Source organism: Polypterus senegalus, chromosome 3 (genome assembly GCF_016835505.1).
Source record: "Polypterus senegalus isolate Bchr_013 chromosome 3, ASM1683550v1, whole genome shotgun sequence".
Taxonomy (NCBI): Eukaryota; Metazoa; Chordata; class Cladistia; order Polypteriformes; family Polypteridae; genus Polypterus; species Polypterus senegalus.
Window position 1 is genome coordinate 64,891,120 of NC_053156.1, and position 144,179 is coordinate 65,035,298.

A 144,179-nucleotide genomic window follows, 5' to 3' on the forward strand; every position below is an offset into this window, starting at 1 on the left:
TTTATAGATTGTCTAGAGTGTTGAGATACAGATGCGATTTTCTTCCTAAGAGGTTTAACTGTTCTCTTAAGCTCTCTGTGCAAAATGTGGCTGAGCTACATGGGTCTATTAGAGCATATGTCTCTATATATTTTTCATTCCCTTTGGATTTCACTTTATTTATTTATTTATTTATTTTATTTTTATTAATTTTATTACAATCCATTTCCAAGCAATCAAGTTTTTACAAAAAGAAAAACAGAGTTAAGAACAGATCGATCCCCACCCTTGAGAAAGAGAGCAAGCCAAACGGTAAAATTTAAGGCTTGTAAACATACCTAAATTAATAAATTCTCTGTGCTTTATGAACTTATTTTAAAATATTACTGATTAGATCCTGCCATGTTTTGAAAAAAGTCTGTACAGATCCTCTAACTGAGTATTTGATTTTTTCCAATTTCAAATAATATAACACATCAGTTTCCCACTGACTTAAAAGAGGAGAGTTTGGGTTCTTCCAGTTTATCAGAATAAGTCTGCGTGCCAACAGTGTAGTGAATGCAATCACAATTTGTTTGTCTTTCTCCACTTTAAGCCCTCTGGAAGAACCCCAAACACAGCTGTTAATGGGTTAGGAGGGATTGTGAGTCCAAGGCTGTCTGAAGGTAATTAAAAATTTTTGTCCAGAATAATGTTAATTTGGTGCAGGCCCAGAACATGTGACCCAGTGAGGCTGGGACTTGGTTGCAACGTTCACAGGTTGGATCATGCCCTGGAAACATTTTGAGAGTTTTAGTCGAGACAGATGTGCTATATATAATTTTGAGTTGTATAATTGTATGATTTGCGCATATGGAGCTCGAGTGAATTCTCTGCATTGCTACTTTCCAGTCCTGTTCTGATATATTAATTGAGAGATCTTTTCCCAGTGTCCTCTTGGATCTTTGAAAGGAGGGATTGTAAAATGATTTTATATATTGTAGAGATGGAGTCTAAGTCCTTGAGATTGAGCAATATTTTTCCAGCATGGATGAGGGTGCAAGATGAGGAAAATCTGGAAGGTTCTGTTTAACAAAGTTCCTGATTTGAAGATAGTGAAAGAAATGTGTAGCTGGAATGTTAAATTTGGAATGTAATTGTTCATAGGATGCAAAGACGTTGTCTATATAAAGATCTCTAAGCAAGTTAATTCCAAATTTTTCCAGATATTAAAACTGCATATGTTTGTGAAGGTTGAAAGAGGTGGTTCTCTTGCAGAGGTGCCACAGATAGAAGCTTCTCCGTCTTAAAATGCTTTCTACATTGGTTCCAGATTCTAAGTGAGTGGAGCACAATTGGGTTATTAGTGTATTGCCGATAACGTGTGTTTATTGGAGCACAGAGCAAGGAATACAAAGAAGTACTGCAGGATTTTACTTCTATTGCGGTCCAAGCCTGTGTATGTTCTTCTATTTGTGTCCAGGTTCTTATCGACTGTATATTTGCTGCCCAGTAATAAAACTGGAAGTTAGGTAGAGCCATGCCGCCTTCTGCCTTTTGTCTTTGTAGGGTCGCTCTTTTGATGCGTGGATGTTTTGAATTCCAAATAAATGAGGTTATTGTTGAATCTAATTGCTTAAAGAATGATTTATTAATGTATATTGGGATGTTTTGAAATAAAAAAAGGAGCTTAGGAAGAATATTCATCTTAACAGTGTTAATTCTTCCAGCTAGTGTGAGATGAAGGGTTGACCATCTATGCAAGTCTTGTTTAATTTTTTCCATGCAGACGCGAAATTTTGTTGATAAAGAGCTTTATGTTTACTTGTGATGTTTACCCCGAGGTATTTAAACTGTTCTGCAATGATAAAAGGTAGGGTGTCTAATCTAATATTATATGCTTGAGAATTCACTGGAAAGAGTACACTTTTATTCAGATTAATTCTGAGACCAGAGATCTTTTGAAATTCTGTGAGTGCTGCTAAGACTGCAGGCACAGAATTTTCTGGGTCCGATATATACAGTACCATGTCATCTGCATATAATGAGATTTTCTGTTCCAGTCCTTCTCTGCTAATCCCCTTTATCTGATCAGTATTTCGACAATGTATTGCCAGTGGTTCAATGGCAATGCAAACAGCAGCGGTGACAAGGGCATCCTTGTCTAGTGCCACGTTCTAGTTTAAAGTAGTCTGAGCAAATGTTATTGATGCAAACTGAAGCTTCTGGGTTAGTATACAGTAATTTAATCCATGCACAAATGTTGGGCCAAACCCAAACTTCTCCAATGTAGTATAAAGGTATTTCCATTCAATCATGTCGAATGCTTTTTCTGCATCCAATGATAATAATATTTCTGGGGTGTTTGATTTAGTTGGTGAGTATATTACATTAAACAGGCGTCGAAGATTTGAAGATAAGTGTCGGCCCCTAATAAATCCAGTTTGGTCTTGTGATATTACGAGGGAGCACTTTCTCCATCCTTCTAGCTATGATTTTAGAGAGTATTTTAACGTCGTTATTCAGAAGTGAAATTGGTCTGTATGATGCACATTGTAATAAGTCCTTATTTTGTTTTGGAAAGACAGTGATTAGTGCTTGGCGAAAGGTTTGTGGAAGAGATTGGTTATCTCTGGCTTCTGTAAATGTTGCTAATAGGAGGGAGCTAGCTGAGCGGAGAATTTCTTGTAAAACTCTGCAGGGTAGCCATCAGGGCCTGCTGCTTTTCCACCTTGGAGTGACTTTATAGCATCTAGTAATTCTGATAATGCCAGAGGTTTATCAAGTTCCTCCACACTAAAAGCGTCTATTTGTGGTATCTGTAATGTATCCAGAAATGCATTAGATTGTGTATTGTCTTCTTTAAACTCAGTAGTATATAGGGATTTATAGTAGTCTCTGAAAGTGTGCATTATATTTTTGTGTTCGATGATTTTATCTCCGTTGTGTTAGTGATTACGAGATTGCGTTGCACTTCTTGCTTGTGAATTTGTTGAGCTAAAAGCTTATTAGCTTTCTCCATGTTCATAATAATGATGTCTGGATTTGTAGTTGTTCAGTTTCTTTAGTTGTCAAGAGGTTTAATTCTGAATGTAGAGCCTGCCTCCTCCTATGTAGAGTCTCGCTTGGTAGTCTGGCATGTTCTTCATCTATTTTAGTAATTTCGCTTTTTATCTCTGCTACTTTCTTGGCTTCGGATTTATTTCTGTGGGAAAGATATGAGATAATCTGTCCTCTTAAGAAGGCCTTAAGAGTTTCCCAGAGTATTCCTGCAGAGATCTCAGGGATGTATTTGTCTCTAGAAAGAATTTGATTTGTTTGGATATAAATTCAGTACAATTCTCGTCAGCTAATAGAAGCGGGTTGAGGCCATCTGGGGGTGAGTGTATGGGGCTTAGTAATTTAGCTCCAAGATCATAGGTGCATGGTCAGAAATAACAATAGCATCGTATTTACAAGATTTAATCTTAGGCAAGAAGTTATTGTCTATAAAGAAGTAATCAATCCTTGAGTAGCAATGATGTACTGGTGAGTAGAAAGAATATGTTCTTGAATTTGGGTTTAAAACCTCCAGGGATCTGATAAGTTGTGATCAGTTATAAACTTTGTAATTATCTTTGCGGTGTTAGATGCGTTCCCCTGTGGAGGAAGTCCTATCTAAAAGTGGATTTAGAACACAATTAAAGTCCCCAGCCATTATAACTTTATGAGTGTTCAGATTGGGAATGGATGCAAATAAATTTTGTATAAATTCCTTATCATCAACATTAGGTGCATAAACATTTATCAAAATCATTTTACAGTTAGATAAGTCTCCCATGACCATTACATATCTCCCTTCAGGATCCAATACTACATCTGATGCTACAAATGGTACTGTTCTATGTATGAGAATTCCCACCCTCTAGTTTTCTTTGTAAAACTAGAATGGAACATTTGGCCAGTCCAGTCTTTTGCAGCCGGAACTGATCCTTGCTTAGTAAGTGGGTTTCCTGTAAAAATACTATTTTAGCATTTAGACCTGTTAGGTGAGAGTACTTTCTTTCTCTTTAATTCGTGATTCAGGCCTTTAACATTCCAGCTTACGGTTAACTGTCCCATCATTGAGACACTGATTCTGAGTTTTTGATGTCATTTTATAGTCTTAACTGGAAGTGAGACAGTTTAGGTCTTAATTTCCTATTTCCCCTAGAGTTGTTGCCATGCAGCTTATTATTACGTTGGTAGTTATAATTATAAAGATTAATAGGATAGATTAGGTATAGATCAAGCCTGCTCTCTTTCTCTCCCCCTTAACCCCCACCCTCCCTTTTGCCTCCCCAAGTGAGGCTAAAACCCACTTCACACAGTCCCAGTCCTCTGACATACCCAGAGACAGAGCACGTCCAAAGCAAAACAAGCCCCATGCAGCGGCGCTTTAGGGTTAAAAGATAGAGATATCTGTTACCAATATAGTCTTTAAAAAAGAAAAAAAATTAATTGCACTTAAAATATATATATAGTCTTCAGCAATTTTAGTGCATTAAGATGATACACCCAGATAATAAACCCGGTGATGGTGTTAAAGATGTGTCCAAAATAAGCATAACCAGTCTTAATGCAGTAATAGCAATAACAATAAACCAAGGGTATGATATTGAACAGTCTCGTTTAGGGTAGAGATGAAATAATTAGAAAAAAAAAAAAAGAAAAAGTAATTAAGCACAATAAAACATAAACAGATAGTGCCCTAGTAATATTAAGTAATAATGAGAATATATGAGAATATATGCTGATAAAACCCGTATTTTAAAACAATAGATCAGACAGTAGATTATTAATCCTTGCTTATCATTAACCGCCATGACTCACTATTATGTATCAGAATAGTCCCGGGATCAGCTTTCTTAATTCCTTTTCTGCTTCTTCCTTGCTAGCGAAGACATAGAAATGACCTTGCCATTCCACTTTAAGTTTTGCCGGATACAAGAGGCTGTATTTGACGCTGGCTTGCGTAACGCTGTTTAATGTTGTAGAAGGCTGCGCGCTTAGTAGCTGTTGCTGGAGAGAAGTCAGGAAGATACGAATGTGGTTATTTTCATATATAATATCTTCCTTGTTTCTGAGGAGTGCCATCACCTCTAGCTTAAATGATAATCGTTCAAAACGAACTATAAAAGATCTTGGTCTGGGTCTAACGGTGTTTGATCCACGTGCTCGGTAAGCTGCTGCTATCTCAGATTCTGCTTTAAAGTCGCCCCGATTATTTTAGAAAAAGTTCAGCTGCGAATTTCACTGGGTTTGAACTTTCTCGATTCTCAGGCAGACCTTCAATTCTGACGTTATACCTTCTACTTCCATCTTCCAAAGCAGCCAGTCTGTCACTGCTTTTTCTTCAGAACTGGTAGCTAAATTTTCGGCTAATTCAATCCAAGTCGTGAATGTCTCCTTGAGATCCTCCAATCGATCAGTAAGCGTTTCAATTTTACCCAGCACCTGTCGCATTTCCACTTGCATTTCTTGTCGCAGCCTTTCATTTGCCTGTTGCAGCATCAGCCGTTGCGTTTTGTTTGCTTGCTGCCATTCCTGTTTCAATTCCAGCAACTCTTGTTTCAGCCTCTCATGTGCCTTTGCCCTTGCTTTCTCATTTGCCTTCTTGGTTTTCTTTATATCTTGTACGATCTCAGCGAGCATCACCTCCAGTTTCGACATTTTAATTGTGCTTTCTTGTACCGTAGGTGAAGCGTCAGCTCTACTGTAGCCGTGCCCGCTATTCCCGGCTCGTGTGGAGTAATTGAGATCGCGGACTGTAAGGCCCTTTCCAGTTTCAGGTGTTCTCCGATCAGTGAGCTATTGAGATTTGCACTCCCGATCGTACATTCGCTCCCCTTTTCACTCTCAGCCGGCGACGATGTAGCGGACCTTGGTCCCGAAGAGTCCGTACTTTCGCCCAGCTGTTCCAGGTCTCTCTCTGAAAGGCCGTATCTTGAGCTAGGGCTTGCTGATCTTGGCTTGGGTGCAGCTTTAGTTTTCTTTTCTTTCGGACCCCCTTTCTTGCTGGCCATGTTTATATATGCTTACATATATACTGTAGCAGTCTCCTTGGGTTGAATAAATGCAGGATATCTCAGGATAATAAGCAAATAATATGAAAAATAACACCGCGCTAAGCGGAGCTCCACTTCAGACGTCCATCTCTCGCATCGGACGAGACCAACTGGGACTTTAACTGGGACCGCAGCAATGACACTATTTCCGGCCCCGGTAGCCATACAAGACTCTTTAGGTGTTATGGGCACATTTGTAGAAGAAGTGCTTTTCTGTTTCAATTTAGAGCTCTCTACTTTAATGGATTTAGCTTTATCATCAGAGTCCGTTTCTTTATTTATATGTAAAATAGCTGGATGAAAATTAGAGCATATGCTACATTAAATTTTTTCTTCACAATTTTTGCTAAGATGTCCTTGTTTTAGACATTTAAAGTATAAGCCCTTGGATTTTAAAAAGTCATTTTTACCTTCATAAGTTAATTTCTGAATTGTGTTGCAGTCATTAAGATCATGCTTTTTGTCACAGAAAAAACAGTGCTTACTGTGTATATGCTCAGTTGTCTCTTTCAACAGTAGCAGCAAAATTTGAGACAAAGTTGTCCTTTCTCATTACGCCTTTCGCAGGATATTTTTTGTGATCAGTCTTTTCTTTTTCCCTTTTGAAGGTATAGCTTGGATAGGAAGCACCATACATTGGATCCAGGGAAGCTATGAGTTGTTGTTCTAAGAATCCATATAAGTCAGCGAGACCTGGTCTTCTTCTTTCTTTACCTTCGATCTTTGTTGCTTTATTTTGCCAGAGCTCTTGTAGTTCTTCGGGAAGCTTCGATGACATAATGCGGATATTCAAATTGTTTTCGATTTCGTGTCCATCCTTTAAGCCCGACATAACACTTTTACAATTACCAATGAAGAGCGTGTATGTCTTTAAGCTATCTATATCTCCTGATTTCAGTTGTGGCCACTTCCTGATTTTCTTCATGTAAGCATCTCCTATTTGAATGTGGTTTCCATAAAATTCTTCTAACATTCTTCTGTTTTTTCTATATCCCTCTTCTGGTGGCAAATATGCGTTATTCTGAGCAATGTTTCTAGGTTCGCCTTTGGTGAATTGTACCAAATACTCTAGTTTGTTACCAGGATCACTCACTTCTTGGTCGATGATTCGATCAAATGCTCTTATAAAGTTTATATAAGTCAATGGATCACCTTCAAATACTGGTACCTTTATATGGGGTACATTAGGCACTTGTGCTTTGTTTTGTTGCTATTTCTGTTGATCGTAACGTTGTTCATGATGCAATTGTTGAAGAGACGCTTCATTTTGTTGCTGATGAAATGGTTGCTGGGGTTTATTTTACTTTCACTTGTATTTGTAAAGTTGTAACTGTTCGCATCTGACGACTTTTCAAATTTCACATCTGGTTTCTGACTCAGTCTATTTGGACTTCGATTGCACCCTTTAAGTGCTTTTAATTTTGCGCCGGATTCTGCAATAGCTGCCTCCAATTCCAATTGATCTCTTTTAATTTTCAATTGAGCTTCTTCGGCTTCTCTTTTAGCTTTTATCTGCATTTCCTCAGCTTTTCTCTTAGCTTTTAACTGCATTTCTTCCATATCTAGAGCCTGTTGCTTTCTTTGGTTCTCCACTTTAGCCAACAGCACGGCATGTGCTGCCTCTTGAGATCTGATGGCGCTAATATAAGTCCCGGCTGAACTTGCACTACGTTTAGATTTTGCGGAGATTTGGGAGGCTTTGGCTGAATTAGCCGCCGAACATATATGACTTTTACTTTGAATGGAAATCTGTGAGATACTAACTTCTGGAGAGACGTCAGGAATGTCATTCGTCATTCTGTAATCCTTGAATTGGTTAGCCGAAAAGTCGGGCTGCTGGTTGAAGCTTATATTTTGACGTACTTCAAAAACCCAATTCATTGTACATCCCGTAAATTTATTACAAATTTCCATTTTAGCATCAAAGTCCTTTTGTAGCATTTTCCGTGTATCTTCATTGCTCTGGAGGGATAAGAGTTTGTCAGTTAACCTTTTATATTCCATTCTCAGGTTAAAGAACAAGTTCTTGATGATCGATTTTATGGTTTCACAGTTAAATTCATTTTTTTTAAATCCTTCACAGTCTTCATCACACTAGATAATTGTTTGTATCTGTAGTCCATTTCGGATTGAAGTTTAGTTGTTAATGAATCGAACGGCTTTATGTCATCATGAAGATGATCCTCCATTGAAACATTATGATCGTCGTGACTTCCGCTCACACCATTGTTACTTTCAATGGGGTTCGAAATGTTCTCTGGCTCCCGGACTCAGATGCCATGGCGATCTCATAAGGTACTGCACTTAAAATCTTTGTAATTTATACAGATTTATGAAGAGCACTAGCAATTCTCAAATATGTCCGATTCCGATCAAAGACAAAAATCAAAAAGTATTGAGTCTTTTTCAAGTCGTCGTTTTCTTTCGTCGTAGTCGATCTCGGGCGTTGAAAATGCAGGCTTGCTTTCTTTTATAATCCAAGGCAATTTTAAACTTTCAGTCCTAGGCAGGTTCAGATCTTAAGCAGGTTTCAAAACTTCAGGCAGGTTTTTTAACTTTAGTGTAGCCCCGATGTATAAGGCGAAGTCAGGCACGGGTAAGACGCGTGTCAAAGAAATCTCACAGTCCAAGAGTTTGTTTTAAAATATTTAATGAAAGTTAAAACCAAATAATCCACACAAGAATAAAAAGAACAATAGTTACACACATAGAATAAAGGCAAAAAAAAGGAAAAAAGTGTATCTTCTATAAACTTAGCTTTTCTTAAGAAGCTTTGGTTATTTCTATACTTAAAGGTTCTTAATTTCTTCTTCTGTATGCCTTAAACATACGGTTCAACACTTAAAAATCTTTTATTTTACGTGTTGCTTCACACTCAAAAGGCCCATAGGCCGTTGGCATATAGACATGCTGGAGGCGCGGTCACGTCTAAAGCAAGCAACGCGAGCACAAACAAGAACATGGTTGAAAACCGTATGCCTCTGTACCTTACACAAGGCGAGGCTAGACATTAACTGGAGAACATTGTTTACTCAAAACCTGGGCCAGTTCTAGACAGGCATATTTAAGGTGGCAGACAGAAATGTGAAGGGGGCACATGGTAACGATGGAGGCTGGAAAGGGGTGGGTTGCTCTGGATAACTGTTTTTGTCATGTCATTGGATTGCACTTCATCAGGCCTCTACCCTAAGACCTGTCCAACTTGGGTGTCCCATATGAAGGCTAAGCTTCTGCTGGTATAGCTCTTAGGGTCACTGAGGCATGCAAACCCCCTGACCACGATAAGGTGATAATCCCTCAGGAAGAAAACTGAAAAATAAAACAACAAAAAATAAATATTCCTCATCAGAGTATAAAACTAAAAAGGGTTGGTATAGTAATTTAAAAAAAAACAACAACAATTCACCATGTCTTTTTCTACAATTCGCAAACTAATTTGTAGAACTCAGCAGATTTAGAACAAAACATTTGAACTTTTTTCTTCTTTTTTTGTCTTTTCTTGTTTTAAGCTTGTTTGTTTTGCAAGCAGCTGAACTCTCTGTTTTTAACTGAACAGCTCCGCTCTCCTTTCTCCTCAATCAACTCTACAACAACAGTCTCCTGTCTCCCTTTGCAAACACTCTTACAAATTCCTCCATATCCAAGTTATTTGTTATGGACTTCTGGAATACTTTACCAATAGCGATATGTCAGGCCAATACCATGGAACATTTGAAAACACTCATAAAAAACCCTTTAAATTTGACTTTTCATAACTGCATTTTAGTTCTACTTGTTATAGATTACATATGCATAGAAATATCCCATCCATCCATCCATTATCCAATCCACTTTATCCTAACTACAATGTCACGGGGGTCTGCTGGGGCCAATCCTAGCCAACACAGGGCGCAAGGCAGGAAACAAACCCTGGGCAGGGCGCCAGCCCACCGCAGCATAGAAATATTATATACCATTTTATACCATTTACCATATACCATTTTATTATATATATTGTCACAGGTGAGGGGACGCTGGCGCGCAAGTTGCTGCCGCTCCTCCTGTTAACAACACTTTTCATAAAATTCGCCTTTATTCTACACTTTCTCACGCTTGTTTTATTTCTTTTACTGTACGTATAGTTCGTGGATACAGCCGACCTGAATTGCATGGATTTGGCTTAATATTTACAGATTTTATGGACTCTACTTTGACTGGGAACAGCTGAGTCTGTGGATCGCGGACGAGACCTACGAACATTTCTTTGTACCTGGCGATCTATGACCTCGGGATAATCTTTCTCCGTGATTATATTCGCTATGCTGATCTGCTCCCGATTCATTTTACAGTACTGTACGACTGGGATCTGATCTGATGCTCATATTAACCTGGCTTATGGCTCGGGCGATCACGCATGAAATTACCAAGCGTTACTGTTTGTGCCTGTGTATTGGAACCTGCAAATCCTGCTACCTCCTCCTGCTATGCTTTCTGCTGCTTTGCTATCGCCGTTCATCTCATCTAATCCAAATGGTTCCGCTATGCTGTGCTGCTTCTCCACTGCTTTTCAGATAAGTATTGCCAAGTATCATGCTAAAATACTCTCATGACAAACTCCTTCTTATTAAACAGTTTGTCCAGAGCAAATGGTCTGATTGGAACATCCTAAAAGACGCGGTATTTTACAGCCCGAAATATATACATCGCGGTCAGGTCGCGCCACCGGTGCGAATGAAAAGACAACCGGCAGCATTTGCTCAGGAATAAGCATTCCTTCTCATGGCTCTGGAAATACAAGTGTCAGTGTGCCAAATTTACATTCTGTGGAAATAAACCCTGATCACAGCTCTGTGCAAAAAGATGCCTCATTGACTAACATTGCTCTGTTTAACTCAAGATCTCTTAATGGCAAAGCATTGGTGCTGTCAGAACTCATCACTGACACCAAACTTGATATACTGTGTTTAACGGAGACTTGGCAAAAACCAAACGAATTGACGTCTCTCACGGAGGCTGACTCCACCTGGTTTCACTTTCCATACAGAACCTCGCAGCTCTAGACAAGGAGGGGCTAGCGGTAATTATCAGAGCAGACTTAAATATCAAACGAATCCCAATTGACTGTCCACTGTCTTTTGAGTGCCTGGCTCTTAAACTAATAACGGAAACAGGTCCTGTCTCACTCATTGTTCTTTATCGTCCCCCAAAATACAATGCATCCTTCTTATCTGATCTGATTGAACTTTTAACCCACCTAAGCTCTTACTCTCAGAGAATTATCCTTCTTGGTGATTTCAACATCCATATTGACATTACTACATCTAAACTGAGAAATGAATTCCTATCCTTACTGGACTGTTTTGACTTGACACAACATGTTGATTTTCCCACCCACTCTGGTGGTCATATATTGGATCTGATCTGCACTTCTGGACTATCTGTTGCCAATATTTACAGCACTGATTTGGGACTCTCTGACCATAAAGCAGTATTTTTTACTGTCTCACTGCCTTTACCTCCTCTTACCTGTAAACGACAAATTTCTTACAGAAACCTTAAAATATCTGTCTTCTATCCTTTCTGGATCCATTTCTGATCTTTTACTGTCTGCACCTATTCCGTCAACACTAGATAATCTCGTTGACCACTATAACTCAGCCCTTCATTCAGCATTAGATAAAACAGCTCCTTTAAAACATAAGAGGTTTTCTTTAAACGTTCAGCTCCTTGGTATAACTCAGAATTGCGATCTATGAAAGCAGCTGGCGCTTGAGAGAATGTCACGTAAGACTGGCCTCACTGTGCACATCCAGGCTTTCTCTGACCACCAAAGAGCTTACAGAGAAGCACTAACTGCTGCTAAGAACACCCACTATGGCAGAATAATAGAAAGTGGCCACGATAACCCAAGGGTTTTGTTTTCTGTAGTTAATAAACTACTCGAACCTGCATCTGGCCCAACTACCACTTCTACTGAAGTCTGTGAGGATTTCCTCCACTTTTCCGTAACAAAATTAAAGATCTAAATAATTCAACTAACATAAATACATCATCTGTTTATATCTCTCCTGTTTTCCCACTCCATCCAGCTCCTTCTCTAAGTTCTCACCAGTCACATCTGCGTTTGTTAATGACCTGCTTTGTAAGATGAGGCCAACTACTTGTATACTGGACCCGATCCCAGCACACTACTTAAATCCTGCCTTCATGCCATAATCCCGACTGTTACAACAATAATAAACTCATCCCTTGACACTGGCTCTGTGCCGCTCACTTTTAAAATCGCTTGTAACCCCAATGTTAAAAAGTCTGGTCTTGATGCTGACAATCTTAACAATTTCCGCCTATTTCCCACTTACCTTTCCTGTCAAAAGCTCTTGAGCGTGTTGTAGCTTCCCAGCTCACCAATTACTTATCGTCTAATAATTTGATGGAACCCTTTCAGTCTGGTTTCAGGGTGCAGCACAGCTGTGAAACTGCTCTGCTACGGGTAACCAATGATCTGCTTATGGCAGCAGACTCTGGACAAACCAGCATATTAATTCTGTTAGACCTCAGTGCAGCATTTGACACTGTCAGACATGACATTCTACTGTCAGAATGGAGAACATGCTGGGTATCTCTGGCACTGCCTCCAGTGGTTCAAGTCCTATCTGACTGATAGGCAAGAGTTTGTTAGTCTTGGTAACAGCAGATCCAGCTCGGCGCCAGTCACACAAGGAGTTCCTCAGGGCTCTGTCCTCGGCCCTCTTCTCTTCTGTATTTATATGCTCCCCCTTGGCCATATTATTCGTAGCTATGGACTGGGCTATCATTTTTATGCAGATGATACTCAACTCTACTTCAATGTTAAAAGTGGAACTTCATCAGAGCTTTCTCAGCTCACAACCTGCCTTAGTGAAATTAAAACCTGGATGGAGCAGAACTCTTTGAAATTAAACTGCAACAAAACTGAACTCCTGCAAATTGGGACTAAAATGCAGCTTAATAAAATGAGCTCCTTCCCAGTCCATCTTGGTGGTGATCTCATCAGACCTGCCTCTACTGCAAAGAATCTTGGTGTCATTTTTGATTCCTCCCTTTCTTACTCCACTCACATAAATCACATTAAGAAACTTTCCTACTTTCACCTCCGTAACATATCTCGTGTTCGCTCCTTCCTTTCCTTTTCTAATGCTGAGAAACTTGTCCATGCTTTTATCACATCCCGCATAGATTATTGTAACTCGCTGCTGGCAGGTGCCCCTTCTAATCTTATATCACAGCTCCAGCTTATTCAAAACTCAGCTGCAAGAGTTCTTACTCGAACCAGCAGCAGCGAGCACATCACACCCATCCTGCTCCGTCTTCACTGGCTCCTGTGTCTTACAGAATCGAATATAAAATCCTACTAATAACCTACAAAGCCTTAAATAACCTGCGCCAAACTACATCAGTGACCTTCTCCATCACTATGTGCCTGCCCGTCCACTAAGGTCCTCTGATTCTGGCAATCTTGTTGTGCCCCACACTAATCTTCACTCCATGGGTGACAGGGCCTTCAGCTGTATAGCCCAGACTCTGGAATGACCTACCGAAATTACTCAGGTCAGCTGACTCCATGAATTCTTTTAAAAACAACTTAAAACTCATCTGTTCAGGAAGGCTTTTAGCTCTATTTGACTTCATTCCCTTCTCTCAGTTTACCTCTCTGTCAAGATGCTCATGTAACCTGTGTGTGTGTGTGTGTGTGCAGACCATCAATTCTGTTGTCTGTTAGGCTTTCTCTGAGTTTACTGTCTTAATCTTCTTATTTATTAATTTGCTTTGTACTATGCTATATACTGTATACCCTGCCGTTCTTTCTTATGTTCTGTAAGTGCCTTGAGCATGGGAAAGGCGCTATATAAATAAAATGTATTATTATTATTATTATTACCATATTTCATGGATTTGCCATTATTATTAATTTCTATTTTTATTTGTTTTCTTTTCTGTATTATCTGTGGTGACATTTGCATCTGACCTTACCAACTGACTCACCTTTAGAGATTTAAAAACAATCTATAAATAAGAACTCTACAGTATACCATATGCTACTATGAGGGACATTCAAAAAGTTTATGCACTTTTATTAACTATTCATTAAAAATTTAAAAAAAAAAAAACGACATCTCTTTTCTACATAGTCACCTTCATTTATGATTCAATTTTCCCATAGTTGTACCAACTTTTTAATGCCCAATTACTATTCCTTCTGCTGTTTCCAACGAAAATATGAAAGTGCGGAAACTTTGTGAATGTCCCTCATAGATAATCTGTATTATGTAAATGTGCATCAATTTTTTCTTATTGATTATTTTTAGTATGTTGTTTCTTCAATCTTGTTCTTAACCATTTCTTTTCTTGCAAATTTTTCGATGGCCTCTTGTAAAGTAGCCTGAGCTACATTGTTTGTATGAAAATGTGCTGTAGAAATAATTTTTATTGCTGTTGGTGTCAGTTTCGCAAACTATACAAATCAAAACTTGTATGTTTCACTCATGACTTGAGATAGCATAAAAAAGCAATTTCTGAAAAGGAATCATATGAAATTATATCAGGAGTTTGTTAAAACATACAAGAGTGATCCACATGTGATATGGTAAAGTCATCTGGCCAGATGACACCAATTTAAAGCTCTTGGGTCAAAATTCAAGGAGATTTGGGAGGCATAGAGGTAACACTGGCCACACCACAGAAAACATCATAACTGTAACAAACGTTTATGCTCTCTGGTCACTATTTATCAGCAGGGGCTGGACATCTGGATAAAACAGAAAGAGTAATTGATGGAGGAAATTACAAGAACATATTGCAAGAGAAATTTTTTAATCTGCTAATAAAGGAAACATAAGGTTGAGGTAAAGTTCTTCCTTCTGTTGGGCAAGAACCCAAACACAAGGCCAAAGTAACCTTGGAGTGGCTCAAGGACAAAAATGGTAAATATCCTATAATTGTTCGGTAAAGTCTTGATCTTAGTCTTACTGAGAATTGAGCACTACTTCAAAATTGTAGTGCATGAGGTTCATCTTATGAAACGGAGCAACCCAGAGCAAATCTGTCAGGAAGAATGGGCCAAAAGCTTTACAAATTGGGGACATACTTAGAGTGCCTTCAGAAAATATTTAGACCTCTTTACTTTTTTCATAATTTGTTATATTGCAGCCAGTCGTGTTATTAGGATCTGCAGATATCAAGATCTTGGTACTCCCTCTAAGGGGTGGTCTTACTCTCATACAAAATTTAAGAGCAAGGTGGGGGAATCCCCATTAGGGTTTTGAATGAGCTGAATTTGTCAGTCAGGTTGAACAGTGCTTAGGGTTAGGGGTACATTTCAGAATAATCTAACAACACGACTGGTTACAGACTTATCCTAAAGTCATTTAAATAAATTTTTCCCTAGTCGAATAATCCTCAATACCCTACAATGACAAAGCAAATACAGTATAGGATTTTAGGAATTTCCACAAATTAGTTAAAAATAAAAAGCTGAAATATCAAATTGATAAAAATATTCAGTCCCTCTGCTTAAAATTTTGGTAATGATTGAGATGTTTCTACACCTTGTTTGGAGTCCCCTTGTGATCTGTTCAGTTAATGTCCCTGGATTAGGAAATGTACACACCTGTCTATGGAAGGTTCCACAGTTAACAATGTATATCAGAGCAAAAGCCAAGTTGTGAAGTTGAAGGATCTGCCTGCAGAGCTTAAAAACAGTATCGTGTCAAGGCACAGATCTGGGGAAGGCTACAAGAAAAGTCCTCCTGCACTGAATATTTAGAAGAGCAAAGAGGCCTCCATAATTCTTACATTAAAGAAGTTTGGAACAACCGCAACTCTTCTTAGAGCTGGCATCCAGGCCAAACTGAATAATCAGTGGAGAATGGCCTTGGTAAGAGAGGTGACCAAGAACCTCTGGAGAACCTTTGTGTAGATGGGAGAAACTTCCAGAAGGACAATTATCACTGCAACACTCCCCTAATCTGGGTTTTATGACAGAGCGGCCAGAATGACACACGAAAACCCACTTGGACTTTACAAAAAGTCATATAGGAGACACTCAGACTATGAGAAACAAAGTTCTCTGGTTTGATGAAGCAAAGATTTAAAGCATTACCTCTGGAGGAAACCAGGGACTGTTTATCAATACCATTCCAGCAATGAAGAATGGTGGTGGCAGCATCATGCTGTGGGCTTTTTTTTCTACAGCCGGAAATGGGAGACAAATCATTGTTGAGGCAAAGCTGAATTTAGCACAGTAGAGAAATATTGTTAATAAAATCTGATCCAGGATGTTGAAGGTTCCCCTTTCAACAGGATAATGACCCTAAGCAAAGACAACACAGGAGTTGCTTAGAGATAGATAGCTTTGGGAATGTTCTTGTGTGGTCTAGATAGAGCCCAGACTTAAACCCATTCAAACATCTCTGGAAAGACCTCTAAACAGCTGTCCACTGATACTTTCCATTCTTACTGACAGAGCTTGAGAGGAACTACAGAGAAGACTAGCATAAGATCCCCAAATCCAGGTGTATGAAGCTTTCCACGTCATATCCATGAAGACTCCAGGCTATAACTGCTGCCAAAAGGGCTTTTACTAAGTACTGAGTAAAGGGTCTGAATACTTGCGTCAATGTGATAGTTTAGTTTTAATAAATTTGGAAAATTTTCTAAAATCTTGTTTTTGCTTTGTTCTAGGGTATTGAGTGTTGCTTGATGAGGAAAAAAATGTAAATGATTTTAGCACAAGGCTGTAACATAACAAAATATATAAAAAGTGAAGGGACATGAATACTTCCTGAAGGTGCTGTACCTCAAAAAACTTAAAGGTGTTATTGCTGCAATAGTCACTCTAAAAATATTCAAGTGTGGATTTGAATACTTTGTCAAACAGCATTTTGCCTGTTTTCTTCCTCTGTAAGATAAAACTGTTGGCAGAGTTTGTCTTTTATGTGGTTGGGGCGAGGCAGGTGAACTTGTAATTTTAGAGTCACAGATAGTAGCACTCTTGTGGATGCTGGATAGCATTAAACCCAGGTATGGATGCCGGATGTTTTATTGCTTCATTTATATAGAGATAGCATATTAATAAAATGTTAAATATACTGAAAGATATACTTTGTAATAATAACACAGTTTTCACCAGAATAGCGCATCACTGTGACTGGCAAAACATTTATGTACAGTATAAGGAGTACAAACACCATGCAGGATGTGCACACATGCAGCAAAGCAGAGAGAGTAAAAAAAAATAACTCACTGCGTCTGAAGCCCCCTCAGTGTGTGTTCAGTATAACTTGTTTAGGAGTGTCTGATTGTCTGCTGTGATATTCATTTTAAACAAACATGTCAGTTATTCATTTTTGCTTGGTACCTCCTGCACAAATAATTTTAGTTCCCTGCCCAGTACTTACCACTTATTAGCTGCACTCTGCTACAGGCTGTCATCAATGCGGGTGTCTTCTGTTATAATATCAGAGTGCCAAGCAGAGTCTTTTCCGACCTAGCCTGTAATAAAACTTACAAAAGTGATTTTCAGAACTTTCTAATACCTATGCTATAAATTTAAAGAAAAAATGATGCTTTCTGCTATGTAATTAATTTATACAATTAACGTACATACAATTTACATTAATGACTTGGCGCTTACACACTAATTCCTGCCTACAGCCAACACCGAATAACCAACCTGAGCAAGAAATTGTAAGCATCATTGTTAGGATTGTGTCTTTAAATTAAAAAAAAAATCACCTTTTTAAATTGTTGTGAATTTTCAAATAGCTTTGAGTTCATTTTCCTTCACTGTGAGCTTGGCAAAATCATAGAAATGGTCACACACTAAACTCAGTGAAATGCATTGAAGTCTTTGAGAATTCAGGATCTGAATTAGTTTGAGTAGCTTATAGTTAGTTGTTCAATTGTGTTTTAAGTGTCCCTGGGGGCTGTAGAAGTGTCTGCCAACTATGTTGGACTGATTATTGTGTCCAGAAATGTAATCTGAGCTGTGAGGCAGCAGTCCTAACCTCAAAAGTGCTAACCATTATTCCACCGTGTCACAAACAACAAAAAATATACAATATATTGTGACTGTTCCCCTGCAGCAGCTTCAGTCACAGGAAAAACACTCTTTTATAAAGCATTCTGATGCATAAGAAACACGCCCTCAGAATGGCAGCACTCATTATGAGTCTTTGTCTTTAATGCCAGATCACTCACTTGTTGCCCTGTTCTCTCTTGCTCCATTTAGACTTACGGAGTTCCAATTGTGGGGCACACATTAGCCAGGCAAGGAGCGTGGCAGCGTGGGATTGGCTTGTTCTAACGTCTTAAGTATTGGCACTGGATACTGCTGCAAGTCCTTTTTGTTAATGATCTCTGTGCAGACACTCTGCATGAAGAAAATAGAGAAGACTTGTAAACAGTCATAAATCTTTCATTATTATCATTATTTCTCAGGGCTGTGTGCTTCCTTACTCATTCCTTTAAGGCTTGTTATAGAGATCATAGCCGGGTACATGGCTAATTATGCAGGTAAATTAGTCATGTGGTACACCAGGATCAGTATTATATGATCAGTTAATGTACCCCATTAAATAAAATGTTTCTTTCTTTCTTTTATTTAATGCATCCAAGGTGAAAGGCTGGAGTACTGATTGGGTGGTGACATCACTCATGCCTGAAGCAGACCTGTGTCTAAATGACACCCCAGATACTTACGTTTGAAATTTGTCGTTTTTAACCTACTGGGAGTGGCTCTTAGAGTGCTATTCATGATCAGTAACCCTGAAACAACATAAAACGACACTCCATGTGCCTATATAAATGATCCAAATTTTTTCAAAGTTTTGCGAAAAGGAATAACTTTGACCCCTTGTATCCCTTGACGGGGTGATCCTCTGGGGTTAGCTGATGTTTCATGCAGAACTTCGAGTCCTTCTGATCATTTTTGCTGAAGACATCTATTGGTTTACTTCTTATCATAAGGGTGTCATTTCCTGTGCAAAGAATGTACAAAAATGAAAGGTCCTTCAGGTCTAGAGATCCAAAAATAGTTGGGAACTCAAAAAAGCTCAACATATTACATGATTAGACATCAAGTCATATAAAGTTGTATATCATACTTGGGAGTTTTCTAATACCAGTGAGTCAGGAGGTGCTGGACAAGAAAAAAAAAAAAAAGCAGAAGTGATTTTAATGTGTTTCTAGGTAATTCTAATGAGTACATTATCAAAAAGAACAAAAAACTGGGTGCAGAATTGTCATTAAGTAATCTTACAGAATTGGACAAGAGTCTGTATACTTTTGCATATTACAGTATGTCAAATAAGAGGAGGTCAGAAGTGATTGAGAGCCTGGAGTTGGGCACAGTGAAGCACATGTGAAAATCACCTTACAAGATGTGGCATTTACATTTTAATGTCCTCGCAGACAGGGGCTACCATCCACTTCTGCTCAGTCCATGCAGGATCTTTGGTTTAAATTATGACTGATATCTTAACCAGGCATTTATTTGTGGCTCTAACTGCACTTATCTAATTATTTGCTATGTGTTGGGAGACCAAGTATGTTGGCATGAGATAAGGGTGAGGATTTTCAAGACACTGATGATGAAACATTATCTATTTTCAAGCCCAGGTGAACTGATACAGAGTCATGGGAGCTGGAGCCAATCCCAGCAGCAACGAGCACAAAAAAAAAGAATACACCAGCCCTAATTCAAGTGTACAATGTGAAATTACTGAAACAGTTTCTTACTTTAAACCTTCTATAAATTGTGAAATTTGTTTGTAATCTAATTCATGCAGTTATCACCATGTGTCACCAAGAACACGTCTTCCTAGACGTTCTGTGGTCACTCAGGACTGATGTGCTGATTCATCTCCATCTTTGCTACTCATCACTTACAAATAAGTGTGGAAGCTCATTTTGTTTTTCAAGCTTGTTATGATTCAAAGAAGAAACTGTCATAGTGAAGTAGAATGACCAGGAATATAATATGCAGCAGTTGGTGACATTTCCACTTCTGAATGAGCATGTGCCTTTGAGTAAGTCACTTAATCTTCTCTGACCATAAACAGCAACATAATTATGAAATAAAGTCAGTGTGAAGTGAATTCTGTCTTTTTACTATACTATAAGTGATTTCATGGACTGGGTTGACTTTTTAAATTTGTCTGTACAATCTCAAATTTGGTGTGATGAGAATCTTTTCTCCCTGATAAAATAAAGTGCTTTGCGTTACTTTTATAGAAGTAACAAAAATTTCCAGAATATTAACTAACCTTATATAATAAAGCCACATATTCTTACAAGAACATTCATATCTATGAAGGAGCAAACCATTACTGCAGTAATAAAGTGGAAGTTCATTTATTGTGACAAGTACAGAACACAACGAAAGAATAATTCAATGCAGGATGTGTTTTTGAAATAGAACATAAGAACATAAGAAATTTGACAAACGAGAGGAGACCATCCATCCATCCATCCATCCATTATCCAACCCGCTATATCCTAACTACAGGGTCACGGGGGTCTGCTGGAGCCAATCCCAGCCAACGTAGGGCGCAAGGCAGGAAACAAACCCCGGGCAGGGAGCCAGTGAGGAGACCATTCAGTCCATCAAACCCATTTGTTTAGCTGATAGCTAAGCTATCCTAATATCTCATCTACAGTAGATTCTTCTTAAAGGTTGTCAGGTTTTATTAATTTTTTCCATCTGGTTGGGCTTTGGCACACCCAAGCTTGTAGCAAGTTTTAAAAATGAAAAGGACAACAAACTGATGAATAGATTTATTGCTCTTCTGTTCTATGCAGTGGAATAAACACACAGGCAGTGGCAGTGAGTGAGACCAATAAGAACAACATTTATTTCTACAGTACATTTTATACAAAGAATACAATACAATACAACACAATTTATTTTTGTATAGCCCAAAATCACACAAGAAGTGCCGCAATAAGCCTTGCCTTTTGACAGCCCCCCAGCCTTGACTCTTTAAGAAGACAAAGAAACACTCCTCCAAATAAACACTTGTAAGGAAAACAATGGAAGAAAGGCAGTTCAAAGAGAGACCCCTTTCCATGTAGGTTGTAGTGGGTGTCCAAAATGGGGGTAAATACAAGACAATCCACCGAACAGAACACAAATAATCCTCAATACAATATAATAGTGCAATAGAAATATTACAAGTACAGAGCAGAATTCAACAGTACATGATATCACATAATACGATTTGGATTTGTTCAGAGTCCTGGAGACCTCAGCCATCAAGCTGCCTTCCCTTACTGGCCATTCCACAGCTGAGTCAGTGCTGGGCCAGCCAATCCAATGAAAGGACTCCACCTCTTGATGATTCCTGTGATAAGATTAGATTAGCATGTTGCTGCACCAGACACACCATCTGGATTGGGACGTGAGTGCAACTGGTGACACCTCAGCACCATACTGGAACAGTGTGAAGTTTTTTATAGTAGCTGGGGTGCCAGTCCTGGAACCATACAGTTTTCCCTGTAAATTGGAGGACCAGCGTGCAGGGCTGGATGAAGATTAACGTCATACCCAGGATGAAGCAATTGCAGGTTTAGGGCCTTGCCTTGCTCAAGAGCCCAATGGAGTAGAGTCACTTCTGGGATTTACAGGATTCAAACTGATAGCCTTCCGATTGCTGGTGCAGATCCCTAGCTTCATATCCACCACTTGGCCCCAAATAATACTGTACTGTAGTTGTTTGATGGAGTCACAAATAACCCCAAAAGACATGATAAAGTTTTGGGGCAGCCTCCCGTATATTGTATCCTGGCTGCTAAAACTGAACTGATTGAACAGAGATGTTCACAAGACTGAGTCCAAAACAGAACTGATCAAATACAAGAAAGAAGGCGACTTTAAAGGCCCATTTAGGAAGTGACATCATTTCTGGGGCCGGACCCGGAAGTGATGTTGTCGGTACCAGATGTGACATCATCTCTGGGGCCGGACCCGGAATGATGTCATCAAGGGTGCCGGAACCTGGTGGGATTTCCTGGGAATGGTCTGCAAGTAACTGAGAAAGACAGTCAGCACACTCCTCCACCCCCCCGGTCATTGGTGGTATTACAATTACTCAGGCCCTTTAGCTGCCTCCTACTCGCACATGAGTGTCAGGGGAGATTACCCTGTAGTTCAGCTCCAGCCCATGTCTGGCTTCTTCTCATGGCCCTGGAATTAGACAAGTTCAGTAAAGATGGAAAAATAGATGACAATCTATCTATGAGAATCATTAAAAGTTAATAGAACTAACCCTTATTTGTGCACCTCTAGGAATTGCTTGTTTCATTTTCAGAATTCCGCTAACATTTTGTTTTGACTTTTAACCGTTTTTGGCAGAGATTTCACAGTGGCACCCTTTTAAAAATGTTTTTTCTCAGCTGTCAATATGAAGATCTCTGATAACTGTGGCCATATTGTTCATGGTTACTATGAACATCACATTACACAGAGATCACATGATAATAAACTATTTGAAAACCTTGCCTTATCCTATATTTGTAACACAAAGGTGATATCTTCGCATATCCCCTCTAAAACTGAAGTCTGACCACAAATACAGTATATTACAAGAACAAGCATACAACTGAGTTGATGAGGCACTGCAAGAATCCAAAATTGAGCTTTAAGCAGAGCAGAATGGTTTTTAAAGAACGCTCTTACTGATTTGACATTTTAAAGTAAGAGGGTGCATTTTACACATGGATTGTGTTAGAGCGGTCAGATACTCTGGTGGCACCATTCTTATTGGGTTTTTCTTAAATGATGTTGAATCTACTTACAGGAACAACTTTACTAAACTGGCCAAAGGATGAAGCCTAAATGAAATGGATCGAAATGCCCAGATAAATAAATAAAAGAAATGGCGGTGATCTTTCAACAAGTAAAAAGAATACTTGCACTCACGTACATTAATAGCCATGCTGTAGTGGTAGTGGAGAACTTTAAGCTGCAGTTCACCACCATTTATGACACCCTAACACGAGTAGCCCATGAATCTGTTATGGTCAAGGAAGTTCACTGAGGTGTTCTAGTGGAAGGAGACAAAAGTGCCAAAACAAGAAGTGAACCTTCTCTACTGGTCTGAGTGAAACTGTTCGGCCTGGCAAGAGGCAGCTGAAGAGGGAGTGCCATTCCCTACTTGTAAAATCATAGGATGCCAGTTCCACAGTGTGAATTTACTCTATTTTACTCTTCTAGACATAGGTTGTTGTACCGTGTTAGCCATTATGAATGTAGAGAAAAGGCTTTTCTCTACTCTTCTAGACAGAAATATAAATTCTTAAAATCTTAGCTAAAAGCTAAATCACATTACATGACTTTTTCAGCAATTTTCATTTGTGGCTTTCATTCTGACATAATCTTAGCAGTATGAAATTGTAATATGCCCAGTGACTCACCCAACTAGTCCATGACCCCCTCCGATAAAATTAAACAGTATATATATATATATATATACTAGACATTAAGCCCGTTACAATAACGGGCGCTAGAACAGTAGTGCATACACATTTGTATGAACAGTCTATACTAAATGGCAAGGGACCTTGTATGTGGCTGTAATATGTGTCACTGTATTGTGTGCCTTTAATTTTCTCTCTCAGTAATACTGGATTGTATTTCCGTAAAATGCCTGTAATTTTGTCAGACAGTAATACAGTGGAACCGAAGTAATTTCCCCCATAGGATTGTATGTAAATACAATTAATCCGTTCCAGACCATATGAACTGTATGTAAATATATATATTTTTTAAGATTTCAAGCACAAATGTAGTTAATTATACCATTGAATGCACAGCGTAATAGTAAACTAAATGTAAAAACATTGAATAACACTAAGAACACCTTGAACAACAGAGAAAACTAACACTACAAGAGTTTGCGCTATAGCCTTACGACCCGCTCGCTAAAAACACATTTTTTAATGAATTTTAAGCACAGGGAAAAAATGAACATTTGAAAAATCTGTAATCTAATAAACAACCAAGAAAAGTAACATTGCAACAATGCACGCGTGCGCCTGTGTGTGTGTGTGTGTGTGTGTCTGACTCTGTCCCGGGCCTGCATGTGTGTGTGTGCGTGCGTGTGTGTGGGTGGGCGTGCATGTCAGTCTCTGTCGCGGGCCTGCCTGTGTGTGTGTCCGAGTGTGTATCTCGCGCGGGCCTGCCTGCATGTGTGTGTGTGTGCGTGCGTGACTGTCTGTCTGTCTCTCGTGCGCACGCACCTGTGTGTCTCTCTCTCTCTCTCTGCACACAGGGAATGCACACGAAGAGACTGAACACGTGCCGTGTGGCCCAGCGCATGTGCACTTCACCAGAAGACACACACACATGGACACCTGGACGCACACAGGGGTTTTATTAAAGAGGATGATATATATATATATGATCCCAACAGATGTTGACTGCCATCTCTTATTTGACCCTAGAATATGAGAGAGTGATGAAATGGGATCCTCTCCAGCCACATTTGCCATTACAGTATTCTCTGTTATTGAAACCGATTCTTTGCTTTTGTGTATTTTATTTGCCTTTTTGGTGATTTCTTAAAGAGGGCTACTAGGCTGATACCTCAAATCTCTGTCTGGGTACTTTGTCAAAACTTTGACTATACTTTGTTCACAATACAGACAGACAAACAGATAGACAGAAATTGCAGTAGTAGTGGTGGCATGTTAGCTAAGATTTTAAGATTTTATATTTTGGTCTAAATAGAGTGAATCCATCATCATGGAGGGACTGACATCCTATAATTTGTGAAATAGAGGATACCACTCCATCTTCAACTGCTTCTTGTCAGGCTAAACGGCAATGGAGAAAAAGGGGATCATCTTCAGTCGTAGACCAGAATAAAAAGCTCACTTCTTGCTTTGACACTTTTGTTTCTTTCAGCTGGAACATCAGAATGTTTTTTTTTTTTACATAAGAGGTGCATGGGCTGTTTGCCACCTCTACAACATGGCCCTTACTGTAAGGTACACAGGTAAAAATGTTAGCCTATTTTGTCTTGTTTAAAGTTCACTACCAGTTCTCTTATTTATTTCTTTTATGGTATTTAGATCCAGATTATTTAGACTGCACCCTTTTGGACAGTTTAGTTACCTCGTTCCTGTTAGGTACATTCCACAAAATTTAATTTATTTCATGACAGGCATTGCAATGATTACTTGTCTGAATAGATAGATAGATAGATAGACAGATAGATAGATAGATAGATAGATAGATAGATAGATAGATAGATAGATAGATAGATAGATAGATAGATAGATAGATAGATATGGATTATATGTATTACGTAACTGATCGAATTCAATTGTGGAATGTACTTCCTTCCATTTGTTGGGTCGCGCTGTTAGGATTTATATTTGCACAGTTAATTTGTTTAATTCCTGCCATCCCGGTTTCACCTTCTTTCAAAGTTACAAACAGCTCCGCCAACTTTACCGATCAGTTTGCATTAGCACCGTCGGCGGAGCCTGCTCAAACGTGACTTTTACCGGTAGTGCGCATAAGAGAGCTTTAGTGGCACTGGAGCTGCAACATCGGTAAGTAGGAGGGGCGCCACCGCTGCTGCTTTAACTGAAGGCTGACACTTTTTTCTGTGCAAATATTTTCAAAACAGTCGGGCTTGCGGCTGAGCGGCAGAGGGACACGGAAAGAAAAGTGCTAGGAAGAGTGACTATTGGCAGAGACAACACTAGGGTGAGACTAGGGGCAAAAGTGGAAGGACATAAGGCAGCAAGTCCTTGCGGGATGGTACTTCACCTGGGATATGTCTGAAGAGGAATCCCTTGGCAAGGTAAACAGTTGTTTATAGTTATGCTCAAATAAAACGATGCAAAAATGTACTTTTTTGTCGCAGTTTGAGGGTTTTGTTTAGTTAGGATTAACCCAAGTTATGCATAAGTAATAAAAATTGAAATCAGGAAAAAAGACAATCATCCTGTTGTTATTATGTGCACTCCCTCCTCTCCATTTCGTTCATATCACAGTCCGAAGGCTGCTGGACTCCCACACTGTTTCTGAGCTTATCAAAGACGCTCAAACCAGGTCAGGGTCGCGCGGACAGATTTGGTTTTGTGGCGCCCTAATTATAATCCGCCGTTTAACTTATTACAGAAATTGTGAAAACATAAGCGAAGTCATCGGAAAAAGGTGCATACTGACACGAGGTGGCAGGTGCGAGTTTCGATCGCAAGACGTTGGATGTGTGAGGCCATAACACTGCGTCAGCTTAGTCAGTTTAAACCGTCCGTCTGGGACATTAACCCTGCGGCGAGAGTTTTGCTCAGAACTTCCTTAAAAAAAAAGAACAGTACATATACGTACATAGATAAACAGAATAGCGAAAATCCGTACATTGTTTTGTATACTTTTCAAGTATGTTGAAGGCAATTCAAAAAACCGTGGACAGGAATCCAATACGATTTGGTGCCAATTTAGAATGCCCAGTCACTCTAACCTGTCCAACTTTAGGATGTGGGAGGAAAGCCCACGCAAACAAGGGGAGAATGTGCACCATCCGTACAGAGCCAAGTCTCCTTGAGGCACCATTATGCCACCCACTCCTCACAGTTAAAAACGTTATTGTTGTCACCATGATCGTATTAACAGATGCTCAATGCGGTGACAACTGGAGATCCTGATAACTTTATTGCAGCAACGGCTGCAGTAAATTGTATATTTCATGTTTTCTCGCCATCTTGAAAGTCATTCAAGGGTAAGGGTGGGCAGTTGGATGGATGACTTGGAGGACTTTCTGGCTAATCAGATTATACTTCAAGTTTAAATGAAAGCAGATGCAAGGGTAAATTTGAAACCGAGCAGGAAGCATAAGAGGCAAATGGTAGAGTGATACATTATGCAGGCCAGCTCTTCTACGGCTTCAGCAGCTGCAATAAAATAAATAAACCAATGAAAGTGACATTTGTTCAAGTTTGCAAGTTTAGTTTATAAAGCTATGTTAATAAACTGAAATGCACAGAAAAACAAGCTTTATTCTTTTTTTACTGTCACTCTGAACATTTCCTTTTTGAATATGCTTGATTCTTTGGCACCCACAACATCAGGACAAGTTAGTGTCATTCTGTCAGATGAGTAAACTTCTTCTTTAAACACTTTTTTTTTTTTAAGTAAAATTGCACCATGCATTCTTTTTATCTCAGGAAGCCTGCTAAAGCTGCATGTACAATTGTGTCTCCCTCACTTGCCTGCTTGTTTGTGGAGGCTTCAGGCTCCTTCTGTGCTTGTATGGCTTTGCTCCCTGGAGGTGATCCAAACACATGAAATAAGGTGATCTGAAGGTTTAAGCTGGGGGCCCAATGTGCAAAAACTGACATTGAGTCCAAGTATGGGTGTAGTAAAAAAAAGCCAAATATGCATGGATGTGTTCAGAAAGTGAATTTACTTTGCTTCTGTAGCTGTAGGATTTAAACAGGCAAGTAATGAAAATCAAAGAACTGCTGCACCTCGCATTTGTCTTACATAGTGATCAGGTGGATTGTCTGTTTGACCCTTCTGTGGTCTGTAGCTCAGTGTGTTCTTTTCTTCATGGGAAGCAAATTTTGATGGTGATCAGGCGATGTGCTGGTTTTATGCAGGGGCTGCTGACCACTTAGCTACTTACAGGTGTAAAATAAATCTGCACTTGTGCCTTCCTCCCTGTTGATAAGTCCTTCAAAGAGGTCTTCATAAATATGATTTTACTGATAATTTGTTACAACATCTGCTGCTATGTATTCTCTGTTTGGGGTCCGCACAGGCAGGCATAACTGATTTCCATGGAGCTGCACAGCAAGTCAGTTCACTCATGTCAGCCAACACTCTCAAAAATAAATTGGTTCTTCAGAGCAACCAATTTTTGTTCCTGAAAGAACCATCCACATGAAGGTTTCAGAAAAACAACCTTGTATTTAGATATTCAACAAGTTCCATAAATCTGAATGAATAGAGGATAATCATCCATCCCTTATCCAACCCGCTATATCCTAACTACAGGGTCACGGGGGTCTGCTAGAGCCAATCCCAGCCAACACAGGGTGCAAGGCAGGAAACAAACCCTGGGCAGGGCGTGCACACACACACCAAGCACACACTAGGGACAATTTAGGATCGCCAATGCACCTAATCTGCATGTCTTTGGACTGTGGGAGGAAACTGGAGTACCCAGAGGAAACCCACGCAGACCATGCAAAATCCATGCAGGGAGGACCCGGGAAGCAAACCCAGGTCTCCTAACTGCGAGGCAGCAGCGCTACCCACTGTGCCATCATGCTATCCAAGGATAATAATTTTTTGTGAAATACCAGTGGGTTCATTATTTGCTGTATAAGAAGTTAACTTCAGGTTGTCTTGATATCTCTCAGTATCCTGCTAGGGAGTCTAATTTATGTTAAAGATTTTTGTTTTGTCTGCCTTTGTTGTACCTTTTCAAAGACCAGAAAACAAATTGCATATGCAGAGAGCCCTTCACAGAATAAAATGATTCTTTACCAGGCAATGGTACAACAAGGAAACACACAACCCAACAAAATACCATTAAAGAACCCTTATTTTTAATAGTGAGCCTGCTCATAAAATTAACCAAAAACATCCAAAAATAAATGTTAGGCCTACTGAGGTCATTGCGACTCTTGAGTGTGGGAGGACATTCATGTCACAGCATGTTCACTGGAGGTGACCTGAACACATGATGTAAGGTGATTTGGAGGTTCACGTTGGCCCAATGTTGGTGCAAATGTTTAGTACTCACACTAAGAAGGGGGCCCACAGTGAAAGGAAAATCTCCTTAGTATTACAATGGCATAAATTTACCCAAGTCTTAACATTTTTTCTGTAAATGACCTCAAGTCTTGCAACTCTACTGCCTTCCTCTGAAATTAATCTGCATTTCAAGATAGACTTTATTTCCTCATAGAGACATGAAAACCACACTGGGCCTTTCACCACCGACAACTTCTCTATTTTGGGTGCATCTTTTCTTAACTGTTGTTTTGTGAACTTTCACAAAATGAATACCTTTTTTTTTCTTCCCTATCCTCTTTTCACTAGAAACCATAACATGAAATTCAATGCCAGTCCAGAAAACGTCAGCAGGACAGTCAGATTCGACCAATATCTACTTGGTTGGTTTGATTTTCAGAAATATTGTTTTGTACTAAATGTTAACATATTGGTAATGAAGGGAACATGCTTAGTGTACATTGTGTCATCTGGTATATACTCAGTAGTAATTATTTTAATATTAAATATTACCTACAAAAAAAGAAAAAATAGTAAACTCACCTAAAGCCATACGTAATGTTAGCTTTGCCTTATTTGCCATTGTGCTTGACTTAAAATCACAATGTCAAAGATTCCTTTTGCACCTGTGCATCATTGCATTTTCACCTCAAGATCTCTTAAGATATCTTGGTAAGCACAAATAAGAAAACAGCACTGACCAGCATGTGACTTCAGCTCTGGACTCATTCAAATAACAGCAGGAACAAGAAAAACAAATTAGAAATAGATCAAATTAAAATGAGTAAACAACAAGACCAAAAATAGTAAATTAGAATAACTAAATCCACACTCACATTGGGCCAGTTTACAGTCACCAGTCAGTCTAATGGAGAGAGGAAAATGGGATCAACCCATTGACTCAGGGAGAACATGCAAGCACCACATAGATGGTACCTCCAGCTTGGAAGCAAGCCTGGACAGAACTAAAAAACAAAACTTTAGACAACGCTATGTTAGCAATACATATCTGGGCAGAGGGAATAGTTACAGCTTTATTTTTAGTGATACAAATTCAAGCTGAAGCACCTTCTAGATCAGGAGTGGGCAATGTCGTTCTTGGAGGGCAACAGAGGATGTAGGTTTTTGTTTCAACAGGTCAGGTCAGCGCATTACTTCCCCCACCACATGATGAAACAGCTTGAGATCCTGGTTGGCAACCCCCAGGCAGACATGCAGTCCAGTCCCACCTTCCAGAAATGACCCTCTATGTACCGCAACCAGGTGTTACGTGGGTGTCCCCTTGGCCTGCAGTGACCCGGATCACCCTCAGGCTGTAGTGCTGTAACTGACGCTCCCTCACAATGCAGGTAATGTGCCTCATTCGGGACTCAATGAGCAACCACTCATTCGACACAAAGTCAAACCAGCGGTACCCAAGGATTATCCTAAGAGGCACAGTACTGAAGGAGCCCAGTCTTCGTCTCAGGTCACTGGAGAGCGTCCATGTCTCGCAACCATATAGCAAGACGGGAAGCACCAAGACTCTTAAGACTTGGACCTCCGTCGTTTTGCATAGATATCAAGAGTGCCATACACCCCTTTCCAGTGACCTCATGATCCCCCATGCTCTTCCACTCTGTCTACTGACTTCATAGGAAGAGTCATGACATGAATGTCACTGCTGAGGTAAGTAAACCTATCAACAAAGTCGACACTCTCTCTGCAGACAGACACACTACTGATGGTTGTGCCCAACAGGTCATTTCAAACCAATTGCTTAATTAGAAACCAATCCTTGCCAATCTCAGACCTTACTTAATTTTATGGCTTGTTAGTCTGCTGTGTTAGGTTCTTATATCATTGATGTGTTCCTTTCCAAGGATATAACCCAAATGGTTTGAAGCCTAAAATGGATTATTTTAAGTCTGTCATATGCTTATCTTAAATGTTTTATTAAACCAGATACATGATGAATCCACACAGGTGTAAACGGAAACCATTTAGAAGGAGTGCTGAAGGCTTCTTTGCCATTTTCATCATATTACTAATAAGGAGCCATTAAAGCAGTCAATGCAGCTCTTTAAGACTGAAATAAGCAATTAAGGGTGGGGAACCCTAACAAATGAGGCCATTAAAATAAAGCATCCGAATGTCACTTCATCAATAAGTGCTTCATCAGCAATAATTGACTTTCTTATTAAGAAACTGGGTTGGAACAAAAACCTGCAGCCACTGCGGCTCTCCAGGACTGACATTGCCCACCCCGTTCCAGATATTGAACCCTGAGATCCTGCTACAGTACTTGTTCTTCTGTCACACTAACAAATTAGGAAGAGTTTCTAAATGACTTTTCACAAGCCCACTACTATAGAGGCATGTGTGTGTTATCCTTCCATCCATTCATGAATCCATCTTTTTCCAATACATGCATATACAGTACGTACATTCACCTACATTAGGCCAATTTAGAGTCACCAGGTAGCCTTCTCTTTGATGTGAGAAGGTGTACGTGTGGAGAGAAGTGGACCTCTAAAGCTAAGAAGCTGAACTTTTGGAAAAGTGCATGTCATGACCCACATCATTTATAAGTCCTACTTCATATAGCTGCCAACTTAAAATGACTTATTGATTGACTTACATTTGAACCATGGGAAATATGACTGGAGATAACTCATATGGACAAGAAAGAGCATGCATCCTCCACAAAGACAGTAATCTTATTTAATCCAGGTTGCCAGAGCTTCAAGTTAGCTACATTAAAGCTTGTGCCTCCTTCCCACCCTAGCATGCATAGTATGTATGTAAAGTAAGATTTCGATGATGATTGATGTAAATACTAACTGTTCATCCTACGATTTAAGCCTGTGATGTTTGTTAAAAGTGAACTTATTCAGAAGATTAATAGCAGTTGGAATGAAAGAATGTTTGAACTAGTTGCTTTTAATCCTTGGAAAACATAAACCTATGAAATTCTGGAATTTATATTATTCATTTGAACATTTTCCTCTGTGGGTGGGGCAAAGGTAGGCACAATGCCATGGATTAGAAGTGGAATCTGGCTGCTGAGCATGTTAGGAGTGCTTGTTCTCTCTCAGTTCTCCCATGCATATCTCGGATTTTCCTTGTACATCCGTAAAATACACAAGTGAGGTTAACTGGTGATGAGATCAGAGTGTGCCCTGAAATGGATGGATATTCTGTCCAGGGCTAACAGGTCCCTATGATCATAAGATGGAGAAAGTTGACTTGGAAGATATTTGGTAGGATGGAGTGTTTTGAAATTGAAGGTCAATGAATTGTTTTTGCTTGTCAAATTAAGATGAAAGACAAAAATTAAACCTTTTAGTTGTTATTCAATTCAATTGAATTTTATTGTTCCAAAGGGAGAAATTTGGTTCGTTGGCAGGTTTTACAGAGAGAACACAACATAAAATTAAAAATGCATCAACAAACTTTGGCACAAATAAATAAATAAAATATAGCAATGAGCAAAATACTTATGGTGAAACTTTAATCAAACAAATTATACATAATATTTAAACCAATATTTAGACTTGACTGGTGATTGATGAAAAAGCTAAAAGTTCTTTATATGATTTAAGCCCATAGATGTTAATTGGACATTTATTCTGTTGTTTTTTGCCAAAATGATTTATAAACCATGCCAGAAGAACATAAGTAAAGACAGACATAGTACAAGATGTATAAAAGAGTGACATAATAGTAGGTTTCTCAATAAAAACACTCGGTGTCCTTAAACAATGGAGGTAATGCTGTCCTTTTTTGCAGATGACTTCTGTGTTTTCATTCAAAAGTCCATTTTGAGTCTATGATCATCTCCAGAAATTTATAACTGTCAACAATCTCCACAACCTGGTTTTTGATGATTGTTTCATGTAGATGAATGCTGTTTCTTCTGTTATTATAGCCATTCCTTATTTTTTGTAATGTTTAGAAAACACTCATCACACCAGTTAACAAAATCTTCTACTACAGGACCAGGACTGGTTCTTTTCTCATTCAGTAGACATACAATCACTGAATCATCAGCAGATTTTAAAGTAAACCTGTTTTCAGTTTTACTACGACAAGCATTTTTGTAAAGGATGTACAAAGAGGTGAAGGAACACAACCCTGAGGGGACCCCATGGATAAGGATAGCATATCATACTGATTTGACTCTTTGAGTCCTGTCTGTTAAATAGACAATCAGCCAACCAACCAAACTGACACCCAAATTAAAATTTTACATAACTCTCTGGAAGGTGTTATGGTTTCTTGATGGATATGGAATAGATTTTTAAAAATAGCTCATTTATTGTTTAAAGTATTTGAAGGGTGCTTCATTATGTAGCTAGAAGGTCACTACATTGTATTGTTTGTGACATTATAAACTGAAATTTGAACTTGAAAAGACAAGCAGCTTTGCAGTTTGTTGAGGTCACCACCAATGTTGAGAAGCCAGATATATGTTGATTCCTGAAATGCAACAGGAGCCAATACAGGGATTAGTAGACAAATCCTTGTATAGTGCTTTTCAGCACACAGGTTTCACAAGGTAGTGTGCAGATTGCCACAGAGTCACAATCAATGTCACAGTCAGTTCAGAATTCCATCCACTGTATTTGCCGCATGTGAGCTCTTTTTCAAATAACTTATTAACTGTTCAGAATCCTTGCTTGAAAGGTCCATAAGGCAATTGTTCAGTAGAGTCTTTTCATACATACATTTTCAGAAGCAGAATTTTCATTGCAGTGGAGCCAATGACTATATTGGCAACCACTAAACATGTCTTACAAACTAATCCAGGATGCCTGCTCATTGCATGCCACATACTGGGACTTTATATAACCTCACCACCTCTCATTAAGGATATGGACAAAAGCTAGATTGCTAAAAGATAATCAATACAGACACAGTGGAAGAAAGCAGGGATTTGATGCCAGGTTCTTGAAGCTCAGAAGTAAGAGAGCTAAGCATAGCACCACTGATGGAGCTACAGAGAAGGTCCAGTGTTTTAACAGTGGTCAAAACAACAGGTTGGCAATCAGCCAGTGGCATGATCCAGTTATGAAAATCACCAGATCTTTTAAACCGCAGCTCCCCTAATAACTGAGGTTTTATTGCTGAAGTTCAGGAAATTCTGATTTTTTAATACAGTTACCTAGTGCACTGTAAGCTGAACAGGAAGCATAATATAAGGAGTAGGTACTGTATAGACTGAGCTGTGAAAAAAGGTAGTGAAGAATAAACAAGGAGCTGTGATTAAGAGCGGGCTAATCCCAGAGCTACTGACCAACACCTCAAAGTAGTACAGAGCTGAAATAGAGATGTCCATAACTAATCAGATATATAGATAGATAGATAGATAGATAGATAGATACTTTAGTAATCCCCAAGGTGAAATTCACAAATAATAATAAATAAGCAGGCACTTGGCTTCCTAAAATGTAAGAAGTTCGGTTGTGAAAATGAATGAGGAGTACAACTTCTGATCCAAGAAGATTACATCTTAATTGAATACAAAAAAGTCATCAGGGCATCATCAGTTTACAAATATCAGTATGAAAATTCAATGTGCCTGGGGAGTCAGTGAAGAAGAAAGGTTCAGTGTGAAATGTGCCCTGACATATTTTTATGAAAACTGTCTTATATTAAATTAGCATAATGAGACATAAGTGTTATATGAAGTGGATGGGAAACACATGTATCACAGCATTCGTTTTGTCATTGCTACTTTATAACACAGATATATTTATTTCTTCTTGTAGAAGTGACAATGATAAGCTAAGATAATATGACTCAATGAGTGCAAGCAGAATTTGTGTGGGAGCTTTCTGTGGCCACATGTACTGTAATATGTGGTATACTGCAAAAAAGACTGCTCACTGCTAACAAACTGAATTATTAATAAATACCAGTACTAGTGTTTCATATTTATCACAATACACTAAAGCAAAAATACTGTCTTTTCTGTCTGTAAAAGATCATTTGCTAGTGTAATGACTGGTCACCTGAGGATTCATCTCCAAACTTGCGCCTGTAATCTTGTAGCAGGTCTGTTTTTATTTTTTTAAACGCCATTGTCATGTGGTTTTTTGCAAAAAAAAAAATTAACCTGTTTGAGCGCAGCCATCCTTCTCTTTGATCCATCTGAATGTTTAAAAAGCATTAATTATCAATTATCATATGTTTGAAGAGCTTACATACTCATTCATTGCATTTTTAGGCTGTCACATTCATATCTAAACTTCAAATTCATTTGAATACATACAGTATTATAATCAGTAATAGCATTTTAAAAAGTTTCCACTAAGTGTTGCCTTACTCTAAATAGCCCTGTGCCACATTGTGGGGGTTTTTCAAGTGTTATACAGTATTTGTTCATCACTCCATAGAATGCCCTATTTGTAGTTTTGAGTCAGAAAGTGCATATTATTATCCATGAAATGGTCCAGATGAGTACCTTCTTCTTTTTTAAATGCAGGGGTGGACCTCTTTTACTTTTCTTACTCACTACATGAGTCCCCATTAGATACAGTGCATCCGGAAAGTATTCACAGCACATCACTTTTTCCACATTATGTTACAGCCTTATTCCAAAATGGATTAAATTCATTTTTTTCCTCAGAATTCTACACACAACACCCCATAATGACAACATGATAAAAGTTTACTTGAGGTTTTTGCAAATTTATTAAAAATAAAAAAACCTGAGAAAGCACATGTACATAAGTATTCACAGCCTTTGCCATGAAGCTCAAAATTGAACTCAGGTGCATCCTGTTTCCCCTGAACATCCTTGAGATGTTTCTGCAGCTTAATTGGAGTCCACCTGTGGTAAATTCAGTTGATTGGACATGATTTGGAAAGGCACACACCTGTCTATATAAGGTCCCACAGTTGACAGTTCATGTCAGAGCACAAACCAAGCATGAAGTCAAAGGAATTGTCAGTAGACCTCCGAAACAGGATTGTCTCGAGGAACAAATCTGGGGAAGGTTATAGAAAAATTTCTGCTGCTTTGAAGGTCCCAATGAGCACAGTGGCCTCCATCATCCGTAAGTGGAAGAAGTTCAAACCACCAGGATTCTTCCTAGAGCTGGCCGCCATCTAAACTGAGCGATCGGGGGAGAAGTGCCTTAGTCAGGGAGGTGACCAAGAACCCAATGGTCACTCTGTCAGAGCTCCAGAGGTCCTCTGTGGAGAGAGGAGAACCTTCCAGAAGGACAACCATCTCTGCAGCAATCCACCAATCAGGCCTGTATGGTAGAGTGGCCAGACGGAAGCCACTCCTTAGTAAAAGGCACATGGCAGCCCACCAGGAGTTTGTCAAAAAGCACCTGAAGGACTCTCAGACCATGAGAAACAAAATTCTCTGGTCTGATGAGACAAAGATTGAACCCTTTGGTGTGAATGCCAGGCGTCACGCTTGGAGGAAACCAGGCACTGCTCATCACCAGGCCAATACCATCCTACAGTGAAGCATGGTGGTGGCAGCATCATGCTGTGGGGATGTTTTTCAGCGGCAGGAACTGGGAGACTAGTCAGGATAAAGGGAAAGATGACTGCAGTACAGAGACATCATGGATGAAAACCTGCTCCAGAGCTCTCTTGACCTCAGACTGGAGCAACGGTTCATCTTTCAGCAGGACAATGACCCTAAGCACACAGCCAAGATATCAAAGGAGTGGCTTCAGGACAACTCTGGGAATGTCCTTGAGTGGCCCAGTCAGAGCCCAGACTTGAATCTGATTGAATATCTCTGAAGAGATCTTAAAATGGCTGTGCACCGACGCTTCCCATCCAACCTGATGGAGCTTGAGAGGTGCTGCAAAGAGGAATGGGAGAAACTGGCCAAGGATAGGTGTGCCAAGCTTGTGGCATCATATTCAAAAAGACTTGAGGCTGTAATTGCTGCCAAAGGTGCATCGACAAAGTATTGAGCAAAGGCTGTGAATACTTAAGTACATGTGATTTCTCAGTTTTTTTATTTTTAATAAATTTGCAAAAGCCTCAAGTAAACTTTTTTCATGTTGTCATTATGGGGTGTTGTGTGTAGAATTCTGAGTAAAAAAATGAATTTAATCCATTTTCGAATAAGGCTGTAACATAACAAAATGTGGAAAAAGTGATGCGCTGTGAATACTTTCCGGATGCACTGTATACTCCTGCTGAGAAACACATCTGACGTCATGATTTTTCTAAGCTGACTGTTCGGATTTCAATTTTTTCCTGTCTTGTTTGACATTTTTTTGTTTCATCATCTTCCCCATTTCCTTTCATTTGGTTTATTTGCATTTTATTTTGTGTTTTTTGTTTACCTCCACTCATTTACCTTTGCCTTTGATATTTGAGACTCTTATGTGCTGCATTAATTAAATCAGCCATTACCTGATAGTCTTATGTAGGAATCTTGCACTGTAACATTAGTCTTCTGTAACAACTCGGCTATTTAGCTCCCCTTTGGAGCGTTCCTTTATTGCCAAGGTTTGTGATCTTTTGACGATTTTGGCTTTTTCAGTTTTCTTGTTTTTGATCTGCAGTTTTTCATGTAGAATTTTGGATTATTTGCTTGTAATTAATGGTGTTTGTTGTTTTATTTATTAAATTAGGTTCTTTTCTTTTCAAAAGCTCCAGTTTCTCTTTTCTTTAATTCTATGACTGTTGAATTGTGAATTCTGTTTTCTTTTAACCTTTTGTTTTAAAAAAAATACTTGGATAACTGTAAGAATTGAGTGGGTGAAGATTTTTGGCGGTTTGGGGATATCCTGTTTGGGAATATACTGTATTACAATGCTGTCGTGTTCAAAGAGAAAGCTGAGAAGTGTGTAATTGGAGTTATATGTCTTACTATGTTATGCTGTTGCACACAGTGTGACTGCAGGAATTTTGCACAGAAATACAACACCAATATAAAACTGGTCTAATGTTACACACATTTACTTATTCCGTATTGCAGCCAGAGACTTAAGCAGTCACTGTGCCTCCTAATTTATTATTGAATCCAGGTAATGGCAGGCCAGAGTTTATCCTGTCAATAGGAACTGTGTGTCTTTTATAAGAAATTGAACACAGCCAGTCTTTATATGTTTTACATAGTGATCAGTTTAATGTAGTGTTATATTGTAATGAGCATTCAAAAGAAATTCAGCTCAATTCTGTTTTTGTATTGTACTCTCAGTACAGGTTCAGAGTGCTGTAACAAGTTTATGGGTAAAAAAACAATTGAAAATTTTGCAAATTGTGTTATGTGCACACACATAACATTTATATTTGATTAAATATGCAGTAAAAGAGAGCAATTTCAAACTGATTAGCATAAACAGATCCTGACAATATAAGTACATTAATATTGTAGTTCTGATGTGGCCAGATGACAATGGAGGAGAGGAATATAAATACTACAGTCAGCAGCATGTATGGAGAAAACAGTCACAGTCATGGAGACCTTCAACCCCTGGGCATTCTAGAGCAGAGTCTGTTTTGGGCATCTAATCTGATGAAAGAATCTTTCCATCCTTTGATTCCAATGCTCCCAGTATCTCACATGTCTTTCCAAGAGCAGCAAAACATCTTGGTACTAGAGCAGTGGCACAAGGAAGAAAAAAACGCAAAACCAAAAGACAAAGTCAGACACACTCAGAGTCCTGGAAACCTAAACAAAATGGCTGCCCACACCCTTTCATGGAATTGTAAAGTATACATAAAATAATGTTTCATTAATTAGTAAAAAAGTGCAACCTTAACAAATGGGAACACATGTTTAAATAGAAAACAAGAAGATAAAGTAGTATAGGTACACTCAAGGGGAGATGGGGCCTAACAGAAGGACAGATGTTGGACGGTTGAGAATGTCAGCGCAGGTGTAGACCCAGGAATGGAGCTCAGCGCAGCATTGCCATTCATCATGTTCATCCTTCAGCCGCTGTGTGCTCACATTTTTCAAGACACTAATATAACAATTAATATTTAGTCTGCAATACAGTTGTTTATGTAGGAAATATAGCAGTAAAGCTCTTCATGCAGATGGCAACAGCTGAAACTATCAGTGTTCCACTTCTAAAAACAATCTGAGTTAGACGGGAGAGTCATTGGATTGTTTGTATAGTTTAGAATTAACTTTCAACCTTTATTGGTTATGATTTGAGTATAAATATGAGTTCAATCTTCATGATTTTCTTTTTGTGAAAAGAGCACATTAGAAACCTCGTTGGTGTTGTGTACCTCACATGGGGTCATACAGTAGCCTTTTAGAACATAATATAACTGATAATAAGACTTAAGGATAATAAAATTAAAAACATACTTTTTAAATTAACAAATTCAATACAATACACAATACAATTTATTTTTATGTTGCTCAAAATCGCACAAGAAGTGCCGCAATGGGCTTTAACAGGCCTTGCCTTTTGACAGCTTCCCAGCCTTGACTCTCTAAGAAGACAAGGAAAAACTCCCAAACAAAAAAAACTTTTGTAGGGAAAAAAAATGGAAGAAACACTTGGGAAAGGCAGTTCAAAAGTGAGATCCCTTTCCAGGTAGGTTGGGCATTCAGTGGGTGTCAAAAAAGGGGGTAAATACAATACAGAACAGAACACAGAACACAAGTAATCTTCAATACAATATAATAGTGAAATAGAAATATTACAAGCACAAAGCAAAATTCAACAGTAGATGATATTACATAATACAAATTGGATTTGTTTAGAGTCCTAGAGACCTCAGCCATCAATCTGCCTCCCCCTATTGGCCATTCCACAGCCGAGACATCGCTGGGCCAGCCAATCTGATGAAAGGATGATTCCTACAATCCTCCATCAGAGATGACTCAACCTTAGGCAGGCAACAAATTGGCAGGTGGGCAGTGGCACCAAGTAGCACATTTGAGTACCGAGAAGAGAAGAAGAATAGGTGACGGTTAGTATCCAATTATAACTATCATGTTACTTATGTTTTAGTGCTAATGACTAACAACAGAGATGCAGTCTGTACAGGTAATCAGCAGCTCTAGTCAGGGTGTTCTAAACTGAAGTAGTGAGTCTTCAGCTGGGATTTGAATGCTGAAACTGAAGGGGCATCTCTTATAGTAGCAGGAAGACCATTCCACAGTTTAGGGGCCCTGTAACTAAAAGCTCGACCACCCATTGTTATTTTATTAATCTTTGGAATCATAAGCAGACCAGCATCTTGAGATCTTAATGTACGTTCTGGTTTGTAAGTCATGATAAGTTCAGACAAGTAAGCTGGACCTTGGCCATTTAAGGCTTTATATGTTAAAAGGAGGATTTTGAAATCTGCCCTAAATTTAACCGGGACCCAGTGTAAGGATTTAAGAACTGGAGTTATGTGTTCTTATTTTCTTGTTCTTGTAATAATTCTTACAGCAGCATTTTGGATTAACTGGAAGCTGTATAAAGAACAGTTTGAACATCCAGTGAACACCGCATTGCAGTAGTCAATCCTACTAGAAATAAATGCATGAATTAATTTCTCATAATCCTGCTTATTTAGAAAATGCCTTAATTTCCTAACATTTTTGAGATGGAAGAAACATGATTAAGACAATTTTGTAATGTGTGCTTCAAATTACATGCTAGAATCAAAGATAATTCCTAGATTGCAGGCTGATTCAGTAAAATTAATGGGGATTCCAACTGAGTTAAATGATGACAAAATATTGCTGCGATCAGTATCATTCCCTCCAATAATTAACATATCTGTTTTATCTGTGTTTAAAGAACATTCTCGTCTATCCACTCCATTAATTCACTAACAACTAATTAAAGACAACATCGGAGAAACTTCATTTGGTTTAAAAGAAAGGTATAACTGAGTGTCATCTGCATACGAGTGAAAGTTAACATTATGTTTTCTAATGATAGATCCCAGTGGAAGCATGTAAAGTGAAAACAGTAAAGGTCCCAGTACTGAGCCCCGCGGGACACCATATCTCAGTTTTGTGTATAGTAATGGAGTACTGTCAGCACATTTCTGATTTGATAAATAAGAACTAAACCAAGTGAGCACAGCGCCTGTAAGCCCAACATCATTTTCTAACCTTTGCAGTAAAATAGAATGGTGAATGGTGTTAAATGCTACGCTTAAGTCTAACAACATAATCACAGTGGAGTTTCCTTCATCAGAGGATATCAGACTGTCATTTACAACACGTGGAAATGTGGATAAATAGTAATATATAACATCAAAGAAATCAAGTTGTGATTATTACTTGTATATACACATTAAGTGAAAATAAACTGAAGATATAAATGTATAATGGCAAACAAAGACAGACCTAGAGAATACTCTAAGAAATGTATTCATTCCTTTTTTAAAAGAGCTGAGATCTGTCACTATCTTGTAACACCAAAAGCATCAATTACTCATACCATTTGCGCTGTTACTTATTTCTCAAATGAGATCTCATCATTGATTGTCTCTGTGTGTTCACATTGATATGAGTGTTGTTGTCATATCTATAGCATCTTGTAACACCGGTTTTAGTGGGCAAAATGAATATTGTAAACTGAAGCTGTTTTAATTTCTGAAAAAAAGCTTTTAAACTGCATATCATCCCTGGTTAAAATTGGGCAATGGTAGTTTAAGTACTTTAAGTACATTTTCAGAATACTCATACCATTTTTTATCAAGGCTTACGGGTAGATTCTGCGTTAACCTAATATTTTTCATACGTCCCAAACCAAGGAGATGTAAGGTAAAATGAATCGGTAGCGCGTACATAGTCAGTACATCCCTCTCGGGAATTATTTCTCAAATGGAAACCACATAACACAAATCATTTTGAAATATTGTGCTGGTAAAAGGTTTAAAGAAATTATATAGCATCCATGAGCTAGCTAGACTTTATTGGCCAGCAGAGGAAGCACAGATACAATCATCAACGTCATCAATGCGTCATCATCATTGATTGCATAGTTTCAAAGTGACAGGTGTACTAAAAGCCTCAGAATGCTCTGTGTGTTCATTTTGATTTTATGATAATCATTATGTCATTGAAAGGCAGCAATAGATGTATGTTAGTATGTACAACAATTTTCTCCTATAAAATAATGTTTAATGTGCTGTCCATCCTAAGGATGTAATTTATTGCCATTACAGCAACCACTGTGAATACTGTACTTGCCATCTTCACACTCTTCATGTTGCTGTTTCAGGTAGCTCACTGTCCTTAGGGGGGCTGCTTATTTTTTGCTGAATTAGCTCAAACTCTAATTTAACATTGATAGGCTTGTCATTTTTCTAGACTCCCCTGCAGCTGGCACTGAATCTTCTCATTTGCATATTTTTTAGGAAGTCACTGTGCACTGGGGAAATCCTGAAGGACTGGAAAATGCAAATATTATTCTGTGATATAAAAACATTGATTGGCAGATCCAAGCAACTATAGATCAGTAAGCTTAACATGCATCATTATTAAGGATAAGATTGTGCAACATATGGCAAGAACAGGAGTTTTACGGAACAATCAGCATGGGTTCAGAAGAGGGAGGTCATATTTTACTAACATTTCAGTTCAGCAGGTGAGGGGACGCTGGCACACACAATTGCTGCCGCTCCTCCCTGTTAACAAAACTTTTCAGAAAATTCGCCTTAATTCTACACTAGGCGGAGTGGTGGCTCTGAGGCTTCGGATCTGCACTGGCAATCGGAAGGTTTCTGGTTTGAATCCCACAAATGCCAATAGAGACTCTGCTCTGTTGGGCCCTTGAGTAAGGCCCTTAACCTGCAATTGCTGAGCTAAAGTGTTATATAAATGCAAAAAATTATTAAAATTATAACATGCTGGAATTCTGTGAGGAAACAACAAAAGGATATTATTAGAGTGGTGCATCTGATATAATTTATCTTGAATTTCCAAAAACATTTGATAAGGTGCCACATGAGAGGTTGGACATCAAACTAAAAGAAGTGGGAGTTCAGGGTGTTGTTTATAGATGGGTGCAGAATTGGCTGAAACACAAGATGCAGAAGGTTATGGTACGAAGTCCCTTATCAGGATTGACTGATGCTAAGGGTGGTGTGTCTCAGGGGTCAGTGCTAAGGCCACTGCTATTTTAATAAATATAAATGATTTGGATAAGAATATAAACAACAAGCTGGTTAAGTTGGCAGATGATACCAAGTGATGAGGATTGGCAGATAATGTAGAATCTTTTGAATCATTACAGAAGGACTTGAACATCATACAAGATTGGGCAAATTTATGGCAGGTGAGATTTAATGTAAGTAATGTTATTAAATAAATGTCTAGTATTACACATAGGAACTGAAAATGTTAATTTTGAATACACAATGAAAGGCTTGAAAACTGAAAGCCATCTTATGAGAATGATTTAGGAGACATAGTGGACTCAACACACTCAACTTCCAGACAGTCTTCAGAAGCCATTAAGAAGGCTAACAGAATGTTAGGTTATATAGCACAATGTGTGTAGTAGAAGTCCAAAGAGGTTATGCTGAAGCTTTATAATGCACTGATGAGGCTTAATCTTGAGTACTATGAGCAGTTTTGGTCTCCAGGCAGCAAAAAAGACATAGTAGTGCTAGAAAACTTTGAGACATGAGTGACTAGTTTGATTCCAGCATGACAGGAGATGAATTATGAGGAAAGATTAAAAGAGCCGAGCCTTTTCAGTTTAGGCAAAAGAAGAATTAAGAGGTGACATGACTGAAGTGTTAAAAATTGAATGGAATTAGTACAGTGGATCAAAACTGTTACTTTAAAATGAGTTCAACAAGAACACGGGTCACAGTTGGAAACCTGTTGAGGGTAAATGTCGTGCAATAATCTACCAGGTAGTGTGGTAGACAGTGGGACTTTCAAAACTAGACTTGATGGTATTTTGGAAGAATTAAATGAATAAGACTGGTAATCTTTGTTGGGTTGAATGGCCTGTTCTCATCTAAACTGGAGCCTAATGAATTCCAGCTCATTCTGATGGTGACTCACCTCCAGGCTGATGCAACCTGTCTGTGCTGTTACAATAGAGATATAAAGAGCAAGAATCCAACAGCACTCTGGCATGTGCTGCAATACATTATAAGCCACCACTGATTCATAATTAGGTGACAACTTTTTCACATGTGGGAATTTTTCCTTTAAAGCAATGTGAATGATTAGTTTTCAATGTGTGGGAGATACTGTAAACATACTAAGGAGCAATGAGAATCATAACAGGATTTAGGGAATGTGCTTGTGAAACAGGGCAAAGTGAAAGTTCCAGTGCATAACGGGGTTAAGGGAATGTGCCCACAGTCGCCTGTAGTTTTAGTGAGTATTGTAGAAGGGAAAATTTTTATATTAGCATAAAATAGAAAATTAACATAAAGAGCCATAAAAAGTAATTAAAAGCTTCTAAAACATTAGATTAAGCATAAATTAGAATGTTAAGAAAATAAGATAGGTCAAGCAAATAGTTAACTAAAAAATCAGTCATATTACATTATTTTTAAGCTTAAAGCTGAATTGCTAGTTTGAGAAAAGAAACAAAACAAGAACAAGAAATGATGTGCAGAAACCAGCTTAGGACAGGATAAGGAGAACACCTGTGTTCAAGGCTGGGAAGCTAAGGAACAATACCACAGAGAGAAAATAGCTCTGGTAGGAACGTAAGAAACTGATTGGATTGGTGAATCAGCAAAAGGGCAACAACAATGATGTAATGCATGAAAGAAATATTAGTATATTCAGCCATTAGCAATAAATATCTATATATATAATTCACTAAGGCAAGACACCCATGGAAAGGCAAGACACCCATGAAAAGCACGCCAGAAGGGGCGTGGATTCACTAAGCCGCGGACAAGTAAGACACCTATGGCGCACGCAGGAAGGAGCCACACCGGAGGTGAATCGTCATATGCGGCGTGTAAAACGGTTTGCGAGGGATATCTCATGGGATCCTTAAAACAATCCTTTACAACTGAGGTTAAAACACAATGAAGCAAGCAGTCTTTAAAAACCGAGTTTTCGGTTACGATGCATGACCGCATGCGCCTTAGCAAACTGTTTTACACGCTACATACAGCAATTCGCATCTGCGACAAACATGCATCTTCTTAGATGCTCCTGCAGGAACACGGAAAGTCTACGTGAGTCACAGGTGCATCTGGACTGTGCAAAGACGACAACGACTCAAGTGACGAGTTGGAGGTGGGCACATGAGCGATGGCAGCCCGCCAGTTTTCAGTCATGGACGTGTGTTGGTTCGTTCCATGCATTGTTACAATGTTGCTTTTCTTGCTGATTTATTACATTACCGATTTTTCAAATGTTAATTTTCTCCTTGTGCTTAAAAATCATTAAAAAACCGGCCTGATTATGCAGCGTATGGTACGCCGCGGGTTGGCTAGTAGAAGAATATATTAGAAATTAACTTTAGCGTAGAAATTAAGGCAAACCAAGCATCCCGAGCAAATGATTAAATAAAAACATATATCATATTTCTTTTTAATTAAAGCTTAGCTTCAGGCCACCATTATAACATAGCTTGAAAGGCTTAGAGAAGGAAGTGACACCATGAAAGCCCAAATATGGAGGAAGGAACATCTGCCCAGTCGAAGAACCAAAAATCAAAAATAAGCAAAACAGAAACTAGAAATGAACAATAGACAATATAGGCAGGTGCAGAATGAGCTAATTGAACAAGGTCAGAGTGATAAGAAATTGTTATATAAACTTCGGTTGCTGAAATGTACGGTGCTCAGCTCAGTTTGACCGTATTGGGTTGAGTCTGTGTTGTTATTTGTGTTGTTTTATTGCAATAAAGCTTTAAAACTCTGTCTGTCTATCTCAAGTTCTAATAGCCTTCATTTTCAGGTAAAAAGCCTTCTGGTGATGAATTTTTCACCAAAACAGTATTAATGATATAGGTTACAGTACCAAAGAATATTATAGTAAGGTATTTACCTTATTGTCAGATAACAGGTTTCCACATTTCTAGTGTCCATATTTAATTCAATATTTTGTCTGTTTAAAATATGGCCGGTAATTTCAAATCCCCTTTAATAGGATGTGGGATAGTGCAAAAATTGGAAGCATACATGACATGTAGAGCACAGTCAATAGGAGTGACATGGACATGCAAAACAATTGATGGATGGTTGGGCCTAGCTCATTGCTATTGAATTTCCGTTGTTCAGGGGAAAGATGTTGTATAAATAAAATGTATAATTATTATTATCGATTAAATACAGTAGTAACATTAGCATAACATAGTGGGTGGCACCATGGCACAGTGGTAGTGCTGCTGCCTTGCAATAAGGTGGCCAGGATTCGTGTCCCAGGTCTTTCCTGCTAAAAGTTTGCATGTTCTTTGCATGTCTGCATTGATTGCCACTGGGTGCTACGGTTTCCTCCCACTGTCCAAAGACATACAGGTTAGATGCATTGGCGATACTTAATTGGCCCTAGTGTGTGGTTGGTGTGAGTGTATTTGTGTGTGTGTTCACCCTGTGATGGACTGGCATCCTATCCAGAGTTCGTTCCTGCATTGCACCCTGTGCTAGCTGAGATAGGCATCAAACCCCCCATGACCCTGTTCAGGACTAAGTTATAATAGACTATAATGTAACGTAATGGGGGTATCATTTATTTGAAATGGAGATGCTTTTAACCAAGGTGACAGAAAAGAGGTAAACATAATTCAGCTAAAATCAGTCTGGGGTCTGTTTTGGAATAATTGTTGCAGGTCAAAGTTATAACATTGATCACCACAGGTGAAGAGCTCAGAACAAAATACAAGCTAGATGGACTTCCTAGGTTACAAAACCTAATAACTAATGTCAGTTAAACAAAAATTCACCAGTCAAACGAGTATTCAAATGCATCTTAAACACATTGAATCACACACATATCTTTAGAAATGTGGCATAAAAGGCATGCTGACATGAGAGAAAGTTCAAACTCCAGAGGCACTGAATTGAAACTCAGAAGTCAGAATTCAGGAAGAAGTATTGCTTCACACTTTGATTGTGCCCTTTTTGTTCAAAATTACAAAGTTTCTGTTCAAAATAACTCAGAAGCTCAAATCATATTGTTGAGTTAACATTTTATGATGAAATAATTCAATAAGGGAAAAATAAACAAGAAAAAACATTCCAGAAGCATTGGTATAGGTACAGTTATATTATCTTTATTCAAGAGAGAAATGTTAAAATCAAAAATTTAAGGAGTTTCCTATGTTGGTGAGAGTGCATGACCACTCAAATACTGTTCATCTAGACACTGCTGACATGTTGCTTTCTGGTAGGACGTACAAGTAAGAATTTCACTGTACTCGGTACACATGACAATACCTCTGCTACAACAACCACTATTATTAACAGTACTGCTTGACTTGGCTTTGGTCAGATTCTGTGATGATGAACGCTGGCTGCACACACTGATGATTCAAGGTCTGACAATCCCTGTGGCATTGCTAACACTACTGCTTATCAGTAATGAGATTACAAAAGTCTGACAAGGTAGCAGGAATCCAAAAGGTGGCAGCAGCTCTCTGGCAGACCACCAGCATACTGCACTCCATTTATACAAATGCAAAAATAAGTTTGAGAAACAACAACAAGAACAAAAAGTACCATAACAATAATAATTAACTTCTACAATTTGATCAACTTTGAGTGACATCTACCCTTTCACCTCGAGCACTGATTCTGCCTTGGTTCTACTGACTTTTTTCTATATTTGTTATAAGTGTGTGCTCATTCTGTTTTTTTGGTTGCATATTTTTATGTATTTCCTAGATTTTTTCCTGTTTCAGTTTCCTTTTCATTATTTATTGTATTTTTTCATATTTTCTCTAAATAAGTGTAACTGGATATATGAGTAAATGTAACTATAAATATAATATATTTTCTTCATTAACAACTTTGAACAATTGTGGCAGTTTTTTTCATTTTTTTTGATTAATGTGTACTTTCTTTGATTTATATGTATTTTCTTTAAATTTGGTTGGTTGGTCCAACATTTGACCCTGAGAACAATAATCTTTTGAGATTCTCCTTATCTTTCTGAGATTCTTCATATGTATCTTGATATGTATTTTTTGTCATATTTTGCTAAAGACAGTTTTATATCCAGTTTTATTAGATTAGATTAGATCAACTTTATTATTCCCATATGGAAATTCAGATGCATACAGGAGCAGAAATCTTAAAAAAACAAGGTTACAGACTGACAGGACAGATAATATAAATGGTTAGAAGAAATACCATAACAGTAATAATTAACTTAAAGTTCTACTTTGAACTACAATTTTTACAACGTTCCTATAAAAGGAAGTGTCCGTGTGTCTGCCCGGTTGCTAAGGTTAGGAAGAAAAAATTTAAGTCAAGACATGTTAAAGAAAGCTAAAAAAATAAAAAAATGATTAAAACAATACCAAGTACCGGTTATAAAAATAAGAAAATTGGTCTTAGCCGATTCTTTTGTCCAACATTTAATGCCAGCAACAGCAGCATGGTAGAAATTTCCTTGTACTCACTTGGGTCACACAGCCCCTTTGAAAATCATCATAATTTTCTGCATGACCAAAGATTTGTACACATATGTTTGCCTTCATTATTTTTTATTGTCAACCTTTATGCTGTAACAATACAATCCCAAAGTCAAAATAGACCATTTTATGTAGTTATTTAACTGAAGAAGAAAAACTGAGAAAATGGTGTTTGCATTAGTATTTAAATTAAAATTAAATTGTGATGACGTTGTGGGTCGGTGGGGGGAGTACTTCAAAGACCTCCTCAATCCTACGAACATGCCTTCCAATGTGGAAGCAGAGCCTGGGGACTCGGAGGTGGGCTCCCCCATCTCTGGGACTGAGGTCATTGAGATGGTCAAAAAATTCCTTGGTGGCAGGGTCCCGGGGGTGGATGAGATACGCCCGGTGTTCCTCAAGGCTCTAAATGTTGTAGGACTGTCTTGGTTGACATGCCTCTGCAACATCGCATGGACATCAGGGACAGTGCCCCTGGATTGGCAGACTGGGGTGGTGGTCCCCTTGTTTAAGACGGGGGACCGGAGGGTGTGTTCCAACTACAGAGGGATCACACTTCTCAGCCTCCCTGGAAAAGTCTATTCAGGGCATCTGGAGAGGAGGGTCCATCAGATAGTCGAACCTCGGATTCAGGAGGAACAGTGTGGTTTTCGTCCTGGTCGCGGAACAGTGGACCAGCTATACACCCTTAGCAGCGTCCTGGAGGGTGCATGGGAGTTTGCCCAACCAGTCTACATATGTTTTGTGGACTTGGAAAAGGCGTTCAACCGTGTCCCTCGGGAAATCCTGTATTGTGCTCTGGGAGCATGGGGTACCGTACCCCATGATAAGGGCTGTTTGGTCCCTTTACAACCGGTGTCAGAGCTTGGTCCACATTGATGGCAGTAAGTCAAACCCATTTTCAGTGAGAATTGGACTCTGCCAGGGCTGCCCTTTGTCACTGATTCTGTTCATAACTTTTATGGACAGAATTTCTAAGCACAGCCTGGGCATTGAGGGGGTCCGGTTTGGTGGACTCAGGATTGGGTCACTGCTTTTTGTAGATGATGTTGTCCTGTTTGCTTCGTCAGGCCGTGATTTTCAGCTCTCTCTGGATCAGTTCGCAGCCGAGTCTGAATTGGATGGGATGGGAATCAGCACCTCCAAATCCAAGACCATGGTCCTCAGTCGGAAAAGGGTGGAGTGCCCTCTCAGGGTTGGGAGTGAGATCCTGTCCCAAGTGGAGGAGTTCAAGTATCTCGGGGTCTTGTTCACAAGTGAGGGAAGAATGGAGCGTGAGATCGACAGGCGGATCGGTGTGGCGTATCGGTGTGGCGTCTGCAGTGATGTGGGCTCTGCATCGGTCTGTTGTGGTGAAAAAGGAGCTGAGCTATAAGGCAAAGCTCTCAATTTACCAGTCAATCTACGTTCCTAACCTCACCTATGGTCATGAGCTATGGATAGTGACCGGAAGAACAAGATTGCGAATACCAGTGGCTGAAATGAGTTTCCTCTGCAGGGTGTCTGGGCTTTCCCTTAAAGATAGTGTGAGAAGCTCATTCATCTGGTAGGGACTCAGAGTAGAGCTGCTGCTCCTCCGCCTCAAGAGGAGTCAGATGAGGTGGCTCGGGCATCTGATCAGGATGCCTCCTGGACCACTCCCTGGTGAGGTGTTCCGGGCACATCCAACTGGGAGGAGGCCCCGGGAAAAACCCAGGACACGCTGGAGGGACTATGTCTCCCAGCTGGCCTGGAAACACCTCGGGATGTCCCCGGAAGAGCTAGAAGAAGTGGCCGGGGAGAGGGAAGTCTGGGCATCTCTGCTCAAGCTACTGCCCCCGCGACCCGATCTCAGATAAGCGGAAGAGAGAGGATGGATGGATTGATGGATGGATGACTTTCAAAGGTATTTGATACTTCTGCACACTACTGTAGCTGTAATGCCAATGACTGATTAATTTGTGTGGTAGGCAATGGATGAGTAACATAATAATAAATTCCCTGGATGACTAGGCTACAGTATTTAAACCAGGCCAGTTTCGGTAGCAGGCACCACCACATTTTTCCAGCAAAACACTTTAACCATTAGAGTGGCCAGTTAAGCTTTAGAAAAAAAGGCAAAAACCAGCATCTGTATATGAGGAGGAAAAGACTACAGCGAGGGAAGGGGATTTAGTGTGTATTTTATACCAGGTCAAATGGACAACCTATGTATTAAATAAAAAACAGGAGGTCTACATTGATGACTTAGATTTTCAACCCATCTTAGGCCGGAAGCACAACTAATACATACTGTATATATTTTTTATACCCATTTATATGTCAAGTTTTGATGACTCTACATACAGTAACATGTTGATTGATTTTCTTAAGATTTATTTACATTATGTTTGAATAATTTAAGATTTTACTGGTATTTTTGAGCAATTTTTTCTGTATATTGTTTTTTTTTTTCTTATGCTGTAATTTATAAGCAGTGATTTATTATTCTACAATGGTATTTTGTACATTATGTATTCAAGTTCATGCAAGAAGTAATGTTAGAATGATTTACTTTGAAACCTACATAGAAAAATGCAACTAAATAATTTTAAAAATACTAAATGTGGGTGTATTTCAGTTGACTGGCCCCAATGTCTAGCTTGGTTTAAGTCTTCTGACCAGTGATGTCAGGATAGATATCCTAACTCAGTGAGCTTAAACTCCACTAAGTGGTATAGATATTGGAGGGGTACATTTATGGAAACAGGTGCAGCATGTTGGCACATTGGGTAGTGACGCTGCCTCACAGATCCAAGTACCTTAGTTCAACACCACCTGTGCTGACCTGGGTTCTCCCATGTGCTTGTGACCATATCTGCAGTGGTCCTGTCTTGCACCCAGCAGATCTGGAATAAATTTTGGTTGCCTGTGGCCTTCTAGTAAAAAGTAGATAAAACAGCTGATAAAACAAAAAACATGTAGTAATTAAATGTTGAATTTTGGAACAGCTCCAAAACTTCTCATTGGAAAAAATATTTTTGGAAAATTGATACATAGATGAAGGAATACTTGATAAATTATTAGTATATTAGACTTTTGTGCCTGGGCCTGCTCCTTGAGATCACATCTACCAAGCTAGGTAACTAGTATGCTGGAAATGTGAATGAGTATTTTGAGATTTATTACAGTGTGTGTACAAAAACCCATCTGTCTCCCCAAGTCCTCAACCTTCCTTATTGCAAATCAGTGTTGCATGGAAATTCTTACATTAAAGTTACAAAAACATTAAGAGGAGGAGAGAGCAAGAATGTGAGTGAGAGCAGAACAGAAAACCAAATCAAGTACCAGTAATAGGAAGGCTTTGAGGAGAACTGGTTTCCGGCTCCTGCAGAATGTGGCACCTGAGAGCAGAGACGGCAGATGAGCCAGCATGTAGGCTGCAGTGTGAAGCTGCCCACGTGCCCCAGTTTTTGTACCGCTGTCTGTTATTACTGTGCATCATGTTGATCAGCTGTCACCCTTCTGACTCATATCCAGTCTTCAGCGCTAGGCTCTTGTACTCTGATGCACTTAATGTCAACCGCAGTCTCTATACATCAGGAGCGATTCATTCAAATGGATGGAACCACCTGAAGAAAGCAATCTGACTTTGCAACACTTTAAAGCCAAAGTGGTCTTCGCAAAAAAACAAATATGATGGGCTCTTCAGTCTACTTTATGATCACATTCAGAGCTTGTCCCACTTTGTCCTATCTCATTTAGCAGAATCACCAACAATGTTGTAGTGTGATCTCTTTCAACAAGAAGACTCTAGTTGACTGTAAGAGCTAACGACCTTAACTAAAGTCCTAAACTGTCCTGGTGGTGTATCTATGTCTTTTGGGTTTATTCCTCATGAAACAAACTGCCCTTCTTACAAAATGCCAGCAACTTAAAGTGAAATGTTCTAAAACAAGGTGGTAACTGGTGATGAGTAAAGTCCATTTTTATGAAACATTATTAAAATCTGATAATTACAAGGGTCCCAGTATCTAAAATGGCTTTTCCATATGTAGGAGAGCAGCCTGAAAGTAGAGTAGTGGTACCAAGTGCCACATCTAGCTACCAAGAAAAGAAACAGAATAGATGAGGGTTAGTAACAATTTAGAAATACGGTATTGCTTATATTTCTGTGCAAATGACTAGCAAACAGAAATACAGTATGCACAGCTAATCAGCAACTCTAGTCAGGGTATACTAAAGTGAAATAGCTAAGATTTCACAGCTTAGACTGAAGTGGCATGTCTTATATTAGCAGGCAGGTCATTCCATAGCTTCACGACCCTGAAACTAACAGCATGATCTCCTACTATTATTTTACAAATGAGTAATGTAGTGAAAACACAGTAATCTATACCAGGGCTACTCAAATATAAATTTGAAAGGTCCACTTACTAAATTTCCATTCAGTCTGAGGTCCGTAAAAGTGACGGTCAAATTCCAAATAGAGAACTCCAAAAAAAGGCAATCCCCAAACTTTAGAACTATACACAAAAAAATGACATGGTAGGCCTTTTAGTGTGAAAGGTGACACCTTCTTTGTGCCACCAGTTGTTTGAACTTGGGCATAAAAGGTGTGAGGGCAAGGCGGAGGCACTGATGTAAATGTTCATTGGTGAGGGTGTGGCGGTATGTGTTTTTCACCATGTTCACAGTGGAAAAGGCAGATTCACAGCAGTACGTTGAGGGAAACATTGTAAGAATTTGAAGGGCCATCTTCTGCAGGAGAGGAACACCTGCCGCAGTAACCATCTTTGTCCAGAAGGTGACAAGGTCACAGTGAGATTCCTGCAGTGCTAGGTTTTCTTGTAGCTCAATTAACTCTGTTTGCAGAGAAGCAGCACTGGCCCATTGGAAGACTTTTGTGGCTTCATTTGAGAATTCTGCAATATTTTTGACAAGAAATGGATTTTCGATGCACAGCAAGACTTGTTTTCCCAAAGGGAAATCTTCAAAGCGAGTTTGGAAATTTTTAATCAGCTTGTCCAGGAATTCAGCATAATTGTGATGGTGATGTTTTCCTGCAGTCTGATCTAAAAGTCTTGGGAACTGAAGCAGGTCCTGCTGTAAGTCACATTTGAACACCTCCAGCTTCCTCTGGAAAGCATGGACAGCTAACATGAGGTCACACACTGTGCTGTTTTTGCCTTGGAGCTTCATATTAAGGTCATTAAGATGGGAAGTAATGTCCGTTAGAAAAGCAACAATTTCCATTTTCTCGTCATTCTTCATGAAATCCGCAAACGGTTTGGCTTTTGCACTCTTCTGATCCAACAGAAATGTCTCCAGCTCTTTCCGCAGTGCCCAAAAACGCTCCAGTACCTTGCCTTTACTAAGCCACCGGACATTGTTGTGAAGGAGCAAATCATCAAATGTTGCATTCACCTCTATTAGAAATAAGCGCAATAAACGATGCTGCAAAGCAGAGGATGCTCTCATATAATTGACTAGTTTCATTACTGTTGTCATGACTTCTGAGTACCTTTCTCCAAGGCTGGCACACAAAACCATCTGGTGAATTATGCAGTGGTATGCCATGAGGTCAGGGTGGTGAGTTCTCAAGCGTGACACTAATCCCCTCTCTTTCCCAATCATACATGGTGCGCCATCAGTAGCAATGGAAACAACATGCTTCAGGTCTATCGCTCTGTCTCTAAGCATCAGTGTCACTGCTTCATATATATCATCCCCCTTTGTGTGTCCATGGAGGTTTGTGAGACCCAAAACATCTTCATGAAATTCTCCCTTTTCTTCATCAAAAAATCTGACAAAGACCATGAGTTGTGCATTGTCCGTGATGTCTGTGGATTCATCCACAGCCAATGAAATGAATTTGGCTTTTTTTATAGCAGAACTAAGTTGTTCAAGCAAATCATGAGCGAGTATTTCAGTTCGTCTTGCAGCAGTAAAATCAGAACAGGGTATTTGGTTTATTTTCTGGATTATTTCATCCTTTTGAGTCCCTTCAAACAGAGCAGTCACCACTTCACTCATACACTCTTTGACTACTTCAGCATCAGAGAAGGGTTTCTTGTTTTTTCCCAGGACCCATGCTACTCTTAGTGAGGCTTCTGTTGCCCGCTCCTGTTGTGTGGCTGATCTAATTATTACACTGCTTGTAGCTTCATATGATGATTTCAGCTGGTTTATTTTTATGATCCTTACCTCTGAGTTCTGAGGGTAATTTTGTTCGAAATGTGCATGCTTGGTTTCATAATGGCGTTTCACATTACCACTTTTGATTATTGCTACCGTCTCGTTGCAGATTAAACACATTGGTTTTCTGCTTCCCACGGGGAGCACAAACGCATATTTTTCTGTCCACTCACTCTTAAATTCACGGTTTTCAAAATCAACTTTTCTTTTCTTATCAATGTACTGTCTTGAGCCAGCCATCTTCACTTTCAGTCAGCAAAAAAAAAATTCAGTTATCGAAATTTGCACTGCCCGCGAGTGACGAGACTCCCTGTTCACCGACCTGACCCAGAGCACGTGACCGGTACATAAATCTGGCTGCCGTGAATGAGCGAGCGAGCGAGCGAGTATTGGGGGGGAGGCGGGGAGTAGTGGGAACGTTGCTATAACGATACTATTACAGCTGCTGTGATTGGACATAGATGAAGCAGCCAAACCGAGTAGAAACCTCAAAAATATATCGCGCGGAATCACAATTGCGCACTTTATTGAAAACTCATTTGGATTATGATTAAATTTGCATGTTTGTTTTGGCGTCGGTCCAGATTTAACCGTATTTGGGTCCGGATGCGGACCGGAGTCCGCCTATTGAGTACCCCGGATCTATACTAATAAAAGGCAAAGCCCTCACTGACTCACTCACTCATCACTAATTCTCCAGCTTTCCGTGTAGGTAGAAGGCTGAAATTTGGCAGGCTCATTCCTTGCAGCTTACTTACAAAAGTTGGGCAAGTTTCATTTTGAAATTTTACGCGTAATGGTCATAACTGGAACCTATTTTTTCGTCCATATACTATAATAGACATCTGCTCGATGGCCGTGGTAGGTGGAGTTATGCCTTCCACGTAATTTAGTGCCTGCCCATATAAGGCCGTCCGTCAGCGGCAATCCAATAGAAACACTGCCGCTAAATATTCATGGGTGAAGGACTGTGCTTATGCAGACGAAGATGAGATGGTCAGGGTGGTGTTTGGCACAAACTCAGCGAAACTGCGAGAGAAACTTTTAAGTGCCGGGTCTTAGCTAACATTAAATAAAGCCGTGGACATCACACGAGATGGCACCAGCACAGCTGGGAACCTTCGATGCATGTACACTGAGTGGCTCACGTGAACTAATGCAGTGCACAGACAAAAAGCAACAGTTCCAAAGAGTGCTTAACAAAAACCGAATTACACAATTGAGAAGGCAGCAAAAAAATATAAAGCGTCTAACACATACAAGCATATTCATAAGTGCAACTACTGCGGAAACAAAGCACACGGTGGAAAAAGTCAATGTCCCGCTAAAGGAAGACAGTGTAAAAAAAAATCCGTGCATGCAGTGTGTCACGTCTCAGATAAAGAGGAAGACAAGCTGTTTATTGATGCAGTAAGAAACGAATCGATGAATGAAACCTGTTGTCTTTACAACGATTGACAAACACGGAATGTAACTTGAACACAACACATCCTACAAATGCGAACCTGATTGAAAGAAATAATGATAATCAAATCCTTGATGACAGCAATACTCATAAGACTCACAAAACAATTACTGTATATTGACAATCATGTTACGTTATTTTTAAAATGTTCCCTTTTCTTTTTCATAACTTCTTTAACACACTACTTATCCGCTACGAAGCGCGGGTATATATATATATATGTGTATATATATATATACATATATATATATATATATATATATATATATATATATATATATATATATATATATATATATATATATATATTAGGGCGAAACATGTGTCGCGTACTCTTTGCATTATTTCACAGTAAAACTATTTCAATATATATACATACATATATATACACACACATACATATATATCAGCGCTTCCAGCTTCATTTTACCCTTGCATCCTCTTGGTTTGAGACGTATGAAAAAATATGCGGTTAACGCAGAAAGACAGATCACCAATTGAAGCTTTATGAATAATGGATACTTTATTCGCCATCAATGATTGTTTTGGTAAAGCCATACTCAGTGTATTCATTAGATGAACGGTAAACAAGTAAGAGCGAGGGGAGGATGACTTATTGAGGCACGCAGGTGAAACCACAAAAGCACACAAGCTCGATGTAGTGCGTGTCAACTCGATCTGAATTGCGCGATCACATTCAAAAAATATATCTTTTCAAGTTCTATTTAGTCGACACAAATATCTTTGGTTGGAATGTAAGGCGAATTTACTCTTTACATTTCTATGGTGAAGAAAAATTTATGCAATGATGCCTACATTTAACTTACATTCCTACCAAAGACATTTCTGTCGACTAAATAAAAATTCCTTCTATTTAAAATTTAAATAGAACTTGAACAGATACGATAGTTCATAATATCCACGCAGACTTGCACGTAAGAGCAGGAGTCATCCTTTTAAACAAACAGCATATTGCACTGATACGAAATAGCCTGCCCATTTAATTATTTAGGAATGGATAAATAAATTAAGATTTTGTACAAATAATGTTTTTCGCACCCCAAAGAGTGTATATATATATATATGTTTATATATGTGTGTGTATGTATGTATGTGTGTATGTATATGTATGTGTGTATATGTAGATATGTATATATATGTGGATGTATGTGTATATATGTATATATATATGTATGTATATATGTGTGTGTGTATATATATATGTGTATATGTATATATGTATGGATATGTATATATATATATATATGTTTATATGTGTGTGTATGTATATATATATGACAGCAACACTCATCACTCACAACAGTGACAAAACAATTACATTGTCAATCATGTTACGTTATTATTAAAATGTTTCCCTTTCTTTTTCATTACTTCTTTAACACACTACTTCTCCACTGCGAAGCGTGGGTATTTTGCTAGTTAAGTAATAAAGACACAGAAATGTCTGATAGTGTGTTTTGATCTGTGTTCATGTCGCATTTTTTAAAACATACTGTATTTCTTTGTGGTGATATATATGAGAGTCATAAACAGAACTTATTTTAATGATGTGGTAAGGGTTACATGCACTGTAGAGCTGCATAAAAGAACACAGGTAAACATAGAAGTGTGAATGAGTCTTTAGGAAGCAATATTTCTTACCAACCCCCACCTCCCAAAATAATAAAAAAAAAAATGGTTTAAAACCCCAAAAAACTGTTTATTGTGTTTTGCATTTAACATTTGTGAAATCACCTGCAAAATTAATTTTAGTGTCAGTTTCATAAAACTGCATACAAATTGAAACTCGCCTGTTTCACTCATTGGTAATGGTAAAGCATTTGTAAAGAGATCATGTTTGAATTCTGTGCTGTTACTGATTAGCTCTGCCATTAAGGTATAAATGCCCTTTGATGTGTCATCATTTTGATCATGGTGTGTACCCTTCTGCCCTTGTTTTGATGTGGAGGCATAGTGGCACAATAGTGGCTCCAACATTACATTTTCTGATGACATTACCATCATAAGCCAGATCAACAATGATGATGAAATGGCTTTGAGAGAAAAGGCTCAGTGGTGCCAGGATAAGTCTCACCCTTAATGTCAACAAAACCAAGGAGCTGATCAGAGACTTGAGATAGCAGAAGGTAGACCACATTGACATCTACATTTCAGGGGATTAGAGTAAAAAAACATTCAGCTTTACATTTTTAGTGTGACTAACTCAGATGAACATAAGTACACACAACACACTGTAGCTCTTATTAAGAAGGTTAACCAGTTCCTTTACTTCCTCTGATGTCTAAAGAAAGCTTAGATTTCTCCATCTCTTCACATGACCTTCTTGAGTTCATTCTTGCAGGCTTCATAACATCCTGGTATATCATATGTTCAGTTCAGAACTGAAACACAGTTCGAGGATGAAGGTGACATAGAGTATGATTAACACCAAGCTGCCTTCTGTTTTTCAGTACAATTACAACACTCTCTGCGTGAGATTGGCAGAAAATATACAGTGCATCCGGAAAGTATTCAGAGCGCATCACTTTTTCCACATTTTGTTATGTTACAGCCTTATTCCAAAATGGATTAAATTAATTTTTTTCCCAGAATTCTGGACACAAAACCCCATAATGACAACGTGAAAAAAGCACATGTACATAAGTATTCACAGCCTTTGCCATGAAGCTCAAAATTGAACTCAGGTGCATCCTGTTTCCCCTGAACATCCTTGAGATGTTTCTGCAGCTTAATTAGAGTCCACCTGTGGTAAATTCAGTTGATTGGACATGATTTGGAAAGGCACACACCTGTCTATAGAAGATCCCACAGTTGACAGTTCATGTCAGTACACAAACCAAGCATGAAGTCAAAGGAATTGTCTGTAGACCTCCGAGACAGGATTGTCTCGAGGCACAAAACTGGGGAAGGGCCAGACACAAACTACTCCTTAGTAAAAGGCACATGGCAGCCCACCTGGAGTTTGCCAAAAGGCACCTGAAGGACTCTCAGACCATGAGAAACAAAATTCTTTGGTCTGATGAGACAAAGATTGAACTCTTTGGTGTGAATGCCAGGCATCACGTTTGGAGGAAACAAGGCACCGCTCATCACCAGGCCAATACCATCCCTACAGTGAAGCATGGGGGTGGCAGCATCATGCTGTGGAAATGTTTTTCAGCGGCAGGAACTGGGAGACTAGTCAGGATAAAGGGAAAGATGACTGCAGCAATGTACAGAGACATCCTGGATGAAAACCTGCTCCAGAGCGCTCTTGACCTCAGACTGGGGTGACGGTTCATCTTTCAGCAGGACAATGACCCTAAGCACACAGCCAAGATATCAAAGGAGTGGCTTCAGAACAACTCTGTGAATGTCCTTGAGTGGCCCAGCCAGAGCCCAGACTTCAATCCGATTAAACACCTCTGGAGAGATCTTAAAATGGCTGTGCACCGACGCTTCCCATCCAACCTGATGGAGCTTGAGAGGTGCTGCAAAGAGGAATGGGTGAAACTGGCCAAGGATACGTGTGCCAAGATTGTGGCATCATATTCAAAAAGACTTGAGGCTGTAATTGCTGCCAAAGGTGCATCGAAAAAGTATTGAGCAAAGGCTGTGAATACTTATGTACATGTAATTTCTCAGTTTTTTTATTTTTAATAAATTTGCAAAAACCTCAAGTAAACTTTTTTCATGTTGTCATTATGGGGTGTTGTGTGTAGAATTCTGAGGAAAAAAATGAATTTAATCCATTTTGGAATAAGGCTGTAACATGAAAAAATGTGGAAAAAGTGATGTGCTGTGAATAGTTTCCGGATGCAGTGTAAATAAATATTTCAGCCGTTCTGCACAGCTACTTTTCACACTCTTCCCTTCTGATTGCACCACACCATTGACACTTACATCAGTAGGTTCAGGGACAGTTTCTATCCATGTGTCATATCAGCCCAACATAGTAACAAATATTGAAACATAAAAACACTGAGTATGTAGACCACTTCTCTATATGTTACTGAATTCAAATTTTGATAACCGATATCAATAAAAAATGACTAGCATATATATATATATATATATATATATATATATATATATATATATATATATATATTATATATTTATACAGTATATATATTTTTATATATATATATAGTCACACACGCGCGCTTAGGAAGCAGTCAACAAGTCCTAAGGTGAGCGAAATAACAAATGATAAGGGTTTGTTTCATGGTACTAATGCCTCTCTCTCTGACCTTATAGAACTAAAGAAGACAATTGAACATACAATATAAACAGTAATTCAGAGAATGAAACATCTACCACTTCATCATTCACTTCACTTCCGGCTCCTCATTGATGACGTCACTTCCAGCTCCTGGCGATGACGTCATTCCCTGTCCCTCATTTATGACGTCACTTACGGCTCCTGACCATGACATCACTTCCAGTCCCCCTCTGATGATGTAATTTCTCTTTTCATCATTTCCTGCAGCCATTTTGTCTTCACTATAAAAGCCACCAGTTCACCTCTTATGTTTGTCTGATATTTGGATGTTTGTTCATTTATTTGGACCAACTTTGCTGTCAAGCAATATACGGGGCAATTCCCCAACACTTTTCGAGTTGTTTTCCTCGACTTATTTATCACAATATATATAGTGGAAAGATAGTCCCCGGGCACAGACAGACAGACACTGAATGTCCCAAAACACAGGTTTATTATAGTAAACAACATCACAATGCCTAAAACAACCAGTCTCTTCAGTCTTTCTCAATACTTCTGCCACCTTTGCTCCTCTCCTCCCTCTTTCTCCTGACTGAAGCTCATCTACTGGAGGGAGGCAGCCTATTTTATAACAACCTGGATGCACTCCAGATGCTCTGTGATGATCTTCCAGAGGCACTTCCTGGTGTGATGGAAGTGCCGCATGAGCACCTGGAAGCACTCCGGGTGTCCCTGAAAGTCCTTCCGACAGCATTTCAAAGTGTGGAGGAAGTGCTGCCATCTAGGGTTCCATAAACATCCGGGCGCCCCCTGATAGTCACTATATATATATATATATATATATATATATATATATATATATATATATATATATATATGGGGTGCCAAACAGGCAAATATATTGATTTTCTGAATATATGAAGTCAAAACTTGAATATATAAAGTCATTCCCGAATATATAAAGTCAAAACTTGAATATATAAAGTCATTTCCAAATATATAAAGTCAAAACTTGATTATATAAAGTCACTGTCGGAATATATAAAGTCAAAACCTGAATATATAAAGTCAAAACTTGAATATATAAAGTCAGCACTGGAACATATAAAGTCAAAACTTGAATATATAAAGTCAGCGCTGGAATATCCATCCATTTCCCAACCCGTTGAATCCGACCACAGGGTCACGGGGGTCTGCTGGAGCCAATCCCAGCCAACACTGGGCGCAAGGCAGGAACCAGTCCTGGGCAGGGCACATGCATCATTTTCAAAACGTGAACTGAACAGTGTTTTTTAAATTTATTTTTCAGAATACGTGTTTGTTAACTTATTTCAGTTTTTTTAGTTTAGTTTAGACTTACTTTTAGTCGTTTCAATCAATATATGACTTTGACTTTATATATTCAGGAATGAGTTTATATACTCCGATGTTGACATTATATAATCAGGAATGACTTTATAAATTCCGATGCTGACTTTATATATTCAAGTTTTGACTTTATATATTCCAGCGATGACTTTATATATTCAAGTTTTGACTTTATATATTCAGAAAAAAGTTTTGACTTTAGATATTCTGACACCGACTTTATATATTCAGAAAATCAATGTATTTGCCTGTTTGGCACCCCATATATATAAACTGCTCAAAAGAATTAAAGGAACACTTTGAAAACACATCAGATCTCAATGGGAAAAAGAAATCCTCCTGGATATCTATACTGATATAGACTGGGTAATGTGTTAGGAACGAAAGGATGCCACATCGTTTGATGGAAATGAAAATGATCAACCTACAGAGCCCTGAATTCAAAGACGCCCCAAAAATCAGAGTGAAAAAATTATGTGGCAGGCTAGTCCATTTTGCCAAAATTTAATTGCAGCAACTCAAAATTGTACGCAGCACTTTGTATGGCCCCTGTGTTCTTGTATACATGCCTGACAACATCGGTGCATGCTTCTAATGAGATGACAGATGGTGCTGTGGGGGATCTCCTCCCAGATCTGGACCAGGGCATCACTGAGCTCCTGGACAGTCTGAGGTACAACCTGGTGGCATTGGATGGACCAAAACATAATGTCCCAGAGGTGTTCTATTGGATTTAGGTCAGGAAAGTGTGGTGGCCAGTCAATGGTATCAATTCCTTCATCCTCCAGGAACTGCCTGCATACTCTCACCACATGAGGCCAGGAATTGTCGTGCACCAGGAGCCACTGTACCAGCCTAGGGTCTGACAATGGGTCCAAGGATTTCATCCTGATACCTAATGGCAGCCAAGGTGCCTTTGTCAAGCCCAGCCTTCCTTGCTTCGCCACGGGATTCATGTCTCCCTGCTGATAACTGCAGCCTTTTTATTTAATCCACTGCTTCTCCGCTCTTTTATTGTTCATTTATTATGATTATACAGTGGTGTGAAAAACTATTTGTCCCCTTCCTAATTTCTCATTCGTTTGTCACACAAAATGTTTCTGATCATCAAACACATTTAACCATTAGTCAAATATAACACAAGTAAACACAAAATACAGTTTTTAAATGATGGTTTTTATTATTTAGGGAGAAAAAAAATCCAAACCTACATGGCCCTGTGTGAAAAAGTAATTGCCCCCTTGTTAAAAATCACCTAACTGTGGTGTATCACACCTGAGTTCAATTTCCGTAGCCACCCCCAGGCCTGATTACTGCCACACCTGTTTCAATCAAGAAATCACTTAAATAGGAGCTGCCTGACACAGAGAAGTAGACCAAAAGCACCTCAAAAGCTAGACATCATGCCAAGATCCAAAGAAATTCAGGAACAAATGAGAACAGAAGTAATTGAGATCTATCAGTCTGGTAAAGGTTATAAAGCCATTTCTAAAGCTTTGGGACTCCAGCGAACCACAGTGAGAGCCATTATCCACAAATGGCAAAAACATGGAACAGTGGTGAACCTTCCCAGGAGTGGCTGGCCGACCAAAATTACCCCAAGAGCGCAGAGACGACTCATCCAAGAGGTCACAAAGACCCCAGGACAACGTCTAAAGAACTGCAGGCCTCACTTGCCTCAATTAAGGTCAGTGTTCACGACTCCACCATAAGAAAGAGACTGGGCAAAAACGGCCTGCATGGCAGATTTCCAAGACGCAAACCACTGTTAAGCAAAAAGAACATTAATGCTCGTCTCAATTTTGCTAAGAAACATCTCAATGATTGCCAAGACTTTTGGGAAAATACCTTGTGGACTGATTAGACAAAAGTTGAACATTTTGGAAGGCAAATGTCCCGTTACATCTGGCGTAAAAGGAACACAGCATTTCAGAAAAAGAACATCATACCAACAGTAAAATATGGTGGTGGTAGTGTGATGGTCTGGGGTTGTTTTGCTGCTTCAGGACCTGGAAGGCTTGCTGTGATAGATGGAACCATGAATTCTACTGTCTACCAAAAAATCCTGAAGGAGAATGTCCAGCCATCTGTTCGTCAACTCAAGCTGAAGCGATCTTGGGTGCTGCAACAGGACAATGACCCAAAACACACCAGGAAATCCACCTCTGAATGGCTGAAGAAAAACAAAATGAAGACTTTGGAGTGGCCTAGTCAAAGTCCTGACCTGAATCCAATTGAGATGCTATGGCATGACCTTAAAAAGGCGGTTCATGTTAGAAAACCCTCAAATAAAGCTGAATTACAACAATTCTGGAAAGATGAGTGGGCCAAAATTCCTCCAGAGCGCTGTAAAAGACTCATTGCAAGTTATCGCAAACGCTTGACTGCAGTTATTGCTGCTAAGGGTGGCCCAACCAGTTATTAGGTTCAGGGGGCAATTACTTTTTCACACAGGGCCATGTAGGTTTGGATTTTTTTTCTCCCTAAATAATAAAAACCATCATTTAAAAACTGCATTTTGTGTTTACTTGTGTTATATTTGACTAATGGTTAAATGTGTTTGATGATCAGAAACATTTTGTGTGGCAAACATGCAAAAGAATAAGAAATCAGGAAGGGGGCAAATAGTTTTTCACACCACTGTAGTTATTGTGTAGGTATTTTAAACTTACTTTACATTGTTCAGGTACCCATTTCCTTTATCGTTCCAACCGTACCCCCATTAACATGTCTATCGAGGTGATCACCATCGATCAAAGAACTGTCACTTACTGAGTAATTTCCATGCCCGGAGATGGCACCTGCCTTTTCCATTCTCTGTGTTACATATTGCACGGCCATATCAGGCTCACTCTTGCTATCTGGAGGAACATTGTGTCTTATGTATTGAATGACTGGGACAGGTTCAAGGTGTGGACTGATGACGGTCCAGGAGATAATTATACTACACAGGAGCACTATAAGAGTGAAATGCTTAAGCCCTTCACCTATGGCTCTGCATGTGAGTTGATGGCTGCCGCTGAATTGTTCAGTTGTCGATTTCAAGTGTACCGAAATGGCCAAATATTTTACACCTTTCGACAACCACCAATACCTCTTAAACATCTTAAATTCACAGGTGACTATTTCAGTAGTGGACACTTTGATGTTTATGAATGTTTAAACTCTCAAAAGCTGGATGCAAAGTTGTCGATGAAACCAGTTGTATGCTTACAACGCTTGACAGATACCGAATGTCACTTCAGCACAGCAAGTCCTGCAAATACTGTTGTAATTGAAACAAACCATGAAACTCAAACCGATTAGGACAGCAGCAATCCAAGCTGTGAGATTTGAGGCAAGATTGCTTTTCACATGGCCAACTGTACGTTGCATGCTCAGGAGTAAACTCAGCGCACAGCTCGGTCATATTACAACCGGAGGGCCAAACTGACTATGTGTTATACAAAGAGATCCTTAACAAATAGTTATTGGTATATTTTCCCTCAGTTTAAAAAGGTTTACTTTTCTTCTTAATAAAAATTTTAAGGTAGTACTTCGCTGCTGCGAAGCACAGTTATTTTGCTATTATATATATATATATATATATATATATATATATATATATATATATATATATATATATATATATATATATATTGTGACCAGTAGGGTGCGTTGCAGTAGCCTAAACCTCAAATAAACCTCACGTTATGAAAGGTTTATTTATATCAAATACCTTGTTAAAAGGCTGCAGCAATGACGTAAATCAGCACAGTTTCTTTCCTTTGTTTTCTCTTTCTCCTTCTACTCCTCCAGGTGAGGTTTGTCCACTTCCACCTGACTCCATCTCGCCTGGATGTAGCAGGGTAGTTCCTTTTATCTAGGGCCCAGGAGTACTTCCGGTGTTAGGACATAGCCTGATGGAGTGACTTCTTGGTCACTTGGAGTCCCGGAAAGTAGGGTTTGTTAATTCTCTCAACTCACTCTAGCAGCCCACCTGGAACCCATCAGGGCTGCGTCACAAGACTACAGGTTCTGCTAAGCCCTGCTGGCGTCCGCATAGGTATCCTAACTCAAGTGGGCTGACACCTAGGGTATGTGGACAGAATATTTAATAGTGTTCATTGTGATGTTTAATAACTGATTAGCCCCGAAAAGAAACGGGTGCTTGTTGCCGCTTAATAAGAAAAGTAAAGCAATATTGGCTCAAATTGCTGTTTTAATTCTCATGCTTGGGTCATACATGTCAGGTCAGAACTCTATCCGGTGGTCTGCTCATCCTATAATAAGATGACTCTTGCCTGCAGTGCCTCAATTTTATAGTCACTGGACTGAAAGGGAATGAGTCACTTTCCCTCACTGGGTGTTTTTTTATGGGCTTTTAACTCTTTACCATAAAATGGTAACATGGTTATTTGTAAGATTTCATTGTACTCTTTAGATATGACAACACTACTACACAAATTACTGCTAATTTCTCCTGTCCTGTTGCCATCTTTGCTAGATGTATTGTAATGGGTAGTCTAGTCATGGAAGCCCAGTGGACATTTCCTCCTTTACTTGTGCATCTCCTTGTTACCTTCTGGGGCGCCCACCATCTTAACAAGATTAATGCCCTTTAGTGGTGACTTTTCTCCTGCCCGGTGGAAGGAATGTGTTGCCACTGGTGGTGTATTTTGCTTGTTCTCTTTTAGATCTTGTTTCTTTTCTAAGCTGCACAATTACTTGTAATCCATCAGAGCATAAACATCAGTTTTTCTAGAAGACGTTACAAGATTAAACACGGTTTCAAACCTTATAATATTCTGCATTGTCAGCGACAGTGCACCTCGTGTTTCTGGGTGGTAATGCTTACCTCTGATAGACCCGGTAGGTGACCATCTAACACGTATGTGTGACTATATACAGTATACTGATATATTGTATATATATGCATTGCATGCTATGTATACTTTTGTGTGTATGTTGTGTCTTTGTTGGTATTGTATTAATACTGTTCAGAGGAGACATAAGAATTTCATTGTAGCATGTACAAATGACATAAACCATGATTGAACTTCAACTTGAACCTCAACTTAGACTTAACTTTCAACTTCAGGCCCGGTCATTGTTTTGTGAAGTTTACACATTCTCCCATGTCCATGTGAGTTTTTTTTCCAGATTCTCCTGTTAGACTGACTGATAACTCTAAACTGAACCCATATGAGTGAGTGTGAGTGTGTGTCTGGTGTCCAGCATTACTTTCTACTTTGTGCCTAATGGCGCAGTTTCATTTTATGGCTTGAATTCATGTGGCCTTTTAAATAGGATGTAAACACACACAAACACCTTGCACTGTTGAGATTTCGGACTACATCAGAATTCTTAAACTTTAGGGATTCTCTAATCTCAACTAGGTGAGTAGGATTGGAGAACTTGTTGGGCTTAATGACCTGTTCTTATCAAAATTGTTCTAATGTTCTATAGTGTTGGTGCCACAGCATGAATCTAACACTGTTTTTTATTTCCTTTTACAGTTCCCTCAGACAGACACTGAAGTGTTGGACAACCATCCCTTGGAAATAATGACAAACAGTACAGTCAACTGGTTTTTAGTTGGGGCCTACAGTTTCGTTTTCATTGTGGGCCTTATTTTGAACCTCATTGCCCTTATTATTTTCTGCTGTTCCATCAAATCACGCTCCACGGTGACTGTCTATATGGTTAACTTGGTTTTTGCTGACCTGTTATTGTTGATCAGCCTTCCTCTTCGCATCTACTTCTATGCTGGGGGTTTTTTAATAGAGAGTATCTGTATAGCCGTGGGTATGTTCATGTTCATCAACATGTATGGAAGCATCTTTCTACTTGCTTGCATAAACTGTGATCGCTTCCTGGCAATTTGCTTTCCCATGAACATGAGAATCAAGGAAGTACGCAAGAAGGCTTCTTTATTCTGTGTAGGAGCATGGATTCTAGCCGTTGGTCCCAGTATTGTAGTCAAAATGAACAACAAGAATGCAACCAACGAGTGCTTTAACAACAAACCAATCTTCGCCACCCAGACTGGTGCTGTTGTCAGCACCATGATTGTGGGATTTGGAATTCCTTTACTCTCCATGATTATCTGCTCCATTGCCATTGTGAAGGCTCTTGCCAAAAGCATGGCCGTTCATACAGAACTTGTGAATAAGAAGAAAATCCATCGGATGCTTGTGGTCAATATCACTTTGTTTCTGCTCTGCTTCCTCCCCTACCACACTATGCTGTTGTTTTTGTACAAGTCTAATCTTGATGAAAAAATGAAACCGTATTATCAAATTTCTCTGCTATTGGCTTGTACAAACACAATGTTGGACCCGATTATATATTACTTTGTTACAAAAACATTCAAGGAATCTTTGAGCATGAAACCTTTGAGAAGAAGAATGTGTGCTTTCAACAGCAGCAGCTCAGACGAGACCAACCACTTCAAAATGCCACTCAATACCTGAGGGCCGAATTTCTCTTTAAACCTACCCACTTCTTCAGAGTTTTTATGCTTTAAGGCTGGATTGTAATGTAACCTGATGGATGCATTTGTTTCAGAATGTTGGGAAAATCATCTGGAGACTAACGTCTGCTCGACAATCTTTGCTCTCAGGCTTGGGAGCTCTCAACCCCAAACCTTAGTCTCTGAAATTTGGGCATATTTGTAGCTGAGCTTGCCACATTTACACTTACTGTCCTGCACTTTGCCAATTCAATGAACAGCAATGCCATTTTAAAGTTAAATGTAGCATAATGGGCAGACAAGTCAAACAACTCTAGAAACACTTGGTTGTATCAATCATTTATACTGTTGTACAACTTCTTTCACTAATTCTTACAGCATGTGGGTGTTATTGATCCTTCTAAATATAGAGCGATGAATTCTTCATTATCTTGTTTTTCTCTCTTATCTCACCCTGTGCCTACTTTTCTGCTTAAGCCCCAAGTACATCACCATCATAGGTTCCTCTCCATCAGTTGTCCTTCTCCCTGGTATTTTTCATATCCCAGTGCTGTTCTCTGTCCATGGACACTTTTTTTGTCTTGTTTATTCTGTGCCACTGGCATTTTAAGACTATTTCATGGCCATTCTATTTCTTTTAACCCCTTATTCCCTCAGTCGATGACCTATTAAACCTGAACACTCTTTCCACTACATTCCTTTATATCCATACTTTGCCACATTTACCCTGTGCCCTAAGATTTGCCTGATTTTATTTGGTCTTCTGTTTGATAACAAGGAACACTCGACCGAAGAAGAGCCTTCAGGGCACCTTTTGTTAGTAGTGTTTAAAGCACCAAATGGAAGCCTTATTATTCTTACCTGATCACACAGTGTTCCCAAAATCATATTGAGGTGGAGAAAGAAAATGAACACGTTGGTGTATCTTATGCCATGGATACCTAGGATTCATCCCCATTACTTTTAGGCCACCCTTATGATATCCGATTCTGACTTTTCTGACATAGACTATGTTTGTAAACATCTGCTATCCAGTTTTAATGTATTTGATTCAGTACTGAATCTGATTAAACTCCAATCACCCACAGACAATTTGAGTATAAGCAGTCAGATGTTCACTCAATGCAACAGTGTATCATCATGTGACACATTAACACAATTATGGCAGACACAGTGACTGCTTAGTAGTGCAGGAAGGAATTATATTCTTAATAAATTTATGTTATTTTGAAAATGACCTTTGCTTCTAAAATATAGAAAAATGAACAGCATCAGTACTGTAGAAAAGAAAACATGCATGGGTCCATGTTTACATCACATCTGTATCAGTCTGTCATAAAGCATGTGAGGTGCAGACATTCCACAGAATATGAATGCATCTGCAAATTCTCAGGCCTCTTGTAAACTGTGTAATGTAAGCACCACAGATGTCAGCTTACGTCACCCACTGTAATTCAAGTATTGACACAAGTTTGCATCACTTTTTAAAATTGTCATGTGGACACTGATAATTAGAATAAAACACATGCCTTTTCTGTCCATAATCTTCTCCCATTCCTAGTAAGTTTACAAATTTTTCAAAAATCTAACTTGGTTGCCAGAAGTTAAGCTATAAATAGTTGATCCAAGCATTGACACGTGACCACCATTTAATACCCATAAAATCATGTTGCTGTTTGTTTGATATTTCTAAAGAGGTTCCCCTCCCATCACCATCTCTAAGTACTGCCAGTACTAACTTTGTCACTGTTTGCTTTTTTTGAGTAAAAACTTAAGTGGTATGTCAGTCGCACAAATCCATACCCAAATTCTGACCATCTCAGAAAATTGTAACACACTTTAGCGAGCTGTTGTTTTAAAAATAGCTGATTCATTGGCCAAAGCTAGGCATGGGTCAAATTTTCATAGGCCACACCCATTTTCTGGGTTCTTCAAAGAACCCTCCTTCCCCCCTCCTCTGAAATTATAGCTTTTATAAGGCAAAGGCAGGCAGCACACTACACGACTTTCAGTTGGAAAATGCTTTGGACTTAATGACTGCATCTGCTGGATTTCATTGTCCTGTAGATATCAGATTTATGACTGCCTTATAACCTTTCATTACAGTTTTAAATTTCCAAAGTATCACCAGTTTTGACAGCCAGGTGACATGCTACTTGACAGCGTTGGCGGCTGTATAAATAATTAGTTATGGTTTGTACCCATCTTCTTTCTTTTTCCAGTCTTTTGTGGTATGAAAAATATAACACATTGAACAGATAAGTCTCTCTTCTATTCTTGCATTCCAAAACACCCATTTTTTCTCTTTTCCTTGAATCTGTCTTCTATACCTTGTAGTTGCACACACCTGTCACACCCTCATGACTTAAGACATTTTTTTGATTTTGTCATGGCTCATTGCAGAAATCTGTGACTGAGTCTGTGTTCTGTGTCTGGTGTTCATGGGCACAAGTGGCAGCTGTCCCAACTCAGGTTATGTAAATAAAGACTACAACTGAAAATTTCTGGAAAAATTGGATAGTGAAATATGGGCCAACATTTCAACTTGTGGAAAAGATGTGGATGGTATGTAGTTTGCCTAAAGGCCTCCATTTTCTTCCTGACGTCTAAAAGTAGGAACCCCCACATGACCAATGCAACTGTAGCATGTTTTTAGTAAGACTGTTTAAATAAAAAGCAGTTTCTGAGAAGCTGGCTTGTGGGTAAAGAGATGGTCAGTATGAAAAAAGTCAACCCTATTTTCTTTTCAAAATTTAAAAATGTTTTATTTCTAAAAGCAAAAATGTATTTAAATATTGGTATTAATATTGATGTATAGTATTAGTAAAGCTTTTTTTTCTTATCCTTGTGTCATGTATTCAGATTTTCAAATAAATGTATTTTTAATTTTGTTGACACACTGATTTCCAACTGTATTACGATACAGCCTGAAAAGCAGAGAAACCGATAACACAGGGAACAGCCTTCTGGAAAACTCAGAATTAATTATCAGTTTTAATGACACTCAAATGATAGACAATTCAACAACAGACTGGACAGGAGGCTTGTACTCAACCTGGAGTATTACATGATAATAATCTTATGTCCTTCCTTGCTTGCTGGTGGTGTTAGATGTGCACAACTGACACATCCTGCACAACTAAATGTCATTTTGTCACTTAGACTATAGCAAGGTAACCAAGTTGAGGTCAAATGGTTCTAACTCAGTTTTAAAGCTAAAACATTTAGGCTTTCACCTTGTTATGTGAACACATAGTGAATTGTGCTATTCAAAATAATGAATTACAAATACTTTACTGAATGGCTGAGTGCTCTGCATTGCTGCCTCATAGCTGCAGAGTCCTGGATTTAAATTCCAGCCCTGTAACTCTCTGTGTTAAGGTTGATTGTTCTCTCTTTGTTTATGTGGATTGTCCTCCCACATGTTAAGGATATGCATGTTAGATTCATGGGGACTCTGTATTGGCCCTTTCTAACCAGTTCTCTTAAGATTTCCAATCAGATAAATCAAGAGGATATTATATTCAGACTATATAATTCAGTAGTGATACTGCATATGGTATATTGTGTGCAGTTCAGGTCACCATGCTACAGGAAAGACACTGAAGCTGTGCAGAGGAGAGCAACCAAGTGCACCCTAGGACTTAAAGACATGTCAAACTCTGGCAGACTCAAAGAAAAAAAATCTGTTCAATTTCAGGCAGGGCAGACCACGTGAGGACCTAATCCATGTCTTCAAACTTCTTGAAGGCTTTGATAAAGTGGATCCTGAAGAAATCGTTCAGCTTAAGGGTGAATCACGAATTCGAGAACACCAGTTGAAGTTAAGGGGAAATCCGTTTAGGACTAAAGCCAAGGAAGCACTTCTTTTCTCACAGAGTTGTGGGCATTTGGACCAAACCACTTAGTCACATTGCTAAAGCAGAAACCTTGAAAACATGTAAGTAGTATGTGGATGAGATACTGGGACAGCTTAATTATTAGCAACCAAATGAGCCTGATGGACTCAACGGTCTACTCTCGTTTATCAAATTTGTAATGTTCAAATAGGGTGCCTAATGCGTTTACCAATTCTCAAACACTCTAATGTACATTGCCTTTTCACCTCCAACAAAGCCTTTGTTGCACTCTTCCTGGCCTCATCTTTCTGTGTTCAGTTCAACCTTTGTGTCTCCTCCTGCTTCCAAGTTCAGTAGTGATCTGGCTGGAAAGATCTTTTAGGCCAAACTTATGACCACTACAGATTTTTAGTTTTAGAAACCAAAGTGATGAACATTAAAATGCTTGCAGGGGTGGCTCATTTGCTGCTTGTTTTTACAAAAGTGACGGGAACCAAAATATGATATGATATGATAAAATTCTGCTAGTCCCTTCATCTTCTGGATGATCCAGAGAAGTCAGAATACATGCTAATGGATGCAAGTCCCTCTGTAGGACACACTCACATACACAGCTACAGAGGACTGAGGTCTCATCAGGCCACATACCCCAAGACCACACAGGGCAAATGGGGAATCCCCAGTGTGTGAGTTCAGCAGAGCTGCCAAGTATGCCACAGACTTCCTGGCTTCAGAGGCCAACAAGTAAACACTTCAAATGTCAATAAATACTTTGTCTTACTTTACCTGGTGGTTATACTGGCAACAAGCCTCCCTTGATGGGATGCCAGTCTATCACAGGAACATTTTATTGCTACCAGTTAGTTCAGTATGGAGAGAAAACCAAAACAGGCAACTGAGCACAAGGAGAATTTGAATGCAGAATATTATAAGGTTTGAAGCCGTGTTTAATCTTGTAACGTCTTCTACAAAAACTGATGTTTATGCTCTGATGGATTACAAGGAATTGTGCAGCTTAGAAAAGAAAGAGGATCTAAAAGAGAACAAGAAATACAGTAAACACCACCAGTGGCAACACATTCCTTCCACCGGTAGGAGAAAAGTCACCACAAAAGGACATTAATCTTGTTAAGATGGTGGGCGCCCCAGAAGGTAACAAGGAGATGCACAAGTAAAGGAGGAAATGTCCACTGGGCTTCCATGACTAGACTGCCCATTGCAATACATCTAGCAAAAATGGCAGCAGGACAGGAGAAATTAGCAGTAATTTGTGTAGTAGTGTTGTCACATCTCAAGAGTACAATGAAATCTTACAAATAACCATGTTACCATTTTAAGGTAAAGAGCCAAATGTTTCCTACAGCCCATCATATCCTTGAGTGGTATAAGTAGAACCCTGAGGCTGCAAAAGATGCCAACCCATTTAAAAATCTTAAGCAAGGTGCAGTGTGCAATGGTCTTGGGGGTCACTGCACAGTTCTGAAGGTTTAACAGAGCCACTCTGAACATGGGAGGAATCTGAATGGAGAGTTAAGCCATAAACCATTTGAGCTTAGAGTAGGGGATTGGAGGTGAGATGGGACACAGGGCTCATTTCCACGAAGAGCGAATGCCAGCATAGTGAGAGAAAGAGATGCTGCAAGTGAAGGGATTGCTTATAGTGAAATGAGGTTGGCAAATAGGCAATTTCCCCTTCTGGATATATAGCGGCCTACAGTGGGAGTTTGTGTTCTCCTTGTTTTAAATTTGTCACTGTCCCTATGCTTCTCCCTCTCTTGATATTTTATTTGATGATAAAGGCTCCATTGTTTATAGTTTTGGATTTATGGTGTTGCTGTAAATGCAGATCATCACCACCAGGTATTCCTCTTCTTACAATATGTTCATATCCTTTTGATGTAGATGTCAAATTTATCTTTGGTGATAGTATGAAGAGAACCAAAGACTGTAAACCCACGTCACTATTAACTTGCCTACACCAGGTTTTATACAATTTAGGACACTCTGTGAACTGGCACCATGACACACCAAATACTTTGTCCCTTATGTCAATGTGGGATTGATATCCAGCCTTTTTGTCCATTTTTCACACTTGTCTTACCCAGTTTTAATGTATCATCTCATTGGTTCTTTGCTGACACAGTTAACTTCACAAGAGATCCAGGATGAACATAGGGAGAAGACACAAACCCCTTACAGATAAAGACCAGAACTGAAATACTGTGCCAACGTACTATCCTAACTGAAAAAGTTCAAGTGCCCATATTACCTGCTAATATACTGCTAATTTTGAAGGCTGTAAATCAGTCCTTAGGATATATAGCTCCCTACCCTGGAAACCTGATCATTTAATAGAGTAATCAGTGATATGAGTACAAACATGAACAAAGTCTCAGTGAGTCAAGGACAAGGCAAAAGAACCTGAACATTGAGATTGGTGCACCTTCATCAACAGAGGGGCCAAAGATGGGCATAGGGAAACATGGGGTCTTCACAAACATTTTGGGGCAAATATTACTACTGGAAATACATCAAGAACAATAGGTGGTTGTTATGTTATAAGACACTACATGCTAGAGTCAATTGCCCACTCTAAGGATGTCCAGTCTGTGAGTGACCTGTCTAGCTCTGAGATAAAGGAACTTAGCCTAGGGCCCAACATATGTAAGGATGTTGCTCTGTGTGTCCTGTAGACAATGCTGAGCTCTAAATCAAAAGGCTGTAGATACAATTTGTACCATAGACTCCTTGTGCGACCGGAACCTAACACAATGGTTAGTTACAGTTACACAGAGCCTGGTTCAGTTTGGTGTGTATACACTAGAAGGGGACAAAAACTTCACATTACTGAAAACAAAGAATTTTTTGTTTATTTTTTTCGTCCGATTGAATGTGTTATGGTGGGTGGTAAGGCAGAACAGTGGTTAGAGCTACTTCCTGAACAGCTTCAGGAAGCTACATTGGATTGTCTATATGCTCTGCTTATGAAGGCAAGATATCAGTTGAAAGTAAAAGTTTATCAATCCTTTGATCGTCTCCATTAATTACTCATAAAATTGTGGAGTGATTTTCAACAGTCACAATAATAGAGCAGCACAATCTGCATAAACTAATGTCACATAAAGTATTAGACTTCTTTTCAATACTAAATACACTGTTGAAACCTTCACAGTCCAGGCTGAATCCTTGTATTTAGTAACTGGCAGAACCTCCTTCAGCAGTAACAATTTCTACTTCTTGTAGCTGCTGACCAGATGTACTCAATAGCAAGGAAATATTTCAGTCAATTCCTCCCTGCTCTGAAACTCATTGCATGAACCGCTCTCTTCAGATCAGGCCACAGAATTAATTAGGTCGAGATGTGGACTTAAAAAAAATCCCAGAAGACCCATTTCTTTTGTTTAAGCCATTGTTTCAATTTACTTTGTGTTTCCGGCCATTATCTTGTTGCATCACAAAATTGTTGTTATACTTTTTTTGATGCAATTTTAAATCCATTCTCCCCTCTGAGAACAGGTTCCCTGAACCTGAGGGAGCAAAGGAGCCCTAAACCGTCACAGCTGGGATAAGACTGTTGTGTTGGTGAGTGGTGATTTTATAAACTCAGAATTCAGGGTGTCTGCCAAAGACTTCCACTTTAATCTCATCCGTCCACCAAAGACTTCCCCAGAAACATTATGAAGCATTCAGTTGGTCTTTTGCAGACATGAGATTGCATTGTTTTTTTTGGAGACTAGTGGCTTCCTTGGTGGGGGCCTTCTATGATAGTCATTCTTTTTCAGTGTTTTTTTTATATAGATAGATAGACAGATAGAGTTTTGAATTGAACTTCATTAATCAACAATCAACAAATCATTTATATTAACTTAAGTAGTGAAAATAAAGAAAAAACAATAACACCTCTGTGCACTGTGTCATTTGTGTTCCAGCATTTCTTATCTGGACTTGTATGTTCCCTGATTCAAGGACGATAGATAGATAGATAGATAGATAGATAGATAGATAGATAGATAGATAGATAGATAGATAGATAGATAGATCGATCGATGAAGCCTTGGAAAGTTTAAGATACTTCTGCAGGCCCTGAGCTGGTATCCTAAGCTTCTTTTGCACCTTCTTTGTTGGATGCCCACTCATAGGTAAAGTAGCAGCAGTAATGAATTTCTTCCATTTGTAGAATAGTCTGCCTACCTGTGGATTGATGAACATTCAGCTTTTTAGAAATTATTCTGTAGTTTGTTTCTAGCTTTATGCCTCTCTGCAATTCTACAAAGGTCCTCTGGCATTTCATGGTTCACATTAAAAGGTTCCATCGATATCTGTATGCATCATGGGTCAGGAAATGAGATTGAAATATAAGCAATGACTACACTCAACCAGGCAACTATTTCAGTTATTACCATCAAGGAAATGTTGTCGGCCAGTAAAGGCAACAACTACTAGACATACAGTGACGTGCAAAAATATTTAGTTCTCTTGAAAGTCATCATAATTTTCTTCATGACAAAAGACTGGTACGCATACTTATCCATTCAGTATTTTTAATGTGTACTCTTATGCTGCAATAATACATTTACAAAGTCAAAATGAATCATTTTCTTTAGATATTTAACTGAAAAAAAAAAACTAAAGTTAGTGTTTGCATATATATTTAAACCTCTGTGCTTTGGAAGCTCCAGGTTTACACAAATGGCACAAAGGTGACAGTCATTTTCTTTTTTTTGTCTTGTTTTCTTTTTTATGTGTTTAGTGTGTATGAAGATTTTTGTTGATGACTCTGTACTGACTTTGAGCGTAAGATTGTTTTCCTTAGAAGAATTCTAATTTGTTTTACTTTTTACTGTAAGTAAAGGAGCACTGTTCTGCCTTTTTCCACTTCAACAACTGAGTGTCTGTGTCTTCAGTTAATCCTCCACTGATCCCCTTGGGTATGGCTCTAGATGACTGGAGTCCGACTTATGCCTGGATTTGCAAGGTACAAGGAAATTGGATGACTCCATGATGACTTTCTAGCACAGGTTCACATTTCCAAAACTTTCACAAGCTGGCCTCTTTTTCTGATAGCCAATAATATGCTACCCATTAGACCCAGTGCTTTCCATTTATGATGAGTTCACCAGCAGTCTCTTAATAAATCCATTCACCGATTTACCTGTGATGCATGTTAAGCTTACTGGCCTATAGTTCGCTTAGATCTTGGACCATTTTTATATAATGGGATAAAATTAGCTATTTTCCAGTACTTCAGAATTTCCCCAGTGTGTAGTGACTTCCTAAAAATATGTGTATAGGGTTTATATATGCACTCAGTAACTTCTTTAAGAAAGTTATTGAGTAAACATTATCTGGTCCTGGTGATTTGTTTGATTTCAGCCTATTTAATCTGAGCTGTGAAAGAAGGGGTTTTCAAATACAGTGGTACCTTGGTATACGTCCTTAATCAGTTCCAGATCCTTTGACTTATACCAAACAGGATGTATACCAAATTAATTTTTCCCATACGAAATAAAGGGAAAATGATTAATCCATTCCCATGAAAACAATCCTATTGTTATTGGCATATTGATGGGGTTGTATAAAATTATTTAAACACTGCTTAATACTAAAATACATAAATACAAAAGCAATTACATTAAATAAATGAACATTTAACCTCACTTTACTTATTAATAATGTCTTTGTTTTTCACAGTCGTAGATACCGTCGCTCTCGGCATACGGTATGCAGCAGCCAAGTTGCTTTTCAACAAGTAATTCAAATTTACACGAAAAAACACAAAATCACGTGAAAATTCGCAGAGAGTTATAGTTCAGGTTGTTTACTGATTGCTAGCAACTGGTGTCCTGACACTCATGGGCAGTCATGGCTTTGTCTCATGAGAGATTAACAAGGGTAGAGCACGGTGTTGTAGCATGCCAGTCATATTCCAAACAAAGGTCGTACACCAAGCAAATTTTTTCATGTCCAAACAGGACGAATACCAAGTTGGACTTATTCCAAAGTGGACGTATACCGAGGTACCACTGTAAATACGTATTCACTATTTGATGCGGGGAGTAGCTGAGGAGGGCTATGATCTGCAATCTTAAGAAGCAGCCCATATTACAACAATTAATACCACCCATCACTCTGAAATGGATTTAAAGGGTTTCCTAATGGAGGGATGGATTGATGAATGGATGAATGACACTCCCTTCCTTTTGCTGGATGGGTGTTTCTAACATGATCTTTACTATATGAAATAAAGCTGAGTTCAAAAACTCGAAACTTATTGCTTAATACTTCGTACTTATCAACACAGACTTTTATTTACAAAAACATTTTTATGCTTCTAGGTTTTGACAAATGTGTTCTGAGATTTTTCAAGTAAACAAATTAGAAGTGTAAAAGTAAGGTTGTCTCACCCCCTAATTACAGCACTTGAGAAGGGGGATGTGTTGCACGTTGATTAGCACGTGAAAGTAAGAATTTCACTCTTCTCTGTGCACATGACTATATTGAGACTATGAATTTATAAATCCTCTAGAACACAATTTGTACGAAGGCTGACTGCTTTCTAGCAAGCAGCTCACATGTATCACAATAGCTATGGCTTCAAAGCAGCAGCATGTTTTGAGTTAAGTGACGACCTGAAAGATTATGAGAAAAGAAAGAAAATTGTCCTAATTTGGACAGATAAGAGATTTTCTTTAACTCTCTCAAGGTTTGCATGTCATCAGATAAAAAAGATTTCAGCTGCTTGTTTACTAGGGTCTGAACAGTCTAACTGATAGGAGACCAAGACAATCACACGCTTATCAGTTACTTCTGCATCTGAGGAGACTTTCTAGCATGCACGCATAACTGATAAGACACTTTAGTGAAAACAGGTGATGTAGGGCTGCATGTTTGCAACAGAGCATAAGGAGTAAGTGGTCAGCTGTCCACCAGACTTGTGACATACCAACGTGTCCAGAAAAGTGGTGTGGATGCATATTCCTCCATTGGTCATCTGACATGTAGCTTTTGGACTGTTGTGACTCTGGGAGTTCTGCTAGGATCGCAAAATCAGACCAAACCAATGATTGCTAGACCTGAAGAATAACAGAACTTCTTAGATCTAAAACACTTGCTTCACAAAAATAAGTGTCACTGGATACCCACCTAAACCAGTCAGTGCTTCTTGGATCAGAAAACTCATAATGTCACTATTTTTTAATAAATATAAACAAGTTATTTACATCAAAGTTACTGTAAATGAGAGTAATTATTGGATAGTTACATATTTAAGAAGTTGCCTTCTAAACAGGACACTGATGCATAAAGGATTAAGAATGTACATCACATCAAAAGTTTATGATTTTCTACTGAATCTGAACAAAAGCCACTCCAGCAGGATGTGATGGAAAGAATATTTAGTGGAGCCTCACTAACCCAGTCCACTCTGGATGTGATCTTTCGGCCCCCTCTTTCAGTTCACTTCTCTATCCAGATGCTCAGGATAATTTGTGTGTGTATGTGTTATATCACAAATGATGCTATTTGTTTCACGCATTTCTTTTAGTATTGAACTTAATATTTTAAACTGGTTTATTTTTTTTCTTTTATTCTGTTTAATGCTTTGTATATCCTGTATTTATCTGTTTGGTGTCCTATGCAGAAAGTATTTGTATCCAATGTTGCATATACCTGCTGTTTAAATAAGCATGGGAAAGGTGCTATATAAAAACAATGATGATGATGGTGATGATTATTATTTTTATTAACTGAAACAGATTTTACTTGATTCAGTTATATAGTGGTTTCAGAAAGTATTCAGACCTCTTCACTTTCATTGTAAATAGATGGCATTTTCATTTTTTTCCATTAAATCTACACTCAACAAAGTGAAAAATGTTTTCTGAAAGATTTACAAATTTATTAAAAATCAAAAACTGAAATCTCTCATATATACATATATATATATATATATATATATATATATATATATATATATATATATATATATATATATATATATATATATATATATATATATATATATTGTGGCAAATGCACCCCCAGACACAGACAGACCGACACCAGGATGTACAAAACACACTCCTTTATTTATTTTCTTCACTGCACCACAATGCCTTCTCTCACCAACTCTTTCCTTTCTTCTTCTTTTCTTCTTTCTCTTTTCTCTCTCGACTTCCTTCCTCCTCCTCACAAGCTTCATCTCCTTCCTCCCAACTCTGGCTCAATGTCTGGAAGGAGGCGGCCCCTTTTATCATGACCCGGATGAGCCCCAGGTGCTCCCCTTGACGTCACTTCCTGGTGTGGCGGAAGTCTCAGGAAAGCACCTGGAAGCACTCCGGGTCTTCTTGGAATTATCTCCGGCAGCACCTCCTGGTGTGGCGGAAGTGCTGCCATTCAGGATTCCCTCACTGTCCGGGCGCCCCCTGGCGGTGGCCACGTCCTGTCACGAGTGTCGCAGGTTACTCCTTGTGGCCACGTCCTGTCACGAGTGTCGCAGGTTACTCCTTGTGGCCACGTCCTGTCACGAGTGTCGCAGGTTACTCCTTGTGACCCCCAGATAGGCCCGGGCGGCTGCCCTCTCGTGGCCGAGGAGTAACAGTGTCCACGTCAGGGACTATCCAGGCATCCCGGCCGGGTTGTGGCCCCTGGCATCCTCGACAATATATATATACAGTGGAACCTCGGTTTACGAGTAACTTGGTTTACGAGTGTTTTGCAAGACAAGCAAAAATTTTTAATAAATTTTGACTTGATAAACGAGCGATGTCTTGCAATACGAGCAGTATGGATACACTTTGTCTGCTGAGCGTCATGTGATCACAACTGAGCTGATGGTTCTTCTCTCTCTCTCCTTATCTTGCTCGCTTGCCCAGCACGTCTCTCTCTCTCCTTATCTCGCTTGCTCGCCCAGCACATCTCTCTGTTTACAGCGCGTCTCTCTCTCTCCTTATCTCGCTCGCCCAGCGTGTCTCTCTGTTTACTACAGCATTGTGACTGTGTATGTGTGCGCTGTGAAGTGCGAGTCCCCATCTTGCTCCCCAAAACACGAAGCTGATTCTCAGTACTTTAACACTAGTTTTATTCAGCTTGAAACAGCAACAGTGCTGTTATTTATTGCAGTGGGATCTTTATAATGTTCCTTGTATGACCCATTGACGACAGGCGCTTATAGCATGTCTGCGATCTTTTTGGATGCGCTTATACGACTACAGCGCTGGGAGACTGCGATTGCTTTGGGACACTCTTCCGCGTGTTGTCCTATAGGGTGGAATCCCACATGAATTTGGAAACTCACACCAGCCATTATTCTTTTTAAAGGTAAAGTGCAGGTTAATTTGTATTATGTATTTTACTTTATATTTTGTATTAATCATTTTTATATGAATAGTTTTGGGTTGTGGAACGAATCATCTGAGTTTCCATTATTTCTTATGGGGAAATTCGCTTTGATATACGAGTGTTTTGGATTGCGAGCATGTTTCCGGAACGAATTATGCTCGCAAACCGAGGTTCCACTGTATATATATATATATATAAGTATTCTGATTCTTAATTCAGTATAGAGGCCCCATTGTCAGCAATTACAGCTTTGAATCTTCTTGGGTAAGTCCTCTAACTTTGCACGCCTTGATTTAGGCAGTTTATCCCACTCTTTCTGACAGATTCTTTCAAGCTCTGTTAAACTGGGCGGGGAGCGTTTGCAAACTGCTATCTTCAGGTCTCTTCACAGATGTTCCATGTAGTTTAAGTTTGGGCTTTAGCTGGGCCACTAAAGGACTGTCAAACACTTGTCCCACAGCTGCTCCAGGATTGTCTTGGCTGCTTACTTTGGGTCATTATCTTGCTGAAAGGTGAACCACTAGCCCAGTCTGAACTTACGTGCACTCTGGAGTAGATTTTCCTCACACAATTCTCTATATTTGCAATCAACCTTTCCTTAATTCTGACCAATTGCCACCACCTTGTTTTACAGCAGGAATGGCATTAGGGAGGCGATGAGCAGTGTCTGGTCTTGGCCAGATATATTAATTAAAATAATTCTTTTTTTTTTATTAATGAGACCAGTGAATCCTTTTCCTCATGCTAGTCCATTAAATGCAATTTGACAAACTCCAAACAGGACTTAGCCACACTACCATAAATAGATGATTTATGGAGCATTGTAGAAGTGGTCATCCTTCCAGTGGATTCTTGCATCGCACCAGAAAACTTCTGAAGCTCTGTTAGATTAACCACTGAGTTCTTGGTCACCTCCCTGACCATATCCCTTCTTGCCCAGTTACTCTTTTTTGGATGGAAAGTCAGCCCTACAAAGAGTCCTGCAATTTCCAAATATCTCCCATTTCATGAATATTGATGCAACTGTGCTCTGAGAACACTAAAAGCTTTAGACATGGATTAAAATCCTTGCCCTGACTCACCACAATTTGATCACAGAGATCTATAGAGATTTCCTTGGACTTCATGGACTGGTTTCTGTGCTGACATACACTTTGAATTGTGGGACCTTATATCACTCTGTATATAAAATCCAAAGTCTGTCTGTCTGTATATCTGTCAGGTTTTCACGAGATAACTACTTAACGGATTTAGATTGGGTTTATTTCTATAATTTGCTTGAACATTCTGGTTGATTTTGAGACTTCTCTCATCACGCTAAGTTAGTTTGCAGCACCGATTTATTCATGCAAATCCAAGAGACAGGATACAGGCTAAGAGGAGTGGGAGGCAGGACCTCAGGAGTAGGGAGAGGGACGGGTCATCCTCACTCATGCGCCAACCTCCATTCGAGTCACTCAACCTTTTGCCACATGTTGGAGCATACCTTTCCTCCGCTTAGCTAGCGATACCTGTTTGTTCAGCACACATTATCATCTAGAGATTGTTAAAGAGTAACGTTTGACGTTTATGAGAGAGAGATCACAGCTACTTGTGTTTTAGAGGGTACCTACTCATTGGCAGAGATATCACGGCCACATGCTCTATTCCCCACGTGGGGGATGTGCTCCCAGCAGAGCAGAACACGATCAGATACAGTGGCAACATTTGACGTGGGAGCATACCTACCTTCCTCTTGGCCAGAGATACCCTGCCAACTTTTTACATTTTTGGCAAAGAGAGCACAGCTACATTATCACCCCGATAGCAAAACCAAAAATATTGTATATAAAGAAGCCCTTGGATGTGAAAGCTCTCAATATAAAGTATTCTCAATGCAAATTACTACTTTTTGTTTAAAATTGATTCTTGAAGTTTGTTCGGTTCACGAACGTCTCGGTTCACGTACAACTCAGTTTACGACCAAAAAGTTTGCCAAACTTTTGCCTCGGTTCACGACCACACACTCGGTATACGAACAAACCAGTTTCCCTTTTGGTTTGTGCGCACTGATGATTTGAACGTGTTGCATTGTTCTCGGTCAGATGTGCGTGCTTGCACATGCGTGCATGCTTTGCTGTGAACTCTTTGTGCTCTATTTCATTTCCCTTCTGGATTACTGTATTTAAGCACGTGTTGAGCCACTCCCTGTTCATTGTTCTCAGTCAGACGTGCGTGCTTTACCTGTGATCTCTTTGTGCTCTACAGTATTCTGTGTGCTTTTGCAGTTAACTATGGCTTCTAAGCAAGTAAAGAGTGGTGAGAAGAAAGTTTTGCAGAAAATTGAAATCAAAGTAAAGAAAGAAATTATTGAAAAGTATGAGCGTGGCGTTCGTGTTACTGATCTTGCCGCCGAGTACAAGAAGTCAAAACCTACGATTTCGACTATTCTAAAGCAGAAAAAATCTATTAAAGCAGCTGATGTTGCAAAAGGAGTTACAGCGTTAACCAGGCAGAGGCCTCAAGTGCTGGAAGAGGTGGAAAAACTGTTTACCAGTTTACTCATTTACCAATTTGAGAACCCTTGTGCTTTCAAGCAGCACAATGTAAACAAAGCCAGACTGCCAGTAATGTGGAGGGCAAACACGAAGGGTTGGGTCACAGGGACTTTGATTTTGCAATGGCTGCATGAGACTTTAGCTCCCACCAGTTAAACAGCTAAAAACACCAGAAACCCAAGAAATAACAAGAGAGAAAACACCTGTAGGAAAACATCCCTCCATCGCGGAGCCAGACTCTCCCTCAAAACTGTAACCTCCTCTCCACCCAGTTCCTCCTCACTTCATGCAAGAACTCGACTCATGCAAGGTTAGTTTTCTTGGTGGTTTATGGTTTTTGTATTACGGATTTTTCAAATGTTCATTTTTCGGTTCGTAGTGTGAATTGTTGCAGTGTTACTTTTCACTTATGTTCATTTTTTTCCCCGTGTGCTTAAAACTCATTAAAAGAAGTGTTTATACAGCGATCGGCTTACAAGGCTATAGCGCGAACTCCTGTAATGTTACTTTCTTGGTTGCTTGTGGTTGGTTTTTAAATAAAGTTCAGATTTGTTCAAATGTTCCTTTTTTTTCCCCTGTGCTTAAAACTCATTAAAAAAAAGTGTTTATACAGCAATCAGCTTGCAAGGCTATAGCGTAAACTGCTGCATTGTTACAGAGAGGGAGAGAGGGAGAGCGCATGTGCTGGAGAGAGAGAGAGAGTGTGGGCTCATGTGCTGGAGAAAGAGAGAGAGAGAGAGCCTGTACTGGAGAGAGAGAGAGAGAGAGAAAGAGCGGGCTCGCGTGCTGGAGAGAGAGAGCTTACAGCTGAGCAGGGAGCCTGGATATTTGTGTCAGTGTTATTCCATGTTTTTACATTAGTTTACTATTACACTGTGTATTCTATGGTGTAATTAACTATATTTGTGCTTAAAAATCTTTTAAAAAAATATATTTACATACAGTTCATACAGTCTGGAACAGATTAATTGTATTTACATACAATCCTATGGGGGAAATTGCTTTGGTTCACGACCAAATCGGTTTACGACCAGAGGTTTAGAACGAATTATGGTTGTGAACCGAGGTTCCACTGTGTATGTGTATATATATAGGAGGACGAGAGGAGGGCTTGTGCCTCCTCCAGACCGCGAGGGGGCGTCCGTCCTGGTTCTGTTGGGGACCACGGGTGGAGGGCTTGGAAGCCCAGCCCTGTAGGGGCCCGTGGCCACCGCCAGGCGGTGCCCCGATGCCGGTTTATCCCATGTGGTCCTTGGCCGGGGCTGGAGCCCGGCCGGGACGCCTTGGAGGACCAGAGGAGGGCATAGGCCTCCTCCAGACCGAGAGGGGGTGTCCGTCCTGGTTATGCAGGAGGCCTCGGGTAGGGGGCTTTGAAGCCCAGCCCTGTAGGGACCCGTGGCCACCGCCAGGTGGCGCCCCAGTGCCTAATTGTCCCTGGAGCCCAGCACTTCCGCCACACCAGGGAGTGCTGGGGGGAAGACTTTATGTGGCGCCCGGAGAGCTGCCAGGAGGACAGCCGACACTTCCGCCACGCTGGGGCGTGGCTAAGGAGGGAATTCCGGGAACACCTGGAGCTCATCCGGGAGCATTATATAAGGGGCCGCCTCCCTTCAGTCAAAAGCGGAAGTCGGGTGAAAGAGGACGGAATGAGAGGAAGGACTGGAGGCGGCCAGGAGAAAAGAGGTACAGGACTTGGTGGAATCGGTGCTGAAGGCACTGGGGTTCATGAGTGCACAGAACATTGTATATATTGTAAATAAACGGTGTGTGGGTGAACAATATGTTGTCCGTCTGTGTGTGTCTGGGCCAGCGTTCACAATATATATATACAGTATATAGGCATGTGTGCCTTTCTAAATGATGTCCAATCTTTTCAGTTTACCACGGGTGGACTTCAATCAAGTTCTTTATTTACATAAATGATAGATTTCTGTTTTTGATTTTTAATAAATTTCTAAACCTTTCTGAAAAGACGTTTTCACGTTTTATTATGCATCACTGAGTTCTGATTGTTGGGCAAACATGGAAAATGTATCTATTTAAATTTAAATCTATAGCACAGTAAAGTTTGCAGCAAGAGGAGGGGTCTGAATACTTTCTGAATCCACCATACATAATCCTAACTGAATATTGATGTCAGATCTGCATGAAATGAGGCCTTAAGAGATTAGAGTACATAAAGGAAAAAGTACTTAGTGGGTCTGAAATGAAGCAGCTCATAAGGAAGTAAATCTTACTGGACATGAATAGAGACATATTTTTTACCTCAATATATTGATTAGTCAGATCTCACTGAGTCCACACTAAGCTGTAACATGTGAAGTAAATGACACAAACCACATCAATTTATGTTAAAAAGTTTAATCCTTGCAGTATCAGCGCTGAAATGATTCTCATTAGAACTGAAAGAAATCATTGAGTACAACATCTGAGCAGAAAAAGCACACATTCAGTCCAGGGATCTCAAGTCAAACTAAATAACAATATTTGATATGTGTTATGATAGGGTTCAATGTTTATTTTTGCCACATTATGATTCCTTGGGGGTTTTTGAAGATGTAGATTCTTATCTGCTATCTACGTTTTGCTTTGACTTCATTTTAATTAAGTTAGCAATATATTAGCAGCCTTTCACAATGCTATCATGCGTGTTGCCAGGTTACAATTGATCGGTCAGATGATTAAAAGCGGGTAAAGACATTTCCTGTTTGTCTGAGTCTGATGGACTCAAGGCAAAGCTCATGTGCTTAAAACTGTTTGGTTGACGGATTGCTCCTGATTTCTTTTTGACTAAGAGTTAGGTTAAAATATTGGGTTTGGACATTTGAAGTTTTGTTTCTGACTATGCCTTTCTTTTGCTCCATTTTTAAAATCCTAGTTGATCTGTCTGTGCCTCTTTGCACAGATCATAACGGTATGAACCGATGCAATTCTTATTGATTTCCATTCTTGTGAGAATTCATCTTGACCTTACTTCATTGATATGTGAGAATTGGCTTCTGAATTGAAGTGATCCTTTTTGGATTTGGATGAACAAATTCTTATCTGATCCATTCATCTACCTGTCTGCTGAACCTGGTTATTCAGTAGTGGATCTTCAGAATATGGAGCCTATTTGGTGACATCTGAACAGTTCATCACAGGGCATATTCATGCACACACACTCTTGGTGATACTGAGCTAAGTTTGAAACCACTAAATCACCTAACATGCTTGTTTTATAGGATGTGGGAGGACAACAAATTACCCCCACATACACACTGTGTACAGTATAATGAACTGAAGTGTGCATCATGGATTTGAAGTACTAGAACTGAATATTCTCAAACCTACTTAATACAATTCAAAGGTGGGGTGTGGGCTATCCCTGGAGCATCAGATATGAGGCAGGAACCAAGCATGGACTGATTGGCAGTTTTTTGCCAGACACATATCTGTGAGGCCAGTTTAGACCTACTAATGTTGGAGTAAAACCAGAGTACCTGATGGAAAACCAAACAGACTCTTGCAGAACATTGAACTGCAGAACTGCCTTTATTTGAACCCAATTATAAATAAGACCCTGTATTATTATTTAGTGGAAATAAAATCATCACAACTGGATCTGATTCAGTTCAGGCTTTACGGGACTGACACCAGACAGGGCAAAGTGAACTGTTCACTGGCTACATTTTCAAACCAATGACTGTTGCATTTGACATAAAACAGTTCTTCATTTAGCCAAGCTAAATGAATCTGGAAATGATATGCATAGAAATAGTAAATGTATTCAAACTAAATCAACCCTCATTGGGCATGAAATAAAGCACTACTTAGAAGATTCATACTAGTAGGATGTGGGCTGTGTGAAATGATTCAGACAACACAGCAAAAAGGTATGGGAGCAGCTATCCATATACTTGAAAGCAGGCTGTCAAAAAGCAAAGATTTGTTCAAATACTCTTAAGAGACATTAGTCCAAAACAGAACTGATGGCGACAGATGCAATATGGTGGTTTTAAGGCCAGTCAGGCGAAATGACGTCAACAGTGCATGAACCGGAAGTGGCATCATCAGGCTCAGGTGGAATTTCATGTGGTTGGTCTGCAGAGGAAAAAGAGAAAGGATCAGTGCAATCTGCCACCCCCTGGTCCGGCATCAAATTATCCTCTTTTGAGCCCTTTTGCTGCCTTTCTTGCATGAGTGTGTGATAGTTGACAAACATTTAATGGGATCTAAAACTGAAATTATGGAAGATTTAAAGCAGAATTTCCTGGCTTCACTATAATCAGTCCACAATGATGTCTGACTAAAGTAATTCTTACTGGATGCAATCTGTTCAAAGTCATTCCTTTTATCCTTTCATCTTGAACAATTTACACAGGTCCAAAACTAGAAGAAGTATGCATTTACTAGACCAGTACCAAGGCTATTTCTAACTAGGCTTGTCTCTACACTTTTGAAAACCGAGGTGTCACAGCAGTTCTTCAGAGCAATACCAGGGAGCAGGGGTTGGCAACCTATGGAATGCGTGCCAAGCGTGACATGCTGTACGATTTTCATGGCACTCTGACTGAATTGAAATATTGTAAAAAATTATATTTTAATTACAGTGCACGCGTTTGCACCGTCACCTATGTTTTGCGTATCCCACTTTTCATCCCAAATTTCAGTCGGGTTTTAGAACAAATCACAGCACAGAAATTGCACTTGTTAAAGTAGTAAATGATTTGCGGGTGAATGCAGACAGAGGCCATTTATCTGTTCTCATCCTCTTAGATCTGAGTGCCGCATTTGACACCTTTGATCAAAATATTCTTAGAAATCACCTTAGTCAATGGGTGGGCCTCTCTGGCAGTGTCTTAAATTGGTTTGAATCTTACCTGGCAGGGAGAAAATTTTTTGTTAGTGTTGGTAATCACAACTCAAAGACACATGATATCCTATATGGTGTTCCACAAGGCTCTATCCTGGGTCCGCTGCTCTTCTCAATCTACATGCTTCCGTTAGGTCAGATTATCTCAGGGCACAACGTGAGCTACCACAGCTATGCTGATGACACACAGCTGTACTTATCAATAGCACCTGATGACCCTGATTCTATTGATTCACTAACACAATGTCTGACTTGTATCTCAGAATGGATGAATAGTAACTTTCTCAAGTTAAATAAAGACAAAACTGAAATCTTAGTGATTAGCAATAATGGATACAATGAGGCAATTAGAAATAAATAAATTCTAATGGATACATTAGAATTAAAAGTCAAGACGGAGGTAAAAGGCTTAGGGGTAATTGTTGACTGTAAGCTGAATTTTAAATCGCATATTAATCAGATCACTAGGACAGCATTTTTTCACTTAAGAAACATAGCTAAAGGTAGACCTCTTACTGTATGTCACTGAAAGATGCTGAGAAATTAGTTCACGTGTTTGTTTTCATTCGACTAGATTACTGTAACGCACTCCTCTCAGGACTAACCGAAGAAGACATAAATCATTTGCAACTAGTGAAGAATGCAGCTGCTAGAATCCTAACTAGGAAAAGAAAATCTGAGCACATTTCTCCAGTTTTGATGTCACTACACTGGTTACCTGTGTCATTCAGGATTGACTTTAAAATTCTGCTTATGGTTTATAAAGCCTTAAATAATCTCGCCCCATCAAATATACCGGAATATCTGACACCTTATATTCCAAATCGTAACCTCAGATCCTCAAATGAGTATCTCCTTAGAATTCCAAGAACAAAACTTAAAAGAAGTGGTGAGGCGCCCTTCTGCTGTTATGCACCTAAAATCTGGAATAGCCTGCCAATAGGAATTTGCCAGGCTGATACAGTAGAGCACTTTAAAAAAACTGCTAAAAACACATTATTTTAGCATGGCCTTTTCATAACTTCAGTGTAATCAAAATCCTGATACTCTGTATATCCAACTCATTATAAGAACTATTCATGGTGGCTCTAAAATCCGTACTAACCGCTACTCTCTCTTCTGTTTCCTTTTCCGGTATCCTTTTGGTGGTGGCTTGTGCCACCACCATCTACTCAAAGCACCGTGATGTTCCAACAATGATGGATTAAAGGCCAGAAGTCTGTATGACCATCTACATCAAGTAACTCTGTGAGAACCGTAACTACAAAGAGGACTATTTCATTTATGTTAGGTAGAATGCCCAAAGGGGACTGGGCGGTCCCGTGGCCTGGAACCCCTGCAGATTTTTTTTTTTTTCTCCAGGAGTTTTTTTTCTGTTTTTTCTGTCCACCCTGGCCATCGGACCTTACTCCTTTTCTTTGTTAACTAATGTTGTCTTATTTTAATTTCTTATTTTGTCTTTAATTTTTTTTCTTCATTATGTAATGCACTTTGAGCTACTTTTTGTATGAAAATGTGCTATATAAATAAATGTTGTTGTTGTTGTTGCTGTTATGAAAGTGAAAGTGTTATGTGTCATACGTCAAGTATACAAAGACATTATCAAACAAAACATCAGTAAACGTTTAAAAACTTTGATGAGAACAGTGAAGCTTTAAAAAGGGTTGTTTCTGGCTTTAAGAAACAAACTACTTATTTTAGTCAAATAATTGGGGCAAAAAATAAAGCCACTGAATGCAGTTATACAATTGCTTTGCATTAATTGACTAATAGCTCTGATTAATAATTAAGAATGATTAATCATATAAGAATTCTTTATAATTTTTCTTATTCAAACTATGCATTTTGTATTGAAAAAACTTGTAATTTATCATTTGTAATACAATTTTCAATAAATGTGTTGAAAATTAAAATTTGACAAAACATTATTTTCACATATGATCCTATGTATTTTAAAATATTGAATGACCAATAACATAAGATCAGGTTATAATGGGCTTCAAAAGTATGCCCATTAAAAGCGGACCAATTTTCATACTATATATAACAAAATTGGTAGAATTATGTCAGCATGCAGAATAACATTGCAACGCAGGTTGGGCACTACACCACTGAAAGGTTGCTGACCCCTGCCATAGGCAAACCATTTTTGGTTCCCTAAAGACCCATTCACGTGAAGGTTCCAGAAAGATTCTTTATTTATTTAGATCTATAAAAGGCTCAGTACACTGAATAATCACGAAGAGATGGTAATAGATTTGTGAAATACCAATGGGTCACAATTTTAAAAGTACACTTGCTGCATACAATAACACAGGCTAAGAGCAATTTTTCTTAACAGGTTAGTGCCCTACTAGGTATCTTACCATGCATTAAAGAATTCTGTTTTTTTTTTGTCTATATATTAGGAAGGTTTTCAAAGTAGAAAGAACCAACTTCATATGCAAAGAACCATCCTCAGAATAAAATGGTACTTTGATAAGCAATGGTGCTACAAGTACCCACACAACCCAATAAAGAAGCTTATCGTGCCATTAGAGATCCATTATTTCCAAGAGTGTAAGGAGGACATTCTCCTTGTTCTCATTCTGAGTGACTAAGGCACTAAATTTTTGAAGGGACAAAAGGGTGACAATGATAAAGATCACATTGAACTCATGTTTTATTGGAGGAGATCATGGACGATAGAGTTTAAGTAAATTAGGTCAGTAGTTTAACGTTGGTTTAGATATTTAAGAGGCTGCACTGTAAATACATTTTGGAATCAACACTATGTTGCTCATGGAAACTGAAGAAGTTTAGAGAAGTCCTTTCCATTTACTTTTATGACTAATGTCACATTGCATGCCAATGTTGGTTCTTTCATTTCATGCTATGCTAATTGGCTCCAGTCCATGCAACCCTGAACTGCAGTAAGCAGAGTCCCATAATAGATAGATGGATGTTGCAGGCCTGGAGAAGGTGTCTGAAGGTAAAAGCATAATCCATCTGTTTTTAAAAGCTAAAGTAGAAAACCAAGAAAAACAAACAAAACAAATAACAACGGAAGTCCATACACTGAAGAGGCTGTGTTCTCAACAAGTTAGAGCGAACTGTGGTCAGCACATTACTAAGATCTGTAGCTCACCCGAGTTAGAAGACGTGTTTGGCTTGTGGCAAGCAGCTTGCCTTTATCAATGTTAGTCAGAAGCCTGCAGTAGCAGCGGTGAAGTGGAGGTAGGGGTGGTGGTGGGGGGAATTTTGGATGTGGGCCAACCTGATTTCACTATATAGCTGCTGCTTCTGAAACAAATACAGAATGTTGATTCTCCCCACTGTGCAGCAAATCAGATTTAAGGTGTCGTTTTTGTTCAGTCTGGTAAAGGCTTTGCTTCTTCTTCTACTTTTTCCTCTTAGGGGCTCAAGGTTTTCATTGCCACTTATTTAAAAATAATAAGTCCAAGTAGTTTTTGAATGCAACTGTTTACCTGGCTGGAATGTATTAGCATTTATTAAATGCGGTCCTGAAATATCAGCTATTAAACCAATCAAGCTGTTCCCAGGGCAGTGGGCGCTGAATGTGTAATAAGTGTGTTGTGTATACACTTACTGTGCAAATTGATAGGGGCTTCTGTACACCTACTTATCCATGCAATTATCTAATCAGCCAATTATATAGCAGAACAATGACAAAAAAAATCTAAAGTTAATGTTACTTAGTTAATGTTCATATCAAAGACCAGAATAGGGAAAATAATGTGATCTTAGTGATTTTGACCATGGCGTGATTGTTGGTGCCAGACAGGCCGGTTTGAGTATTTTTATAATAATTGATCTACTGGGATTTACACTCATGACAGTCTCAGAGTAGCATCAAAAACAAAAGAAAATCCAATGAACAGCAGTTAAGTGAATGGAAATGGTGAGAGATGTCAGAGAAGAATGGCCAGACTGGTTTTTGGTGAAGAAAGTCTATGGTAACTCAGATGACCATTCTGTACAACTGTAGTGAGCAGAAAAACATCTCAGAATGCATAATACGTTGAACCTTGTGGCAAATGGGCTACAACAGCTGAAGACCATGTTGGTTTTCAGTTCTGTTAGCAAAGAAGAGAAAGCTGTGGCTGCTGTGGGGACAGGCTCACAAAAAACCGAACAATAGAAGACTGCAAAACTATATCGTGGTCTGTTGAATCTTGAATTTGCTGAGTCTCACAGATGGTAGGCTCAGATTTTGGTGTCAACAGCATCTTCAACAGTTCAGGCTGGTGGTTGTGGTATAAGGGTGTAGGAATATTTTCCTGGCACATTTTGGGCCCATTAATAACAATCAATCATTACTTGAATGCACACAACCTTTTTGAGTATTGTTGCTGACAATGTGCATCCCTTCACGGTCACAATTTACCCATCTTCTGATGTTTTCTAACTTGCATGATAATGCACCATGTGACAAATCGAGAGTCATCTCAAACTGATTTCATGAACATGACAATGAGGTTGGTGTTCTTCATTGGTCTTCCCAGTCACCAAATCTGAATCCAACAGAACCCCTTTGGGAAGTGGTAGAATGGAAGACTTGCAACATGAATGTGTAGCTGACAAATCTGCTTGAAATCTGTGTGATGCAATCATGTCAACATGAATCAGAATCTGAAAGGAATGTTTCCAACATCTTGTGGAATTCATACCACAAAGAATTGGGGCTGTTTTGAGATCAAAAGGAGGCCCTACTCAGTATTAGGATAATGTTCATAATAATTTGTTCATGAGTGTAGGTCACTTATAAGGAACTGTGTTTGGGGCCGAGGGACTGTTGGCATGAGCACACTAAAACAGCTCAAAAGGTTTCAGTTTCCCCAATATTTATTACCAGGGAAATGGGAGTAGTAATGTGGGACATTTGTCCATTTTGTCTAGGAGTGGATCAGGAGCAGGTGGGTGTCTGTGTGGCAGTCATTGGCCTAGAAGAAGGACAGCAGGAAGTGTGTCATTGATTTTAGGCCATTCCTTACAGTATACCTGTTATGAAAGTTGACTTCACACCACAAATGTGTGAGTTTAGTCGCATCTCTGATACAATGGGTGACTCTGATCAGCAATTTTTATAAATAGTTGAACTCGCGAACTTCCTTAGGATGGTGTTTGCAACATAAAAGTACTATGTAATATAAAGGCAGTAATAGTGGAGATGACAAATGACCAAATCTACTCTGAGCATCTTCAAATACATCTCTTTTAACGCCTGGACATGAGCTTCTGTCCATCCCAGTCCATTTCTAGCAATGATGGCTATTCAAATAGGTATGTGCAATATAGTTTGGATTGTAGGGTGACAAAAGTCATAAATTGTTCTTCTTATTCTGTCTTGGTCTGTAAGGGCTTTTGTGTGTTTTGCGTGCTTTTCAAGAGGTGTTTCCTTGCATTCCTGTATGATTTTTAGAAAGTACAAATAAGCACATTTCCTTTTGTGTTCCCACAATGCAATCACTCTTATTGATCCACACATTATTTAGAACCTTTTAGAACACTTAACCTATCCCTTAACTTTTATTGATGTTGACAAACTCCACTTGAACAAAATCCTACTGCACACACCAAACCAATTGCACATTTTCTTCTCAAGTCCAATTCCTTTAACCACTATTTCCATAACAACTTGTGCAGCAACATTGATGCACACACACATTTTTCACTCTTACAACTTGTTGCCACAGTCTCTGGCATGGGTGTATGGAGCAATTGAGTGAACAGCTAGCAAATATAGTGACAGGAAGAGCTAACACTGACTCAGCACATATGAAGTTGCACAAGATGTATGAGGCATGTGCACCATTTATGGCGACCAGTTCCCGTTGCTGTGCACCTGCTGCCAATCTCAAAAAATAATAAAACAAATTCGATCGGCTTGGTAGGCATCCGTTTCCCCAGAAGCAATTGAGCAAGCATGTTTGCAAGCAGGCAGGGGAATCTGGAATATGTTCAACAGATCAAGAAAATAACTAACTTTATGCAATGTTTAAGAAAAGGAAAATAGCTGAAGAAGTGCCGGGCATAGCTCCAAAAACCTCCCTTCCTTATTTTATTGGTTAAATGAAGACCTAGGAACACCTTTGCATATACAGATTCAATACAGATGTTTTTTTTTCTATTAAAGATTCATATGTTATTTTCATAAAGGATCGCAGGGAGATGGAGCCTCTCCTGAAAGCACCAGCCATTACCATAGATGCAAAAGCAGTCCATCACAGAACACAAGCAAGCAAGCGATTACACACACTGAGTCGATTCAGAGTCACAGTTCCACTCAAGCCCAAGTACCCAGAGTAAAACAGATTGATCAGTATTTATTGATAATGTCAGAAGGGGACCTTATTTTTCGATTTCCTGGATAATCCAGTTACTGATTGTGTCAGGGTTGTCTGCAGGATGTAGGTATTGCTGTCTGGCAAAGGAGTCACCACTTTGAAGTCTGGCTAGTTGAGTATACAAACAATACCAAGTTGTGATAACAGACCTGCTCCTTCCTTGGAGGTCTCACATGTGTATTTACCTGACTTGGAGATTACATGTCTGACGCTATTGGTTTCTAATAAGCATATCTGTACTTATTCATTATTGGTAACAATACATTTTGTTAACTTGTGTTTTCATTAGTTGTTAAACCCAGGAAATGTAGATTTGCCATTGTTTAATCCGATTGTCCAGAACTGATAATTGCAGGGACTGAAGGAGATTTAAGCTTCTGGGCAACAGAAGGCAAGAAGAGGGATGGTCCACTGAGAACACTGCCAAGACACTCGGACAGAGCACAGGGGCTCGTAGGCAGACAAGGGTACCTGGCTGGCATGACGTAAGGCACAAGGGGGGAAGAGACAGCTCCACAAGGAGCCGCTGGTTGTGGGTCCAGCGAGAGAGGTAAGCTGCATGAAAGGACCAAGCAAAGCTGGCAGACGAGAAATGAGGCGTGCCTAGGTGACAGCAATACAAAGATCCCAGAGTGGAAAAAAAAAGGAATGATGAAGAGATGCTGACAGGGATTCAATGATTTGACACAACTTCTGTTGGGTAACGAGTGTCTGGTGAACAGAGTGCATCCGTGGACAGCTGAATGATTAAGTGTTGGGATAACACAGTGTGCAAACTGGACTCTGCAATACTAAAGGTTGTATCCTTCAATTCTGTTTTTGACGGACTTTAGAGTGTGGACTGTGTGTTTTCCTTTTAAAAAAAAGGAAATTCGTTCTTGATAGTGTTAGATTTTGTTTATGTTCATTTATCTTTTTTAATGTACTTATGATTGTCTGGTGTAATATAAGTTACTGTTGCTTTTCCTGAAATGACTGTTGTGTCTTTCATTGTGTGTTTACTCACCACCCAATTTAAAGAAACCTGTGTGCTATTATTGGTAAATTTCAGGAGTTCCCAGTCTCTTGATAAAACTGGGTGGCGTAGTCGGATATTTTAATTTTAATTTTGTCTAGGTTAGATTACCTGTTAAGTGAGACCAGACACCTGTCACAATAATATAAAGTGTGTTGTGCCACAAATATCCAAGGAACTCTTCTGACAGTGGCTTTTGTAATTGGATATCTTTCTGTCTCCTGACTACTAACCAAATACCTTTTCTGATATGTATGGCTTGTAAATTCAGATCTCATGTTCTGAGACTGCTGCAAAGTACTTGTGTTATACTCCTGATGTCCAAATATTTGTGAAATGGCAGGAAACTGCAATTGCAAGTACCAAAGATGCTGTTAAAATTTCTTACTTTTATTATTTGTTCCATGTCACAATAATTATTTTTGCCCAGCTCATTATCATGACTGTTATGTTTTAATACAGGGCCACAAATAAATAAATTTAATTTTGTGCCATGCCCCCATTTTCAGGGAGTGGGGCGGGCATGGCATTCAGCTGGAAGACCGTCTTCTGCCTTTATTTTCCATCCATATCAGGTGTAGACAATTGAAATAGTAACATCTTTCTTGTGAGTACCTTTGTCACTTTACTGGTTTATGATATTTTGCTGATTTTTATGTATTTTGAAATTTGATTTACGGATTGGATTTTTTGTCACTTGGGTTGCCTTTTAGGAAACCCCTGTGTTTTGCCTTCTTTATTTGCTCTCGTAGTCTTCTTTAATAGTAAATCTTCTTATTTTTATAGAACCGGAGCCTCTTTGTCATTATTTGGTTTCAAATATTATTGAAAATTTCTTGGTTGTTTGTCTGGGCGGAGACTTTTTGAAGCTTTTCCCTATGTTGGTGTTTGGTGGCAGGATTTAATAACAATGATAATAATAACAATGTTTTTGTTATTGTTCCCATGTTATTGTAATTTAGTACTTTTACTTTTATTTTCCTTCCCATTATCATGCTTAAATAGTCTTATTTTGTCCTCCATCTTGTTATTATGGTGAAACTGTCTTACTTTTGTTATCACTTCCCTGTTAGTATGGTTTACTTCCCATTACTTTTCACATTTGTCCCATATTATCATCGATTTTTGTCCTTCATCCCATTACTGGAATATTCTATTTATGGTGAGACACTGATATTTGATCAGATACTTTGGGGTTTCCAAATGAAGATTTGGGAAGCGGTGATGATACTCACTGGTACTCTGATAAAAGATGCTGATCGATTGTGTTACATTCACAATCAATTAAATAGTTTGGGTCCCCGAAAAGTGTTTTTTTTTTGTTTGTTTGTTTTTCAACAGTTACATGGGGTCCATCATTTTATGCCCCAACTGTTGACCTTTTTATGACATTAATTACTATTGGGGTGGATGGCCAGGACCCTTGATTGGCCGGGATGCCCCAATGCTGGAAGGACCAGAGGAGCCATCCTATTCAGAGTTTTACCTTCCCCGGACTGCTGGATGGCAACTGCCCTGGGGTGCAGCAGACTTCATGGGAGTTGGACTTGGTTACAGCCCTGTTGGGATCCGGGGGTCCCAACAAGGTGTGCTGCAACAGCAGCTGAGCCCTCTTGGGCGGTTTTTCCAACATACCCGGAAGTGCTGCCGGAAGAAGGTCAACAAGAACCTGAAGCACTACCAAGAGTGTTATAAAAGTAGCCAGCAGTCATTACTCCGGAAGCCAGAGTCAGGAGGAGGGTGACGAAGCTTGCCTAGAGGAGAATGGAAAAAGAGAAAAGAAGAAGAGTACTGTGTAGAGGTGTGCTTGTGTTTTGGGAATTGTGGGGATGAGAAAGGTGTTTCCCACAAGGAAAAATAAAAATAAAAATTCTTGTGTGCTTTGAACCCATGTCCTACGCCTGTCTGTTTCAGGGCTGGCTTTTACACTATATATATACTAGCTGTCCCCTGCGGCTCCACCTACATATTACTGAAACAGGACAAAATTTAAAAATCAATAAGAAAAAATGTTATTCTGGCCAATCGGAAGGTAGATACCCTCTAAAAAACACGTAGCTCTGATCTCTCTCTCTCTCAAAAACATCAAATGTTACTCCTTAAGAATCTGTAGATTATAATGTCTGTTGAACAAACAAGTATTGCTAGCTAAATAGAGGCAAGGTGCACTCCAAAAACGTGGCTAGAGGTAGAGTGACTTGAACGGAGGCTGGCGCATGAATGAGGAGGGCCTCTCCTCATATATATATACAGTAATCCCTTGCTATATCGCGCTTCGACTTTGTCGGCTTCACTCTATTGCGTAATTTATATTTAAACATATCTAAATATATATCACAGATTTTTCAGTGGATGGTGGATTTCTGTGGACAATGGGTCTTTTTATTTCTGGTACATGCTTGCTCAGTTGGTTTGCTCAGTTGATGTCATACTAGGGACGCTATTGGCGTATGGCTGAGAAGCTACCCAATCAGAGCATGCGGTTAAGTTCCTGGGTGCTCATAGGCTCAGCGACGGAGAGCAGCATTCGATTTCACTTTGCGTTAGCCAGCACCTCGTCTCAGTCATTCAGCATCAACGTGTTTTGCTGTGTAAAGAGTTACATTTTTTGGTCTTTTGTGTTTATCTTTGTGCGTAGTCAAGCCCTCTGTTATGTCTCCAAAACGATCTGCTCCTGCTACTGCTTCTGGGGCCTTAAGGGGCTCCTTTAGAAGAGCTGTAACAATCTCCTTTGTTGTGCAGTAACATTTATCTCATCGTTATCAGACAAGGCGTCGTGTCATTGTTGGTGAGTACCGATAACTAATTTTCTATGTACTTAGTACACGTACATACACGTACATATACGTACATAGTGTAACTGTACACACATTTTATACAATTTGTCTTGCATTGTAAGTATTTATTGCTGGTGGCCTGTCTATCATAATGGCTGTAACATATGCAATATCGGAGATGCTCGATATCTTTAAAATAACATTTAGGTTTTATTTATATTTACATGTTGTAGATTTTTCATTTATTTTTATATTACGTAATCAATTACAATGTGTTTAAAACTGTATAACGTATTAAATACAACTCCTCAATAATATATGATACGTATGTTTGTGCATAGTATATAAACGGTGTGTTTACATACATAATTTTAACGAATCTTACCTAATATCTAAGAGAAAATAAAGGATTTATGCTGTACAACTGTGCGGGAAATGTTTATAAGAATGTGAGAGAGTTTATAAGGGCTTAAAATATATAAAAATAACCATATAAACATATGGTTTTTACTTTGCGGATTTTCACCTTTCGCTGGGGTTTCTGGAGTGCAGCCCCCATGATAGAGGAGGGATCACTGTATATATATGGAGAGAAAGAGAGAGATAGTAGAAAGACTCCTCAATATATGTGTGTGTTTAATTTTTATACAATTTCATACCGTTTGTCCAAGCTCAAAAAAATATTGTACACATATCTCAATTTGTCAGGAAGAAACCATGGTGTACCGTATTTACTCGTGTACCACACACCCTCATGTAAGACGTGCACCCTAATTTTTACAAAGAAAATCCCGAAAAAAGTTTTGCCCCTTGTACGATGCGTGTTGTGATTGTATAGGAAGCGTTTAGAGAGAGAGAGAGCGCTTTCGAGCGAGAGAAAAAGCATGAGTGCGCGAGCACGCAAACGAGAGAGAGAACGTGAGTGCACGAGCAAGCGAACAATAGAGAGCACGAGTGGGTGAGCAAGCAAGTGAGAGAGAGAGCGGAAATTCACAAGCTAGCGAGTGGACAAAAAAGCGAGCGAGAGAGAGAGCGCGAGTGCGCGAGCAAGCGAGTGGATGAGAAAGCAAATGAGAGAGAGAGCGCGAGTGTGCAAGCAAGTGAGCGAGAGAGAAGGCGAGTGGGCGAGCAAGCAAACAAGAGAGAGAGCGAGCGAGCGAGCCCAATCAGAAGAAGTAAACATTATATTTCCTCATGTATGATGAGCACCTGATTTTCTAATACAGATTTTCGGGGAAAAATGTGCATGTGGTACACACGTAAATACGGTACTTTAGAACACAAAATTTGGACCCTAGGGGTGTGTTACAATATTTTTTTTTCTTTTTTCTACACTGAGCTTTAAGGACAGTGCCATCAGAACAGACTGCTTAAAATTACTTAGCCAGGCAACGCTGCTAGTATATATTCCACCAGGCAATATTTGGGGATGCCCGAGAAATTTTCAAGTTTTTGATAGAAATTGATACCTTTTTTAATAAAAACATCACAACATTGATTTAAAAATATAGACAAGGCATTACTACAGTAGTGTTTACAATGGCCATCATTGTTTGAAATGACTGATATTTATTATTCACATATGTCTGCAAAGCCCCATTTTCAGCAGCAGTTCCTTCAGTGTCCTAATGGTAAACTCCCTTAACTTATCCTCAGTTAGCCATGTTAACATATTAAATGGTTATTAGAGAAACCTTTCTAATTGCATAGGCACCACTGAAATTTGTTATTCTGTTCATTTGTATTGCAAAGTACTGGCATTTATAAAGTTAAGTTTTGAGTTAAAATGTCCAAAATGAAACAGCTTTCTCAAAGAAAATGTGTCAGTTTATTGTTTTTTTGCAGAACAAAGGTTATTGCATGTGATGGATTGCCTAGAAACTGAAGATTTCATAAAAATGTGCCTACTACAGTCTTCAGTAGAAGACTGCAAACTGGATAGAAAAATGTAAATAAATTTAATGAAAATGATTGAAGGATCACTTATAATCATGTAAGTGGTAGTCATGATCATGATCAATGCAAGCGTATTATTGTTATACCTTTTTCCATCAACCATATTGGGATAGTAGAACCAAAGGTGGGTAACAACCTGTTATGTTAGGGGTGCATACATGATTGAAAGAGAAACGCAGGTAGTCAGACAAAAAAGCTGAGAACTGAGAAAGAAAGTAGGTAGAAGCAGGAAAATATAGGTTTCAGAAATGCAATGTTGAAATGTTGCTGTATCTTTTTTGTTTTAGATGTACTGTAACTGTCATGAGGGAAATAGGAATAAACTACAACTATTTAGTTACCCACAGAGAAGTCTTGCCTCACTTATCATTTGGTATGTTATGACCCACACTTAGTACGTATTCTTTATTCATTGGGAAATAGTTGTAAATCTTGATCTCCATCATCATTGAAGTTCAAATGGTTAGCTGCTCCTATCCATGAAGGGTTTGTTGTGTGTTGGTTGCTATTGAAGTGTTATATTTTACAACATAAAATAGCATGACATAAATTATTTTGAAATCAACTTAATATTGTTCTTAAAATAGTTTTAAAGTATTATAGTATACACTTAGACCTACATAACATGCATTCCTAAATGTGACATTATTTATGTAGAAATAATTTTTACAGACTCACAGACCATTAGTCACCATAATAAATGATAAAGTCAGAATCCTGAAGTCCCCAAATGAAAAGAGGAGAGTGGAACATATTAAGGCAAAATGATTAGTGCTAGCTGAAGAACTATTAAAAGCTTGGCTTCTGTGGCTAGTGGTGAATAGTAATGGTGTATGGTCCTGGTTCAGGTGCCTCATGCTCTGCTATACTGAAACATGTAAGTTTTTTAAATCTGTAAACATGCAGCTAATACCTCTGTGATCTCAAATAATCAAGTTCATTTGAACATTTGAATAGTTCTAATGTTACTAGACATGAGGCTCATTTTAACCCAGCATAAAGATCTTTGGCCTTGCTCATAATCACTAGATCACACTTCACTCATAGAAGAATTTAATAAGTTGCCCTTTATATAGGATATCCTTAATGACTGGCTTAACCTTAAGTCTTGAATTTTCAGATCAGTATACAAAAGATCAAGTGAGGTTGCTAACACCAGAAAAACTGGAAAAGTAGTTTCAGTTTTCAAAATAGAGCTAGCTAATTTCAGGCCAGCAAGAACATAATTGGGTTACTTAGTAAAATAATGGACAGATCAAGCTGTATTGAATTAGGCTACAGATTGAAAACAGCATTCTTGAGTGGAACCATCACAGTTCTAGGAACAAAGGGTTCTGACTAACTAATTTTACTTATCTGATTGATTCAGGAGTGAATAAAGTGCTTGTGTGGTCCACTTAGAATACACTTCAATTTTCAGAAAATGCTTCTCATTGAGTATTGTGTTTTTTTTTTTTTTTGACACACAGAGACTCTCTTAGTTGTCAGAGGCACTCATTTACCTACGGGAAGCTTTGTGGAAATAGACTTCTAGTTTTGACTTCTACTTTTAGCCCATCATGAAGTAGTGTGCATATGCTGCTTATGGACCCCAAGATGCTCCTTGTTTTGAATACTAAAGTTGCTTTCTAAGTTAGTCACCTTTTGTTCCTTTCTTGCAGTGACCACAAAATGATTACCAAATCAGAATTTAAATGGCCACTGCTCTGCATCATGCTTGAGTTTAATCTCCTCTTTATTTATTATATTACTAAGAACACTGAGCACTAGAGTTCTGCATCTCAGTTCCTGTGAGAGGTGCCACTTCTTCCAGTCTCTGTGAAAATAGGAACTGAAAATTTCCCCTTTATCACTAATCTAATGAAAGGATGGAACACAATTGCAATTCCTTTCATGTATTTTTGAGTTTTGACATATGTACTAATACCATCCATTCTTCCAGTCTACTGGACTGGTAAGGCTGTGAGCATTCTGGGTGAGAATTGGTTTGAACACGTAATGCCAAGCAACATCCAAACTAGGACAATTATGATGTATATCTCTATCACTGTGGCCTTCTAGGAAGAAAACAGCCAGCAAAGTATAACTGCTGATTCTTTTTAATGCACCGGATCTGCCATATATCATCATTGAATTAGCCTATCAGTTATCTTTCATTTGCGCAGAAGCCTTCTTATCAGTGCTCCTTCCTGGCACAGCCCATATGTAACTGGTGTTTTGAAATGTGTCACACTTCGTAAGACAGCCACCTGTGACACTCAAGTCACCAAGCATTTGGACACCTACTAGTGACCTCTAGGATTTACTCATGAAAGTCAAGTAAAGGAGAATCTGGATCTAGAAGAGCAGGACAACAATGGAGTTTTTTAGAAGGTTTATAAATGATAGGGTAAGAAGCCCATGTGTACGTAATGTTGTCATCTGAAGAGCCATCTACAAACCGAAACACCATGTAAAATGTGGTGACACTCATTAGCAAACACCAGTACTGCTCCCTTACTTCTTCAGTAACCCACTATCATGTCTCTCTCTCTTAAGCTCATGTCTCACTGGGTCAACCATGATTCATGAATGAGCATACATACACTGTCCTTCATATTGTTTGGAAAAAAGACACTTTTTTGCTTGATTTAACCCTCTGCTACAAAGTTTAAAAATTACAAATCAAACTATTCAGATGTGATTCAGGTGCACATTGCAGACTTTCATTTAAGGGTATTTGCATACATTTTGGTCACATCACTTAGAAACGACACTTTTTTTTACAGCTTCCCCCCATTTCAGAGCACCATAAATTCTTTCTTTACCTGGAAGGTGGCATAAGCCCAGTCCGGGACCTGACCCATTGCTTACAAAGACGCTGCAACCTTACATTTTTTATTTGATTGTGCCACCTAGAGCTATTTCTTTTATTTCCAACTCCTTTATTAAACAGGGTGACCTGGCTGCCTCCCCAAAATTTTGGATTTCATACCATAACATGCATGACCACAGAATGCACTTGTGAGCTTTAAGCAGCCCCAACAACCGATTGTAGGTAACAAACAGTCATGGCTCAAAAATCACAGAGAGTGCGGTATCCGCAGATTGAGTACCTGTGACTTTAAAAGTGAAACTGATGAGAGTCATGATGTATTATGGGTCAGTTTCTATTGTCATAAAGGAGAAGAACATGTAACAGAGACAATAGTGCTGTTTTCAGCAGTTGATCTGGAAATATTAACTGATCTATAATAGCACAAAAAAATAAATGTGTTTGCTAAAAGGAAAGCAAAAGAGGCCAAATGACAATCTATAGCAGACCAATGTTGGAATTTTTTTACAGTTCTGAATTTATGCAATACACAATTAAGCATCAATAGCATTATTCAATTAAAAAAAAAAGTTTCATTAAAATTGCCCAGTGTCACACACATGTGATTAGGAGGCAGCTAAAGGTTTTGAGTAACTGTTACTATGTAACTATGTCAGACCAGGGGGGTGGCGGAGTGTGCTGACTGTCTCTGTTAGTCTCTTACAGACCATTCCCGGGAAATCCCTCCAGGTTCCATTGCCTCTGATGACGTCACTTATGGTTCTGGTGTCTTTGATGATGTCATTTCCAGTCTTGGCATAGATGACATCATTTTCTCTACTAGCCCTTAAATTCAGTTCTGTTTTGGACTCAGTCTTATAAACAACTCACTCTTTACAAACCTTTTGCAGCCAGGATCATATTATATGGGTGGCTGCCCCAAACCTTTGTGATTGTCTGGAGTCTTTTGTGACACCAGTTTGACTGTAGACGCACTGGTTTGTGAACGTCGTACTTCAAACTCTTCAGACAAGTAAGGATTCAGTAGGAATATGAAGTGCATCTGGCAGGAAATTAAAATTATATACAAGAACATTACTTCAGAATTACAAGAAAAATACATTTAGTACATGCAAATGTACTGTACATATAGCCACCAAAAAAGAAAGCTGTAGCTTCTGATACTCCAGTGTCACTCCTGCGGAAGGAGTTTGAATTCATTAGAAAGTCTAATTGCACAGTATGGCTGGTCAATGTCCTTTAAAAGGACTGACCTGTGCATTGATGCTAGGAATGATTTGTATTTTACATACGCGGTCTCTAATTAGCTAGGTGCTGACATTCTGTCACACATATGTTATATTGATTAGTACACAAAGAAATCTCCAAATACCTTCTTTATTATAGAAAAGCCTCTCTCATATCATCTCCTTCTGGGATCTCTCTCCCATCCCACTCCCAGTTCTATTTATATATATATATTTGTACAGTGCCCCCTACTGCCCAAATTAAATAACATTAATACCACAACATAACAACATCAGTGCAGTCTTTTGTGATTATGACATTTGGGAATCCTAAATAATATTATCTAGTGTCACTAGTACAACTTCAGACAATACATTTTAGAGATTTACTTACCAAACCTCACATTTTATGAATTAAATGTAACCACAAATCTTTGTATGAAAAGCGTTGTCACTAGTACTAGACGAGACCTGACAATGTTTTTAATGAACATATCGATTTTACTGGCATATCCTGATTCACAAAACATTTTATATTTTTGATGTCTTACTAGTGAAAAAAGTCAAAACAAACTGGGGTATTATAAAAATAAGAAAAAGTTCAAGTCCAGTTATTTTTTGAGGTATACATTGAATCGTTACTCTTTATACATCAACATATTGTCACCTGGGCTAGGTTTAAAAAAAAAGAATATCAGAATGCGAGTTTGTGCTAATAAAGTTTATTGACTAAAATGGGATTCAAGTTGCTGGGGTTGTGTAAGGTTAAGCTTGATATGTAAGTGTTCTCTGATTGGCCGATCAACAGTCTGCATAAGATAATTGTGAGACGGGATAGGAGGAGAGTAGAAAGAGCACGGGGAAAAAAGAAAACAAGGGAGATAAAAAAAAGGACAGTTTGAGGCAGAACGCCAAAATGAGACAGGAAAAGAAAGATGAAATAATTTTAGCACACCGCTAAAACATAATAGAATACAGGAGAAGAGAAAGATTTAGCAACACGCTAAACTGATTGGATAGAAAGAAGCGATAGAAGAACGCTAAAGGGAATGTGAAATATACAGAGTATTGAAACGCTCCAACCAGTGAGAAAGAACAGTCTAGCAAAACACTGACGCACAAAGCGAAACACTGAAGCAACACATAGTTCAGAGGGGAGAAAGCAAGTGGGGAACACTGTAAAAGTGCACCCTCAAACAGAGGCTGTCTAACCAATGAAAAGGAGAAGTAAGTGTGTCACTGTAGGACAGGAAGAGAGTCGAGAGAGGAGAGGGCCTGACACGTGGTGGATGGAGCGATTTGGTGACCTGAAGAAGAGGAAGACGACAGGACACGAGTTCAGCACTGGCAAACTGCGAGTGAGGAGTTTGTTCAAGACCGAGTGAGATGAGAGGCCCAAAGGAGGTACCCGAGGAGAAAGGAGAGTACATTTAACTAAGGTCTTTTTTAAGGTTTAAGGTTTTTTTTTGTTTGTTTTATGTGGCTTGAGCTCAATCCTCAAGTGAAGGGGCCAGTTCGGTTTTGCTTGTTTGGCCACCACGCACCCGGGCCCCCAACGTAGTGAGTAAACTTCACTGACTGTAGTAAGAGTGAGCTCACCAGTAGTATCGGACAGACGATATATATAGCTATAAATAATTTTGTGTTTGTGTTTTATTATGTGTTGTATATATTTGTAAAATGCAGAGTTTGGAAACCTGTTATTCATTTTGCATTTAAGTAAAGAGAAAGTTTTTTTTAACTTAAATATGGAGTATTGTGATTTGATTAAGCGTTCAAAGGTTGAAGGTGTTATATATTGTACATGCCAATAACAGAGGTGGCAAAACCATAATAAAGAACTCAGGGCTTTGCACGCTGATTAAAGGTGGTGCAAGGGGGTTACACTTATATCAAAAATGACAGGCTGTTCATTATTTTGGTTGATGGTTTGTAAGCTCTCTGTAGTATATGAAGACAGGAACACACCACAGCTAATCCTAGAGAATGCTGAAATGTGGCATTTTTTTGTACATTACTATAAACATCTACTACTACTTTAGTGTTAGAGATATACAGACTTTGAATTGGCACAATTATAACTATTATGAAATACAATTTTAACATTATTGTACACTGCTTTTTTAACCTAGTTTTTGTTGTTTTCTACTACACCTTGTCACACACGTGCAAGTAGGAAGCAGCTGAAGGGCTTCAGTATTGCTAATACCATATCAGACTAGGGGGCGGCAGAGTGTGCTGACTGTATTTCTCAATTCCTTGCAGACCGTTCAAAGGAAATCCCACCAGGTTCCGGTGCCATTGATGACATCACTTCTGGTTCCAGGGCTTTTGATGACGTCACTTCCGGTTCTGACTCCCCAATGACGTCACTTCCTGCCCTTCTGATGATGTCACTTCCTCTCTGGGCCTTTAAGGCCGCCATCTTACCTCCTCCTCATCAGTTCTATTTTGGACTCTATTTTAGTCGTGTGAACATCTCTGTTAAAACTTTTTCTCATTTTTGCAGCCGAGATATAATATAATATATATCTCTTGCTGACAAAAAAGAGCAAGGGGATGAATGGTACAATAATTTATATATGATACATTATTAATTGTCATTGATTTTCAGTGAATAATGTAGCTTTTAATGTTTTACAGCTTTGCAATGAATATCAGATTCATTTAAATGATTATTTATCTAAGAATGCAGCAACATTAGATATGCTACAAAAACATCATAATGAATGACATAATTGGAATGTTGTTTATTTTCAACGGATTGTTTATGTTATGATGCTTTAGTATTTTGTTATGAACATGTATGATTGATTTAAACAAGAATTAGATATGCCCGGAACTCTTTTTAGGCCGGGGATATACTTACTGCTACATGATGTGTGGGTTTGAGGGTGCTGCTGCTTCGCAAGCAGCGTACTGACTATACTTGTATGCGTATTTTAAGTAAATCTGGAGGATTCCACCAGGTGGCAGTGTGAGAAATCATCACGGTAAAAAAACAACATCCAGTTTCACTGTGTTGTAAGTTAAGGGAAGGAAGATGTAAAAAATCAAACTTCTTTGCATTCTGATGCTGTTGCAAAAGAGCAAAAAAAAAAATGATGGCAAGAGCGATACAGAAGATGGTATGTGAGACCTTTTAAATGTATTGCATCGTTACAATGGGGAATATGTGCCCCTTGTATTGCCCATGCGAGAAATGGATGAAGCAAAGCACCATAAAGACATTCGCATATCAGTGTTTAAGTCTCACGATTTGCTTCCTCACATCTAATTATTCATCAAACATCAAAGGACGCACATTGATCCCCTTGGATCTGCAAGCCTGCTGTCACATACTAAAAATGATGCTGACGTCATGTATCAACACTTGAACACACTTGCCACCCATATTTTTACTCGTACTGCAACTCATGCACACAACAGTTGCTGATTATGTGCTCAGAGGACGCATCAAAAGAACACTGGGAACAATGGCAGCTATGATGAGTGTGTGTAAGTGTTCTGAGCATGAAGTATATGAGGTGAGACCCAAAAATAATTTGACTGGGCTTGGGGTTTCCTGGAAAACCGTCTGGAGGTCAGATGGATGTGAATCATAGAACTATATCCCCTCCTACACTCCCTCTGAAACCGCCGACAGGCTAGGCATATCATGTGAATAGCCCAGTCAGTATTTGCACAACAATCGCTACACCGAGTTGCCGCGATAATGTCGGGTGAAAAATCAAACAGCGAATCAACATCAGATTTCTCATGAATTTTCTCTTTTTCTGTAAAACATTTTTTGACCGACAAAAATATTCCTGTCCTCGATCATCTTCCTGATTCAACCGATTTAGCTCTCTGCGATTTTTACTTGTTCCCGGAAATAAAAAGTGACCTGAAGGGAACACATTTTACTTCAATGGATAAAGTGAAGAAAAAAACGGCAAGCCTGTTGAAGAGCCTCAAGCAAGAAGTCTTCCAGCACTGTTTCAATGGAAGATACGTATGGAGCAGTTTAAAGATCGGGACAGGGAGTATACAGAAGGTGACAATGTTTAGAATGCTGTAATTCATCAATTAAAAATTTTTTACCAATCCGGTTATTTTTGTGTCTCATCTTGTAAACTAGCCCTTAGAGGTTTTGTTTCACATTGAGCAGAAATTTCATGGACACTTAATCCACAATACTCTATTAAGCTGTATCTTTAGCCTGCTTCAGAACAGGCCGGACCAGTGATGCTTAGTAGCCTCATATACCATGTGTCTGACATGCCCCAATCCTCTTTGTTGGAATCAAAACTGACTCAGATAATTCTGGCGTCTCGAGCACTGGTGTTCTTTACAGTTCAAAATCCCCACACCTTCTATGAGAGCTGCCTTCATGAGGCTTTGGTTTTGAAATGTGACACTCAGTGAGCCATCTAGTTGTACACACACTACTGTAGTTTTAAACGAAATTCACTCATGGTTGTCTCCAGTTGTTACACATCTGGCTTTGCAAACCAAACGTTTGACACACATTTCACTTTTTCTCACCACGGTAAAATTAGGTGATGTCTAAAAATGTCAAGGTGATAAAATAATAAGCGAAGGGCAAAAAAGGCAGAGAGAGAGAGAGAGAGAGAGAGGTTGAGACCATGCGCTGACAGTGCGTTGCTGTACCCACAACAATTGTCAAAATTGTTTGTTTGACATCTTCTAAAGCACTTCGAGCTACATGCTTTATATGAAAATATGTTATAGAAATAAACATTGTTGTTGTTGTTATTAAAAACAAAGCAGAAACCAGAAGTGAAGCCAAAGTCTGTATCTGCTTTGGTTTTCTTACCACAAACTCTGCTAAGAAAAGTCAATAGATATTTGTAATTGAATCTTTGTTCAAAGTAGGACACCATGAGCTGCTCGCAGCCATCTTATTATGGAGAAGGAAATTATTGCAGCATTGTTGTGACAAGACAACAGGAAATGGTCTAACAAACCCAACATGGTGACCTCATAAACACAATGAAAAAAAAGCAAAAAAAGAAAAAAGCTGTAGGCGTTGTGTTTTTACTTTAAAGGAAATACCAAAAAGTGATGGAGCCCCAAAAACCCTGGCCAAAAAGACTAAGCATCAATAATATAATTCATTTTATTTATTAAATTACCTGCAAAGTCTAGAAAGAGAGACCAAAAACATCAAAAGCAAAACAAAAAAGGGTTCAACAAACAAATTCACTGACAAAGTCCCAAATTAAAATACTTGTACAGAGTAAAGGTTAAAATCTTACTAGCTCTTCATAAAAGCAGAAGTTAGAATCGGGGGAAAGAAAGAAAGAAAGAAAGAAAGAAAGAAAGAAAGAAAGAAAGAAAGAAAGAAAAAGACTCTAATGCCTTCACAAGAGGCCCATCTGAAGCATTACCTTTGCATCCTCCCATTTCTTTTTTTTCTTAACAAATAATTGTAAATGAAGAAAAAGTAACTGAAATGACGTGCATGACAAATTTCAGAGGTAAATTCCATGCAGAATTAAATTAATATGTGTTGAAACTGATCAAATTATTCTTAAGAGTAAAAGAATTAAGATTATGGCTGTTGCTTCCAGGCAATGACAATTACTTTGCTGATTAACAATTAATATAACATAATAGTTCTTGACACCCTGTGCTTTTAAAAATGGCTGTAATTCCTAAACTGCTCATACAAAATTTTTGGTAAACCTTTTAAATTAAATTTGAAAGTCTACAATTCAATGACATCTTGATTCTTTTATTTTAGATCCACTGTGGTGGTGTACAGAGCCAAAATTATGAAAATTCTGTCACTGTCCAAATACTTGAACCTGAATGTATACAAACATACATCTGTGCATCCCAACAATGGATATCTAAATTTCTAATTTAGATTCTCATTTTATCAACTCTGAATTAGCTTTTACCATCTCAATCTTGCAGATGTCTTCTGTTTTCATATAAATCCGGAAGTTTGGAAGTGGGAGTCCAAGTGTGGGTGAAGAGCAGAGCAGATGTAAGGTGATCTTATCTTGTGGAGGTGAGATGTGTGGGCAATCACAATTGGCTGGAGTATGATTTTTCTGTTTATTCATGGCTTCACTCTAGTACCTGACTACCATGTTATGACTTCAGAGTATGCACCTAATTGTACTTAATGTGTAAGCTTTGTACCTTGGCTCCTTACACTGGTTTCATCTAATACTACATGTCTTTGTCCTGATCATAAAAACATGAGGAGGCTGATGAAAGAGGGTAGACTATTGAGTCCATAAAGCCTATCTGGCTAGATTTTAACTATTTTCAACATCTCATCCAGATATTTTATAAAAGGCTTTAAGAGTCTAATGTTAAAGTTCATATGAATGCACACAAGGCTGCTGGTCCTGATGGCATACCTGGGTATGTGCTTAAGGCCTGTGCTGGGTAACTCTTTGAGGTCTTCAGTAACATCTTTGTCTTTGGCTCAGGCTGTTGGTCCTGCAAAAATATAAAAATAAGATTAAGCAATACTAAGTAACAAAAAATAAAGTAAGGTCCAATGGCCTGGAGTAAAAAAAAAGGGCTGGAGAAAAAATATAAATCTGCAGGGGTTAAGAGGCCAAGAGACCACCAAGCCCCCACTGGGCATTCTACCTAACATAAATGATCTAAATCAGTCCTCATGGTTTTCAGGCTACACATGGAAGAATTTGATGATGATGGTTATGTCACCAAGTGCTTGAGAGCCTGGTTTGGCCCACCTCAAATCCAGTCTACCTCCCACTCTAGATCTCTACTAGTTTGCCTATCATCCTAGTTTGTCAAGGGACGATGCCATGTCCTCGGCTCTTCACCCTACCCCAACACACCAGGATAACAACAACTCCTATGTCAGGATGTTATTTGTTGAGTTTAGCACCGCATTTAACACAATCATCCCCTCCAATCTGGTAACTAAACTCACCAATCTTGGCATCAGCACCTCTCTTTGTAATTGGACACCTTGACTTTCTAACCAATAGACCCTAGTCTATCAGATTAAACAGCCAGGTGCTGAGATGGAGTGTGTTTCCAGGTTCAAATTCCTGGGCCTCCACATCTCCGAGGACCTTTCTTGGACAATATACACTTACAGTCTGATTAAAAAAAGCTCAACAATGACTTTACATTCTGAAGAAGCCAAAGAAAGCCTGCCTGTCTCCTCAGATTCTGTTGAACTTGTACTGCTGTATTATTGAGAGCACACCTGGTGGCATGGATCGTGGACTATGTTACAGACAGACCTCAGTATGTGCATCTTGGAAACTGCAGGTCTGACATTGTGGTCAGCAACACAGGAGCGCCGCAGGGGGCTGTACTTTTCTCCGGTCCTGTTCAGCCTATATACATCAGACTTCCAATACAACTCGGAGTCCTGCCACGTGCAAAAGTTCGCTGATGACACTGCTATTGTGGGCTACATCAGGAGTGGGCAGGAGGAGGAGTACAGGAAGCTAATCAAAGCCTTTGTTAAATGGTGTGACTCAAACCACTTACACCTGAAAACCAGCAAGACCAAGGAACTGGTAGTGGATTTTAGGAGACTCATGCCCCTCATGGACTGGTGTGCAGACCTATAAATAACTGAAAGTGCAGCTGGATGACAAATTGGACTGGACTGCCAATACTGATGCTCTGTGTAAGAAAGGTCAGAGCCGACTATACTTTCTTAGAAGGTTGGCGTCCTTCAACATCTGCAATAAGATGCTGCAGATGTTCTACCAGACGGTTGTGGCGAGTGCCCTCTTCTACGCGGTGGTGTGCTGGGGAGGCAGCATAAAGAATGACGTCACGCCTGGACAAACTTGTTAAGAAGGCAGGCTCTATTGTAGGAATAAAGCTGGACAGTTTAACATCTGTAGCAGAGCGACGGGCACTAAGCAAACTCCTGTCAATCATGGAGAATCCACTGCATCCACTGAACGGCATCATCTCCAGGCAGAGGAGAAGCTTCAGTGACAGACTTTTGTCACTGTCTTGCTCCACTGACAGACTGAGGAGATCGTTCCTCCCCCACACTATGCGACTCTTCAATTCCACCCGGGGGAGTAAATGCTAACATTACTCAAAGTTATTGTCTGTTTTTACATGCATTTTTATTACTCTTTAATTTAATATTTTTTGTATCAGTATACTGCTGCTGGATTATGTGAATTTCCCCTTGGGATTAATAAAGTATCTATCTATCTATCTATCTATCTATCTATCTATCTATCTATCTATCTATCTATCTATCTATCTATCTATCTATCTATCTATCTATCTATCTATCTATCGATTGACAAACTGTATTATGGTGTGGTATGGCAACTGCTCCATGATGCCCAGGGCATCATCTCCATCCTGTTGCTGACTATTATTGACCTCCAGAATACATGGTGTCTGCAATGGGCTCACAGCATCATCAAAGATGCCTCACACCCCAGCCATGGACTTTCATGACATGATCACAATTCTGAACTCTCAACCTTTATGACTCAATAGCTAATCTTTCTAAATATCAATAACCTCTGACTATACTCTATGTATATTTTCACCTGTTTATATATGTCTATTCTGTATATAAAAATATTTCATCTATCTATATTTATTCATACCATGTGTCTGTACTACTGATTAGTATTCATATCTATATACTCTTCCTTTTACATACTACTACCTGTAAATTCAAATATCATAAAAATACATATTCTCATTTGTATGTCTCATTGCACCTTATTGTTTATTGCACTTTAATGCAATATTTGTACCTACTGTCTATTATACCTTAGTCTACTATTTGCACTTTCTGCTTAGATGCTAAACCGCTTTTCACTATACCTGTACAATGAAATTTGTAGTTTGCTTTAGATTTTTGTGACCCTTTCTGTGAAGATGTTGTAATACAAGCAAGGAGCAGGTGAGAGCAGGTATCCTTACTTTGGGGGACTTCATCCAGACTTGGCTCCCAGCTTCAGTCTCATCTCACTCAGGGAGATGATGCCCAGAGGAATTGGAGATCACTTGCCTGTGAGGAGTGGAGGAGTGAAAGCAGAATTAGAATATAATTGTGCATTAAATTGTGAAGAAGAGACCTGTTGGAAGGCACTTTGTTAAATATAAAAACAACTTTTTGAAACTAGGAAAGTTGTGGTGTGGTTGTGCCTGGGGTTTGGTTCTTTGCTACATACCCTGTGGGCCACAATGTTCTTCCTTCACTGCAGAAATTGAAATCTAAGCAAGTGGAAAATCACATATATCATGACATTAAATCTTATTTTCCTAATTGTAAGAATTATCGACTTATCAAAAAATTTGTATTTACAATTGTTTAGCTTACTTTAAGAAATCTTGTCAAGTAAATTTTGTTAACCCCATTGGCAGATTTTTTTGTTAAAATAGAACCAACTCACATTTAAATTTTTTTTGGCTAGGTTTTGCATATGCATTTTCTGCAGTGGCAGTGGGTTGGCACCCTGCCCAGGATTGGTTCCTGCCTTGTGCCCTGTGTTGGCTGGGATTGGCTCCAGCAGACCCCCGTGACCCTGTATTCGGATTCAGCGGGTTTGAAAATGGATGGATGGATTTTCTGCAGTGTATATTCCATCTTGAATGCACATCTCCCTAAAACTATCATTGAAAATATGTGATAATCTATTAAAATTCTAATTGATCAGCTTTATCGATATCTTAAGTATTGTTCCGCCTGTGATCAAACCTTCCTAGAGACACAAAACACAACGTATATGTGAAGTGAGGGCTCAGGCTCTGCAGATACTGCCCAGATATAGTAATGGAGGGCGTTCCTGGTCCTCTTTTTGGGTTGAAGTGCAATAAACCACTTGACAGTAATGCTTTTTAACACCTTTGGATATGTACATTTAGATTAAATAAGTGTCTAGATAAAAATCTACTGTGGTCACCTAAGAAAATGATGACTTACCAAATTGTGCACCTGTTTACAACAGTTATCTCATCAGTCCTCCTGTAAATGAAAAGAAAAACAACACCAACAGAGACATCTTAAAACTCCTGAACTCACCAACTTATATCTGCTGTAACAGGGGCACCTTTGTGTGGCAAAATACAAGAATATCTACTTATGAAAAAATATTTGCTGTGAGTTTTTTGTTAAGCTTTTGTTTAGTCAGTTGGAAACACTACGCTGAATTATTAACAATTATTATGAATAATCCAGGCAAGCATCGGTTCACTACACAATCCTTCTGGTGCCTAAATAAGAACAATCAAGCATTTTTTGTTTGTTTATCCAGATTTTTTTCTTTCTCTCTCTTGTTTTGATCACACATTATGCTTACTCAATTACAACATTTAGAGCCTGTCATGGTGACCAGCTCTTGTTAGCATAACTATGTCTGCTGAGGGATGAGTATCAGTCCATTCCCTTCTTTAGTTAGACAAATTCAATGCCTGTATGTATGGTCTCACCCACTTGTGCACCTTATTTTCCTTTAGTGAAACTGGACTAAATGTGTCACCCTTGCCCAACTCAGTTGCTAATTTATGGCATTTGGTTTTCCTTTACAACAGAAAGGCCATTTAAACCTTTGTTGCAGGCCACACCCTAGGCAACAGAGGATCTGTTGAAGCAAGAAGACACTGACCCAAGTTGAACTGAAGCAGAATGTAGAGCTAGTACTGACAGGGATTATGAAGCAAGGAGTGGGCATTTTTCATTGGTTTATTGAGTGCACATAGGCCCAGACTTTTGGAGTGTAGGTCAAAGGATGGCAAAGTCTTTCAGCCTGAGGATGTCTAACACCTGTTATATGCTTTACAAGAGGTTTTTAGTTTTGAGTATGATTGCATGATCAGACAGAGAAATGCACCCTCTGCACACCAAACAAAATGCCGTCTCATTTACACAGAGCAACTTAACCTTACATTTTCTAACAGGTATTGCTTAGTTTGTTAAGGTTTGATGGTAAATTCCAGCCAAAGGGATGGCAGGAGACCATCTGCACACTCTTAGTTGTAAATAAGTCGACAGCTATGTCACACTTTGACACAATCACATCAGTATTGCTACAACAGGAAAGAGTATCAGGAAACCACTATGACACAAATGAGAATGGCATAATCAAGGTGGTTGCAAAAATAATGTAAATTATACCCAAAAAATGTAAACATGACACAGAGAGTTCAGTCATGCTGAAAGGGTTTTAAATAGACTATTCAACAAGACATACAGTATGTAAGGAGAAACATAATAAGACCTTCTAGGCCTAGATTATATAGGATCTGGTCCTTGTCTATAAGGTGGGTTAGCTTACAACCACTACACAAACATTGCATCACCACAACCAGTTACCCTCCTATTCATCTTCCTTACCTCTCTCTTCTCCTCAAACATCAGATTGCACTACCTTCCTGCATCCCTCAAACCTAATTCTAGTAAAAGCCTAGGCACCCTTGCAAGTTCTCTTATTAAACAGTAGGGGTTCAAAGAAGGAATCACTGGCTGAAATCTGTCTGTTGGTGGAAATTGGTCTGACACCTAGTCAGTCCTCCATTACCTCTTACTTACTTAATCTCCTAAGGAGTAAATCATTTTAAAATGTATTCATTAAGTGTAGCTGCCTTGAAAATTATGAGTGTCTGAGAAGCAGGCTTTATGAGTACATGCATGAGAAAAGTGAGCACTGGTGAAAAGAGGTACAGAAATACAAAAATACAGAGCAAAGGCACTGAAAGTACAAGTAGGGCAAGAGATAGCAAATATTTTTATTTTATTACCTGTCTTCGAAAGGTACCATGGTTAGTTACAAATAAAATAAAAAAGACTAAAAATGACTAGTAGTTTATAGTTGTGTAGTGGACTAAAACCCAGTAAAGATTAACACCATCGATATGACATTGATTTATTTATTTTTTAGGTGGCGATTCCAGGAACTCACTCAGCCTTGGCCCGACTTGTACACACTCCCTAACAGAGACAAAAAAGCAACCGGTGATAAAACAGATATTAAGGAATTTATTAAACAATAATAAATTAAATATATGCAAATTAAAATGATCCCACCCCAGTTCCCCATTTTTGATTTTGTTATTGTTTTTGAATTTGTATTTTTCATGTTTTATGTAATTTCTGTTATGTTTAATTCTTTTTTGTGTGTGTATTCACATAAAACATTTGAAGCACCTATTGCGATAGCCGTGTGGCTGTCTGTCTGTTCTTCTGTATGAGACTGCATGAAACAACTCAGCCCCAGGTGGACAAATTTTGTTGAAAGTGGCACACTTACTCTTCAAGAAATCTCTCAAGGCAGTTTAATTTTCATTGCAATATCTTGAACAGATCCTGTTGTTCACAGTTTTAAAATTTGGTAAATTTATGAACTCGTCCGTCTTAAAACAAAGATACACTGTTTGACAACAAGAAATGAGTTTACTATTTCAATTTTACCTTGTAACTTGTATATGTTATATTTGTTTGTCTCTTTTTTAACTTCTGATAGCCGCTACTGACAGCAAACAGATCCTCAATACAAGTTAATGAAACACCAGCAAACTGTGTACGTGAGTAGAAAGTTGCTGTCATTGGCTTCTTGAGCATGAGACAGCAATCCTTGATTTTCAGGTTCAGCTACACTCATGCAGAAAACTCTTTGTCAGCAAATTGTTTCTGCTTTATGAAGTCTTCCCAAAGGTTTGTGTGCAAGCAAAAGAGGACAAGTGTATCAGCAACTCAGTCCTCCTGATGCTTTAAGTTTTAACAAGTAAGTTAAATGATCTTCTTACCGTAAAAATACAAATTGCAAGCAAGGAAAACAAAAGGTTATCTAGACATTAAACCAACATTTACTTAGTATTACATTAAATCAACTTCACATCAACAAATGATTCACTATTGAACTGTCAGAATAATCTACAAATGTGACCAGCCATTGCAGTGACAGGGATAGTCCTGATTTCAGGCTTTGTGTACTAATAAATAACTGAAGAATATTGAAATGTCTGACAGGCTGACAGTCTAAGAAAACATTGTTCCACCAAAACAAACATGCTCACAGTATACTGTATTTAGAGCAGCACATGGGAAGCCCCAAATACCCCAGCACTCCTTCCTCCAATGTAATATACATATAATAGCATTGTCAAAACTCTGATGGGAAAAGTCTGATTAAAACTTTGTGTTAAAGTTTAATAGCATCGTGATGAGGACCCAGAACCAGACAAAAACAGAGTACTGATATTTATTAATTTCCACATCAACCACTGTCTGGAATTAAATGTATTCATTTGTGGAAGTTTTTTTTCCCCCTTGCCCGGTCTTTTCTCTGATGACGATAACATAAACCATGCATTAAAAAAATAAAGATGGGCTTTATGCATAAGCATACATGCTGCACAAGTGTCCAGGTTTGAGATCACAAAAATCTGAAAATGTATAATTTATAATCAGTGCCACATTCTTTTATTTGTAATTGTTAGTCTCTTTAATAAAGTTTGCCTTAAGTTATTCCTAAACATTTGTCTTAACTGAAGAGCTTTGTAAGTCCCACTTTCTAAAAATTACAATGGCCAGACATGCTCAAGCAAAGAAGGTATTCATTGCAAAAGTTATTTTTTTTAGTTTTAGATTAAGTTAATTGATAATTGCAAGTTGTCACTGTGTTTAAAGATGGTTAATGTGTGTGCATTTATGTGTGTGAGTGAAAGTGGTCCTTGTGATGGACTACAGCCCTGCCCAAGCCTATTTTCAGATTTTTGCCAGTTCTAATGGTATAGCATTGGGCCCCTAAAATCCTGAAATGGATAGATAAGGATCTAGAACCTGTAACAAACTTCTCTGAGGGCTACAGTGCCTGCAAAGCATTGAATGCAAATGAATGTTATGCCATGTGTACATTTTCTAGCTTGTTAATATTTATGTGTAGCACCTTTAAGTATCCTTATGGTCCCTGCACATTCTTAGTGGAGCCTCAGGAGGCGGGGCCGCCCTGACATCACTACTACTGAATCCTTCCTCTGGAACTGTTTGTCTCAATTGTCTTTTATGTAACTCCATTTTTTTGTCTTCTGTGCATTATCTTTTGTTGTCCTTATTTAGCAAAATAAATCTTCAATTTTTATGATAGTCAGTTTATTTTTCATGGGCTTTGTAACTTCTCTAGCCTCGGTCTATACATGGTGTTGGGGGGTTTTCTAGATTAAGGAGTCTGAATTTTTCATCAGTTTTTTTAATTTAATGCTTTGTTCTAAAGTTGATTTTTTTTGTATACCTTGATTCTATCTTGAATCCTTATAAGTGCCAGAAAGCTTCATGCTAGGTGTCCAAATGAAGCACTTCACAGGAAAAGACTGGCTCTGCATTCAGAACTCAACCTCTTGACAATTAAAGAAACAAAACAACTGATTTATAAATCAAGACATCATTACTATTGTCAGGGATGCCAGGGGCCATGACCCGGCCGGGACGCCAGGAGGGACCGGAAGAGGGTCAGAGCCCTGCCTGGATCACGTGGGGTTTGCCTTCCGGTTGCTTTGGGGGCCACGGGTCGAGGGCATGGAAGCCCTTCCCTGTAGGGGCCCGTGGTCACCGCCAGGAGGCGCCCCAATGCCTTGGGGACTTGTTTCCCCAGCACTCCCGCCACACCAGGAAGTGCTGGGGGGAAGACTTTGGAGGATACCCGGAGAGCTGCCGGGAGAACAGCCGGCACTTCCGCCACGCTGGGGCGTGGCTAGAGGAGGAATGCCGGGAACACCTGGGGCTCATCCGGGTCCTGTATAAAAGGGGCCGTCTCCCTTCATTCGAGGCTGGAGTCGGGTGGAAGTAGGACGAAGCAAGAGGAGTGTGGAGGCGGCCCGAAGAAAGGCATTGTGGCCAGGAGTTTGAGGACTATTTGGGGTTTGTGCACGTGACTGGGTCTTTGTGACCTCTATTCTTGTGTAAATATTGTAAATAAACGTGTGGTGGTGTTTAAAAACAAGATGTCCGCCTGTCTGTGCCCGGGTGGCGTTCACATCTGGCGTAGTCGGCAGGATGCTCCGCCTGTTTCAAGGCGGAGACCTGATCTAAAAAATATTGTTGTGGACGGCCCGGTGCAGCAGGGGACCCCACCCACGTACCGCTGGTGCTGCGTGCACACAGCCCCGCTGGGTAAAGGAACCCCACGGACCGCCAGGGGTCCGCAGGAAGGCCATGTTTCCCTGATGCGGCAGGTGGCGTGCCAACGAGTGCAGCGGTCTCCTACAAGCAGGCCGTTGCTGAAGGCGCCGGGACCGCATGGCGCCAAGAAAGGGCCACGCCGAGGAAGTGTCCTCGGTTTGACGAGTCCGGGAAGGTGAGTTCCCTGCCTAGCGCAGCCGCCCATGGGGTCCGGGCGTGTTTTCTTTTGCAGGCAGGGACCTCCCGGATCCACGCCGGTGGCAGGCGCATGCTGGTCTGCGGGCTCCGCAGCGTGGCGGCAGCCGCGAGGGCTGTGGAGGAGGAGACGCTGCAGCTCGAAGGCGCTGGCAACAGCAGGGCTGCCGGCAGGCACGCCGCACCGCAGAAGGGGAGGCAAGATGGCCGGACCAGAAGTCCCTCCCCTGACAGGCACGCCATTGGGCGGTGTGTCTTGCGGGCCCGCCGATGACTGCAGAGAGGCGGACCAAGGAATGTCCATCACGGGCAGGGGAGACCCGATTGGGCCGGAGGAGAAGGCCCACAGGAAGTGGCGGCGCTGGAGGCTGACAGAAAGGTAGGCTCGCGCCGCTTCACTTCCCATCTTTGCCGGCTGCTTTGGCGGAGCTGGGGTGTCCCTTCAGCCCGCCGGGCAGCGGTGTTGCAGGTGCTATGTGCCCTCCGGGCTGAGGTGCTGGAACTGGAGAGGAAGGCGCGCGGCGCTGAGAACGGTTCAATCAACAACGGGACGGCGCGACGCTGGAATCTCCAGCCGGAGAGGTACAGCGGAGACGGTGAGTACAGCCGACTCCGTAAAGCATACGGGAGGGTCTGCTGAAAAAGGCTGTGATGACAACGATCAGTTCCGAGTAAGCAGCCCTCCGACAGGAGGTGCGGCGCCGCGGGCTGTATGCGCGGCGAGGGGGGAGTCCGTGAGGACGCTGAATGGACACGGGCTGCTAAGTGCCCCGGGTCCTAGCGCCCGCCCGAGTCGGCTGCGGTCTTGCGCCGCACTATAGGGACGCAGACGGACAGAGGCGCCTTTTATTCCATAAGGAGTCTCAAACCGCCATGGCGTCCCAGAGTGAACGGAGGAATAAAGGGCTGGGTGCCGATTCCTCCGATATAAAGGGGACGCAGACGGGACAGGGGCTCGCGTTGGTTAATACGGAGTCGCACACCGCCAAGGCGCCCGAGAGTGAAGGGAGGATTAAGCGCTGGGTGCCGCCTCCAATATGGTGAGAGCGTTGCTGGGTGCACGCGTACGGCTGGCTGCCCTCTGGGAGAGCAGAGGGAATCCCTGAGGCAGGCAGAGAGAGAGCAGGCGGTGCCGACGACTCCATCATCGAGAAGGACACGGAAGCCGCGGAGAGGGTGCCGATCAGGCAAGTGCCGGGTGATTGAGGGGAACGCTGCCCGTGCATGGCACGAGCTGGGTTATTTGGCAGCGGTTCTGCCCCTGTGTTCTCTTTTGTAGGGACGGACCCCGGGCGGGCTGAAGGAACCCCTTCGTGGCGGAACAGCCCTCTGATGTCGGGCCGTCAGCGGAATGTTCTCTGCCGGTGCGCAGCTGCGCCACAGCTGGAGGAGCCTACGGGGAACGAGTGGCTCGGACCAAAGGGCGCTGGAGGTCTCGGGGGGGTGCCGATCGAGGAGGCCCCGGGGTGTCGGTAAAAGGGGGGAGCACAACCTGTGCGAGGCACAGGGATGCACCAAGGGCTGGTGCTCGGATTGTGTCTCCGCCCCTGTCCCTGCTAGGAGTGCGGGGCCGGACCCCGGCTATCCTCGAGTGGGGCCCGTTTCGGGGCTCTGCTGCCCTCGCGGGACGGGTCGCTCTTGCCCACGAGTGGTCTTCGCTGGCTGTGGGGCACTGTCAGGGATGCCAGGGGCCATGACCCGCCGGGACGCCAGGAGGGACCGGAAGAGGGTCAGAGCCCTGCCTGGATCACGTGGGGTTTGCCTTCCGGGTTGCTTTGGGGGCCACGGGTCGAGGGCATGGAAGCCCTTCCCTGTAGGGGCCCGTGGTCACCGCCAGGAGGCGCCCCAATGCCTTGGGGACTTGTTTCCCCAGCACTCCCGCCACACCAGGAAGTGCTGGGGAAGACTTTGAGGATACCCGGAGAGCTGCCGGGAGAACAGCCGGCACTTCCGCCACGCTGGGGCGTGGCTAGAGGAGGAATGCCGGGAACACCTGGGGCTCATCCGGTCCTGTATAAAGGGCCGCTCCTTCATTCGAGGCTGGAGTCGGGTGGAAGTAGGACGAAGCAAGAGGAGTGTGGAGGCGGCCAAGAAAGGCATTGTGGCCAGGAGTTTGAGGACTATTTGGGGTTTGTGCACGTGACTGGGTCTTTGTGACCTCTATTCTTGTGTAAATATTGTAAATAAACGTGTGGTGGTGTTTAAAAACAAGATGTCCGCCTGTCTGTGCCCGGGTGGCGTTCACACTATGAACACGGAAAGAAAGATAATAGGATGTTAGCTCAACAAATACATAAGCAGGAAGTTCGCAATGCATTCCCAGCAATAACCAACACAGATGGAGATAAAATCATTGACCATAAAAATATAAAGCACACATTTAGAGAGTACTGAGTATTCTACTCAGTTTTAAAAAGACAAGACACTACCTAATGCATTTCTGGATGCATTACAGATACCACAACTAGATATTCCCAGTGCAGAGGAATTGAATAAACCTCTGGCACTATCAGAATTAGTAGATGATATAAACTCGCTTCAGAGTGGGAAAGCAGCAAGCCCTGATGGCTACCCTGATGAATTTTATAAAAAAATTCTCAGTTAAGCTAGCTCCCCTTTTATTAGCAACTTTTACAGAAGCTACAGACAATAAAATTCTACCTCAACAAACCTCAATTCTACCTTTCGACAAACCTTAATTGCTGTCTTTCCTAAGCAAAATATGGACTTATTACAATGTGCATTATACAGACCAATCTCACTTTTGAATAATAATGTTAAGATACTCTCCAAAGTCCTAGCTAGAAGGACTAAGAAAGTGCTTCCTTCGGTAATATCACAAGACCAAACTGGATTTATTAAAGGCAGACACATTTAAGCAGACACTTTTAAGGACCTTTAGAATTCAGTATTTGATACCAGTTAACCTTATCAAGAGCTCTATAGAGCATTTGCCTGGATCGGCGGATAGCATAGAAAAAAAACATTCTGAAAAACAGCAATGTGAAAACATGTCACGAGTTTGTCAGAGAGCAAGAGAATGACCCAGTTGTGATGAGGGAAAGTTTTGAGGTCAGATGAGACCAAGATATAGCTTTAAGGTTAAGGTTTAAAGAGGTATTTGTGGCACAAAGGTAAACTTGGCCACACCTAAAAAAAATCTTAGCTACATTGAGGTATGGTTATGGTAGCAATAAAATGTAAGGAAGATTTTATCAACAGGCACTGGGTATCTCGTTCAGAACAGTCAGGATATGAGCCATGATATGAAGGATCTGGAAGTATAATCAAGCAACAATGTAGATTGTTTGAAGTAAATCTAGCAAAAAGTATAGGAAAAAAAATGAGCAAATTTAAGGATAAAATCAAAGTATTTGGGGTTCACCTGAAGGAAGTAAGCTCCTGCTCACAGCTTGTATCAAGGTGTGATAACAAATAATATTTGCCTCCAATAAGAGAACAACTGCACTACAATCTGAATTCAGTATGCTTTGTGACAATCTTGTGGTGTCTAAAGATAGACATAGAATGAAAAACTTTACAATCAAAGGACTTCACAAAAAACTAGGAAGTCAGATCCAATAAAATTTGGAATGAAATCTCTCAAAGCCTAGAAGTTTGTTAGTTAGATCTGATAAACTATGGGGTAAAGAAAACCTGATATTTTACTACAGGTAGAGGGAGGAGATTCTATTTGAAAACAGACAAATTTGAATATTCCCAGATTTATCTGCAACAACTATTGCAAAACAGGCTGCATTCTAAAGAGTTAAACAGTGCCTTTATAAACATGAAATCAAATATACTGTAGTCTGTTTCTGGCAACAGCTGACAGTCAATCCTATATCTTCAATTCTCTTGAGGAAGTGGAACAAAAACTACAGTTCCTTTTGCAAGTTCTTACTTATTTATACCTTTTTTTAATTATTGTGGCTTAACTAACTAAGTGACTTCTATTATACTGTACAAGGTACGTTCAAAATGTTTCCCCACTTTTATATTGTTGGAAATTGTGAAGGCGGTAGTAGTAGTATTTGGGTATTAAAAAATTGTGACAACGCTGGGAAAATTGCCCTTTTGCATAAAAAAGTGATATAATTTGTTTTTGAAATTCTTTAGATAGAATTAAAAAAAACGGGGAAACTTTTTGCACATCCCTTATATATTTTTATTTACACTTTCCTTTATGAATTCAGTTTTCCTATTGTCACCATTGCCATTTGCTATAGGATTTTCAACGGCAGTGCTAATGTTTGTAATGCACCCGGTACTTCCATGGGATGTTCATTGCATTTATATACTACATTCTGTATATTACAAATATAATTCTGATAGATTGTAAATAATAATGCTGAATACACCCAACAGTGTGCATGTATAAGCCACACAGACAGATACCGAATTGTATATAGATTCAATTTTTAAAAATCAAAAACCCATGCATTTGATGCAAGTAGTGCAGAAAGTGCTGTCAGCATACAGAATTTGAACTCCAGACTATTTCACACCCTAGGTGCCTTTTTCACAGAGTACTAATGCTGTGTTCATGTTTAAATAAGGATATTTTCACATTTATTTTCCAGAAAGTGAGGTTAAGTGTTCACTGTAAACTGGCCTACTAGAAAAGTGAACTAAAAAATGGTTTGGATGATGGCACTGTCATAAACAAATATATACATCCACCAGCCACCTTTCCCATGTGCTAAGCTCTTAAGTATCTTTAGGAATGATTTCAATTTTTTCTTTTTTTCCAGTTTGAATCATGGTATCTTAAGTGTCCTGCCAAAGTTCAAGGCGCTTAATAACAGAATAATGATTTAGGGGGGCGGCATGGTGGCGCAGTGGGTAGCGCTGCTGCCTCACAGTTAGGAGACCCGGGTTTGCTTCCCAGGTCCTCCCTGCATGGAGTTTGCATATTCTCTCCATGTCTGCGTGGGTTTGCTCCAGTTTTCTCCCACAGTCCACAGGTTAGGTGCATTGGCGATCCTAAATTGTCCCTGGTGTGTGTGTGTGTGTGTGTGTGTGCCCTGCGGTGAGCTGGCCCCCTGCTCGGGGTTTTTTTTTCTGCCTTGCACCCTGGGATTGGCTCCAGCAGACCCCCGTGACCCTGCAGTTAGGATATAGCGGGTTGGATAATGGATGGATGGATGGATGATTTAGGGGTTTAGAATATCAAAGTTATATTATGTATGCAGTAGGTACGTTGCATGTTCTCATCTTGTAAAATATCTCATTAAAAAGAATTGATCTGAATTCAAAACAATCTAAAAAAAATTAGCATAATTTAAAACAAATGTTAGTATGTACAATTGCAGTTTGTTCACTTCAAATAGCGGACTGCATCGAATTTTGATCATTTTCACATTGTTTTCAATTATCCTGCCACAACATTACTCAACAGATAAATGCACCATTAAATTACTGTATATCCACAAGAAAATAAATAAATGAAAATCATTACTTCTAAACACTTAATTTTTAAAAACTTATATGTACTGTATATTAATGGGAGAACACAACAGGCCTTGATTTCAAATTCCAGCCTGGTCCACATTTTTTTGAAGGTTAATTCTCCTCCCTGAGTCACTGCAGATCTTCTCCAGTGTTTTTTCTTATTAGGACATTAGGTGCCTAAGGCAGCCTTGCGTGACTAAGAGCGAGGGAATGCCATAAAGTAACACCCGGTTGTTACTCAGTGCCTCTTGGCTGGATACTGGATTCTTCATGACCCTAAATTAGAACAATGGGGTTCAAAAAACAATTGTGTACATCTCTATATATATAAAGTCCAATATCTGTCCATCTGTCCGCTTTTCACGAGAGAACATTTTAATGGATTTTTTCTATAATTTGCTTGAACATTCCAGTAATTTTGCAACCTCCCTCATCCTGCTAAGTATCTTAGTTCGCTTGTGGTACCGATTTATTAGCGGGAATCTGAGAGAGATGCAGCGGGCACTCACCAGCCTCAGGATGTACCTTACAATTTCAATTTCAATTCTTTATTGTCATGTGTACCATGTACAATGAAATGTTTGCTTGCATGTGGCCCTGCAGACAGTGAACATAGACAAAAAAAAAAAACACACAATAAATAAACGAATATAAATAAGTAAATAGATAAAACCAGAATCCTAGGAATAAATAGAGACAGTGGCAGAAGTATATGTGCAGGTAGCAGTGGAGGTGACACAAGGTTACTGATTGTTCATGAGTCTGATTACAGTTGGGTAGAAACTGTTCCTGAATCTGAAGGTGCACATCCGAATGGACTTTAGTCGCTTCCCAGATGGGAGAAGGGTGAAAAGTAACAGTGCAGGGTGGCTGGGGTCCTGCTTGATACGATTTACTTTCCTGAGACAGCGTGTAGTGTGAATGTCATGGGTCGCAGGGAGCTGTGTGCCTGTGATCTGCTGTGCTGTGTTCATCACACACTGCAGAGCTCTGCGGTCCTGAACTGAGCAGTTGCTGTACCAGGTTGTGATGCATCCTGTCAGGATGGATTCCACAGTACACCTGTAGAATCTGTGCAGGGTTGTGGGGGACATCCGGGCTTTACTCAGTCTCCTGAGGAAGTAGAGGCGTTGTTGGGCTTTCTTGACTACTGCTGCAGTGTGACTTGACCATTTAAGGTCGTCAGTGAGGGTGACTCCGAGGAATCTATAGCTGCTGACCTGCTTGACAGCCTCACCACATTCGCTTAGCTAGAGAATGAGAGAACTACTTAACAGATTCAGATTGGGTTTTTTTCTAGAATTTGCTTGCACATTCCTGTTGATTTTGCAACTTCTCTCATCTCACTAAGAATCATAGTTTACTTGCAGGAGCGATATATTTGCGCTAATCTGAGACAGAGGCTGTGGGCCTAGGGGAAGAGGAAGCGTGATGTTTGGAGTAGGGAGTCGGTATACCTCTCTGTTTTGGAGTGCACCTTGCCTCTGATTTGCTATCGATACCTTTTCATTTATTGATTTTTAAAGTATGTCCTATTTCACTAAAGCGCGGATGGAGTACTGTATATAAGTAGATGAACCAATAACAATACTTTTAATGGCATTTTATAATTTAATTGTGTTGTTCACTGCTATTTGCTCCAGATTTCTTCTTTGTTAAGTGCTGCTTCATTTACTGATTTTATTAAAGAATGCATCTTTCAGAGTGACATACCAATAAGAAATCAGCTCAAACTCAAAATTAAAGCCTTAAAATTTATTGAATACATCAACGTCAAAGTGGTGAAGCTCCTGGCTTTACAAAACCTGTGATCCACATTTTGGGTACCTGTGTACAGCATAACAACACAACATTTGCATCAGTTTACGGGTTTCTGGGGTGCTGGAGCCTAGTCCAGCAGCACAGGGCACAAGGTCTACTGTACATGGAAAGTCAGTCCATTCAAAGTCACACATCGACCCTACTACAGGGTTAATTTAATCACTAATCAACCTAACCCAGTGGTTCTCATGTTGTGCTCCACAGACCACCACTGTTTATTATTTGGTGTATGCATGGCAGTCATCATGACTGAATAAAATGTTAAGGAAACCATTCATGCACGTTGGTTTTCTTACTAATGTATTTACTTTTAACAGTTGGGCTGCTGCTTGACTTCTACATTTCTAGAACGATGAATTGAACTAAATAAAGTGATTTTTCCCATGAGTGATACCATGCTTGTACCTCTGTTTTCAAGTCGTAGCCTAGCTTCTTAAAACAAAGGGTGGAGATGATTGTTATGCTCTTATCAAACTGTGTAGGTATCTGTTGTCTTACATTCGAAGGCTTTTCTAAAAACAGGACATGCCCTGTTTCTTGGTAATGTGTTTATCACCAACCACAACCCTCAATGTCTGTTCTGAGGAGCCATGGAACATGAATCTGCTTCAAGGAGTGTATTCTGAACCTTCTGCTGCCCAAGCAGGAAAGCATTCCCACCAACAAGTGGACACTAGTCTCCAATTATGCTGGTTTTTTAAATCAGCACACCTGAACTCATTTAAATATGCAGAACACTGTAAAGAAAACAAACAAATAAAACACATTTGTCTGAGTCACAATTACTGCAGCTAGCACTCAAGTGTGACTTATGCTAACCTGCCATTCACTTAGAGGTTCTGTGAGATTAAGTGGAACTTTGAATCAGCACTTTTGTCAGATGCTGGAAAAAAAAATTCTGATTTCACTGTGCAATTTGGCGTATTTGCACAGGACAGCCAGACCATACCGGATAAGGGGGCAGCCGAATTCTTTACATATCTGGTATACAGTGCAACTGAACAGACTGAACACATTAGACAATGAGAGAAAGCAGAAAGCTATCAGGAAAGGATGATACACACCAAAAGATGTGTGAGGTAATAGTGTCATGGTTGAATTAAATAGAACATTTAATTAACATTTTTTAAATAGTGGCTTCAGGCATCTTTGATGTGTCTCAGTATGTGGTCAATGGCAAGGAAAAAATTCAAGAATTGGAGATTTGGGAGTATGAGAGGGAGAAATATTGGACACAGTCCTACCTGTTAGCATCGATGTTTTTCATAATTTATCAGAGGGATTTGGATGTGAAGGGATCTTTCAGATTCTTTAAAGGAAGAAATAGTGAAACCAACTCAGACCAAGAATATATTTTAATCAGAATATTCTGGGAGCTAGCAGTACAATGCACTGGTGCATTGACCTGCCTGACTCAAAAAATCTTTTCCAAGGGAGATCATTTAAATTATATTGTTTTATAGTTTTGCATCAGATTTCAAAGTGGTATTAACTCTCATGCACTGTAATGGTGTAAAGGAAAATCTGGCAACTCATCTTCTTACTCTACTTACTGTACATTTGGAGCAGGATTTACTGATAAGGATCAGTAATGTATCTTTGTATTTTATTTAATGTAGACTATTTCTGAAGAAATATGGAGCGCTTTGGGCTTATAACTGTAATTTAACGTATAAAATATAAACACAAATCTACTAAAAGAAATGGTATCAAACTGAACTGATAACTCAAGGACTGTATACTGGGTGGGTATAATATAGAGATTAAGAGCTGGCATTATATATCTGTATTTGACCATACTGTATATATTCATGTTTTCTTTATATATTCAGATGCTCTAAATATTTTCCCCTTTGGCACCCCATAGGCACCCTATTATACCTACACCTAACATTCATCCATTTTGTGTCTCTTACTCAGGATTGGGAGGTAGGGACATCAGTCTGAGCAAAGATACCCAGATGTCCCTTTTCCCTGTCACCTTCTCCAACTCCTTGGGGGATGCCCAGGCCAACTGACAGATATAACCACTCCATTGTGCCCAGGGTCTGCTCTAAGATATCATTCCAGTAGGACATGCAAGAAAACACCTCCCCAGGGAGACATTCAGGAGGTCCCTTAAGCAGATGCCTGAACCACCTCAACTGTGACTAATTGATGCAAAGGTGCAGTGGTTCTATTTTGAGTTCTACTTTGAGTTCCTCTCGAATGTCAGAACTCCTCACCCTATTTCTAAGGCTGAGCCCAAATCTCCTGTGAAGGAAGCTCGTCTCTGACAATTGTGTCCACAATATATTTATATTGGTTACTACCCAAAATTTGTGACCATAGGTGAGGTTAGAAATACAGATCAATCAGTAAATCGAGACCTTTCAGCTCTCTATTCACCATGACTGATTGGTACAATGTTCACATGACTGTGGTTGCTGTTGTGATCCACCTGTCAATCTCTTGCTCCTTTCTTCCCTCATTCATGAATAAGACTCCAAGATACTTTAATTCCTTTTCTAGAGCCAACACCTCATCTTCCATCTGGAATGGGCACTCCACCCTTTCCTGTACAAAACAATGACCTTAGACTTGGCCCTAAGAAAATACAAAAATCTAGAACCAAATAAGGAGTATAGCCTCCCTTGCCTTTAGAACAGCTTTAGCCCTTGCAATGGTGTCATACAATCACTGAACTCTGTGTGTAGTGGGATATTGCACCTTTCTTCAAGAAGAAATGCCTTCAGTTTTTCAAGGGACAAAGGAGATGGAAACCTACTTTACACCTTGCTCTCCAAAACTTCCTCTAAAGTTTCAATGGTGCTTATATCTGGTGAAGGCACCAGGTGCAGAAGGCACACTGTACAACTTATGCATATTCTTCCTGACATTCATGAAACCACTCTTCATTTAGTTTAACAGTGTGTAATGAAGGAATTATCAGCCTAAAAGAGACAGGATTCATGATGGAACAATATAGGGTACATCTGGTCCTGTAAAATAGTTTTCTTTTTTAGGCATTATATAGCTATTCAGAAGAATCATCACAGGATGGATACCCATATCATTGCAGGTGCCCCTTAATGTTTATCACTTAGAAACAAACATTGTGGTTTGATGGCATCTTTTGACATTCCCTAAACTTAAATCCATTTGGATTTAGATAAAAGGGTGACTGTTTTTGCTCTGGTGTCCTCATTTTCTTACACCAGGGCAGGTTTGGTTAAGGGTTGCACTCTGGAACCCTTGGAAGCAGTAGAGCAGAAAATCTTGAAAGTGAAACTGAATGTCATTATAAACAATTCTGCACATTTTCTCTCTAACACACTAACAATAAATTATTTAGCCGAAATGTGTCAAGAAACACTACTTGGGCTCCATTATTAAAAAAAACAACAATATGCTTGCATAATGACTCGCTATGACTATGACTGCTAAGTCAGACATTTTTCATTTTATTTTTTCTTCCTGTTTAATTATTCTATCACCTGGTGGCATGGATCGTGGACTATGTTACAGACAGACCTCAGTATGTGCATCTTGGAAACTGCAGGTCTGACATTGTGGTCAGCAACACAGGAGCGCCGCAGGGGGCTGTACTTTTCTCCGGTCCTGTTCAGCCTATATACATCAGACTTCCAATACAACTCGGAGTCCTGCCACGTGCAAAGTTCGCTGATGACACTGCTATTGTGGGCTACATCAGGAGTGGGCAGGAGGAGGAGTACAGGAAGCTAATCAAAGCCTTTGTTAAATGGTGTGACTCAAACCACTTACACCTGAACACCAGCAAGACCAAGGAACTGGTAGTGGATTTTAGGAGACTCATGCCCCTCATGGACTGGTGTGCAGACCTATAAATACCTGAAAGTGCAGCTGGATGACAAATTGGACTGGACTGCCAATACTGATGCTCTGTGTAAGAAAGGTCAGAGCCGACTATACTTTCTTAGAAGGTTGGCGTCCTTCAACATCTGCAATAAGATGCTGCAGATGTTCTACCAGACGGTTGTGGCGAGTGCCCTCTTCTACGCGGTGGTGTGCTGGGGAGGCAGCATAAAAAATGACGTCACGCCTGGACAAACTTGTTAAGAAGGCAGGCTCTATTGTAGGAATAAAGCTGGACAGTTTAACATCTGTAGCAGAGCGATGGGCACTAAGCAAACTCCTGTCAATCATGGAGAATCCACTGCATCCACTGAACGGCATCATCTCCAGGCAGAGGAGAAGCTTCAGTGACAGACTTTTGTCACTGTCTTGCTCCACTGACAGACTGAGGAGATCGTTCCTCCCCCACACTATGCGACTCTTCAATTCCACCCGGGGGAGTAAATGCTAACATTACTCAAAGTTATTGTCTGTTTTTACATGCATTTTTATTACTCTTTAATTTAATATTTTTTGTATCAGTATACTGCTGCTGGATTATGTGAATTTCCCCTTGGGATTAATAAAGTATCTATCTATCTATCTATCTATCTATCTATCTATCTATCTATCTATCTATCTATCTATCTATCTATCTATCTATCTATCTATCTATCTATCTATCTATCTATCTATCTATCTATCTAGTACTGATCATTGTATGCTGTTTAGTAAAGATGAATGGCCCTCTCTATCTGTGAGAAGAGATATATATTGGGTTTTCTTTATTTTTAAAACTGTTTTTGGATGTTTGCTATCTTACATTACTGCTATACTGACTATGAACAACACACTTCATCAATCTTAAACTCACTACAAGTTTTTATTGAACTTTCAGTTACTGTGCAGCAGCATCTCAAAATAATTTGCAAGAACCTAGAAAACTGAACTCATTTGTATTAATGTGAGAATTTAACTTTTAAATTCATATTGCTTTCCTTTAGTTGTAATTGTTTAGCTGAATATTTCAAGATTTCTAGTTGCTTTTATTACCTTTATTCCTTTATTTGTATCAGATTTATTACAGATGATTAGGAATTAGAAGGTTAAAAGTGGATGCGAACACTAATCTCTGTCCATGTGGAGTTTATACAATATCCATATGTCTGCATGGGTTTTCCTAACAATGGCTCGAAGGATAAGATTATTGGTGATTCCAAATTAGCCCAGTAAGAATGTTAGAAAATATAATGGTATGACTGAATAATAACCCATTAAAGTTAAAAAAATATTATAAATATTTTCTTGAATTTCAAGAAGAAAAGAAAGCAGTCTGAATAACTTTGTTCGATTGAGTCAAATATAAGGAATTAATTAAGCAATAAGGATGCCATTGTTGCAGTTTTTATTAATCTGAAAAAAGCATACAATATGTTATGGGAACAAGATGGCAGCCAGAGGTAGGGCATATTGGTGAATTTGTGATATTTTAGCCCACAGAGTCATACAAGTAAAATTAAGAGAAGGTTACTTAAAGGTTATTTGGTACTCTGACAGTAAGGTCTCTAAACTCTGTTCAGTAATAAACATTATTTCTTACCTAAAGGCGTAAAGGTAATCTTGTCACTGCAGATAATGAGGCATTTTTGGAAGGGGAGGCAGAAATGTCGACCTTACTGATCAATTATTAAACTTAACCCTTGTTTTAATTATTAATTATAAATGGTGTGGGGTGAATCTAAACTTAAGGACATAAAGTGTCAATATCCACAGCTGAAAACTAATGTATATCTTTATCTGCAGTGGACTAGAAAATGGCTGTAATGTCCCAGGAAGGTAATTGGAAGTCTTAGGGATCAGAGACATCCAAAGAAGACATGAATGGCTGCAATATACTAACCCTATTGTAGTCACATGTCTAGAAGGGAGTCTGAAAAACAGGAGAAACAAAAAATAAAGCCAGCAGGTAGCTTCCTGCATTGTTGAAAGAATGGGTTCAGTCTAGTTGAGGTGTTTCAATGATAAAACCTGCCAGTTAAATCAAACAATTAGAGATCTATTAACAAGAAACATATCTTCTTTTCTTTTTATAGTTTTTGGTCTGCTAGGATTTAAGGAGGCTCAACTTCTTGCCACGTGTTTTGCCTGCAAAATTCATCTGGTTCCTCCTGTCACTGTCTGTTGCCATAGAACATTGCTCATATGACTGTCATCTGACTAATGTTACACAGTAACAGACAATGATAGCAGGGGCTAACAACAATTTGCAGGCAAATAGAGTACTATCAAATGGTTAGTAGTAGAAATAGAAAAATTGACCAGCGGAAAGGATGAATTCATGAAAAAAGTTGTGAAGAGTTTAAAAAAATTAATATTATAGCCAAAACACTAACTAAAAATTAAAATCGAAGAAAAAAAAAACATAAGTAAAGAATCCAAAGACAGGAAAACAGAGAACTGTTAAAGAATGCATGCTATGTTTTTGTCGAATCCACAATCTCGGATAACCAGAAAGTTTGTGGAGTGAGATTTAACTGCTGTGACAGTATAAAGTTCAGTGCCATTCACTCCAGGACATTCTCAAATATCAATGTTGTAGCAACGTGTCCACAAAATAACAATGTCCAGAAAAATGAACAGGACATTATGATATGATGCAAAATAACTCTTAAAACTTGACAATGAAATTGAAACTAAAAATAAATGTAAGAGAAAAAATCAATGGCCTAAAAACCATAATAGTATACAAAGAAATTTGAAAACATTACTAAATAATGTAAGAACATTTCAAAACAAACCCCAGTCATATCAGTGGCAAAGGATGGAGAATGCATGTGTCATGATCCTGGGGTTTAATGAATGATGTTCTCAACATACTTAATTTTCTGTGGTTTTTAGTGCCGTGGATTCCTATGCATCTTCGTTATCCCATTGTAATGTTGTTTTAGTCTCCTAAATTAAGCATTATATTTTGATTTATGAGATTTATGATGAAACGCTATTTAGTTTTTCCAAGGGTGCTGCATTTTTGGTGAACTGTTTCCGTGATGCCACATGACATTGTCAAAGGATGTGCTCCAGGTGTTGCACCAATATGATGTCATCGATGCCATGGGTAACTCACTGTCCAAGTTTGTGGATACTTTCCATTAGTTTTATACAAAGTAAAGCACAGGTTTTCTGGCACACAAGCACATGATTGTACTACTAACCACAACTTCAGTGTACATTCAAGTTTTGAGTAAGGATAGGCAAAAGTTGTTGTTGGTTTTGAATTTGAATGTTTCATTTTCTGATCCATCAACCTCAACCCTTGTGGCTTGACACTCTTCCACCTTTTGGCAGTACAATATGGAAAAATTATATTATGTCTTCCTATTTGTTAAGTGTCTTTCAGCAGTGCTCACTTTGGAAAATGTAACTAAAGAAAACACACTCTCTGTGACAAAGCAGACTTGAGGGAAAAAAATCTGAAGCCAGAGGAAAGACACTAATGATTCATCCACATCAAATTTTCAAGTAGGAGTTGTGATTATGTGCTATGCATGGAGCCTTGAGATGATGAATAGAGAGTTTACTGTAAAAGATTCAGCCATCGTATTGTGTGACTCCTGTATCAGAGACAAAATAGTCTGTGAAGGGGGAGTGTGTACTATAATTAGTGCCCCACGTAAAAAGATGAAAGCACATCTCTGTAGATTTTGTAGTGCATTCTAAATTTGGTGTTATGATAGCCTTTTGCTTGAGCAGGTGTTCTTTTCTTGAGTCACAGTGAGAAGAGTTTCAGAAAAGCAGACAATCAATAATACATGACAGCATCAGGGCTCTTCTGAACCCCGTCTGTTGGGTGGGGCAAGTTTTTATACCCCTAGAATGCGTGATTTAATATCATTATAAAATGTAACAATCAACACGTTTATTATACACAAATCTTGAGCCCCTTCAATGTCCCTTATGCAACTCGATTTCTTGGCCCTTTTTGTTATGGCGTTCAGATGTAAGCTAAGGAAAAACGTGATAAGGCAGACTCATGTGTGGAATGCTTAGACCTTGAATCCTTTGCACAAATATTTTTCTGTTCGCTAAAACAAAGCATGCTTTTACATGGTTTAGTAAAGCTTACTTCTCAGACATGAATTAGTACAAGGGAACGAAGAGAACATTCGTCTTCCACACCTTCGGGACAATACATGAAACTGACCAACAATACGCCATTGTTAAAACTATTCACATTGTCTTATGAGAGCAGGTGCTGAAGTACCTTAAGGTCACTATGTTCAGAGCCTTTCTAATAATCAGATTTTTGCATTATTCATGCAGCTGTAAATACAGTATAATAAACATACAAACCTAATCACTTGCATGTCTGGCATGCTGATTTCTCATGTCAGTTTATTTGTTTTGCCACAGAATGTTTTAATTAAAATAAATGTCACAAGTGGCCCATGGTATGAGCCACTACAATGGCTCTCTACCCTTCAGCTCATCAGCGATTTGGTCTGTTCAAAGAGGTTTTGATGGTGACCGTAACTGAAACTAAGATGTCAATGAAAAACAGATGCATCTCTCTGGGTACTACACAGAGAGAGTCTGCACCTTTGGTTTTTGAAGAAGAAGAATAATTTAGCAAAATCATTTAAACTAAGGCTGACAGAATCTCACACCACAATTCTGACAATAATTTAAGACCTCTTTGGAAGCCTGACCATGATTCTTGAGAACCATGTTATTCTTATTTATGTGACACGGGTACTAATTTGGAAATGCTCAATATCTCATAAAAACTAAAAAGAAATTCTTTAGTCACTTCACATTTTAACATCTCACCACAGCTTGGTAGGAATGTTTTATGGCTTAAATGTTTTAAATGTTGAGCTTAATATCTCTCTACCATTTGTGGTAGTTTCCTTCCTTTAATAATTTTCCCTCATTTCATAAATCTTACCTGCAGTCTTTTCAGGGTTTGAAATATACTTTTTAACTTGTTTCTTGCTAGTAGGTTGGCAAGTACTATTTATGAAAAAGCTGAGCGATGAAATCTTTATTGATAGTTTAAACCATTTTAAATCTCTACCCTTAAACCAAGCATAAATAAGATGTCAATTCAAAGGGAGAAAAATGAATTTTTAATGTCAGTTGCAGTGGAGGCTGGCTTTTAAAGCAGTGCTGAGGTTTTACATGAACAATTACACAACCATATTTGGGAATGGACTGTATAACCAATTTAAAATGTCCATAGGTAAACTTTTGTCCATGGTGCTTGGTATGGTATCCTGTGATCTACAGCATATAATAAATGCATTAGCATTTTCAATGATTCAGGCCTAAAAAACAACAAACGTCTGGTACAACCAAGAAGTCAGAGACCTATAATCTCAATAAAGTTGACAGAAAGAGAGGAACTGTCAAAACTCCTGGTTCTGATAAAAAAGGAAATGAGGCTTTCATTGAATTTATTTAATTAAATTAAAAACTAATTAATAGCAACAAAACCCAAAAAAGTTTTGGACATCCAAAAAATTTCATAAAATGGAAGCAATACATTTAAATACTGATACTGTATGTGTCATATTGGACTATTGTGTGTTTTATGCTTTATTGTTGGTTTTATTGTACGTAAAATCATTTCTATACTGTTTTTTAAATGTTCTCAGGTTCCATGTACTTTTTGGGTGAAACTCTAAAGGGCGGAGCCAACCTGACACATCTGCTACTGGATCCTCCCACTAAGCTATAAAAGGCTGAGAGCTGAGGAGATCCAGTAGTGGCTCATTAAAGTGTGTTGGTGTCTCATGTAAATACCGTTTTCAGTGCCAATTACTAGTTTATGGGCTTTTTTGCCATTGTATTGGGTTTACTCTTTTGATTAGTCCTCTTTAGAAATTCCTTAACCTGGATTGCCTTTAATTCAACTCATTTTGGTTAGTTCAAGCATTTGTGTTACTTTTCTTTATTCTTGTTAAATAAATCTTTATTTCTAAGGATTCCTTGTTACCTTTTTGGATACAAACAATAGAGTTTCACAGTTGTTCTTGTTTGCTGAGATTCCTTGATAATTGTCGAAATGCTGTGGCTATTTTTAAATAGATAAAGTCAGTTCCCTTTTCTGAGGCTTTCCAGGCCAAAGCCTGGAAGCAGTACTTGTGGACTGGCTGTATCTGGGGTAAACCTCTTCAGGCAGACAAGAGAAGGTTCTGGCTTGCTGGTGAATTAAGAACTTATAACAACAAATTCTAAATATTAACCAAAACAAATGTCCGGAAGAACAAAAGCAAAAGTGCAAGACCAAAAAGTAGCAAAATGAAAAGGTTAAAAGATCCTCAAAAGCTCACTGGAACTTTGAAAGACAATGTGGGAGTCAACAAAAATAGAGAGGCTAGCTAATTCCTTATCAAAAGAGCTGAGGCAATCATAAGAAATATATATAGGGCTACTTCATGTCACACCTTAAGGCCCTAATTGCTAGTTATTGAGGAAAAGAGCTGGGGAAAAGTACCAACAATACAATATGCATAAGCAGAGAACAGAAATGGGAGTGGGGAAAAAAGACAATATTAACAAAAATGGAAATATTAAAAACAAAGACACAATCGTAACAACATTTCTTAAAGAACATAAACATTTATGGTGTTTCATTGTACAGTACTAGGTACTGCAATTCATTTAGGGGCCTTGAAACCTTGCAGCCCACTTTCTTTACTTCATTTGATGGAATCTCTAGAATGTTACCACAAGAGACATATACCATGGTAGCTGAGTAAATATGTCTGTTACAGCTTTTAATATGAGTAATGGTGATATGTATTTGGGGCACATCGATGGTGCATATATTTGAGCTGTGACTTTATTACAATTTAACCCACAATCCTCTTATTTCTTTTTTTATATTCTCTATAACATCTACATTTTGTCCTTGTGTCATACCACAGCTTATCATGTACATCAAACTTGTTACTTTTAAAAAAGAAAGCATTGGGACCACCCCACAACAGCTTATCAAGATATTTTTCAATTCACTTAAAAAAGTAGAGGCCAAAAAATACCACTTGAGCTATCCTGTTACAAGTGTTTCTGCTGTGCACCAACCCAAAAATAATGATGCCAATATATTATCATAATTAGGAATGAAAAGTAAAAGAAACTAAATCAGCTTAACCAGAAATAATAGTTTATTGTTGCAGTGTATTTGAGTGAGTTTCAAAATATGCCAATATGTTTGCTTTGCTTTTTGTTATGAATGTAAATCTACAACTGTTCTTTGTCTAAATTAAACAACAAATCAGTGTCAACCTCAGATTCCTGAAATCCAATCAAATGTAATTTGTGAACAGATTGAAGTGAAAGGGTGTGAAATCAGAAATGCTAATACTAAAAACACTCATGACACATGAATCCACCATCAGCTTTAACTCTTTCTTTAATATTAAGGTCCTTTATTCCAAGCCCACTTCCTCCATAATTATGGCAAGCTGCAGCCTATTCCAACAGCATCATATATACACAGAGAACAAGCCATGGAAATTACACAAATTCTATACTTGGCAGTTTCACACAAGCCAGCACTCACCCATCTTGGACCAGTTTAGTGCCACCAAACAACCTAAACAGGACTTTGGAATGACCTCCTGATCTTAATTAGATTAGCTGATTCCAATTTTTGTTACTTTAAAGAACAACTTAAAAGTCATCTGTAAAGGAAGGCTTTTACCTTAACCTAACATTCTTCCCCTTCTTTTAGTTTACATCTCTGTCCAGAGGCTCAGATAATTTGTGTGTGTGTGTTATAATTTGTTGAGACGTTTCTTTAAGTATTGCATTTAGTATATTACTCTGGTTGTCTTTTATTCTATTTAATGCTTTGTATCTCCTGCATTTATCTGTATAGCGTTCTATGCAGAATGTGATGGATGGCCTGGGCCATTACCTGGCCGGGGCACTGGCTGGGTGGAAGGACAAAGGGAGAGGCCATATTGGAGTCACTCTCTTTTCCAAGACACTAGAGGACAGCCCCCCGGGTTGCTACAGCACCCGCAGGTCATGTCAGGAGTTGTAGTTTGGAGCATCCCTGTTGGGCTCTGTGGGTGCCGCCAGAGGGTGCTGCAGGGGCAGCTGAGTCCTTGGAGGAACCACTTCTGCCATACCTGGAGCAGTTCCGCGTGCACTAGAAAAGGAGCTACCTCACCACCAGTCAGTGAGCCAGAGTCGGTAGGTGGAGGACAAAGCCTATGAGGAGGAGTAGAGGCAACAGAGAAAGAGAGAAAGAGACAAAGAACTGTGTTATATATTTGTTGCTTTGTACTTTACTGTACTGTGCAGTGGGGAGCAAAAAAAAATACATCCCCACTTGAATAAAGCATGTGCTGTGTTGTCTGTGTTCGAGTTTGGGGAGTGGTACACAAGAAATATTTGTATCCAATGTTACATATATCCTGCTGTTTAAATAAATGCTTTAAGCATTGGAAAGCTGCTATATAAATAGAATGTATTATTATTATTATCCATCCATCATCCAACCAACTATATCCTAATTACAGGGTCATGGGGGTCTTCTGGAGCCAATCCCAGCCACACAGGGAGCAAGGCAGGAAACAAACTCCAGGCAAGGCCCCAGCCCACCGCAGGGCACACAAACACTAAGAACAGATTAGGATCGCCATTGCACTGAACCTGCATGTCCTATAGGAGGAAACCCCTGCAAACACGGGGGGGAAATGCAAGCTCCATGCAGGGAGGACCCGGGAAGTGAACCTGGGTCTTCTAACTGCGAGGCAGCAGCTCTACCACTGCACCATCGTGCCACCCCTGTTATTATTATTACTAGCAAAATACCCGCGCTTTGCAGTGGAGAAGTAGTGTGTTAGAGAAGTTATGAAAAAGAAAAGGAAACATTTTAAAAATAACGTAACATGATTGTCAATGTAATTGTTTTGTGACTGTTATGAGTGTTGCTGTCATCAAGGATTTGATTATCATTATTTCTTTCAATCAGGTTCGTACTTGGAGGATGTGTTGTGTTCAAGTTATATTGCGTGTTTGTCAACCGTTGTAAAAAAAAAGGTTTCATTCATCGAAGTGTTCACTACCCAAATTGCTACTTGGGAATCTAAGATGTTTAACAGGCATTCCCGGTATTAAGTTATGGATTTGCCTGCGAATATTTAGTGGCAGCGTGTCTATGAACTTAATTTAAACTTAAGCTTTACACTTTTCTTTCCTATTGATATGTCTACAAAGGCTTGTTCAGATTCAGAGGGTTGTTCCTTTCTTACTGCATCAATAAACAGCTCATCTTCCTCTTTATCTGAGACATCACACACTGCATGCACGGGTTTATCTTTCTTAGTTCTGCAAACTTTAGCGAAGTGGTTCAATTTACCACATTTTTTACAATCTTCCTTTAGCTGGACATTGACTTTTTCCACCGTGTGCTTTGTTTCCGCAGTACCTGCACTTATAAATATGCTTGTATATGTCACACGCTTCATATTCTTTTGTCGCCTTCTGAATTGTGTAATGCGTTTCTTGCTCAGCGCTCTTTGGAGCTCTTGCTTTTTGTGTGCGTACTGCGTTCACAGTCAGTTCACGTGAGCCGCTCTGAGTACATGCATCGAAGGTTTTCAGCTGTGGTTGTGCTATCTCGTGCGATCTTGTGATGTCCACGGCTTTATTTAATGTTAGCTCAGACCCGGCACTTAAAAGTTTCTCTCGCACTTTTGCTGAGTTTGTGCCAAACACTAGTCTATCCCTGACCATCATATCTCCTTTTTCATAAGCACAGTCCTTCACCAGCAATTTTAACTCTGTTACAAAGTGATCAAAAGTCTCGTTTATACCTTGCATCTTCTCCCTAAACTTGTATCTCGCGAAAATCGCATTTCTCTTCGGCATGACAAACGCCTCGTAGCGGCAGCGTGTCTATTTCCTGGTGACGGACAGCCTTATATGGGCAGGCACTCAATTACGTGGGAGGCGTGGGGATGGGGGACGCAATATAGGCAGGCAGCCAACTATGTGGGAGGCGTGGTGATGGGTGAAGCAACTCCGCCTCACATGGCGACCAAGCTGCAGGCTATGACCGTATATATGTACGTAAGTAGGATTCAGTTATGACTGTTACGTGTAGAATTTCGAAATGAAACCTGCTTAACTTTTGTAAGTAAGCTGTAAGGAATGAGCCTGACAAATTTCAGCCTCCTACCTACACAGGAAGTTGGAGAATTAGTGATGAGTCAGTGAGTCAGTCAGTGAGTCAGTCAGTGAGGGCTTTGCCTTTTATTTTATTATTATTATTATTATTATTATTATTATCAACGAGACTCTTCACTATCTATATCCAGGTAGTACAGCGAAGGTATTAAGAAGGCTAATATAATTTAGGGTTATGTCACAATGAGTAGAGTACAAGGGAGGTTATAATTAAATTAAATAACACACTAGTGAGACCTCATCTGGTATACTGTGTGCAGTTTTTGTTTCAGAAAATATCAGCAAAAAAGAAAAAGAGACACTTATTTGTTTTTCAAAGGGATAAATAAAAAACTCAAAACAATTACTTTTTTTCCTTTTGTTATTTTGCACATCAGAAAAGAAAAATGCAAGAAACAAGAACGACAAAATGCCCTTTATTTTGCAGTAAGTAATAACAATAGTGTTCATAAAAGAACTGCTACATCAATGAAGCAAAGTTTTCAAAGCTTGTATTTTTAGCTGAAAGATGCGACTCAGTTATTCTGCGAAAAACAACGTAATGGTCCATCCTTTGCTGATGCCAGCATAACTTCAAGGCTGTCAATTGATGTGTTGTGAGGAGGACTGTTCGGTCCGCACGTGTAGTCAAAAATCGTGTACAGACCGGTTTCAGACAACGAAAATATGTCTGTTTTGTTGTTTTTGAACTATTACATTTTCATTATTTGAATCACAAATAAATCCAGAAAAGTATGTGTAATTTTAAGTTCATGACTGCTAGAATTAAAAAATACCTTATTTTCCCTCATTTTATTCTTTAATCAAAAATCAAAATTTGAAAATTCCATCCATTTTCCAACCCGCTAGATCCAAACACAGGGTCACGAGGGTCTGCTAGAGCCAATCCCAGGGCACAAGGCAGGAACCAATCCTGGGCAGGGTGCCAACCCACCGCAGGACACACACAAACATTAAACACACACTAGGGCCAATTTAGAATCGCCAATCCACCTAACCGGCATGTCTTTGGACTGTGGGAAGAAACCGGAGTACCCGGAGGAAACCCACGCAGACAAGGGGAGAACATGCAAACTCCACGCAGAACCCGGGTCTCCTAACTGTGAGGCAGCAGCGCTACCACTGCGCCACCGTGCGGCCCAATTTGAAAATTCCTTTCACTTTAATTTTTTCATTTTTGCTTCTAAAATAAAAGAAGCACAAAAAAGTAATAAAAGTACACAGACCCCTGACGATGTCAGATTACACAGCTAAAAATGGCAGTTTATGTTAAACTACATTAGGCTTTTCCAACAGAGGTTCACATTTATGAATTATCATGATCTCATACCTTTTTCTGGAAGCAAATGATGTACTCGCTGATCATGCTGGTGATGTACGAATGCTTTCAAGGTATGACAACTTCAGCCACAATCTCTGCCCTTTTTTCTTTTTTTTTCATCACTATGTATATAAAACCCAACGTCTGTCTGTCTGTCCATTTTTCACAAGAGAACTTCTTAATGGATTTGGATCAAGTTGTTTTCTATAATTTGCTTGAACATTCCAGTTGATTTTGCGACTTCTCTCATTGCACCATGTATCATAGTTTGCTTGCAGTAATGATTTATTGGAGAGCTATGGAGGGGGGCGGAGGCCTCCTCACTCACACACCAGCCTCAGGATGAATCTTACATCCACTTAGCTAGCAAATGAGAGGTCTACTTAACGGATTTAGATTGGGTTTTTTTCTATAATTTGCTTGCACATTCCGGTTGATTTTGTGATTCCTCTTAATATGCTAAGAATCATAGTTTGCTTGCAGGAACGATATATTTGCACTAATCCGAGACAGAGGCTGTGTGACTTCAGGAGTAGCGAGTCAGGCAGGGCCCTCCTCACTGTCCTGTTTCACTACTACGTGGGTGGAGCTCTGTAATTATATGAAAAATACATCAGACAAACAAACCTATCTTCTGTTTGCATGGTCCAAAACCTGCACTCCTCATTCCTTTGCGGCTGCATTTGTGAGTGAGCATTCATTGGTCATCAGCTCGTGCATACACAGAGCCCATTTGATTTTTATCAGAGTGAATCACAGCGTGGTGGGACTGAGTTGCTACATGAGCGATAACAGGAGTGTGTTGGGGCTACACCAACTTACAAAGATCATTCTGTCTCTGTAAAAAATTCTGTTAAAATTTCTAAAAAAGAGTAGTGGTGTGACAGGGCCTTAAGAAGTGATGTGATTGAAGTGTTTAGAACTACGAAGGGTATTAGAACAGTTGATCCCTGCCAATATTTACTATATAATGATCCTTAAAAAATAAGACTCCATTTAGAAACTTGTTAACAGTTCACACAAAATTGAGAACACCTTTCTCACAGCAAAGAACCATAGATACATGGAATACAATACCAGGTAGTGAGTTGACCTGTAATACTTTGGGGAATTACAAAATTTAGCATTTTATTTAGGAGAAATTAGATGAATAGGACTGGCTAGTTTATTAGACTAAATTGGTCAAGTGTTCTCAAAATTGTTCTAAGTATACATACGGTCCATTATGTTTCTTGTGCCATTGTAAAAGGTTTACAAGGCAAAAGGTACTGCATTTTAAAATGACACAGGGCAGGGCATAAACTCAATTGAGAGAGAGAAATCCATACTTGCAGCTGGAGGGAATTCTATAAAGCAGTGAATGTAAACTGGAACTAATGGGGTACAATAAGTCCTGTCTGTGTAAACAGTTTTTTAAAAAAAAAACAATCCTCCCATAGTGCCCTAGTAAACTCTGGTGGACTGTTTTTTGAAGTTTGTACTATTTAAAGGGACATTTAGGACAAACACATTATTAAAATA

At 39.3% G+C, this 144,179-nt stretch overlaps 1 protein-coding gene across 1 annotated transcript; it reads left to right on the top strand.

Moving 5' to 3' along the window:
- The first annotated feature begins 25,642 nt into the window (after positions 1-25,642).
- LOC120525247 (lysophosphatidic acid receptor 6) lies at positions 25,643-70,827 on the top strand. The gene is made up of 2 exons (XM_039747380.1): positions 25,643-25,873; positions 67,030-70,827. Exons 1-2 carry the CDS (start codon positions 25,847-25,849, stop codon positions 67,984-67,986), a joined length of 984 nt encoding a protein of 327 aa, XP_039603314.1. The 5' UTR covers positions 25,643-25,846; the 3' UTR covers positions 67,987-70,827.
- The last annotated feature ends 73,352 nt before the right edge of the window (positions 70,828-144,179 follow it).

Excerpts from the sequence above, each read along its gene's own strand:
- LOC120525247 (XM_039747380.1), top strand. The coding sequence starts at position 25,847 with ATGTCTGAAGAGGAATCCCTTGGCAAG. Across the intron at positions 25,874-67,029 it reads AAGAGGAATCCCTTGGCAAG|TTCCCTCAGACAGACACTGA; the intron begins GTAAACAGTTGT and ends TTCCTTTTACAG.